The sequence below is a fragment of the Pipistrellus hanaki genome (genome assembly GCF_964339955.1).
Source record: "Pipistrellus hanaki genome assembly, chromosome: 3".
Lineage (NCBI taxonomy): Eukaryota > Metazoa > Chordata > Mammalia > Chiroptera > Vespertilionidae > Pipistrellus > Pipistrellus hanaki.
Window position 1 is genome coordinate 106,422,195 of NC_140505.1, and position 118,980 is coordinate 106,541,174.

The 118,980-nt window shown below is 42.9% G+C and overlaps 2 protein-coding genes across 2 annotated transcripts; both read left to right on the plus strand.

Annotated features, from left to right (window-relative positions):
• Nucleotides 1-24,239: 24,239 nt before the first annotated feature.
• On the plus strand, nucleotides 24,240-83,721 carry LOC311619689 (maestro heat-like repeat-containing protein family member 1; the record flags this gene model as incomplete). The annotated part of the gene is made up of 40 exons (XM_084878241.1): nucleotides 24,240-24,338; nucleotides 24,670-24,792; nucleotides 25,699-25,861; nucleotides 26,989-27,081; nucleotides 27,529-27,677; nucleotides 28,036-28,176; nucleotides 30,337-30,435; nucleotides 30,988-31,066; nucleotides 31,621-31,731; nucleotides 32,902-32,975; nucleotides 35,549-35,665; nucleotides 35,892-35,936; nucleotides 36,750-36,894; nucleotides 37,609-37,652; nucleotides 38,430-38,589; nucleotides 39,073-39,125; nucleotides 39,679-39,786; nucleotides 43,802-43,918; nucleotides 48,173-48,295; nucleotides 48,610-48,762; nucleotides 49,472-49,597; nucleotides 49,961-50,040; nucleotides 50,825-50,960; nucleotides 52,417-52,506; nucleotides 56,743-56,847; nucleotides 57,596-57,731; nucleotides 58,168-58,265; nucleotides 58,826-58,975; nucleotides 60,037-60,191; nucleotides 60,446-60,578; nucleotides 61,234-61,418; nucleotides 62,567-62,704; nucleotides 62,928-63,045; nucleotides 63,446-63,586; nucleotides 63,901-64,074; nucleotides 78,062-78,220; nucleotides 78,571-78,693; nucleotides 79,869-79,974; nucleotides 82,503-82,568; nucleotides 83,654-83,721. The coding sequence occupies 40 exons, from the start codon at nucleotides 24,240-24,242 to the stop codon at nucleotides 83,719-83,721; spliced, it is 4,683 nt and encodes a 1,560-aa protein (XP_084734367.1).
• A 24,409-nt stretch (nucleotides 83,722-108,130) lies between these two features.
• FKBP4 (FKBP prolyl isomerase 4) lies at nucleotides 108,131-117,458 on the plus strand. The gene is made up of 10 exons (XM_084878838.1): nucleotides 108,131-108,406; nucleotides 110,723-110,867; nucleotides 111,308-111,450; nucleotides 112,258-112,378; nucleotides 112,635-112,791; nucleotides 113,760-113,850; nucleotides 113,953-114,036; nucleotides 114,274-114,459; nucleotides 115,236-115,475; nucleotides 116,650-117,458. The coding sequence occupies exons 1-10, from the start codon at nucleotides 108,302-108,304 to the stop codon at nucleotides 116,752-116,754; spliced, it is 1,377 nt and encodes a 458-aa protein (XP_084734964.1). The 5' UTR covers nucleotides 108,131-108,301; the 3' UTR covers nucleotides 116,755-117,458.
• Nucleotides 117,459-118,980: the final 1,522 nt, after the last annotated feature.

Below are 118,980 nucleotides of genomic sequence, written 5' to 3' on the forward strand. Positions count from 1 at the left end.
ATATATTTTTTAAATGGGGACGTCACCTTAACTTAATGCCATCTTACGACCTCCCTTGCCGTCCTGCCTGGTGCAGGATGTTTGATCCTGTGCCTATTAGTGCAGATGTACTAATCTCCACAGTTGATTGACTTGAAGAAATTGGCCAATCTTTACTAAACACCGCGGGCAAAAAGGCAGAGAACTGAGAAACCAGTATTCTGATCCTCCCTCTTGTCAGGCCTTAATATAAAGTAGGTGAATGTACTATATTTACCTCTGAATGGACAGTACACGCCTCAACTGGACTGTACAGGAACTTGGACGTCTTCCCCCCCCCCCCCCCAATATCACTTGACATGCAATATTAGTTTCAGGAGTACAACATATTGATTGGACATTTATGTAACTTACCAAGTGATCACCCAATTAAATTTAGTACCCATCTGATACCATACATATCTATTAAAATGTTATTGACTTTCCTGTATGCTCTACTTTACTTCCTCATGACTGTTTTTATAATTGGCAATTTTTAAAATATTTTTTTATTGATTTCAGAGAGGAAGGGAGAGGGACAAAGAGATTGAAACATCAATGATGAGAGAGAATCATTGATCTTTGCCACCTGCACACCCCTTCTGGAGATGGCCCTGACAGGTAATTGAACCTGGGACCCTGAGTCAGCAGGCCAATAATGTTCTATCCACTGAGCCAAACTAGATAGGGCTATAACTGGCAATTGGTACTTAATTTCTTCACCTTTTTCACCTATTCCCTAAACTCCCTCCCATCTGGCAACCAACGATTGGTTCTCTGTATGTGACTTTGTTTCTGTTTTGCTTGTTTGTTTGTTTTTAAATTCCACATATGAATGAAATCCTGTGTTGTTTGTCTTATTTCACTTAGAATAATACCCTCTTAGGCCTATCTGTTTTGTTGCAAGATTTCATCTTTTTATGATTGAGTAATATTCTATTATATATGTACCACATCTTTTCTTTTAATTTCTTTATTGATTAAGGTATCATATATTTGTCCTCATCCCCCCTGTACCACATCTTCTTTATTCATTCTTTATCCACTTACGTATGGACACTTAGGTTGTTTCCATATCTTGGTTCTTGTAAATAATGGTACAATGAACATAGGGCTGCATATATCTTTTCAAATTAGTGTCTTGGATACCTTTAGATAAATATCCAGAAGTGAATTTTGGGGTCATAAGGTAGTTCTATTTTAAATTTTCTTGAGGACGCTCTGTACTATTTTCTACAATGGCTGCACCAGTTTACAACCTCACCAACAGTGCATAAGGATTCCCTTTTCTTTACATCATTGCCAACATTTGTTTATTGATTTAGTGATGATAGCCATTCTGACAGGTGTGAGGAGATATTTCATTATGATTTTAATTTGCTTTCCCAGATGATACATGATATTGAGCATCTTTTCAAATGTCTAATAGCCGTATGTGTGTCCTCTTTGGATAAGTGTCTAATCAGTTCCATTGCAACTTTTTAAATTGGATTGTTAGGGGGTTTTTCGGTGTTGATGTATCATTGCCAAATATGTTCTCCCATTCAGTGGGTTGTCTTTTCATTTTGTTGATTGTTTCCTTAGCTGTACAAAAACTTTTTTGTTTGACAGTCCCATTTGCTTTTTTTTTCTTCTTGTTTAGTACCTTGCCCAATGAAATATCCCCCCCCAAAAAAAAATCATTAAGAGCAATGTCAAAGTGTTGACTGCCTATGTTTTCTTCTAGGAGGTTTATGGTTTCAGGTCTTACATTTAAATCTTTAATCCATTTTGAGTTTATTCTTGGATATAAGAAAGCAAATCCATTTCATTCTTTTGTATGCATCTGTCCAGTTTTCCCAACACCATTTATTGAAGACACTGTCTTTACCCCATTATATATTCTTGACTCCATTATCTTAGATTAACTGAAACATGGGTTTATTTCTGGGCTCTCTATTATGCTGCATTGGTGTGTGTGTGTGTGTGTATGTGTGTATGTGTGTGTGTGTGTGTGTGTGTGCTGTTTTGATTACTGTAGCTTTGTAGTATAGTTTGATATGATGCAACTCAATACCTCCAACTTTGTTTTCCTTTCTGGATTGCTTTGACTCCTCAGGATCTTTTGTGGTTCCTTTTAAATTTTAGGAGTACTTGCTCTAGTTTTGTGAAAAATGATATTGGCATTTTGATAGGAATTCTATTAAATCTGTAGAATGCTTTGGATAGTATGGGCATTTTAATGATGTTAATTCTTCCTGTTCACGAACATGCTATAACCTTCCATTTCTTTGTATCTTCTTCAGTATATTTCTTTAATACCTTATACATAGTTTTCTGAGTACAGGTCTTTTACCTCCTTGGTTAAATTTATTCCTAGGTATTTTATTTTAATTTTTATTTCTATGCAATTGTAAATGGGATTCTCTTCTTAATTTCTCTTTCTGATAGTTTGTTATCTATCTATCTATCTATCTATCTATCTATCTATCTATCTATCTAAAAGGCTGATATGCAGTGTCCCCTCAGGAGTTCAACTGGGAGTCTGCGAGTTCAATCACTTGCTATGATGCGTGATGACCACCAGGGGGCATCACAGAATATGGTGGGTGACCAGTGGCAGCAGCAGCAGTAGCTTCAGGGCACTGAGGGAGCAAGGGAAGCAGGAGGCAGTAAGGCAAGGATCCTGATGGGCCCTGATCACTGGCCAGGCCTAGGGACCCTACCCATGCACAAATTTCAAGCATTGGGCCTCTATTTGCTGTATATAAATGCAACCAATTCCTGGGGGGGGAAAAATTTTTTTTTTTTTTTTAATCTTGCAACTTCACTGAATTCATTTATTAGTTCTAATAGTTTTTTGGTATATTCTTTAGAGTTTTCTATATAGAGTATTAAGCCACTTGCAATAATGACAGTTTTACTTCTTCCTTTCCAATTTGCTTTTTATTTCATTTTCTTATGTGATTGTTGTGGCTAGGACTTCCAAGATTGCGTTGCATGAAAGTGGTGAAAATGGACATCATTCTCTTGTTCATGATCTTAAAGAAAAAGCTGTTAGCCCTAGCCAGTTTGGCTCTATGGATAGAGTGTAGCATGAGGACTGAAGGGTCCTGGGTTCAGTTCTGGCCAAGGGCACATGCCTGGGTTGTGGCCTTGATCCCCAGTGTAGGGCATGCGGGAGGCAGTCAATCAATTCTCATCATTGATGTTTCTATCTCTTTTCCTCTCCTTTCCTCTCTGAAATCAATAAAAATCTTTTTTAAAGATTTACAGACTTTAAAAAGAAAAGAAAAGGCTTTTAGCTCTTCACCATTGAGTATGATGTCAATTGTGGGTTTGTCATATAGGGCCTTTATTACGTTGAGATATGTTCCCTCTATACCAATTTTGCTGATTTTTTTTATCGTTTTTTTTTTTTTAAATCATGAATGGATGTTGGATTTTCTCAAATGATTTTTTGCATCTATAGATAGGATCATGTGATTTTTATATTTTATTTTTGTTTATGTGGTGTATCATATTAATTGATTTGCTGATATCAAAACAGCCTAATGGATTAAATCCCACTTGATCATGTTGTATGATCTTTTTAATGTATTGCTGAATTTTGTTGAAAATTTTTGTACCTATGTTCATCAGGGATATTGGCCTATAATTTTCTTTTCTTTTTTGTAGTGTTTTTATCTGGTTTTGGTATCAGGATAATGATGTCCTCATAAAATGAATTTAGACACATTCCCTGCTCTTCGAGTTTATGGAATACTTTATGAAGGATAGGTATTAATTCTTCTTTGAATATTTGGTAAAATTTATCTGTGAAGCCATCTGGTCCAGAGCTTTTGTTTGTTGGAAGTTTTTGGTTACTGATTTGATTTCCTAGTTATCAGTCTGTTAAGATTTTCTGTTTCTTCTTGATTCAGCCTTGGAAGATTGTATGTGTCTAGGAATTCATAATTTCTTCCAGATTGTCCAACTTGTTGACATAAAATTGCTCATAGTATTTCCTTAAAGTTCTTTGTTTCTCGGTGGTGTTGATTGTCAGTTTGCTTTTATTTCTGATTTTACTTATTTGGGCCTCTTTTTTTCTTGATGAGTCTGGCAAAGGTTTATCAATTTTACTTATCTTTTCAAAGAACCAACTCTTGATATTATTGATATTTTCTACTGTGTGTGGTTTTTTTTACTTTATTTCCACTATGATCTTTATTATTTCTTTTCTTCTCTTTAATTGGGGCTTTGTTTCTTCTTGTTTTTCTAGTTCCTTTAGATGTAATGTTAGATTGTTTTATTGAGATTTTTCTTGTTTCTTGAGGTAGGCTTGTATTGCTGTACGTTTCCCTGTTATAACTGCTTTGGATATGTCCAATAGACTTTAGGTTGTTTTTGTTTTCATTTTCACTTAAGGTCTCTTTTGATTTCTTCTGTAATCTCATTGTTAACCCATTCATTGTTTAGTATCATATTATTTAGCCTCTACATGTTTATATTTTTTTTCAGTTTTCTTCTTGTAATAGATTTCAGTTTCATACTATTGTAATTGGAGGAGATGGGAGATATTATTTCAGTCTTCTCAGATTTATTGAGACTTTTGCTACCTAACATGTTATCTATTCTGGAAAATGTGCACTTGAAAAGAATGTATATTCTGCTGCTTGGGGTAAACTGTCCTAAAAATATCAACTAAATCCATCCGGTTTAATGTGTCATTTAAAGCCACTGTTTCCTTTTTTTATTTTCTGACTGATTGATCTATCCACTGATGTCAATGGGGTATTAAAGTCTCCTCCTATCACTGTATTACTGTCGATATCTTCCTTAATGTCTGTCAATATATGCTTTATATATTCTGGTGCTCCCACATTGGGTATACATAGTTACAAGAATTTTGTCCTCTTGTTGGATTGATCCCTTTATCATTATGAAATGCCTTAGTCACTTGTTACAACCCTTGGTTCAAAGTCTGTTTTGTCTGATATAAGTATTGCTACCCCATCTTTTTTTCATTTCATTTCCACTTTTATGAAATACCATTTCCCCCCACCCCTTTATCTTTAGTCTGTGTGTATCTTTCAATCTAAAGTGGGTCTCCTGTAGACAATATATATGAGTCATTTTTTAATTCATTCAGTCACCCTATCTCTTTGATTGGAACATTTAATCCATTTACATTTAGAACAATTACTGATAGGTATGTAGTTATTGCCATTTTATTCATTGTTTTCTAATTGTTTTTGTTGTTCTTCTGAGTTTGTTTTTATGCCCTTGCTTTCTCTCTTTCATATTGTTGACTTTCAATAGTGTCATACTTGGATTTCTTTATTCTTTTTTATATCTCTTGTCAATTTTTGGTTTGTGGTTCCAATGTGCTATATCAAGCTATGTTTATAGCAGTTTAGCAGTTAAGTTGACAACCACAAATTCAAACACATTCTAGAATCACTACAATTTTTACTCATCCTCTTTACATTTATGTTTTTGACATTATTTTTAGTTGTTGTGTGTTTCTTAATTTATTGTTGTAATTATACATAATCTTTCTACATTTACCTTTCAACCTTTGTACTAACTGTATAGTTGATTGATCCACTGCTTTTACTATTTGCCTTTGACAGCTTTTTCTTATATTTTCTTTTTTTTAATTTTTATTTTATACTCACCTGAGGACATGTTTTTGTTGTTTGTTGTTTTGTTTGTGGAGTGGTTTTTTTGTTTGTTTGTTTTGTTTTGTTTTGTTTTGTTTTGTTTTAGAGCAAGAAGGAGAGAGAGAAACATCAATTGATTGCCTCCTGAAAAGAGCTGGAACTGAACCCACAACCTAGGTACTACTATGTGTCCTGACTGTGAATCAAACCCATGACCTTTTGGTATATGGGACATCTCTCTAACCAACTGAGTTATACCAGCCAGGGCTTCCCTATATTTTCTTATTCATATTTTTTATCTTTTCTTTTCTCCTTAAAGAAGTCCCCATAGCACACCCAGTGTGTCTATAGAAGAAATGGGCTCAGGAAGAAAAGGGGGGGAAAAGGCAATAGACAGGCTCAATTAAGGGAAAGTCTGACTTTTGTCAGGGAGGATTCTAGCCTAAGACATGACTACCAGCCATGAACTGCTTTTGCTTAGAGTTTTAATTCCAGACCATCCTGTGTGGTTACTTCTCAAAACAGCCTGGTACTGACACAAGAACAGACATACAGATCAATGGAATAGAATAGAGAATCCAGATATCAACCCAAACCTCTATACTCAATTAATATTTGATAAAGGAGGTATGAACATACAATGGAGTCAAGACAGTCTCTTCAATAAATGGTGTTGGGAAAATTGGACAGATACATGCAAAAAAAATGAAATTAGATCACCAATTTACACCATACACAAAAATAAACTCAAAATGGATACAGGATTTAAATATAAGACAGGAAACTATAAAAATACTAGAGGCATCCACAGGCAGCAAAATCTCAGACATATGCTAAAAGAACTTCTTCACTGATACTGCCCCAAGGGCAATGGAAGCTAAAGAGAAAATAAACAAATGGGACTACATCAAAATAAAAAGCTTTTTTTACAGCAAAAGAAACCATCAATAAAACAACAAGAAATCCCACTGCATGGGAGAACATATTTGCAAATGTTATCACTGATAAAGGTTTAATCTCCAACATCATACAACTTAATAAAAGGAAGATAAATGATCCAATAAAGAAATGGGCAACGGACCTAAATAGAATTTTTTCAAAAGAAGACAGAAGGAAGGCCAAGAGACATATGAAAACATGCTCAAAGTCACTAATTATCCGAGAGATGCAAATCAAAACGACAATGTGGTACCATCTCATACCTGTCAGAATGGCTATCATTAACAAATCAACGACAAGTGTTGGCGAGGATGCGGAGAAAAAGGAACCCTCATGCACTGCTGGTGGGAATGCAGACTGGTGCAACCACTGTGGAGAAAAGTATGGAGTTTCCTAAAAAAAAAACCTGAAAATGGAATTCCCATTTGACCCAGTAATCCCACTCCTAGGAATATATCCTAAGAAACTGGAGACACCAATAAGAAATGATATATGCACTCCTATGTTCATAGCAGCACAATTTACAATAGCTAAGATTTGGAAACAGCCTAGGTGCCCATGAGCAGATGACTGGATCAGAAAACTATGGTACATCTACACAATGGAATACTATGCTGCCTAAAAAAGAAGGAATTCTTACCATTTGCAACAACCTGGATGGAATTGGAGAACATCATGCTAAGTGAAATAAGCCAGTCAATGAAAGAAAAATACCACATGATCTCAATTATGGATAATAAAGAAAATTATAAACTATTGAACAAAAAGACACAGAGACAGTAAAGCATCAAACAGAATGTCAAATTACAGTGGGAAGGTTAGGGAGAGGTGGGGGAGATAGATCAACTGAAAGACTTGAGTGCATGCATATAAGCATAACCAATGGACACAAAACTCTGGGGGATGGGGGCATGTATGGGAGTTGGGGTGGGGCAATGGTAATATATATACACATATAATAAAAATGGGGAAAAAAGAAAAAAAACAAATCTAAGTTCTAGAATATTTTTTTTAAATAAATAGAATGGATTCAAAGTTATCTCAACAATAATGTGCTTTCGTGGCAATCTGATGTGCTTTTTGAGTGAGTTATTGCTGCTCGACTGTATGTAACCCGAAGCCCGCCTTTTACCTCTAACCTGAAATCTGAATACACCCATGGGAATGTGTCAAGCATGTGAATTTCATGCAACCTGTGTAGGGGGCGGGGAGATTGAAAACTAGGTACCATGTGATTCTACCACCTTACTCCTCCCTTTTGTCATTTGAAACTTTACCTGAAGGTAGAAGAAACTGCTTCCAGAGATGTTGCTGCCACTCAGGTTTACCCCTAACCCCAAAACTAGGATGGGAGCCATTTTGTTTTAGGATGGGAAAATGACGTTTATTTACAAATGTATCGACTAATAGCTAACAATATCCTAGGGGAGACCAAGAACAAGGAATATACTATATTGTCTAAGATCAAAACTACCTATTTGGGGTTAAACCAAAGTAGCCCATCCAGTTGGACAAAAGGTGGGAGAGACTATGGGAGAGCCAAGCACTGACATCTGGATAAACAGCTGGAAAAGGCTTTGCCACCAATTCTAAAAGTTCACAGTGACTCAGGAGCAACTGGTTTTGGGATCAATTCAGTATCTTCAGGGGGACTTTCAGACTTTGGTGCTTGTGACTATGTTGACTTTTCTAAGTTGCCTCTTATAAGGGGAGTATTTTTTACCCTCCCTTGTACCAGGTGCACAGAAAATTTAGAGGGCCTATGAGCCAATTACTCTGCCGATCAGTATCATTTTTTCCTTCCCATCTGACAGTCTTAAATAGGTGCCTCTTTCTTCTCCTGCTAGATAATCTGAAGAAGCGAGTGCTTATAATGGAAGTAGAGCTGTACTTAGGATTAGCATATTCCTCAATATTTTGCAGAAGAGTATTCACCAAAATCTGGTTAGATTCCACAGGATCATTCTTCATACATTCAAGAGCTGAAATCAGAAAGGAAGTCAACTCAGATTCTCAATCTCCAAAGACTATTTACACAAACAACATTGTTTTCTACCCCACATATCACATTATAATACAACCTCATTTAAAATACTTTTTTGTAACTGTAAAAGAAATATTGTTTTATTGTAGAAAATGTTCAAATACAAATTGTTTTTTAAAAATGAAAGGAATGGAGAACATTATGCTAAGTGAAATAAGCCAGTGAAAGAAAAATACCACATGATCCCACTCATTTATGGATAATAAAGAACAAAAAGATAGATGAAGAGGCATAGAAACATCAAACAGACTGTCTAATTACAGTGGAAAGGATGAGAGGGTTTTGGGGGGAGGTAAGAGAGCAACTGAAGGACTTGGGCCAGTTACATATCAGCATTAACAATGTATATAAAAAGAAAAGGAAGAAAAACACTCAAACTCAGGGGGAGGGGGGGAATGATATCATACCTTGCAGTATTGCAAATACTGTCCTTGCAGTATTTCTTAAATATCTAACATAGACACTTTTTAAAATAAAAATAGGATTAACATTTTTCTTCCCATAAAATATTACCCCATATAACACAATATCCAATCACATGATTCTACCATAATTTCTTTGATTAATAGCTTATTAGTGAATAATAAGGCTATTTGCAATTTTTCACTGTTACAAACAATAATCAACAACTATTAATTTAGATTTACTATCATCAAGCACTGTACTATGTGCTGGAGAAACAGTGGTGAATAAGTAAGACAGATTCCCCACAGTCAAAACTTAACCTTCTTGCCCAGCCTGTGTAGCTCATTAGTTGAGCATCAACATATGAACCTGGAGGTCAAGGTTCGATTCCTGGTCAGGGCACTTGCTCGGGTTGCAGGCTCCATCCCCAGTGTGGGGTGTGCATGAGGCAGCTGATCAATGATTCTCATTACTGATGTTTCTATCTCTCTCTTCCTCTCCCTTCCCCTTCCTCTCTGAAATCAATAAAAAGTTTATTTTTTAAAAATAGAACTTAATATTTTAGTGGAGGAAAAAACAAGTAAACATAAATCAAGTGCAAAGAAGGAAATTTAACAGAATGATGAAAACAACTAACTAGGAAGGACCCCTTTAGATAGGCTAGTCAGGGAATGCCTTTCTGAGAAGGTGACACTTGAGCTGAGATGCAAAGAATGAGAGCCAGCCTCCAAGGCAGCCCCATGAAGATCAAGGGCAGAAACTCCAGCAATGGGAGGCAGGGATCAAGTCATAGTGCAGAAAATGGCCAGTGTGGCTGCCCCTTCTAGTGAGGGGGGAATAGGCTAAGGATGGAGAGAAGTCAGAAGACAGATTTTTCAGGGTCTGTGGCCAAGGGTAAGGGACCAGACTTTGACCCAGAGAGTAGTGGAAAGCCACTGAATGGGTTTAAACAACTTGTGATAAGATCTAGTGTACATGTCTAAAGGAGAACCTGGCTGATGCATGGAAAGTAGTATAGAGACAGTAACAGGATGTCAGGAGCTGTCAAAGTGGTGCAGTTAAGGAATGGGGGTGCATAGTTAGAGTTGAGTGGGAACAGAGAGATGGAGACAGGAAATTACTTAGTGCAAAGGATAAAAGGGGCAGGAAGAGTGTTGGCTCAACAAATCTAAAAGCCAAGCAGGCCCATCAAAGTCTACAGATTGATGTTGATCTCATATCATCAAGAACAGAAAAAAAGAGTTGGGCTTACACTATACAGACAAATATATAATCTTTTAAAGAACCACTTCTCAGCCACTGGTTTGTGCAGCATTAGATATAGGTGAAAGTGTAATTAGAATGATTTTCTTGGGAAATATCTCCTTCTATCTAGGTATTTCTAGAAGGCTGGGTGGGAAGAGGAAGGCAAGGTGAGTTCTCTGATAGACATAGAGGTCTAGGATTTCCATTCTGGATATACTTTCCCTGAAATTGCCCAATGGTGTCTGGAATAGGTGTCTACTATAATATACAGTAGAGACTTCAACTGTAAAATCTAAGAGAAGGCAGCCAACATACAAAATGTCACAGTTAGAATTAAAACCAGGGTTCAAGCCCTCAGAGGGAAGATGATACTAACTCATCGTTAATGTGGTAGCAATAGCATGGCTACTCTCTGGGAAGCAACAAACAAACTGATATTTCCTTGGCCATAGCGACAAGTAGACTCCCTACCTGCCCTCCCAATACCACGCCCTTCCTGGGCCCAGGAGCCTGAGTCGGTTCAGCACAGGTCTTTTGTGGGACATCTATGTGCCCAGCAAAGCTTAGTGCTTCTCATATTTTGTGTTCAATCTTCAAAACAATGTTTAAGATCAACACCATTATCCTCATGATGCAAATGGAGAAACTGAGGCACAGAGGCAAAGTAACTGGCCCAAGCTCACATGGCTCATTAGCAAGAGATCTAGTATTTGAAACTGGTCTGAGTAATGCTGACTTTGAGGAAGAAAGTACCCCTAGAAGTCATTGACCATTTTACTCTCAAAGAGCTGTAAAGACAACAAGAACTTGTCTGTCTCCAGACAGGATTCCGCCATTTCTTCAAAAACTGCGTTCCCAAAGTATTAGCTCTTACCAGGCACCAGGAAACTCTACTTGGGCTCAAACCAGAGGCCAAACCCCCCTGAGGATAGGCATCTGCAACACCAGAACAGCAAACCTGAGGCATTCATGTCAGGACTTTCAGACAAACACATAACACTCTGAACTACAGAAGGGCTGAGGCATAGGAACAGGTGGTATAGAAGCAAACATTCTCTTCATCTTGTCTCTACATCAAGGAAGGAAACTGTTAGGAAAAATAGTGAAGAATAAATAATTCAAAAATCATTTCCATTTGGTACTGGAATGAATTATACCACCCACCATTGATCACAAGCAATCTAAACTCTTCCCAGCATCCATTGGCAGAGTTAAGAACTGTGTTCAATGATGTGCCTCCACACTCAAGTAAAACCCTAAATCTTTACCACGGCCAAAGGCCGCATGAATCTGGCCCCACTGCTGTTCTCTGATCTCGTCACCTCCTGACCTTTCTTTTTGCTCACTCCATGCCATCGCATTGATCTTATTTTCTTCCTTGAACATGCCAAGTGCTCTTCCTTCAAATAGTCATATGGTTCACTCCCTCATTTCCTCTGTCTCACTGCTTAAATGTCCCATAGCAGAGGGGTACCTCTGACCCCTCTCTGGCCCTTCTTACCCTTTGTTTTATGGAGATAGTGATCTCCACAGTGCTTATCTAACACCTGTGTATTTGTGGAGGATGTATTCCTCCCTTCCCCACTAGAATGTAAACTGCATGAAGGCAAGGTTATCAGTTTTGTTTACAGCAATATCCCATGCTTAGAATAGCACATAGTATACAGTAGGTGTTCAATAATTAACAAATGTAATTCCTGGAGAGCAATGGCAGGGAGTCAGCAGAAGTACATCCTATATAAAACATAAGTGTGGCTATTCCAGGACTGAAGGAAACTAAGGGTATTGAAAGTGAGGTAAAACTTTCTCTTCTGATAGACATTGGGAATAGCAGCTCCTCTTTCTCTACACCACCAACTCCCATTCCCTACCTCTTGTCTAGGACTTTGGTAAGATTAAGAATAATGGAGCCCTGGCCAGCGTGGCTCAGTAGTTGAGCATTGACTCATGAACCAGAAGGTCACTGTTCCATTCCTGGTCAGGGCATATGCCTGGTTGTGAGCTCAATCCTCAGTAGGGAGTGTGCAGGAGGCAGCCGATTGATAATTCTCATTATTGATGTTTCTATCTCCCTATCCCTCTCCCTTCCTCTTTCAGAAATAAAAAACAACAACAAACCATATATTTTTTTAAAAAGAAAAGGTGACTGTGAGTTGCTACTTGTTGAAATCGGGGTATGGGTACCTGGTTATTATATTATTTTCTATACTTTTAAATAACACTTAAAAAATCTTAAAACAGCCAGAGGAAAAGGACAGATTACCTACAAAGGAAGAAAAGCTAGAATAGCAAGCTTCTAGTTAGCAACAAAGAAAGCCAGGAAATGATAGTACAATGTCTTCAAAGTGCTGAGAGAAAATGACTGTAGGTTTAGAATTATATAACTAGTTAGGCTATCTTGCAAGGATGAAGGTAAGAAGGAATTCTTACAAACAAACAAAAATCCAAGAGAGTATATTACCAAGATACCAGCACTAGTCCTGGCCAGTTGGCTCAGTTGGTTGGAGTGTCATTTCTTACACCAAAAGGTTGCAGGATTCTCTGAAACCGGTTTGGCTCAGTGGATAGAGTGTTGGCCTGCGGACTAAAGGGTCCCAGGTTCAATTCCGGTCAAGGGCATGTACCTGGGTTGCAGGCACATCCCCAGTGGGATGTGCGCAGGAGGCAGCTCATCGGTGTTTCTCTCTCATTGATGTTTCTGACTCTCTGTTCCTCTCTCTTTCTCTCTGTAAAAAATCAATAAAATATATTTTTAAAAAAGGTTGCAGGTTTCATCCCCTATTGGGATATGTACAGGAGGCAACTGATAGATGTTTCTCTCTCTCTCTCTCTCTCTCTCTCTCTCTCTCTCTCTCTCTCTCTCTCTCTCTCTCTTCTCTCTCTCTCTCACTCACTCTCCTTCTCTCTCTCTCTCACTCTCACACTCTCACTCACTCTCCTTCTCTCTCTCCTTCTCTCTCCTCTCTCTCTCTCTCTCTCTCTCTCTCTCTCTCTCTCTCTCCTCCTTCTCTCTCTCTCCTTCTCTCTCTCTCTCACTCACTCTCCTTCTCTCTCTCTCTCACTCACTCTCCTTCTCTCTCACTCACTCTCCTTCTCTCTCTCTCACTCTCACGCTCTCACTCACTCTCCTTCTCTCTCTCCTTCTCTCTCTCCTTCTCTCTCTCTCTCTCTCTCTCTCTCTCTCTCTCTCTCTCTCTCTCTCTCTCTCTCTTCTCTCTCTCTCTCCTTCTCTCTCTTCCTCTCCCCCTCTCAAATCAATAAACATATCCTCCAGCACTAAAGAAACTTATAAAAAATTTACTTCTAGAAGGATGGAGAAAAATGACCCCTGAGTGATGGTCAGAGATACAAAAAGGAATGGTAACCATGAAACACTTTGTAAATCTATGGTTTGTATAAAATAACAATATTAAAAATAGCATATAAATTATGGGTTTTAAAAAGGGAACTAACATACTGCCTAAAAAAAAGCCTGTAAATTGGGAGAGGTGGTGTTCGAAATTTATGTCACCATAATAGGAAAGGTTAAAATGTTGTTATACATTAAGCTCCATTAAGTTCAACATGCCTGATAAAAAGTCAACTTTGTAGTATCTAGTCTGGAGTAAAAATTACACTTGTATATAAGGAGGCATATATAAGAATGTTCATGGTAGCATGAATAGTAAATAATTGGAAATAACAAATATTAATATATCAAGTGTTCTATAATTATAAATTAATTTTAAAATGTTTTAAAGTAGTAAAAAAGAACACAAAACTGCATGTTCTTCAGGTGGGGAGGAACTATGTCTGCCTTACACACCACTGCAGGGGATTAAAAGGGGGGTACAAAAGTGATATTGACAAAAGGAAAAAAAATAAGAGAGAAAATAAAGAGAAGAAAAAAAAAGGGCGGGAGGAAGAACCATTTATACGGAGAGAAAACTAATCTTTAAAAAAAGCAAAGAAGTAACATCCAGATATCAAGGCAAGCTACATACAAAAACTAATAAGTAAGAACAGGAAAAATGTCAGGTAGTCAGGACAGTATTGAAGTTCCATGCATTCCACAGCTCCTCTGTGTCATGTGCCACAATCTTTTTTTCAGGCAGGCAGTATTTCTTTGTTACTCAGTCTGCCTATTTACACAAAAGTCAGCTGGACATTCAACCCCTGGTTAGCATTGTTTCTGTATTGACATCCAGGGCTATAAGTCCTCTCTACCCAGTATTTAGAATTTGTTTTCCCTGCTGCACTTAATACTGGTTTGGGGGTGTGGACTGCCCCAGAGTTGGTTTTCTGATCGTTTCTCCCTGCTCTGATCCCCAGGTTCCACAATAACAACTTTCCCCTGCAGTTTCTGAGAGTGTTTTTAATTGGGCGATCCTATGTACTGGGTTTAGGCATCAAAAGCAATGATTTAAAGAGAAAAAAGAGCCAGAGTAAGTATGCAAACTCACGACCTTTTCGTCTGGGCTCTGGGCACTACTCTGCTCACATCTCTGCGCATGTCTTCCCCCCCCCCCCCCCCCCCCTCCCCGGCACTAAGCAGCCAGTTTACTGGTAAAGCTTCAGGCTGCCCTTTTGTGTGCAACTCAGCTATGGGTTGATTTCGAGTTCCCTTCTGTCAGCAGCCCTGTGGACCCCCTTTCACATTTGTAGATTACCGTGACCCCAACATCTACAGATCTTGTGGGGGCACACAGACTTCCTCTCAACCTCTAGAATCCACTGCACATGTTTCTCCCTTCAGCCTGGATCACAGACCTCACCTGTCTCTGGGCAAAATCTGATCTTTCAGATTTTGAAGATGAAGGTGCTGAGCTCATCCAGGTCCCAGTATTCACATGGCTTAAGACCCGGTGTTTGTGGGTTCTCTGCTGGTCCTTTGATGTTGTGGTTGTAGGGTCCCGGCAGGTTTGGGATCCTTCCTGGTTGAAGGTAAGGCTAGGCTTCCGATCATAGCCACTCTCCCCTTCAAGATGGTGTGGTCTCTGCAGCAGAGCCCGTCACTTGGGAGAGATTTCAGCAGCAGTGGGAGCTGCCAGGTCAGGGGAGCCAGGTCTGGCAGTCCCCACCAGTCCCTTGGAATACAGCTGTCCCTCACTCACAAATAGGCACTCCCTGAATGTCCACACACTTTCCTTTTGTTCTCTCACACACTATCTTGCAGCCAGCCTTCCCATTGGAAGCCATCTTCCATTCCAAATCCTGGTTTCCACTTTTATCGCTTTTTTCCTTCCCTTGCAATTAATTTATTAATTTATTAATCATTAAGCAATTTATTTATTGAATAAACAATGTAATTTTCCCATATTTTGGATTTTACTAATGACATCTTCATGAAGTTGTCTAACATGTTTCTCTGTACTTACTGTAAATTAATAGTTTGATCTAAAGGCTTGATCAGCCCGGCCAGTGTGGCTCACTGATTGAATGCCAACACATGACCTGGGAGGTAACAGTTTGATTCCTGGTCAAGGCACATGCCCTGGTTGTGGGCTCCTTCCTCAGTGTGGGGCATGCAGGAGGCAGCCAATCGATGATTCTCTCTCATCATTGATGTTTCTGTCCCTCTCTCACTCACCTTTCCTCTCTCTCAAGTCAATGAAAACATATTATAAATACTTTTTAATATAAATAAAGGCTTGATCAGATTTAGGTTAAACATGGAAGGACAACAAATATTTTGCTAAGTTCTTCTATCAGGAGGTACACAGTGTCTGGTTGTCTATTTTTTCAGTGATATTAGCTGTTGGTCCATTGTGGGTTAAAAAGTGGTGGTATTATTATATTATTTATTCTTCATTTATTTGCTGGCATACTTCCATAAAGTGATACTGTCCCTTATAAACTGTTTTGTTACCCAGTGGTCCAATTTATATAGAAAATCTGGATATAACTTGATTTACACTTTTATTTATGATTTTTCAAAATAATTGGTTGTTTCATGCCCTTCAATTGCAACACACTTTATTTTTCCTTAAGAATTATTATGAACTTATAGATTTAAGCATTTTGTTTTGTTTTCTGTTAATCCTTAACTGAAGATATTTTTCCATTGATTTTTAGGGAGAGTGGAAGAGAGAGGGAAAGACAGAGAGAAACATCAATGTGAAAGAAACACATTGATTGGTTGTTTCCTGCACCAGCCCTGACCAAGTCCCCGGCCAGGGAGAAGACTGCAACCAAGGTATGTACCCTTGACCAGAACCAAACCCAAAAGCCTTCAGTCCGCAGGCCATCGCTCTATCCACTAAGCCAAACCAGCTAGGGCTAAATAAATATATTTTTGTTGATTTCAGAGAGGCAGGGGGAGAGAGAGAGAGGGAGAGGGAGAGAGGGAGAGAGGGAGAGAGGGAGAGAGAGGGAGAGAGAGAGAGAGAGAGAGAGAGAGAGAGAGAGAGAGAGAGAGAGAGAGAGAAACAGCATTGATGAGAGAGAATCACTGATTGGCTGCCTCCTGCCTGCCCCAACCTGGGCTTGGAATTTAGCTGTCTCTCACTCACAAATGCACACTTAGGCATGTGCCCTGACCCAGAATCAAATCTAAGACCCGTAGGTCCACAGACCAACACTCTATCCAATGAGCCAAACCAGTTAGGTCCCCATTGATTTTTGGAGTGTGGAAGGAACGGAGCGGGTGAGAGAGAAAGAAACATTGATGTGAGAGAGACACATGGATCAGTTGCCTCCTGCACAGGTCCGGACCCAGGTTGGGGAGGCCTGCAACCCAGTTACATGCCCTTGACCGGTAATGAAACCCAGACCCTTCTGGTCCATGTGCTAACGCTCTAATCATTAAGCAAAATGGGCCCTAATTTGCTTTTTTAAATTGTATTAAATTTATTGTGGTGATATTGGTTAATATATAGGTTTCAAATGTGTCCTCTTTAAAAATTTTTTGTTGTTGCAGCCAAAACCGGTTTGGCTCAGTGGTAGAGCATCGGTCTGAGGACTAAAAGGTCCCGGGTTCGATTCTAGTCAAGGGCATGTACATTGGTTTCGGGGCACATCCGTTGGTTGCGGGCACATCCCCAGTGGGGGATGTGCAGGAGGCGGCTGGTCGATGTTTCTCTCTCATCGACGTTTCTGGCTCTCTATCTCTCTCCCTTCCTCTCTGTAAAAATCAATAAAATATATTTTAAAAAATTAAAAATTAAAAAAAATTTGTTGTTGTTTTTGATTTAAGAGACAGGAAGGAAGGGAGAGAGGGAGAGGAACATGAATATGAGAGGGAAACACTGATCAGCTGCCTCCTGCACACCCACCCAGACTAGGGATCAAGCCCATAACCTGACTGACCTTGTGCCCTGACTGGGAATCAAACCAGGCACCTTTCAGTGCCTGAGACAACACTCAGGCATCTGAGCCACATCAGCCAGGGCATGAAACCTCTTCTTTCAAACTTAATCTAGTATGAACATTTCCTTATGTCATTAAAAAGTATGTAAAATTTATTTTAATAAATTGCATCATGTATTTGAACTGTGATGTATCTATATACTGTGAAATGTTGAGCATTTTGAAGTTTACTTATTGATTCAACATAAGAGAAAAAATAGTTCATTTACTAATTTTTTCTCTCAACAGATATTTATTGAGTAACTGCTTTGTGCCATTTCTCTCAGGAGTCAAAATTGGGGGGAGGGGCTTTCCATTCCATCTTAGGTTCTTTAGGTGTGAGCTGATTGGTCAGTTAAACGTTGGGCATTCTAGGCTTGGTTGCTAAGATACGACTATTTCTCAACAGCTGAGCAGTAGTCTCAGGAGACATTTCTCTACCTGCTTTCTCAGTGTGCTACTTGAGCATTTGGTGTTGGTGAGAGAATAGAAATAGGCTCAGGCCTAGAGCGGAGGTGAGTTCAAATATGAGAAATAAAGTTGGACAGTGGCTGTGTAAGAATAGGAAAGGGATGGATTCAAGGGGTATTTCATAGATACAATTTTCTGTTCTTGGAGGGCTGTGGGTGGTTCAAGAGAGAAGGAGTAAGACTCAGGCACTGCCAGACACAGAAATTAAGTTTGGATGGAGAGCAGATACGAAGTTCAATGTGGGATGTATTGAGTTTGAAGTACGTAAGAAATGAGGAATTCTAAAACACAGAGATAAGGGTTTGCAATTCAAACAAGACTGGAGATATATACATTTATTTTGTTACTCTAAAAATTTTAAACATTCATTCTGACTATATTTTTCTAGCAAAGGTTAAATTTCACTAATTCTCTCTATTCATTCTGAGCAAGCTAAGAGTTTTCAATCCCTTAATTGCTCTGTAATTTACCTTTTTCATCTCTTCTGTTGTGTTGGCTATTCTTTTAGTTCTATCATGATTTTAATTCCTCAAATTTGGTGATTATTACTATATTTAAACATTTAATAACTTATTTAGATTTGCCAACTTCTTTAGTCAGGGTCCTAAACAGGAAACAGATTACATACTCAAATTAAGACATTTCCAGGAGAGTTTAATGAATGAATGAATTAATTAATTAAAGCAGCTCTTTCTAATGGGAATGTATGGGTAGGGATTAAGAAACCTACTAGAGGCAGTGTGATGTGCCAGAGCTAATAACAACCATAGTTTTAGCACTGGTAGGCCTGAAGGGATTTGGGAAGGGAGCAGTCGTAGAAACCGGAAAGAAGGGATGTGTGTACGGGGTTATCTTGAGAGAAGCAGTGGCCTCTGAGGTTTACAGCCAAGCCAGGGACCATCATGGCGGAGGACCCAGGAGACTATACACTCTGGCATGCGCATCCTCCCTTTCTGCAGTGTCCTATTGGGGCTATTCGCTGGCAAAAGTCAATTGCAAGCAAGAAAATGGGGAACTTACTTGATGTAGTCCACACTGGCCAGCCTCCAAGACACTTAGAGTGGAGCAGGGTGTAGGGAAGATTTGGAGAGACAACAGAAGATGCTCAGGATGCCAAGTGTTTTTATTAATTCTTAGCACATAATTCCTTGCATCCTACTACTCCTTTCCAGGTTTATTTTATTCCTTGGTTAAGAAAATAGATTAGAATTTCTTTCAGTGAGGGCTTATTAATAATACATGTCTTATGTATCTGAAAATGTATTCATTTTTTAATTTTATTTACTTTTTAGATAATCATACACTTTATTTTTTTAATTTTTTAATTAAATTATTATCTGTGTACATATACCTGAAAATGTATGCATTTTGCCCTCACTCTTGAATGCTATAGCTGAGTACAAGTTTCTAGATCGATAGATATATTTCTTCAAAACTTGGAGGCTGCTGAAACTGGTTTTGCTCAGTGGATAGAGCATTGGCCTGCGGACTGAAGGGTCCCAGGTTCGATTCTAGTCAATGGCATGTACCTTGGTTGCGGGAACATCTCCAGTAGGGGGTGTGCAAGAGGCAGCTGATCGATGTTTCTAACTCTCTATCCCTCTCTCTTCCTCTCTGTAAAAAAATCAATGAAAATATATTTTAAAAAACACAAAAACTTGGAGGCTACTATTGCATTGTTTCATCTACCATTGCTGATGAGAAGTCTGCCATTGGCCTGATAGTCTCCTCTTTATTTGGCCAGATTGTACTCCCCTTTCCACTTAAAGGAAGCACTTTTTGTCTCTGCTTTGGCATATCTGAATTGACAACAACCCTACTTTTGCACTTTGGGATCATTATTAAGGATTCCTTGAACACAAGCACTGTGGCATTCTATCTAATACTCTAAACAGCCTCTAAGTGACTACCAGGTGAGAGCTATAAAGCCTGGATGCACTGGACCAAGGGGTGATTCACAGGCCAGTTTAACAACCTTTTTTTTTTTTCTTCTCTTTGAACATTTAGCCCATTTACATTGAATGCCATTGCTAACATATTTGGGCTTAAATCTACCTTCTTTTTAAAAGCACTTTCTGAATATGCCACCTGTTCTGTGTTCCTAATATCTCTATTTTCTTGACTGTCTTTGGATGGAATTATTTTAAAATCTTTCTGTTTTTCCTTCTATAACCTTGGTAGTTAGACATTCTTTTATACTTCTTGTAGGGATTACTTTAGAAACTGTAGAAAGTATAACTACATCATGTTATTTCTTTATTATCTCTTGGTGTCTGTTGTTGCTATTAAGAAAGTAATTCTCAAATGACTCAGGAAGGATCCAAGATGGCTGCACTGGTAAACACCTAACCGCAGCCGCACACAGCCATTTCAATAAAATACAACTAAAATATAAAATGGACATTACCCAGAACTACAGGAAAGTCGACTGACTGGAAATTCTATAATGAGAAGCAAGGAGAAAACCAGAAGGAAGAGCGGAGGAGCTGTAAAAGCCTAAGGTACGGAGACACGCGGCCCGCACGGAGAGGACGGAGCCCGAGAGGAGGGAGGCTGAGTGCCTGGCTGGCATTCCCTAGCGGGAAGGAGATAAAAGCTCCAGGACTTTGCTGAACCCCAGTTCCGACTGCTCTGAACCCCAGTTCTAAACCAGACCCTGGGGACCCAGGCTCATCCATAGGGAGCTGGGCTGTAAGGCGGAATCTCAGGGGAGCGGCGAAAGGAGGACCCAGAGGCACGCACATTGCATGGAGAGAAGGGACGGTTGGCTGTGCAGCAGGATTGCCCTGGCGGGAAGGAGACAAAAGCTGTGGACTGCTCTGAACGCCACCTCCAACTCCACTTCCAACTGAACTGAACCCCAGTTCCGGGCCCATTGGGGGAGAGACTAGACTGTTTGGTAGCAGGTGAAACTCGAGGGCACCTCACTCTCAGAGGTGCTTGCAGCGAATACTGAAGGACCCTGAGGAATACTGAGACATAGGGCGGGGCTGACAGAAGCCAAGGCTGAAGGCTCCACCCTGAAACTCCGCCCCATCAGGGAAGCTGCGAAAATGTTGAGACAGGGAAATAGATTACAAATGAAAGAAATGGAGGACAAAAAGCGACTGGATATAGAGTTCAAAACCACACTTATAAGGTTGTTCAAGAATCTCCTAGAAAAAGGCCGATAAAATAAACGAGACCTATGAGGATATGAAAAGGGATCAACTAGAAATAATAAGGGATCAACAAGAAATAAAGAATACATTGTCTGAAATAAAAAATATTATACAGAGTCCTAAAAACAGAATGGAAGATCGCAAGAATCAAGTCAAAGATTTGGAACATAAAGAGCCAGAAGACACTCCTCCGCAGAAGCAAGAAGGCAAGAGAATCCAGAAAGTTGAAGATAATGTAAGAAAACTCTGGGACAACTTCAAGCGAACCAACATCAGAAATATGGGGGTCGCAGAAGATGAGAGAGAACAAGATATCGAAAAGATACTGAAAGAAATAGTGACAGAAAACTTCCCCCACCTGGTGAAATAATTAGACTTACCAGTCCAGGAAGCGCACAGAACTCCAAACAAAAGGAATCCAAAGAAGACCACACCAAGACAAATCATAATTAAAGTTCCAAGAGCAAAAGACAAAGAGAGAATATTAAAAACAGCAAGAGCAAAAGACAAAGAGAGAATATTAAAAGCAGGTAGTGCCCAAACCGGTTTGGCTCAATGGATAGAGCGTCGGCCTGCGGACTCCAGGGTCCCGGGTTCGATTCCAGTCAAGGGCATGTACCTGAGTTGCGGGCACGTCTCCAATAGGGGGTGTGCAAGAGGCAGCTGATCGATGTTACTCTCTCATCGATGTTTCTGGCTTTCTATCCCTCTCCCTTCCTCTCTGTAAAAAATCAATAAAATATATTTAAAAAAAAAAAAAGCGGTAGTTACCTATAAAGGAGCACCTATACGATTGTCAGCTGATTTCTCAACAGAAACCATGCAGGCCAGACGGGAATGGCAAGAAATATTCAAGGTGATGAATAGTAAGAACCTACATCGAAAAATAATCTACCCAGCAAAGCTATCACTCAGAATCGAAGGCCAGATAAAGAGCTTCACCAATAAAAAAAAGCTAAAGGAGTTCATCACCATCAAACCAGAATTATATGAATTGCTGAAGGGAGTTCTTTTGGAAGAGAAAGTAAATAAAGATAAAAACTATAAACAACAAATATGTAACTATCAACAAGTGAATCTAAAAACCAAAAAAAATTTTTTTTAAATCTGATGAACAATATTAACTGGTGAATATAATAGAATCAGAAGTATGGAAGGGGAGTGAACTGACGATTCTCGGGGAAAAGGGGATATGGGGATGTGGGAAGAGACTGAACATAAACTGTGCACCTATAGATGAGGACAATGGGAGGTGGGGAAAGGGCAGAGGGTGGGGTGGGAACCTGGTGGAGGGGAGCAACGGGGGCGGGGGGGGGGGGGAGAGAAACATCTGTAATAATATGAACAATAAATATTTAAAAAAATAAAAAAATTAAAAATTAAAATTAAAAAAAAGAAAGTAATTCTCAATGTGATTGTTATTCCTCTGTAGGTAATTGCTATTTTACTCTAGTGTATTGAGAATTTTCATTTTTATCCATATATTCTTCAGTTTCACTAAAGCATCATTTTATCTTTTATCCTGGTGAGTACTTAGAGTACACTTTTCATATGAGGATTATTCTCCTTTTTTCAAATTACTTTCATCCATTCTTCTAGAGCTTTCCTCAGACTATCTTATAGTGTGTCAATTGTTCTTTGCTTAAAAATTATTTTATTTGTCTGTATTTCTTTTTTTCTTTTTTTCTTTTTTTAATATATTTTATTGATTTTTTACAGAGAGGAGGAGAGAGGGATAGAGAGCTAGAAACGTCAATGAGAGAGAAACATCGACCAGCTGCCTCTTGCACACCCCCTACCGGGGATGTGCCCGCAACCAATGTACATGCCCTTGACCGGAATCAAACCTGGGACCTTTCAGTCCGCAGACCGACGCTCTACCACTGAGCCAAACCGGTTTCGGCTGTCTGTATTTCTTATAAGGTGAATTCCTCAGAACTATTTTCCAACTTATGAATTCTCTCTTTAATTGTGTTCAGTCTTGACTACTAGTCTATCCTATTTATAGAGATTTAAATTTTTAATGCCTACTTTTTAAATTTTATTGTTTAAGGAATAATAAATAGTAGTACATATGTCTCTTTTTTCCCCCACTGGCCTTCCCCTGACCTCCCCGACCCCACCCCCCACTCGCATTTACCCTGGTCCCCTGCCCCCAGTGTCTTGTGTCTGTTGGTTGTGCTTATATATGCATGCATACAAGTCCTTTGGTTGCTTTCTTACTTCCCCTATCCTCCCCTACCTTCCCGCTGTAGTTTGAAAGTCTGTTAGATGCTTCTTTGCCTCTTTTAAAATTTCCAATTGGTTTTTCTTCATATCAATCTACAATATAAATTCTTATTTCATTCTATTTATTTTTAGTATATAGTAACCTATTTTTTATTGTCCTGTGGATAATCCCTTCCCTTTCCCAACTCTCATACTCTCAGTCATTGAAGGCACTTACTATCTCAACAGAAAAGATGTGATCCAGCCCAGCATTGCCCAGGAACCACCAGGTTCAATTCCCGGTCATGGTATATGCCTGGTTTTGAGCTCGATTCCCAGTAGGGGGTGTGTAGGAAGCAGCCTATCAATGGTTCTCTCTTATCATTGATGTTTCTAGTTCTCTTCCCATCTCCCTACATCTCTGAACTCAATAAAGATATATTTAAATTAAAGGAAAAGTGTGATCCAATGGGCAGGCCAAGATCCTAAAAGTTGATACCTAATAGCATGTATCCCATCTCTTAGGATCTTCATATTGATTTTTATTATATTAATGTTTTATATAAAAAATAGAATCTCCAGGATTTAATGAATTGCCAAAGGACATATTGATAGTGAGCAGCGAAGTAATAACCAGCCAACAAATTTGTGTCTTCTGGTTTTTCATCATTTTTGCATGTTTTCATCATACTATTGTATGTTACCCACTTTTAAAGAAAAACATAACCCTAATCTAGTAAGAGAGAAACAGTTCCCCTCTACTAACCCTCTTTACTCCTTACAGAGATATTAAGAGCTATGGCACTTCCCTCAGAGAAATTTAAAGGGAAAGTGAACAATTATATCTCAGAAGAAAACATCCATAAATTTTTGATGGTACTTTCACGTGGAGGTCAGGTGAGGACATGTCAGACATCTTCCTGGCTCCAGCCCCAGGGTGGAACCACCTCCATAAAGGTAGCTGGTTGGGTGCATAGTCATTGTGTCAGGAGAGTGGGAAGAATTTCCAGTCACTACTCGGCTCAGTCCGTTCACAGTTCCAGGTCAGGTTCCCATGTCCCTAGTTTAACCCATACCTGCTTTCCCTCAAACTTGGGTCCAGCTTTAATCTTCTCTCTAAACTCAGTCCTCCTCTTTCTTTCTCTACCATGACTCATTATTCTCTCTCTTTCTTTTAAAGCCCCATCCTTCAACCTTCCTTTCTTCTTGAATCCCTTCTCTCCTATAGATGTCAGAAGACAATATAATAAAAAACCTCAAATTACTGGAAGTCAAAATTCTAAATACTAAGATGTCTACTACATTATGCCAGAAAATTACAGGTGTCCTTATCAACTACCTGAGGAGAAATGTGAGGAGCCCATGCCTGTGGGTTGGGGACTGTGGGGGAAGAAAGGATTCCAGGCCTAACACCAGGAATTCCTTCTTTCTGGTGGACGATGGCATTTTGAAATTAAGTGGTATCTGAGAGATGAGTACCTCAAGTTTCTAAACAATTTACTAGAGCCTGTGTCTTATACTAGAGCCTATGTCTCAAGAACTGTGAGCTAGAAGTAAAGTAATGAAGTAAGGGGGTAAGGTGAAAGAAGTGAGATGGAAAGAGGGAAAGGATTTAGGCTTTGGGCCTCAAAATCTAACCTGTCCTAATCCTCCTCCTGGGATATCTCAGGCAGTCACTGTTGCTGTTGCAACTCAGCTAATCATCTCAATTTATTCACTAACCTATTTAAATCCACCTACTTGCCTGCCTGCCCAACTTTGCACTGAACATTCATGCACTGAACACTACCTATTCATCTATCCAGATACTTTTGTTCTTAAATTTCCTGGTACTGGGTAAGTCTGGTTTCTGATTTTCTCAGTTAACTGTCTACATGCAAGGTTCTTCCAGTTTACCTGCCTTCTTTGGCACACCTGTCTCCTGATCAGAACTTTTCAAAGTTTCCTCAGTAATCTACCCCCCTTTCCTTGCTGCTACAGGGAAAGCTCTGTGCGCTGTAAATGCCAACCCCCATCCCCACCCCAACACACAAGCCCAGAGACTTTGCAGAGTTCTTGATTCCCTGCCCTCTCGCACACTCTAGGAAGTTCTTGCCCTCTCTCAAGGGGAAGGTATATGTTGAATGGGGTTGTAGGATGCAATAGGATAGTTACTACCCTCTGGATAGAGGAGAACCACATACTGACCAAAGCCAATTCTCAGAAGCTGAGGGACTCGTCTTGGAGATTAGCCTTGGAACAGTTTTTCTTTTTCCAGGAGACAAATGGAGAAATGGAGAAGACGTTTACAGCGGTCATAATGGCTCTGGGGTCCCACTTTCCAGAGATGATCATTGTCAAGCTATGGGACCGACCGAATATATACTGTCTGCCCCCACGGAGCCTCATGGTTGCAGTGGGGAAGATAAACCTTTCCCAAGGTATTGCTCTCCGTGGTGGAAGTGCTAGTCTGAGAAAACAAACAAACAAACAAACAACAACAACAAAAAACAGGGTCAGCAGGCCATGGGAGTGCTACATTATTCTCCTGACTCCTTTCACTGTATATCTTCACTTAGTTTATTCGTGTGTGTGTGTGTGTGTGTGTGTGTGTGTGTGTGTGTGTAGAGGGGAGGGGGCAAACTAGCATCCCTGTGGGACTGATGGGAACTCAGGAGGGAGTTCCTGGAGACCAGGAGTGGCACAGGAGAGCTTATTAAAGCACAGGAGACTGTGGGGCTGGAGGTCAGACTTGGGGAACTAGAGGGAAGGCTGAATAGAAAGCCCCTATTCAACAGAGGTGGGGAGGGGCAAAAGAAAACTGAAGAGTGCTCTGCTTAGGGGAACCTGAAGTTTCAATTTTGATTAGAGGTTTGGAAGGTAATAGTGTAGTAGGATGAAGCAGAGAATCACCATACAATCTCCATCCTGGTGGCTGTTGGTGACAGCATTAATTTTCTTGCCACTCTATTCCCCTCAATCACACAGTGTGAAAAAAAAATCAAGTCACCAGACAAATAACAGACCCTGCCCTTTCTTTACCACCTGGAGTTTGGGCCAGAGAGAGGTTGTGGGAAGTCAGCTGGCCTTCTGGGCATTAGGTTCAAAATGACAAGACTTATGGGTTGGGCTGCATCGCCAACGCAGAGGACACGGCACAGAAGCTGGAAATGTGTCTCTGATCTAATCAGGGCAAATGTTCTCACTTTAGAACAGTGAGAAGAGCCTCAGGCAGCACAGCTCTGTTTCGTAAGGGTCCTTGGAGGGGAGTGTGCATGTATAAGGTGTCGCAGTACCTTGTATCTGTATGTTGTGCTAACATTATTGAGCTTAATTTTCCCAACAGCCCTGTGAGGTGGGCACGTTAGGAACTGTAGTCCTACTTAACAGTTGAGGACACGGAAACTAGGATAAATTATGTGTCTTAGTCTGGGCTGTGCAGACTCTTTGGAGGCAGAGCTAGGATCCGAACCCAAACCTCCTGGTCCCAAATCATAAGATTTTGTACACTAAGGCGGGAGGCTGCTTTCCCTGGAATGGGATGTTTTTCTTGTACTCTTCCTCTCAGATACAGTTTCCTACATCGGTTCTATATGGAGATACATCCTGCCCCTTCTGAGGTTGGCCCAAGAGGAGGATGACATGTTGGCGATATGTCATGGTAAGGGTCAGGAGGACCTGGGGAAGGCTTAATTGGAATCAGGGAGGGAGGAAAGAAGGCCAGGAAGAGACTGGGTCTCTTATGAGAAGTTGGATCCCATAAGTCTATGGAAGGGGCAGTGATGGCTGAGAGCAGGCCAGGTGGGAGTAGATGCTCTTCTCCATCTGACCTTTCGTGGCCTGGTTTGAGGCAACGGGCAAACTTGATAGGGATCCTGTAGGTGCTGACAGCCTTTCTCTTTCACTTTCCCTGCCTATACTGGAACTAGGCATGGGGGGAGAGGAAAGATAGTTGGAGAGGTGGTGGACAGGTTAGTCTTTCCCAGCACAGGACCCCCAACGTCCTTTGTGGGTTGGGGAGGAGAGGACTGTACTTTTAGGTGTGTATGCTTTACTTTGTGGGAAGGGAAAGGTGATGGGAAGCTCTGGCTCCCTTCTCTCCGTACAGTATTCCACGGATTGGTCATCACTGCCCAGAAGCACCTGGATTCTTGGAAAGATAAGGTGATGGGCTTTACTCAAAGGGAAATGTCCATGAAGGCCTACATCACCTTCCGCATCTTCCTCAACCGTTGGTCTTTGAAGAGCAAGGACAAGGTGGGAGTGGGGGATAACAGGGGTTGGGTGGACAGGCTGAAGGAGTAAGGCTTGAGCCAAAGGTGGGCTCAGGTTTGTCCACTTGCTGGTAGAAGGCTGACTCCCGAGGGTCTTTGGGACAGCAGGTGATTCTGCTCAGTCTCCTTTTACCATTCTCATGAAAAATATAGAGTAAACAAAACACTGCACTGTCCATTCACTTATTTGTTAAGTGTGTGATTTACATTTATTGATTACTCTCATTTTCCAGGCATGATGCTAGGCCCTGGTCATACAAAGATGAATAAAGCAAACCCCCGAGGGTTTGTCTGCCTTCATCCCTTTCCTGATGCAAGTTTCTTTATCTCCTTAGGCACACGTGACAGAGCAGGTTCTGTTGATAATTGGTCACCTGTTCTTCCTTATGCCACCATTCAAACTCAAGAACCAAGTGAATCGATTAACCCGATTGTTAATGATTTTGATGTCCATGGAAGTGACACCTTACTACATTTCCCAGGTGATTGGGTTGTGAGTGAGAAGGAAATTTGACTAGTTCATGTGTTTCATATTTATTGAGTAGTTAATTCTGGAGTTGGCAAAGCTTGGCCCATAGGTCAAATCCATTCTGAAGCTCATTTTTCTAACAAATGTTTTACTGGAACTCAGCCATGTCCATTTGTTGAATTCACCTCATGCTTTGAAACTCTCTAACTTCCCTGTCTCTGACCTTTGGACCCAAATTTAAAGGGCCTATGAGGTTAGGTCCAGCCTACCTGGAATACCTCCCTATTTTAAAGTCAACTGAGTGTGGGATTTTACTTATATCTGCAAAATCCCTTCACATCAACACCTAGATTAGCGCCTGACAGAAAAACCAGTAGAAGGTGTGTGTACATCAGTTATCTGGGACTTTAAGGGCCATTGCAGGGTTATGCCTGTGATAGAAATGTTATACACATATTAGATATTTTTATGAGCAGAGGATCAAGAACCAGAACTCAAATTCTCTGATTGTTAGGAATCAGTCTTCCTTCTAATTCAGTGGCATTTCTCAAACCGAGTTCCCCCAACTTCTAATGAGTATTCCACAAAAAGGTGTGTTGTTTAGTAAAATGGGTGGGAAATGCTGAGTTTAAAATTAAACAAGTTTCTTAACTGTAGGACTTCTCTGGGTCTTCAATATGTGTCTTAGTCTGGTCCTCTAAGAAGCAGATACCAACATGGATTTGAGGTGCAAGAGATTTATTGGAGGAACACCTGTGAGGACAAAACAGGGAAAGGGCCAAAGGAGGCTGGGAGAGTCATCACACTGAGTAGCAGGTCTGACCATTGATAAGGAGAAGGGGAAGGAGAGAATAAAGGGGAGAAGGGAAGAAGAAAGGAGAGTCTTAGATTATAAGTGTAGATCTTATAATAAAAAATAAAAAAAAAGTTCAATGCCAACAGGGAGTCATTGAGCCAATGTTACCCATCAGAAAAATCTTAAATATTGCTTGTGTAGGCCTGCTTTAGTGGACCTGCCATACCCAGTCATTAACTGGGAGACACCGTTGGGAATCTAGCCTCAGTTTTATACAGTGATGGATTTTAGAGTAAAGAAGTTGGAGATGTTGATCTATTATGCCCTCCAGAATAGGCATCTGAAAGGCCCCTTTTTTCATGGTTGTTCAACATGTTAATTTGCATTTGTAAATTTACAAAAGGAATTTTTTTTTTTTTTTTTTTTTTGCAACACCCATTAGCAACAAGTTCCCAGGGATCACCATTTGTGATCTACCATTGCACTACCAACTCAAATTCACTTTCCTTGGTATATGAAGATTTTACCTTCCTCATATATGTGCTCTGAGCTTTCTCCTTTAGTGGAGCAGCCAGTGCTAACCCTTCTGTCACATGTCTGCATGTTGCATTAGGGAAGGTCTCTGAACCTGGAACAGAGATTTGCTCTGTGTAATCAATTAGCCAGTTAGAGGATAAAATCTGTACCCTAACTGCTAGTCTGCAGATTGTGCGGGCAGAGATTCTACCCTACATTTTGGCACTCAATGCAGTCGGGAAGTTTTGTTTCCCTCCTGAAAGAGAAAGCTAGCTGCATGCTTGCTGCCTGCCCTTTCCCCACACCCCAAGCAAGCCAGCTGCTTATTAAGCCACCACCCTTTCTGCTTGTGGGTCTCTGCACCTCTGTCCTCCACAGCTTCTCTGAGTCTTAGTATCCTCTTCTCTTTCCTTCTAGTTGTAGAATTTCCAATCAACCAGCTTTCTGTTCCTTCTGGATGATGTCCGCTTTGTTGTCTAGTTGCAGTTTTGAAATTGTTGTGCAAGGCAACAATATAGGTGTTGACATATGCCGCCATCTTGGTTTCTCCCTGGCCATGATTTCTTTATCCTACTTCTTTGTAGTCAGCCAACACCTACAATGCTGACATGGTCTAAAAGTTACTGTAGAATATTGAAGTTACTTTAAAGTAAGTGAAGCTTCTTGGGTGAGGTGGAGCAGCAGGTCATGGCTGTATTTGGCTATGGAAAAACTAGCCTCTCGGTCTTCCTGAAAAGATCCAAGAGGGCAGTGTGAACTAAGATATTGGGCCCCCTCTGAGAGGAGATCTGAGAACAGAACCTTTTCCTGAGGCTGTGGAAAGGTATGACTGAGTGGCTGACTCTGTCCTTACTCACACAGTGTATCTACCAACTGGTGAATGCTCTGGCGTCCAGCGGCTGTGGAGGTATAAACTTGGAATCCCAGTTGAAAAACATTACAGGCATGCTATTCCAGCAGGTAAGCGCTTGAAGCTGAAAGTATCCTGTGCTTGGTCTTACCCTCTTCTGTGGAGGTGATGGTTACCCCAGCCCAGGTTACAACCTCCACTCGACCCTAGGGTTTTCTCATGGTGACCTTAACTGCACACACCTCAGGCTTCGCTGCCTGGATTCTGGTCACAGAGTGGATATTCTCTATGGTGTAAATTGCATACATTTCTGTATGTTTCCTGGGGTGGAGGCCATAGTTTCTCCCTGTAAACTGGCTAAGGGCAGAGAGTCCAAACCAATCCATTATGCCTGTGGGAAATGGCAGGCCTTCTTTGTTCCAGCCTAGAGTAGGAAGAGGACAATTGAACATTTTGCAAAAAGGTGTTACCTTCCGTGTATTTGCCGGCCACATCTTCTTTCCTTTGGGGCTGTGTAGGTGTGTTCCTTGGTTCTATTCCCACGTTCTCTTTATGCACTAGTGCTATACCTTTTCTGGCTGCATACCTCAGTTTCTCCATCCATGCCCAGAGCCGCTGATTTTTCAGTACTCCTGGGTCTGATGGCCTTGGTCTCCCCACAGCTGAGTGCAAAAGTCAATCCATCAGATCCTCACTCAGTGGAGAACTGCAGCCTCGCCCTGAGGGCTTTCTACATCCTGGGTAAGTTAACACATTTTCCCAGCTCCAGGTATGTGTCCTTGGGTACTCAAGACTTTGTACTCCTTGGGGTGCTAGGGTCCCAAGATGGGCTTCTGTCCTTTAGACAAGATGCAAAGTAATCCATGTAAAATTTGCCTGGAATTCACTGAATCTCGAAGGGCAGAGGCATTCTCCCCTCCCTATCTCTTTTGTTACTACTCCCTTACCCAGGGATTGGCTTCCCTTTCTCCTTTGGTGATCCTGAGCTCAGAAAGATGATAAAGTGATTATAGCACTGATGGTCACGAAAGAAGTTCTGACCTAATGGGAGAGCACATGGTGGGGCAGGGGAGGGACAGGCCTAGCTCAGGAAAAGCATCTGCCCCATGCTGGGCTCATGGTAAATGCTGGACAAGCACTGGCTCTCTTTCTTCCTCCTTCTTTTCTCCAACCTAATAGACCCTAATTTACCCAGCTCGTGGCATCAGTGGTTTGCTGTGAACATGATTTTCTTCTACAAACCATCTCCCACTTACACAAACCCCTGAGTCCCTTGTATTCATGCCCTCTGATAGCCAAGTTGTACCAGGATCAGATGGTATGCCTGATACTATCGGCCATGGAGTCCTCTGAGCCAGCCAAGATAGAATCCGCCCTTCAAGCATTCACAGACGTGTTCCAGGACTGTGAGTAGAAACTGAGCCTGGTCCTAGGGATCATCTTGCTCAGAAAATCTCCTTTCTGGGGCAAACTCCCATCTAGTAGTTAAAAGCACAGTTTTAAACTCAATATAAACCCAATGGGTTCAAATCCTGGTTTTGACTCTTATTAGCTGTGCAAACTGAGACAGATGACTTTTAGTCTGTACCTGTATTTCCTCATTTGAAAAATGGAGGTGCCTTAGCTGGGTGGCTAAGTTGGATGGAGTGTCATTCTATATACCACGAGACTGTGGGTTCGATTCCCGATCAGGGCACATACCTAGGTCTCTAGAATGTTTCCCGATTGGGGGCATATTGGAGGTGACTGATTAATATTTCTCTCTCATATTGATGTTTATCTCTCTCCCTCTCTCTCTCCCCCCCCACCTCTTTCTCTAAAATAAAAAGCAACCTATCCATGGGTGAGGATTATAAAAAACAAAATTGTAGGTAACATTAATTCCTACCTTTAGGCATTTTTATTGAGAGAACATATCTTGGAGTGTAGGTTTTAATTCTAATCAAGTGTCCATCAAAACTTTGCTGTGTGTCTAACACAGAATGAGGCACAGAAAATGCACACATAAATTAGACATGGTCCCTGTTCTGAGGAGCTTGCTGTCAAGTAGGGAAGATGAGACTGTTCACACAGCAACAGGATACAGGATAATATGTGATAAGTTACTTAAATGTGAGCATGGCAATGGGCAACAGGAATGCAGAGAAGGCATCAGTCAGGAGATGGGATACATTCTATATAGGAGCTGTGCTGAGAGCAGAAAGAGACTGTGAGTCAGCACAAGGAATTCACACAGACAAAGAGCAGTGCTGGCATTTCTAAAGGTTGAGATTGCAGAGGGTGAGCAGAACAGAATGGCCAGTGAGGCAGACTTGTGTATTCAGCTGTGGGAGCCTGGCAAGGGCTGAGGCACAAGCGCTAGCTTGATGAAATACTGTCCTAGGTCACTTTTTAGTCTGGTTTGAAGAGAGAGATGGGTAAGATAGTCTTTCAGGTTTGATCTGGCCTTGAAGAGCAGGACTGTATCTAAAAATTTCTTCTCATGTCTCCCAAAGCAACAAAGGGGAGGGAGGGGACTGACACCTCTCTTCCTCCTCACCCCCCTCACCCCCAATGTATGTCTGTCTTTCCTCTAGTGCCTCAGACAGAGAAGCTGCAGCGCGTGGTGCTGAATTCAACTATTATGGTGATTCAGGAGGACCTCAAACCAGTGAGCAGAATGGTGGAATGTTTGGGCTTGGGGGGTGGGGGGCAATTGCTGTTTTGAGAACTTGAGATCTGGTAAAATGGAGAGGGGAAGGTTTGGGGGAATGAAGAGACAGATAAGGCACCCTTGCCAAGCTACTTCTGGTCTCAGACTTTTCTGCCTATGGGTTATATTTGGCCTTATCAAAACCTGAGAAAGGTTTGAGAAGTGGACAGGTGGTTCCTCCATATTTTCTGAGCCTTTTTGGTGGGCAGTACTGTGGTGAGCCCAGTAGGGACATGAAGCTCTGAAAGATATTAATTCTGCCCCCAGAGAATTCAGTTTGCTTAGGGAGAGAAGTCCTGAAACAACACATCTTACATGGAGTCTGAGAAGATAAATATATATTTTTTTCTCATCTTTTCTTTACATGTATGTGTGTGTGTGAGTAAATTCTTTTCTTTAAAAATTTTATTCAATTACAGTAGATATACAATATTATTTTAGTTTCAGGTGTACATCCTAGTGATTAGACATTTATTTATGTAACTTATAAAGTGATCAGCCCAATAAATCTAGTACACACCCCGCATAGTTATTACAATATCATTGACTATGTTCCCTATGCTGTACTTTACATCCCATGACTATTGCATAACTATAAATTTGTACTTCTTAATTCCTTCACCTTTTCATCTATCCCCCACTCTCCTCCCATCTGTCAACTACCAAAATGTTCTCGGTGTCTATGAGTCTGTCTCAGTTCTGCTTGTTCATTTATTTTGTTTTTTAAACTCCACAACTAAGTGAAATAATATTGCATTTGTCTTTCTCTGTTGGACTTATTTCACTCAGCACAACACCCTCTAGCTCTATCCATACTGCAGATGGCAAGATTTCATTCTTTTTTTTATGGTTGAGTCATATTCCATTGTATATGTGTACCATTTCTTCTTTATCCATTCCTCTATTGATGGATACTTAGGTTGCTTCCATATCTTGGCTAATGTAAATAATGTTGCAATAAACATATAAATATATATGCCTTTTCAATTTTACGTTTTGGGTTTCTTCAGATAAATATCCAAAGTTTAATTGCTAGGTCTTTCTTTGTCTCTCCTTGTAGCCTTTGTTTTAAAGTCTATTTTTGTCTGATTTAAGTATTGCCACTCCAGCTTTTTTTGTTTTGTTACCATTTTGTTTCCATCCCTCTATTTTTAATCTGGGTATGTCTTTGGACTTGAAGTGACTCTCTTGCAGATAGCATATGGAAGCATCTTGTTTTCTTTTTCTTATCCATTCAACCATTCTATGTCTTTTGATTGGAGCACTTAATTCATTTATATTTAAAGTAATTGTGATAGATATGTAGTTATTGCTATTTTATTATTCATATTTTTTATATTCTTTCATCTTCTCCTTAAAGAAAACCCTTTAACATTTCTTGTAATATTGTTTTGGTGTTGATGGACTCCTTTAGCTTTTTCTTGTCTTAGAAGCTCATTATCTCTCATTCGATTCTAAATGATAGCCTTGCTGGTTAGAGTAATTTTGCTGTAGGGCTTTGATTTTCATTACTTTGAATATATCTTGCCAGTTGTTTCTGGCCAGCAAAGTTCCTGTTGAGAAATCAGGTGACAGCCTATGGGAGTTCCCTTATAGGTAACTAACTGTTTTTCTCTTTCTGCTTTTAAGATTCTCTTTGTCTTTATCCTTCTGCAATTAATTATGATGTATTTCAGTGTGGGCCTCTTTGGGTTCATCTTGTTCGGGACTCCCTGCACTTCGTAAACTTGTATGTCTATTTCCTTGACCATGTGAGGGAAGATTTCTGTCATTATTTTTTCAAATAAGTTTTCAATTCCTTCCTATTTCTCTGGTCCTGCTGGCACTCCATGATATGAATATTTGTATGCTTGATGTTGTCTCAGAGGCCCCTAAAATTACCCTCATTTTATTTTGGATTCTGTTTTCTTACTGCTGCTCTAATTAGGTGTTTTTCTGCTACCTTATCTTTCAAGTTGCTGACTTAATACTTTGTGAGACACCATATTTTTTAATAAGCTCTTCAGACAGAGCTAGTGATAGCACAAACTGCTTCAGTTCAGGATCACACAAGATAGGGGAACAGGGGAGGAGGAGAGCAGTGGTTTGGAGTGACAAAACCTCTGTGTCCTCACCTGGAATATGAAAGGCCCTTAGGACTTGTGGGATTTCTTCCTGGCTTTTCCTAGGAAAGCCAGACCAGGGGACTTTCCTAGACTCAGATTCTCCCCCAACCCAACACTCCTGCTAATTTTTATATCTCTGGTGAAATAAGTGAGGGCAAGGTAAGTACTTAAAAGTTCTCCAGGAAGGTGGTGGGAGCTAAAGTAGTTAGAACTTCAGGGCAAAGTACAGAAGTGGTCAGGTTTAGTGACTGGTGGCCTGTCATTTTCCAGAGCTCACTGCAGAGTCACATTGGGTTTAGTGTCAGGAGATCTGATCCCCTTCACCTGCTTTGGTCCTCTGTGTCCTCACCTGGAATATGAAGGGTTATACTGACAGTCCCTGACATTCCTTCCTGTCTTGTCATGTGATGGTCTTTGACTCCACAGGTGCCGAAGGTCCTGATGAACTTCATTGAGATGCTGGGCCAGCATAACTACTTGGTCTTGCCCCAGGGGGACACTATAATCAACTATATCATCAAGATCGTGGAGTCTGACCCATCCGTGAGCAGGGGCTGGGCAGGGAGGAAACCAAGGATGGGAGCACACCTCGGGGGATGAACAAGAGGAAGGCATGGTTGGGAGCAGGAGGGAAAGAGGAGGGTACACATGGCACATGTTAAGGGTCTTTGGCCTCTAAAACCCTGAGCAGTGAGCCAGGGAAAGCCCTGAATCCAGAGCCTTAGCTAACATTGGTTTTGGATTTAAATCTTTTCTTTTCTTATTCTAGAATGAAGAGGACATCCAAATAATGTGTTCTAGAATCCTACAGATGGTATAAACAGCTAGGGCCAAACAGGCCTCTCCATTTCCTCCTCCCTGGCTCCCCTGATCACTACCCTGACCCCCCACCCCAACTGCATCCCACCTTCCCCCTCCATCTAATGCCTTGTGATGTCTCTTTCACCTCAACCCACCTCCATTTCATTCCATACAAGTTCCTGGGGTTCCACTGAGAAGTGCTCAGTGCCACAAAAGAGGGTCACTGGGTGTGGATCTGGAAGCCAGGGTCTGAGTCCTGATCAGCCAGTTTTCTAGCTGTAAAATCTTGACTAACTTGTTCTCCCAGCTGCAGTTTCTTCTTTGATTATATTCCCTGACTATTCTCATCAACCTCTAAGGATTCTTGGAAGCTCATATGCACTGATTTGCATCAAAGATGAGGAAAGGGCTATGGGAGGAAAAGGAATTAAGATTTAATCTATCTCCCAGTAAGCTCTGCCTCCTGGCCTTCAGCATGTCTCTGACTCTGGAAGGTTCCTCAATGAAGGTTGTTACAAGTCACACATTCCAAATTTCAAGAAACCCTCATCTATCAAGTTAACTTCTTCCTGTTCTAATTTTAATCAGGACCTTGGTTATACTTTTCCAACATGGTGTGAGGGGGGGGGGGGGTGGCGGGGGGGGGGGGAGAGAAAGAAAGAAGAGAGAGAGGAGGGAGAGAATGAATATGAATGGGTTAAAAGGGCTCTTTATACAGGCTTCAATTACCCTTCCAGGAAAGAGTGACAAGGTCATGGGGTTGGAGACTTATGACTGGGGCTGACTTGGGGCTTGGCATTGAAATTCTTGCCACCTCTCCCGCCAGGTATCTTTGCCCAAACTGGTCACTTTGGTGTGTGAGCCCAACAATACCTTGTCCTTTGTGCCTCTGTGCAAGGCAGCCACACAAATGGCTCTGAAGGCCCGTTCCCTGGGCCAGGTTCCTTACCTCAGCAGCTTTCACTTCAATCGTAAGTACAAGGGTGGGGCAGCCTGTGGAGAGGTGAACATTAAGTCTGTTTGTGGGCATGGAGTGTTGGAGTTGGGGGCTGGCTGAGACACCACAGGGGAGCCAGTGCAGAAGATGCTGGAGAGGGGAGTGTAGGTCCCAAGCTTGGGCCATGATTGGAAGAGTAAGGCAAAGTGTTAAGGCAGCAGCTTAAGGCCATATGGCCTCTTGAATGAAAAGCAGTTGCCCTCAAAGTCACAGTTCCTTCTCGCCTTTACTCCTCATTATATATAAAACACTCGAGTCAAGATGTACAAACATTGTTAACTACAAAGTAATGAATACACACACATTCCTGACCCTTAGTTTTTCCTTTGCCCTAACACTGAAGCCTCACTCTGTGCTTACCCCATCCCTGACCTCTAACCTCAGTGGAAGTCAGGGTTAGAATTAGGATGTCTGTTCAGCATATCTCACACTGTGTGTGTGTGTGTGTGTGTGTGTGTGTGTGTGTGTGTGTGTGTGTGTGTTTAAAGGCTGAAACTGTAATGGTTTGTGTTTTAGTCTGAATCAAAATGTCACAGCTACCATGGCACTGGCACTGATGTTCCTTGTCCTCTTTGCTCTTTCTCCTCCTCTGAAGTACTGATGGGGAGCTGCCAGTGGGGGCAGGGGGTTGAGCATCCTGAAGTGTGCACTGACTCTGTCCTCTTCTTTTATCCTCCCTTTAACTTAGCTACCCAGTTCATTTCACCTCAGAGACTCCTGACCCATCTTGTGGTAAGTGATGCCAGAATGAGTACTACAGTCATACATCCTTCCATCCACTCATCAGCCCATCCATCCACTCATTTCACAAATAGCCAGTTACTACTTTGTCTCAGGCATTCTGCTGGGTATGGAATAGTGAGATAGGGCCCAGGATCACAGGGGCCAAAGGGCATGGAGGAGGGACCTGGGAGCATAGTGGTGAGGCCTGGAGATGGGAAAGTGGCCATGGGAAAGGCTGAGCCTGTCTCCTATGTGGCCTTATTGTGAGATGCTGGAGCCAGTCTCTCTGTCTCTTTGAGATGCTATTGGATGGGTCTGCTTTTGGGGCCAGTGTTCTAATGCTCTCTGTTGACCTTGGACAAGCCCACATACCTTTCTGGATCTCTCTTTTGAGTTTTTCTCTATTAGCCCAGACATTATGTGCTAGATGTTATCAGTACTTGTAATGACAAATGTAGACCTGCCCTTGAGGTGTTCACTGACTTAGTGGGGAAGACAAGTCTGGGTATAGCTATCTAGAGTCCAGTGAGACAAATGTACTAATAGATGAATACATAAGGTGCAATGGGATCTTAGAAGAGCAACAGGCTGGCATGGTCTCCAGGGGTCAGGAAGGCATCACAGAAGAGGTGATGTTTTCAAGAGTATCTTGGAGGATGTAGGAGCTCAACAGGTGGCAAAGAATAGGAAGGGCCTAAGCTCCAGCTCTACCATTCTATGGATTTGCTTTCATTTTCTTTCTTCTCTTCTTTTAAATATTTTCTCTGCCTCCTGCTTGCTTCTCAGATGTTTGCCCAGAAGCCCTACAGGGAAAAGGAGTTTGGTACTAGCTCTCTGAGGCTACTCTCTGCCCTGCATCCTATCACTTCTTTGCATCCTGTTATTCACTACAATGTTGGTCAGCTGTGGGGGAAGGTGATCCCACAGATGTTGCAGATACTACATGGTAAGGGGTTGGTTAGGATGCGGAGGAATGAAGCTGGGCAGTGGGAAAACTCCAAAAGAGATGGTGTCCCGTGGTGCAAGATGGACCTTCCTTGTTGTGAGGATAACTGGAGCCAGTCTCTCTGTCCCTTTGAGATGCTATTGGATGGGTCTGCTTTTGGGGGCAGTGTTCTGAACTGAGCAGAAACACAGTCCAAAGTTCTGTGGCTCCAGGGTTCCCAGAATGACTCCTGCACTTTCTTATGGGCAGAAGATCAGGGAAGAGTGTGGGCTTTGGAAACAGACAGACCCGTTTTGTATCCTTGCTCTGACACTGGACAGCTGTGTATATTTGACCTTTGGAAAGTCAGTCGTCTTCTGGAGCCTCTGTAAAGTGGGAGAGCAGTTACCTTGTAGGCTCAGTGCCGCATAGTACTTAAATGTTTTCTTCTCCGTGGCACTGACCCTCCAGGTGAATGGGTCCCCTTGCTCTCTCCTTTCCTAGATCATACTGAGACGAGCCTGAATCAGGAGGACTGGGAGGACAGGCTGTTCCGTGTAAGCACCCCCCAAGACCTCCCTTCCTCCACATTTGCCTTCTTTCCCATCTTCAGGATCTTGAGAGAGGATAGCCCCAGACCCCCCAGAGACTAAGGCCATGATCAAGGCCCTCCCTGCTCAATCAAAACTCTGTCTGCGGTCCCCTTGCCTCCTGGCCCTTGCATCAGAGTATCTGCCTATGTCCTAAGCCTTGAGCCACCTTCCATACTTACAACCCTATGTCAAGGGGGCGTAAGGGAAAGGGCGCTAGCTCTATGTCCTTGGGCATGTTATTTAGCCCTTGCATGCCTCAGGTTCTTCATCTGTAAAATGGAAGTAACTCCTGCCTTCCAGAATTAAAAAGGTTGATATAGGAGAGGACCTTGTCAATCGGAAAGGGCTTCACACATGTAATTGGCATTACCTTCATTTTCACTGTATTATCATTCTTCAGTCCTAACTCCCACCATGTGTCTCACCTTTTTCCATATTTACAGACCATACCCCCTGTCTCTTGCTTCTTCTTGACCACACTGTCTTTGTGGTCCTCTTCTCCCTTCTTCTTCCTCAGTTTTTAAGTCAAACATTAGTGGCTATTGATGATGACAGCTGGCAGGAGCAACTCATCAGAGTCATCTTGGAGCAGATACTTCGTTTCACTGGTGATGGTGATGAGCAGGTGTGTCTGGGTGTGTGGTGGTTGCAAGGGGGGGAAGTTCAGGGTGGAGGATGGTGTGGGAGAAATCTGGAGCTCACACAGGTGGCTGCAGAAATGTGTGTGAGAACAGGCCTTTGGGGAAAGAATAAACCAGTGTTCCTGCATCCTGAGAATCAAGGGGTGGAGAGGACCACAAACTGGTGGTCACACTGGCATGACAAAAATATCAAAGTGTCTTACATTTGCTTAGTGTGTTAGGCTTTATCAAGAACTTTACCATCTGTAGTCTTCACTGAACCTTCCAGTATTCTGGAGCTTGAACTTGGTGCACTGGAAAGACTATTGATTTTAGAGTCATATTTAAGCAGTTAATTCAAGTAATAATTGCAGGCATCCCAAATAGATTAGGGACTGTGCTTCATGTTGGGGATACAGAGTTGAGGAAGAAACATGGGCTCTTTTCTTCACAGAGTGCAAGATTGGTGATGATGAAGGCCTGGGGTCCTGCCTGGCTTTTCCACATGGTCCCAGTTTAGTCTTTTTATTTATTTATTTATTTATTTATTTATTTATTTATTTATTTATTTTTATTTTTCAGGACAAGCTGGGACTGGATGGTACCCAGAGCCAATACAGCATGTTTATTTTATACAGCAAAAAAAAAAAAAAAAAAGGAAGTAGTCAACATAAAGGAGATTATGTGCATATCACATGTGGAGGATATTGTTGGTCAATGAAATGAAATAGCAATAGATTAATTTTTTATATAGTTATAGATTTTTATTTTTTTAAAATATATTTTATTGATTTTTTACAGAGAGGAAGGGAGAGAGATAGAGAGCTAGAAACGTCGATGAGAGAGAAACATCAACCAGCTGCCTCTTGCCCACCCCCTACAGGGGATGTGCCCGCAACCAACGTACATGCCCTTGACCGGAATCGAACCTGGGACCTTTCAGTCCACAGACCAATGCTCTACCACTGAGCCAAACCGGTTTCGGCTAGATTTTTTAAATATATTTTGATCAGCATTTAAAATTTCAGTAGGATATTTTTTTTTTTTTTTTTTTTTTAGCTCTATAGTACCTGTTTTTCTCTTGTATGTACTTTCTCGAGGAACCATGCATATTTTTCATGGACTATTGTCAATGAACATGTTCATTGTTTTGTTTTGTTTTTATTTTTTTTTTATAAAATATATTTTTATTGATTTTTTACAGAGAGGAAGGGAGAGAGATAGAGAGCTAGAAACGTCGATGAGAGAGAAACATCAACCAGCTGCCTCTTGCACACCCCCTACCGGGGGATGTGCCCGCAACCAACGAACATGCCCCTGACCTGAATTGAACCTGGGACCTTTCAGTCCGCAGACCGATGCTCTGCCACTGAGCCAAACTGTTTCGGCTGTTTTGTTTTTAATGTGGGAGTTTTTCTTTTTCTTTTTTAATCCAGGTTTAGTCTTGATAAAGTGTCAACAATAAAGATTTAATAAAATTAAAAAAGCCTAAATAACCTATAGCTATCGTCATCTCTACCTTCAAGCTGAAGAAACACAATCCAGGAGGGTTTAGAATCTTAAATGCATTATTGGGAAAACTGGCACCTGAATCGAGGTTTCTTTCTTTCCTTCTTTTCTTTTTTTCTCCTCATCCGAGGATATTTTTCCACTGATTTTTTAGAGAGAGAGGGAGAGAGAGATAAAGACAGAAATATCTGGATGAGAGAAACACATCAATTGGTTGCCTCCTGCATGTGCCCTGACTAGGGCCCAGACCAGGGAGGAGCCTGTAACCGAGGTACATGCCCTTGACTGGAATCAAACCCAGACCTCTTCAGTCTGCAGGTCGACTCTCTATCCACTGAGCCAAACTGGCTAGGGTCTGTTCCAGGTTTCTTGATTGCCATTCCTGTTTTCCTGTCACTGAGCAAATCTTTATTTGGGTTCTCGAGGTTTTCAGGAAAGAGGCCTTATTTCCAAAACTGTTTGCTCTCTAATTATTAACAGTACTTATGATGCACCTACTGTATGCACACCTGTGTGGTTGGTAGATTAAAGATACAAAATGAAGCAGATAGAATTCTGATATTACTAACTCAGTTATTTAAAATGTGCACTAGCCCTAGCCGGTTTGGCTCAGTGGGTAGAGTGTTGACTTGCAGATCGAAGAGGTCCGGGTTTAATGCCAGTCAAGGCCACATACCTTAGTGGCAGGCTCCACCCTAGCCTGGGCCCAGGTCAGGACACTGCAGGAGGCAACAATTGATGTGTTTCTCTCACATTGATATTTCTCTCTGTCTTTCCCTCTCTGTTCCACTCTCTCTTTTAAAAATTAAAGGAAAAATATCTTCAAGAGAGAATTAAAAAAACAAAAACAAAAAAAAAAAAAACGTGCACTAAATGCTTAGAGCAGAACACACACTGGACTAGGCACAGGGTATTTATGTAAAAACAGACTCTGCCTTTGGGAAACCATCATCTGCTTGAGTGGATAGACAAGAAAATGGGCAATTATTCTAAGCATCCTAAGCGTCAGGAAGGAAATATGCTCTGTGTGCTTGGGAGCCTGGAGGAGGCCTGAGGAGGCTGGGCAGAGAAGCTTTGTCAGAGGCGATCCACTGTTTAGGTTTGCTCAAGACTGCTTTGATTTTAGTGCTGAAAGTTCAGTGTCTGGGGAACCGCCTCAGTCCTGGGCAACCGGGGAAGGTGCGTCTCCTGCAGAGGAGTGGAGAAGTCTGGGAAGATGAGTAGTCTTTGCCACTTAAGCAGAAAAGTCGGCGCCTTAGGTCAGGTTTAACTGATGCAGAGCCTAAGGTGAGGATTCTTGTCCAGTGACTTAGCAAGGAAATGCTCTGCTGAGAAGTTGTGATAGAGTGAAGGACACAGGATAGGGGAGAGGAGAAGCCAAACAAGGATGTGGCCTGATCCCCTGGGAGCCCTGCATGGAAAGTGCACTGCAGAGTCTATCCTGCCTGGAGACATGTAGGGGGGCTTTTGTACCCTCTGCCCCCTATCTTGTTTGTCATTGGCTCCAGGTTTCCAAGGTTGGTCCAGTGCAGGGAGGGGAGAGAGAACAATGTAGCTCGTGGGCATCTGGGGTAAGGAGGCCCCAGTCACCTGAGGACAGTTCTCCCCCGAAGGCTGCAGTGAGTAGCTATTCAGAAAAGTTCCTGCAGCCAGTTGAAAGGACAGAACCCTAAGGTCTGGGAAAGGCACCTTGAGCATCTGCTAGAGGGGAAAAGATACCCATAGGAGGGGGAGTTAAGGCATTCAGCTGGAATGTCCTGTTTGCCTACAGCCTCAGGCACTGAGAACAATGGGGCAGAGCAATGAACTGGGTAGACACTACTCCTGAACTACATTCTCATCTGAGATGTGGGATTGGGGCAAGTTAGGAACTAATGGAACAAATCCACAGACAGGCTGAGTGATTATGATGAAGCTCTGAAGGAAGGACACAGGGTGATGAGCTGGAGTGGGACTGAGGGACAGAGCAGGCTCAGTGAGGTGAGATCTGAAAGATGAGAATCAGACATTTTGAAGAGCCTGCAGAAGAGGGTTCTAGACAGAAAAAATGAGGAATGCAGAGACCCTGAGGTAGGGAGTGGGTGAGTCCACACAGACTGGTGTTGCAAGGTAAACAGGACAGTGTGCAGTGAGCAAGGAGAAAGGCCACTGAAATTCAGAGGAGGGAGAAAGAAGAATTACATGAAAGTGCTTCTTCAATTGTACAATTTTTATTTTAAAAGTACGCAAATGTAAGGCACTTTTTTATTTCCTAGCTGTTAATGGGAGGTATGTGGGTCAGAGAAAGTTCCTGAAGGATGATCTCTAAGAGGCTGAGACATTGGAAAGGCAGCTTTCTCTTCCCTCTAACTTGAAGCCCTGCTCCATAAGATCACTGCCTTATCCAGATGCCTCCAGACAGCAAGGGCCAAGGTGGAAGATGGGGCTGTGGGCAAAGGGGTGGCTAGTATTGGAAATGCTGCCCTAACCTCATTTCAAGCTATGCATGACCCTGCCTCCTACCTTTCCTAGGCTTTTCTCTATAAATTCTTTGGCTTTTCCCTGTGGACCTCAAGAAGTGAGAAACTGGTGAAGATGATGCTCTACTCCATCCTTCAAACTTCCCATGAAAATCTGCAGGAGAGGGAGGTGAGGCAGAGTGCATTGGCAAAGCCTTTTCAGGTTGAGTCAGGATGGCAAGGTGGCTAAAAGCCTGGGCCTGGCAAACCAGAGCACCTGGGTTAGAATTACAGCTCAGCCACCTACTATATGCCCTTGAGCAAGTTACTGAACCGCTCTGTGCCTCAGTCTCCTCCTCTTTAAGGTGAGGCTGTGGTACCTTCCTCATAGAATTTTTCTTTAAAAGTTTTTTTTAATATATATTTTATTGATTTTTTAACAGAGAGGAAGAGAGAGAGATAGTTAGAAACATCAATGAGAGAGAAACATCGATCAGCTGCCTCTTGCCTACACCCCATTGGGGATGTGCCCGCAACCGAGGTACATGCCTTTTGACCAGAATTGAACTTGGGACCCTAGACCGCAGGCCAATGCTCTATCCACTGAGCCAAACCGGTTTTGGAAAACAAAATAATTTTAAATAAAAGAATTCTTATAGATACTTCTCCCAGATTCTGAAATTCTTAATGTTTTTCCATGTTTGCTTTATCATTCTCTTTGTCACACATAAATTATATAATTTATTTATTTACTAACATTATTACTGTATTTTTTGAATCTGAAATGAAGGCTGCAGTAATGAAGCTCATTTACCACTAAATACTTCACTATCTATTAGCTCAAAATAAAGATATTCTCTTACATAAGCACAGTGCAATGACAAAAATCAGGAAATTAACATTGCTACACCACTGATATCTAAATTATAGACCCAGTTTGAAAATCATCAACTGTCCCAACAATGTGTTTTAGAGCAAAAGAAAAATACTCTTTTTTTTTTTTTTTTTAGTACAGTATGTGATTCAGAATCAAACCATGTATTTAGTTGTCATTTCTCTTTATCCTTCCTTAATCTGGAACAAATTCCTCATCTTTATTTTTCATGACCTGGACATTTTAAAAATGTACAGACCATTATTCATGTAGTACAATGTCCCTCGGTTTTGGTTTGTCTCATGTTTCCCCATGAGTAGGTTCAGAGTGTGCATTGTTGGTGGAATACCACAGAAGTAAGGTGCGTTGTAGGATGGTTTTGAGGATTAAACTGTAAAATTAGTTAGAGTAATGCTGGTGCATATGCACTTTATTCGTGCTGATTATGGTAGTGTTGGTGTCCATGTCCTCGGGTCTCCCTCTCCAGGGCCCTTCTCCTGTAAGATTCTCAGAGCATCCATCAGCACCATGGTCAGCAACAGGTATTTGCCTAGCCCAAGTTGCAAACAGTATCAATGAGGAGAAAGACATGTACAGGAAGGAAACAGCTAACTATACCCAATGGCCTTCCTAAAGGCTACATGAGCAGCCATTTGGCATCGTGGCTGTGTGGGCTTGCTGGGACTTGGGTTTGTTGGGGAGAGTTTAGGAGAAGGAAGAAAGCAGGTATTTCCAGTTGACATAACTTTCTGAGTCAAGATTCAGGATCAAGACTTTGGGGAGCACATCTAGAGAACAGTCAGTGGTCTAGTGGGACTGGAGTGCAGACAAGGAAGTAAACGTGACCTCTTGCTAGCACTTGGGAACAGATTGAATACAGAAGATAAAGATAAGAGGGGAAAGGGCATTTGGGATGGTTCTTGGGTTTCTGGCCCAAGTGGGAAGAGAATGGTATCCTTCCCTAAGACCAGGAACCCAGGACAAAAGGGGGAGGAAGTAACTGTACTTAGTTTTTGTAAAAAATATATATTTTATTGATTTTTTTACAGAGAGGAAAGGAGAGGGATAGAGAGTTAGAAACATCAATGAGAGAGAAACATTGATTCAGCTGCCTCTTGCACACTCCCCACTGGGGATGTGCCCGCAACCAAGGTACATGCCCTTGACTGGAATCGAACATGGGACTCCTCAGTCTGCAGGCCAATGCTCTATCCACTGAGCCATACCGGCCAGGGCTGTACTTAGTTTTTGACTGGGAGGGGTAGGAGTGTCAGATGGAGATGTACAGTAGCATGTAGACCTGGAACTCAAATCTGGGCTGGGTGTCTAGATTTGGGAAACATATTTTCCCTGTCTGTAAAATGGAGATGATAATATTTACCTCAATGCATTAGGGTGAAGATTAACGAAGTAACATGTATAAGGCTGGTAAACATTAAGCACTAATGTTCTGATGATGTCAGTGATGATGATGATGATGATGATGATGATGATGATGATGGCCAGAATGAGTGGAAGCCATGGCTAAGGGAGGACATAGGAGAGAGACAGAATAGAAAGCCCTTCTGATGCTCCACTAGTCCCTCTTTTCCAAAGAGGTAAACTTCTCCCTTTATCTACTTGGTGTCCAAAAGTCTACGAGTCCCACTAAAATGTCATTCCTTTCGAGGATCTGTGTCCTGGACCTGTCACTGTCCTGAAGCTCCCTCAACTCTGTCTTCTCTTTTCTTTTAAATATATTTTATTGTTTTTTTATAGAGAGGAAGGGAGATGGATAGAGAGCCAGAAACATCTATGAGAGAGAAACATCAACCAGCTGCCTCTTGCACACCCCCTACCAGGGATGTATCCGCAACAAAGGTATATGCCCTTGACCGGAATCGAACCTGGGACCTTCCAGTCCACATGCCAATGCTCTATCCACTGAGCCAAACTGGTTTCGGCTGTCTTCTCTTGCTGCAAAGACTTAATGGTGACCCTTCCAGCACAAATGAGCCAATTTGCCAACACCTGGTACCTGCATATCTGTTTGAGTTTCCTTAGCTCTGTGCCCAGCCATCCTTGTTGAGTAAGCTTTAGGGAGAAACTAAGCTGACAATGAAGTCATAAGGGCCTTCTAGGGGGCAGGGGGGTTAAGTTAAAGGCTATTTCTGGCAGGAACCACAGAATCCCAAGTCTCCATGCTTTTGACTCTCTCTAGGTTGTTATTCCCAGATCTATGCTTCCAGCATCAACATTCAGACCCACTGGCACTAAGAACATTTCCACTGAGTTGTTTTGCCATGACCTTTCAAACAATGCATCTAAGAACTCACTCCTTTCCCTCTCACCAGCTTAGACAGGCCTCTTTTTCACCTGCCTGTTTTGGTCAGAGTTACTGCTGTTTCCTCTTCTCCTGAACTAGAAATATTGGCACTGTCTATAAGTCTTCCCTGTCTTCCATCTCCTCCCTGACTAGCTATCCAATCCTGTCTGTGAGGTGCCTGGGTTTTGTTCTTTCCTCTGTTCCCTCCTCAGAACAACCATTCTTTGAATTTGTAGTGCATATAAAAGTATTCTCTATTGTGCAAAGTTAGGTTTGATATTACCAAGATTTTGTAAGTCTGTGACTCTGATTTTTCTTAATAATTTGCTTCTTGAATTACTTCTTGCAAAGATAATTTGTTCTCCACTTGGATATTTTTTTGAAGTTTTTACTCTTTTTATTTTTTATTGCTTAAAGTATTACACATAGTAGTACATATACCTCATCCCCCACCCCCACTGACCTTCCCAAGCCTCCTCTACCCCCTGTCACATGCCCCCATCCCCCACTCCACTGGCTTGTGATCATTGGTTGCGCTTATATGCATGCATACAAGTCCTTCGGTTGATCTCTTTCTCCCCTCCCATACACTCCCCAGCCTTCCTGCTGTAATTTGACCATCTGTTCGATGCTTTACTGCCTCTATATATGTCTTTTTGTTCATTAGATTAAAATGTTCTTTATTTTCCATAAATGAGTGAGATCATGTGATATTTTTCTTTCATTTCCTGGCTTATTTCACTTAGCATAATGCTCTCCAGTTCCATCTATGCTGCTGCAAAGGACAAGAATTCCTTCTTTTTTATAGCAGCATAGTATTCCATTGTGTAAATGTACCATCGTTTTCTAGTACACTCATCTGCTGATGAGCATTTAGGCTGTTTCCAAATCATAGCTATGGTGAAATCTGCTGCTATGAACATAAGGGTGCATATATCCTTTCTGACTGGTGTTTCTAATTTCTTGGGATATATTCCTAGAAGTGGGATCACTGGGTCAAATGGGAGTTCCATTTTTTGTTTTTTGAGGAAATTCCATACTGTTCTCTACAGTGGCTGTACCAGTCTGCATTCCCACCAACAGTGCATGAGAGTTCCTTTCCACCTGGATTTTAAATACTTCAATGGAAAACCAAATCTCCCTTCCATTTCTTTCCTCCCCTTTCCCCACCCCTTCCTTTCTCTATATCTTGCTTGTGGGGGAACAGAGCATGTGTCTGGCTCACCCTGACCTTTGGCATGGGGTACTGGCTCTCTGTGTTACAGGGCATTGCTGTGGCGCTCAGCATTGTGTCCAGGAAACATCTGATGACAGTCCTAGAGCAACTGGAAGTGTATAGTGCTATACTCACTGACAAGAAGTCATCATTCATCCTCAAACTGCCAAAGGTGATGTCATTCCCAGGGGGCTCTACCAGCCTCCCATATAAAGCCCTCCAAGGCATCCCCATCCCTCCAGCCTCCAATTTTTCTGAGGCCCTGTGACTCATCTATACCAGTAAATGCTTCTCTTTCCCTCTAAACAACTGTGGGAAAGTTGTATCCTCACTCTCTCTCTTGTTCCGCACTTCAGGCCCTGGTATCATCAGCTACATGCCCACCCTGTCCCCCAAGCTGCTCATCATTCCACAGTCCTGTCTTCTTCCCCACATGCTCTGAGCAAGCTTTTCCACCCTGAACCTCCGTTTCCCCTTTCCCTACAGGAACAGCAGCGAAGGGAATGGGTCCTTGTCTGTAACACCATCTACTTAACCTATAGCAAGATTATTTTGAGAAGCAAGGGAGCTATTTTTGAGCATATAGATGCCATCCTAGCCTTGATCATGCAACACTACCACAACTGCCTTTTGGAAAAGGTACTTCCTGCTTACTCTACTTCTCCAACATCACACTTCTGCCATCTCCTCTCTTACCACCCAAGAAAAAGATGCCTGGCCTTAAGTGGGAGTCAGGGGCTAGTACAGTGACTTATTAATCCTTTCACTTAATCCTCCTACTCTGAGACTCTAATTGGCCCAAGGAGGAGACCTCAATAACTTTAAGTCTGTTGAAAAGTGTCTCTTTACCTGCTGACATAGCTACCTAACATGCCATTGAGCTCTTCACTGCCCTCAGTGAAGAAGGAATGAGTAAAACCTCAATTCCCTAGTATTCATAGGAAGAAGCATTCAGGAGAGGCAGAGGAGTCCCATACTATTTTCCTGTATTTGCTATTTGTTTAAAGCATGGGTACCCAGGGTTGGAGAAGGATCCCTTTCTATTCCCAACTCAGACATCCTTCCATAGACCTTGTTCAAGGGAAAGACAATACCTTGGGAGACCAGGAAGCTTGATCTATGCTAATTTAAGAGTTCTATGAGGGTAGCTTCAGAAGGGGATAGGTGAGAAGGTGGCTCTCTCCACCCCAGGGATGCACTGATCCACCATCAAAGGGAAGATTCAGAGCATCAGCCTATGGAAGGCTGAAGAAGGCTTAGGTCCTCACCCCCCAGACTGTGTAGATAGTGTGTCCTGCCCCAGATTTATTCTCACTTTGGAGATCCCTGAGCATACTGGTTCATTCAGGATAAAGACCTGAAGCTGGATTACCTGAATTCCCTCATCATACTGACAAAAATCCTGGGCAGTCAGCAGCACATGGTCTTTCGATTCAAGTTCCCCAACAAGCTAGCAATTGTAGCCTTCATGGTGGTAAGTATCTTGAAGGAGGATGGAGGTGGGAAGGCAGAGAGGAGGGGGAATGGGTCCACATGGAAACCATTGGTAGCACTCCTAGGCTAGGCCTGAAGGTAGAAGTCCAGATTTTCTAGTGTCCTTTTCCTGCCTTCGTGTCCCTTTCCCATCTTCAAGGCTGGGGTTAGTACTGTAGGGAAGAGGTGGTTGGGAGTAGGAGAGAGGTGCTGTACTCATATCTTTGGAAGTCACTAAAAATTCTAAATTCCACCTTCTTATGAACACAGCCTGGAGTGGGAGGAGGCAGACAAGAAAAATATTTTCACCATCCTCTTGGTGTGCGTGTGTGTGTGTGTGTGTGTGTGTGTGTGTGTGTGTTAGGACCTAATCAAGGAGGAGCCATTGAACTCCATTTCCAGCCCTATTAGACAGAAGGCAATGAACATCATCAATTACTTCAGGTAACAACATACCATCCACTCTGTCTTCATTGAACTGGTTCTATTGCCGCTCTTTAGTCCCTAGTTGATCCCCACTTCTTATTTTCTGCTTCATCTTCTAGCATAAGGGAATAGTAAAAATTTACTAGACAATATCTGCCACTTCTTTTTGCCAAGATTTTTTAAATACATTTGATTGATTTTTTTTACAGAGAGGAAGAGAGAGGGATAGAGAGTTAGAAACATCTATGAGAGAGAATCATCGGCCAGCTGCCTCTTGCACACCCCCTACTGGGATGTGCCTGCAACCAAGGTACATGCCCTTGACTGGAATCGAACCCGGGACCCTTCACTCCACAGGCCTATGCTCTCTGAGCCAAACCAGTTTCAGCTCTTTTTGTCAAGATTTTTTTAAATGGGTTTTTTAAAGCACCTGGTAGAGATGGCCTCTCCTATTTCTATAGGCACTTGCTGTTAATTCTGCCCCAGGCGTCCTTTGCTTTCAGTGCTGTTCCTGATAGGCACCTCCATCTCCATCACAGATGTCCTATTCTCCCAAAATACCAGTACCCTTTCCTGAAATAGTTATGCCTCTTCTCTTTCCCTTCGTTCTTTTCTTTCCATCTTCCTGGATCTTTTCACCCTTTCTTACTATTTCCTTCCTTTTTTCTTTTAATACCCTTTCTTCTGATATCTCTCTCTTTCTTGCTCGCACTTATTTCTCTGTCTCCACCTTCCCTTTCTATAACCTTCTCAGTTGTTGTTCCTGACAACACTGGTTACACTTCTTCTCCCTGGATCTTAGGATGCTCAGGCCCCTCTTAGAGGTAGAAGAAAGAGTAGAGTTACTTAGGACATGCTTCAAGAGTGTGTTCTGCCTGCCACCCACAGAAGTTTTGCAAAAGGAGGCATCTAGTCCCAACGAGGGTCAAGCCAATGTGGTAAGTAACTCTTCAATGTTTGTCTCTTTGGTTTTATTTTTTAATTTTTTAAGGAGATGGGAATGAAAGGTTTGGCAGTTTTATGTAAGAGTCTTCTGCCTTTTTTAATAAAAAAGAAATCATTGAAAGGAAGCCCTCCTGTGAAGAAGAGATTCCTGGGTCATGTAGTCTGAACTCTACTCCTGAGACCTAACTTCCTCCTTCTACCCATTGATTACCACTGCCGCCACTTTAGCACTCTGGTCCAAAGGCAGACACTTGATCCTTCCCTTTGTAACTGCTGTGTGATTGAAACCACACTAGAAGGTTCAAATATTATTTTACTAAAGTTTGATAGGTAAATAAAGCCAGGGCATCCCAAGAGCAAGAAATCAGAGTGTATTTCTTATAGGGCCTGCAGTGCTTCCTTGAGGAAGAAAAGAGGGATTCAATTTTTTATTTATATTCACATGTTTAATTCCTAGGAATTCTTTCATGTGTTCTGATTATACTTTATCTTGCCTGGTGGTTCTTCTTTTATTGATGCCATAATCTCTTGAATTTTTTGAAAATATTAAAAGGAATTTTAAAATAGAAGTTTCTACTATTTAGTGAATTAGCTTGATTTTCTTTAAAGTCAGTTGGTTTGTTCATCTTGGGCATCCTTTTCATCAGATTTCTGGTAATCCTTACTTTTTAGGTCATAGTTATTTTATGTAGGAAAGACTGGTACATATAGAAAAGGTGGAGGTGGGTTTTCTCTGGCCTTCTCAGTGTAAATCTGATTCGGATAAGGAGGGTATTTTGACAGGATTTCTCTGTGGGAGTTCCAGCTGCCCGGGAAGAATAGCTTTACACCTTTGTAGGTTTCTTCTGAGTACTTTATTCCAGTGAAAGCTGCTTTTCTTTTTCTTTCCCCTACTTTTCGGTTTTAGTGGCTGAGATCTATGACAATGTTGCTCTGGTTCTCCCAGCAGGCCCTACATTTAGAAGCCCTCCTTGGCAGATCACCTACTCTCTTTATAAGGCTTTGGGCAAGGCCACTTCAGTAAAGGGTGAGAGGGAGAAACCCACTTTCCTAGCTTTTGTGAATCAGTTGCTCTGCAAACAGCTAGGCAAGTCCTCCTCCCACCTGGAGCCAGCCAGCCTGTCAGTCGTGGCTGCTTACTGAAGCTGTATCCCCTGGGACCAGAGTCCCATATGAGTTCAAGTTAGGGAGTGAGGGTGGAGAAGGCAGGGTAGCTATGTTGCAGGGGAACTCCAGCACACACTACAAACCAGGCAGACATTTGTGCTCTGGTGAAACAACAGAGGGATTTATTCAAATGAATGAAGAGCCAGGAGTGCTTGAAATGTAGGGAAAGTTTTTGGATCAGACTTTCTCAAGGAAAGCTGGAAAAGCCAGAATGCTGAGAAATTTAGGAGGAGGGTTGGGATGACAGGTTGGCATTTGTTTGAGTTCCATTTTCCCTCTCAGAATCTCTTTAGGGAGACCATGAATTCCCTCCTCAGACTAATGGAGACACTTATTATTGAAATGCCGACCCGGATCCAGAACTGCTTGCAGGTCAGTGGGAAGAAGCCTCTGAAGGTTGGTGTATTCATTTCCTAGGCCTGCCATAAATAAATACCACAGGAAGTGACTTCAAACAACAGAAATACATTCTCTCTCAGTCATAAAGGACAGAAGTCCTAAATCAAAGTGTTGGCTGATTTTATTTCTACTGGAAGCTCTGAAGGAGAATCTGTTTTATGCATCTCTCCTAGCTTCTGGTAATTCCTAGCAACTCATGGTATCGCTTTGCTTGTCGACATAGCATTCTAATCTGTGCCTCCGTTTATTTTCACAGGGCATTCATGTGTGTGTGTGTGTGTGTGTGTGTGTGTGTGTGTGTGTGTACAATAAAAAAAATATGTTTTTATTTATTTCAGATAGAGGGAGAGAGAGATAGAAACATCCAATGATGAGAGAGAATCATTGATCAACTGCTTCCTGCACAACCCCCACTGGGGACTTATCCCATAACCCAGGCATATGTTCTTGACTGGAATCGAACCTGCACCCTCAATCCGCAGGTCACAGTCTTATCCACTGAGCCCAACCAGCTAGGGGTCTTAATAAGAACAGCAGTCACTGGGGTAGGACCCACAAATCCAGTTTGAACTCACCTTAATTTGAATCATCTGCAAAGAAAGACCTTATTTTCAAACAAGGTCACAGTCTGAGGTTCTGAATGGACATGAATTTGGGGTGGGAGGAACACTATCAACCTAGTAGAGTTGGGAGCAGACCAGGAAAACAGACTAAGAACTGCTAATTTTCACAGTAAGAAAAACTGGGAGGTAGAACTGCTGATAAATATTAGGTGCAAAGGTTTTAGGGAAAGGATAATAAGGACTGAGATTAATAGCTGATATTGGTCTTGGCTTTAGAGGAGAGAACTTCCTCCTTCTTCCCCGACAGCCATAGCTGTGGCCAGCTTCTGTCTTAGCTGCCCGCTGCTCCCTCATAGTAGTTAAAAGTTAAAAACACAGCCTTTGGACTTGCATACACTATGGTTCCAGATCGTGGCTCTGCTGTTTGCTGTATAGTCTTGGGAAGTTATTTAACTTCTATTTGCCTCAGTTTATCCTGGAAAATGAAATGACATGTAGTACTTAGTTAATACAGTCATTTGGTTATTCAATGAGATGTTCACAAAGTGCTTGGCTCAAAGAAGTGAGGTGCAGGTGCAAATGATTTGTCCATTTTTAAATTGTCTTTTTATTGACTTGATTTACTCTCTGCTAATGTCATTGTGATGCTTTGGCTTTCTCTTGAAATTGCTATTCCCCAATTACCACAGGAAGTTCAAGATTTCTTTGCAGTTCCTGTTGTTACTAAAATGCTAGGGGCCCAGGACGCAAATTACATGAGATCCAGTACCCCTCTGTCCCAGCATGGGACTGCCCTGAGTCCGGAGTCCCACCCCACATCCTGCTTGATTATATAAAGATTTGCATAATTAAAAACTTACTAGTAAAATCATTTAAAGTTTTACTCAGAGAATTTTTGCTCCAAACTGATCCTCTTAACATCATTCCCACTAACCCTCTATAGATTACCATTTTCATTAACTTCTGGTTTGTCATTCCTGCTTTTCTTTTGTGAAAATAAGCAAATCTTTTTTATGGTATATTCTTATTTCCATTTCTGTTTTACACAATAGTTACCACATTCTATTCAGTACTCTTGCCTTGCTTTTTTCATTTATCCACATCAGTTCACAGGTATATTCCTTATTTTTTATGATTTCATATATGATGTGCATGTAATATAGTTTATTCAATCAGCCCTCTATGGATGGACATTTTGACTTCTTATAATCATTTTGCCACTGGTTTTCTTCTTAACTTTTAAATTTGAAAGGATTGTAGATTCACTGGGAGTTGCATAAACAGTACAAAGAGCCTCTATTAAAACCAGGGAATTTCCTGGCTGGTGTGCTCAGTGGTTAAACATTGGCCCATGCACCAAGAGGTCACTGGTTCAATTCCTGATCAGGGCACGTGCCTAGGTTGCAGATTTGATTCCCAGTGTGTGTGTGTGTGTGTGTGTGTGTGTGTGCATGGGCTCAGTGAGGGGGACAATGTACAGGAAAAAGATGATCAATGTTTCTATCTCCCTCTCCTTTCTTCTCTCTCTAAAATCAATACAATCATATTTTTAAAACACATAGAAAACAAGGAATTAAAACACCATTGTAAGACATAGACTTGATTCAATTTTCAACAATATTTTAAAATTGATTTCATAGTGGAAGGGAGGGGGATAGAGAAATAGAAACATCAAAGATGGGAGAGAATCATTGATTGGCTGCCTCCTGCACACCCCCTTCTGGGAATCGAGCCTGCAACCTGAGCATGTGTCCTTGACCAGAATCAAACACAGAACCCTCCTCAGGCCAATGCTCTATCCACTGAGCCAAACTGACTAGGGCAGGAAGTGTTTCTTCTGATCAATGAAGCATCGGTGTTCTTTTGAGTTGACTGTGGATTTTTCATCTGCTGTTCTTCTTTTTCAATTATATATCACTGTGTATGTGGTTGCATCATTGTCAGATTGATGACTGTAGATTGACAAGTAGCAGGACTCATATTTGGGACCCATAATTTACCAAAGATGAGACACTTTTACATTGTTTCAAGTGAAACCATTTATAATTATATTTTTCAAGTAGATTTACACACACTTTACTCTGGAATCTGTGAATATGGTGACTCTTACTTTCTATCACCAAGTTATTTTTCTAATAAAGAATGGGAAGAAGCCAGGCCCGGAGCAGCAGCAGCCAGGCCTGAAGCGGCAGTGGCCAGGCCCGGAGCAGCTGGGCCCGGAGCAGCCGGACCCGAAGCAGCTGGGCCCAGAGCAGCCGGGTCGGGAGCAGCCAGGCCCAGAGCTGCAGCAACCAAGCCCGGAGCAGCCAGGTCGGGAGCAGCCAGGCCCAGAACAGCAGCAGCCAGGCCTGGAGCGGCAGAGGCCAGGCCTGGAGCATCCAGGCCCGAAACAGCTCGCTCCTCGCCTGCCCCTTCCCCAGGGCTGCCTCTCAGACATGGCTGGAAACTTTTGGGGGAACTTGAGGGTCTGCTGAATCAAGTGATGAAGGCTTAGATCTGGATGTGTTGAGTTAGTACAGAGCTGGGGTGTTGATCTGTGAGTGCCTTGTGTGGGGTCTGGATGAGGTTGGTTGATCTATTTGGAAATGTCTTTTGTGTATCCTTGGGCATGTGGAGGTATTATTGATTTGAGAAAATGCTAAGTAACTGATTTACTATCTGAAAAATTTTAAGTTCTGAAAGTTTAAGGTCTCTTGCCAAAAAGAGATTTTAAAGCTAACACCTTAATTTTAATGGAGAAAGGGGAAGACAAGCCCTCCCCCCCCCCCCCCCCCCCAGAACAGGTAATCCAATTCCAACCAGCAGCTATCTTTAAACAATGTGTCCATTTACACTTGAATGGCTACACCTTTTGATAGCCTAAGGGCAAGTTTACATGTAAACAAGTTTGCTTCTCAATTCCCAGGGCAGAAAAAAACAAGGTTTAAAATTATTAGATTTTAAAATTTATTCTTAGAAGTGTAAAAGTTTATTAATTTAAAAACAACAACAACAACAACAACAAAAAAGGAGATTGAAAAACCTGATGAACAATATTAGCTGTTGATAGTAGTAGAGTCGGCAATATGGGAGGGGAGTGGACTGACTGTTCTTGGGGAAAGGGGGAGTGGTGGATGTGGGAAGAGACTGAACATAAACTGTGCACCTATGGATGAGGACAATGGGGGGTGTGGAGGGGGCGGGGGTGGGGTGGGAAACTGGTGGAGGGGGGAAGAAATGAGGAACCTTTGTAATAATATGAACAATAAATATTGATTTAAAAAATAATAAAAAAAGAAAGAAAGAATGGGAAGAAGAAGGTAGAGGAACTCAGGGGTTATGTTGAAGCACTGAAGTGAATCAGAGTTGATATTTTAGAGAGCCACTGCTTAACCTGAAAGAAAGAGGTAGGAATTGAGGTAATTCCTAGCTCCTAAATGAAGGGGAAATTGGGGCTGGAGGATAAAATATCTTGTAAACTTGATAGGAGAGAGGAGAGAATGAAGCCTCTGGCACCAGACCCACATATAACCTGCCTCTTGACAAAAGAGGTCCTGCTGTCAGAACTCTTGCCCTAATGCTTTGTAAAAACCAGGTTCTGGAATATCTTTCTGTTCTCTGGGACACAGATGGATAGGCCTCTCTTTTTACTATCTTCTTCCTCCAGCTTATGGAACCTTGGCTTAAATCCCAGAAGGACAATGAGCGTGAACGGGCCATGTGGTGTACCGCACGGATTCTTGGTTTTACGGCAAAAATGGAGGATTTCAAAGTGAGTGGTAGCCTGCCCCAGAGTCTGAATCCTCATACCTGTCTGGTTGCCCTTATGCCTACCTAGTTATATATATTACCAAGCTTCAGTCACTCATTCTCATTATCCTTCTCCCTGGCCCATGCTATTTTCTCTTGTACATCCCATCCTGTCCTCTCCTTTCTCCATCTGACATCTTCTACTAATACTTGATCTTTTTCTCCACCCATCAGTTTTATTTCATCCCACTTGGTTGAGTTTGATGCTATTTGTCTGAACAAGCAATTACTAAATACTCACCTTGTGCCAGGCACTGTGTTAGGTGCTACAGCAAATACACAAATGACCTAGATTGTTTCTGACTTCATGAATCTTACAGTTCACTGGGGAGAGAGGCATGCATAGAACAAACTTACGGGGAAGGCGATAATAAATATATAAACCGAATATAGTCGTACTAAAAGATCAAACAATTACAAGTGAGGGGGCAGGGAAAGCTTTATAAAGAAGAAGGCAGTGAACTAGACTTGACAGGTGAGTGGGGTGTCAAGGGGCAAAGAAGAGGGATAGAGTAAGGTAATTATAAAACTATGACCTCTTATGTCCTTTACAGCCACAATTCATCTATTTAATTCCATTCCCATTAACCTCATATAGTCTCACCTTTCATGTCTCTGGCATATGCATTTCCTCCTCTGAGTTCTTCCTGTGATAACTCAGCCTAAGGGAATGGCTGGGATAACTTGTGACTTCCAGCTTCCTTCCCCAGATGGAAATTGAATTCACCAGGCTGGGACGCTTGGTAAAGCTGCTGGCCGTGTGCTGCCAGGACCCAGTGGACAACATCTGCTTCCTGTCATCCCAGGCTGTATACAACCTCTACTGTATCTTCTTGAAGAAAAAACGTATGAGGAACCTTCTCTTACCACTCCGCCTCCAACCACCCACTTAGACCAGGCCATCCCCACACACTCGTCCCAAGAAGTTGCTTGAGTACCTCATTTCCATTGAGGAACCTACCCCCAAACATCTACAGATAATCTCTTGGGACAAAATACCTACATAGGAAATACTTCTTTTGACTTAGTTTCTGCTCCTCTGGCTGAACCCCACATTTTTACCCAATTCTATCTCTGCTCTGAGGAAGGCAAGATTGTTTGTTTTTGCCCGCAGCTCCCACCATTTCTTATATTAATGCCCATTCCTCTACTCTCAGCCCCACAGGACATACATAGCCCCAAGCTGACTTAATTCAGTAGGAGTTTTGGTCTAGATGGCAAAGGGGGAACTTAACATGCCTTCTGAGTGTCTGAGGGGTGGGGTGCGGTGTCTTTGTTTCAGTGATGAAGAAGAAAATGCAGGGCTTGTGGGAAGAGGAGAACTTGAATGAAGTGTATAGTGCCAACTTGTTCTATAACAACACCTTTGCGATTGCCGAGGTGAGAGGAGCAGGACCAGAGGCAAAGTGGGGAAAGCCTGGGCCTCTCATTTACATGCTATTATAGACTCCTGGGGTGGTACTCTTATCCTGTCTCCCTTCCCATTACTAGATGTGAACTTTTCCTTTGGGGGAAGTTTTCCCATCACATGCTACTATTTGTTCCCCCTTGAACATCTGGGTCCTAATCCTTCTTTCTCCCGTCCCCCCAGAAGCATTTGCTTCATGCTAATGCTGTTTTGTGAGCAATGTGTAGACTCAAAGGAATTTCACTGAGGATCATAGCCCTGGTTCTCCTCTCCCTGGGTTCTGCCTCTGCACCCATTGACCTCTGAGCCCCACATTGCACTTGAGACCAGTGTTTCCTCCCTTGCATCCCCAGGACTCTGTCCACAGTGAAAGTGTTTTCTAGGAGTTAGGCAGACAGCACAAGCCTAGGACAGAAGCACATACACTCCCAAAAGAAGCCCTCCCTCACCAGGAGGAATGGCACAGGCTATCTAAGACAAGGGGAGCCCTGGATCCAGACTGATTGCACCATCTGATCCCACCCTGTTGCAGGCCTTTGCAGAGTACTTCACCCAGACCCAGCTCACCAACCTGGTGCTAACAGCCATGGAGGAGCTGACTGGCAGCAGGGCTAAGGTGTCTCTGGCTGCAGCGCAGTTGATGAGTGGTGTCATGAAAAAGCGGGGCTCAGATTTGATAAAGGTAGTGTGGTGCTGGGTGGGAGCTCTGCCTGGAATGTCAGCACCCTGGCTCTTGTCCTGGCTGTTACCAACCAGCCAAAGGGCCTTAGCCAAGTCCCTCTCCTCAGCTGGCTTTAATTCCTTCACTTCTAAAATGTGGGCTTGCACTAGATTTCCTCTGTGGTCCCATGAGCCCTGACATTTGTAATCCTGAGCTTGTAACTGCAGTGCCTCCTATCTGGGTGGCTGATTCCTCAGTTAATGACAGCCATGTGCAGGGGTGTAGGCACTGTTGGGGGACTCACCCAACCCCATGGGATGTCAGGAGCTTAGACCTCTGTGAGGGGGTAAGGCTGTGAATTACAAACAAGGAAGCTCACAAAATTACTGAACTTTCATAAATGGGAAGATCTAGCATTTAAAAATCTGATTCTCATTTCACTAAGAAAATAAAACAATTTTAAAATGGGGTCACATAGGACAACTTTATAAGTGACCACCATCCTCTTTATATGTGTCACGAGCTGTCCACCCCCTTTTCTCTCTGAATCCCCTGACACCCATTGCCTCCACTCATTTATGTGACTGGCCTGGCCTAGGTACCAGAAATAGAAGGGCACCATGACAGTGTCCTTAAAATATTGCAATGAAATGGGCTTCCTAGAGGTCCATAGTTTAGAGCGCTGAGCACCAGATGAGAGCCCTATGGTCTTTCCACATCCAATGCCACTGTCCCTGCAGTTTCAGGGGTGCAAGTTGACCTCAGCTGGAAGGGAAAGCCCTGGAGTGCATCCAGGGCTTGTGCCTTCCTTCTGGAGGGCCTTGTGTCTCCTGGGAAACCTCAGACCTTCTCTCTGGATGTTGGGGGAAGGAGCAGGCATTTTTCTAGTGGGCCTTGGCATGAGCTTCCTTTGGTGGGCATTGCTGGTCTAGCCTTTCCCACCCCAGAACTCTGCCTTGAGAAGAGAGTCACCGACAGGATTACAACTAGGCCCCTTGAGTTTGAGGACTTAGTAGAGAGGGAGGAGGAAGGAAGGAAGTAAAGAAGAAATGACTGGATTTTTTTCTGGCTCTCCCCTGCAGGTTGAGGAAATTGTGGTGGGCATCCTGGAACGGCTCAAATTGCAACTGGATCCCAACACAAAGGAGGAGATCCTTCGGGCCCTGTGCTTGCTGGCAGGCAACAGCACTAACAGTGTTGTGCCCCTGCTGCTGAACAGGCCCCTCCCTTGGGATAGGTACCTCTCCCACACCCAGGAGCACACTCCATCCCAGGAAACCCTCCCTTGCCCCACCCCAAGCCCATGTTAAAAATCACTGCACAAGGATGCTTTCTTCTTGATGCCAATCAAACTTCATGTTATTTGGCCAAGTCCTCTTGGGCCTCACTCTCTCTAGAACCTGAGAACAGGCACTTCATGGGCTCAAGACCAGATGGGTATTAGAATATGGTTACCAGGGCCCATGACATAGCTGTCCCTGGGTCCTGCAGAACAATTCTGGACCTGTGGAAGGTGTTCGGCACCGAGCGAGAGACCACAATCAACGTCCTGCAGCTGCTGATAGGCATCCTGGAAAAGCACACCACAGAGGGAACGAGGGACATAGCCCTGCAGCCCGTGGAGGTCAGCATGGGGAGGGGTGGGGCTGAGGACTTATGTCTGGGACTTGCATGCAGAGCTGAAGATTAAAGGGCACCTGGTGGGTGTGAGCAGGTGTTAGGGAGCAGTAAAGAGAAGACAGTTAACACTGGACTCACTAATACTGCACATATGGTTAGCACTTTAACTTTGTACATCAAGAACTGCATGGTGTAGAAAGTGCAAGAATCAATCCCATTTCATGGACAAAGAAACTGATGTTCAGAGTTAATCAGCTTTTTCTATCTCCTGTGTTTGGGTCTGGCACCCATTTTTCTGGGGCCTGGCCAGAGGCATGGAGTAGTGAGGGCAGAGGATGAAGTTTGGTTGCCTGAAATTGGGTGGCCCAATTTATTTTCTGCTCAAAATTTAGAATTGGTTCCCTTCTTGTTTTCAATGTTTGGAAATAGAGAGAGGCCAGATTACATGTGTGTGGCCCTCATTTCCCCAGGGATGAGCTGTGGGCTTTCAATCTTTGGATGCTGCTTAGAAACCTCAGTCAGAGTGAACTGTGACCTTTGGGCAGTGATGAGAGGAGGGTGAAGGGAGGGCTGGACTCAGTGTGTGGGGTTGTGGGACCATTTATGTCTTTACCAGACCAAGTCAATTCTGCTTCCTCCTTTCCTTGTGTCCTCCCCAGGCGACATGTGCTTTGTGTGAGATGCTATCAGGGTCCCTGTGCCTGCAGGCCATCCAGGAACTCTACCCCCGGCTATTGCTGGCTGTGCTATGTCATCTCTACTGGGTTATAGAGCAAAATCCCTCCCAGAAGATGGTGGTCTACAGGAAGGAGGGCATCTTAGGCAAGACCTTTGACCCTACTAGGTAAGCCTAACCCTGGTTTGATGGAAAATGAGACTAGTGAACTCCAGTGGGCCCTGGACAACTAAATGCCTTCCCTAGAAATGCTGAAGAAGAGACTGACGGCAGCATAGAGCTAGAATGTTGGTGTGGGTACTGCAGCATCATGTGCTGGAATGTTCACACATATTTTCAAGTTTCTGGTTACTCTTTTCCCTGCATGCACTCTTCTGCTTCACTCAGCAGTTCACGTCTCTGTTCTGACACATGAAAGATTGAATTCTCTCCATGCAGCTGTGGCATTTGAATCTGGATAATCTCTGGCTTAGCTTTGTCACTAGCTGTGTCATCTCATGCAAGTCACTACTCCATTTTATGCAGTAAAATGGGTGTTGAACTATTAAATAAGTGGTTGTCAGACTTTTTAAAAAAAACGTCAGGGTATTCTACTCAAGTGAAAGCTTACAGTAAGAAAATAAAGAAAACCAGCACATCCCCGGTAGGGGGTGTGCAAGAGGCGGCTGGTCGATGTTTCTCTCTCATCAACGTTTCTAGCTCTCTATCGTTTTCCCTTCCTCTCTGTAAAAAATCTATAAAATATATTTTTAAAGAAAGAAAGGAAGGAAGGAAGGAAGGAAGGAAGGAAGGAAGGAAGGAAGGGAGGGAGGGAGGGAGGGAGGGAGGGAGGGAGGGAGAGAGAGAGAGAGAGAGAGAGAGAGAGAGAGAGAGAGAGAGAGAGAGAGAAAGAAAGAAAGAAAGAAAGAAAGAAAGAAAGAAAGAAAGAAAGAAAGAAAGAAAGAAAGAAAGAAAGAAAGAAAACCAGTAACCACAGAAATTCCGGTTAGGGTGGTGTGGAGGTGAAGAGACATCCTAACACTTCTACACCTGGAGAGGAGAATTTGAAAGCTGTGGCACTAGCATATCTCTATAGTCTCTGTACAAGACTCTGTGGTTGGATGAGCACCAAGGTTGAAGCAGTGAGCAGACAAACAATTGGAGATGGGTTTCATATTGCCATAGTTTATCATCAGCTGGAAAGAATGATCCAGCTAGTTACCAGATTAGAGAACAGTCTCCTGGCTTGCCAGGATAAGGATGCAAAACTATAGCATAACATCTTGTCCATCCTCCTGTTTCTTCTTTTCACAAACCTGGTGATGATTGGTCTTCAGTTGTGCCCTAGAGGTGGTGAAGCTGGTGTTGTTCGCAGCTGCATATGATGGAGTGGTGGTCTATGCAGATGAGCACAAGTGCTGGGATCTTCTGACCTGCCCTAAACTTTACTACATAGGGATCATGGAACTGACAAGGTGGGACCATTTCCCCAGCATGCCTAATACCACTCGAGCCCCCAGTGCCAATTTTCCAGGGCACAGCACTCACCTACAGCAGCCTTTAACCCTCCCTTCCTCATCTCCCAGACCTCAGCCTTCACATGTTTCCTGTTCTGTGCATACTGTTCTCTTGCCACCTCCCCTCCACCACTGCCCACTCCCCACCCAGCAACTCTTGGCTTCCTCTGCCCCATCCCAGTGGCATTGTGAAGAACTGTGAGCCAGTCCTGCTGCACCGAATTCTGAACCTTGCAAAGAATAATCTCAACAGCGTAGATAATCGTCAGAAGATCTTGGCCAGGACCCTCTATGCACAGGTGAAAGCCTGGGGAGAGAACCGCAGCCCTAGCCATTCATTTCCTGTAGCTGAGGAACATTTAACAGAAATGTTAAATAACTTGCCCCAGGAAGTAGAAAGAATAGAATTGAGTGTGGGTTGCTTCCCTGCCAACTCAGAGCCTGGTTAAAAAAAAAAGGCCTGGGAGGGGAACAGCAACATTAGTCCTCCCAGAATAATTTTAGGATCCCAGGATCTGGCCCAAAATGCTAACATTATCAGCGTTTTCCTCCATTACCTTAGACTCTACCCCATGTGGACATATCTACCACTGCTCTCAACTGGTCTTACCCGAGTGTGGGGCTTGGGGGGAGCTAGAGAAGCAGCATGTACCCATGACCATTTCTCTACCCATCGTTGTAGTATCCTTGTTTCCACAGCTCCTCTGGCATCGATCAGTGGCTCAGACTCTGGGTCAAGAATTTGTGGAAAATCTAATCAAGTGGATTAAGGAGCCCAACCTCATTATGAAAGAAATTGGACTCCGTGGAATCAGTAACATGGCACTGCACCCAACTCAAGTAAAAGTGGGGGTCCCAATGGGAATCAAATGTTAGTCTCTGAACCACTCAGGGCCTCTTAATTACCCAGAGCTCAGTATATTTCCCAACCCCACATCCCAGGGCAGTACAACATCCAGTTTATAGACTTACGTAGCCTGGCCATCTGGCCTTCCAAACACCCTGAGCACCAGCCTTCCACTTCCTCTATACACCTAGCCCCTAGATTCCCTAGGTCTGTTATTTTTTAGGTGCCATCTGTTTTCTCAAAACCCTATCCCTAAAGTGTTACATGGTCCCCAGGTGGTAAGTAATCTCTGCCTTCTTCCAAATAGTCAGAGTCTCTGAGGAGCCTGGTTCCATTCTTGCGTGACTTATTGAAGAGCGAGGCTCGAGTGACAGTTCAGGCAGTGAAGGCCCTACGGAACATCATCCTCCATGGGCAAGGAGAGGAGGTCAAGGTGGTGTTCTGCAGCATTTCGAAGCATCTGCATCCACTCATCACTGATGTATGGGCCTAAGTCCCTAGGATTAGTTGGGAACAGTATAGCATGGGCTGGGGCTGAAGGTGAACCCTGGAAGCTGAATTAAGGGTACTAGGGCAGGGCTAGGGGACTTGGTGGAAGGGTAAAATCACTGAGGGGCAGATAAATGGAGACTTGGCTATTTGAAGCAGTACATTAGACAGGTCCAAAATTCACTCCCTAATACATACAGATGTAGCACTTATCCACTTATTCTCTTACCACAGAGCCACTGAAGGGGAAAATGTGATATACTGATGTAAAATTGGTTTTGACTCCAATGATCTTCTTCTGCAGACTTAAAGATCATAACTTCTTTCATAATTTGTACCCTCCTTCCAAACAACTCAGGAACCCTAGAATGCTAGGAGCCTTGTTACAAGAACCCAAAGGCTCAGAAATCTGAATTTCCCAGCCCCAAACAGCCCACTCCATGTCTCATCCTCTTTACAGAGCAGAGACATTTTGAATTGAAGGGACTTCACATCAGAGATGTATGTTTACCTACAGTGTTCCTGTTTTGGCATCTACCCATTTTTAATATTTGAACCTTGTATTTGAATTATTTTTGTATCAGTCTCATAATCTCTAAGAGCCAAGACACTCACTCCATGATTCATCTATTTTTTCTGTTACTTTTAAAGTCCAACATGTATATTTGACTTGACAAAGCAAAAAGATAATCTTTACCCTTCATCCAAACAATATAAGAACCTTAAAGCTTGATTACACTGCCCCATTTTATTAATTAGTATTGTCTGGTATTTTAGTTTCATTTTTTTAAAATCCCCAAATTTGGTGTTTCACATAATCACAACCATTGTTGTTATTTTATACAGTCAATACTTATTGGGATTTACCCATATGTTGGTTACACATTTCTTCATTTACCTTCCTTATTATAGCTCTCTCCTCCCTTCTAGATTCATTTTCTCCTCTTTTCTTTGTGGCTTCTTTGGTGAGGATCTATTAATAGCAAAAGTTTTCAGTCTTTGTCTGAAAATATCTTATATTTTGTCTCACATTTGTCTTTATTTTTTTTTTTAGGACTTTTTACAATTTTATTTTATGTTTTTCCTCATTATTTTAATTAAGGTATTATATATGTACATACCTTATCACATTTGTCTTTAGTTTTCAGCAGTGTAGGATGTGTTGGCATGAATTTCTTTAGGTTTAGCCTAAATTTCTTGAAATCTCTATATGTCTTTTGCCGTACGTTAAAAGTTTGTAGCCATTATTTCTTTAATATGTTTTCAGCACATTCTTTTTCCTCTCCTTTTAGAAATTTGATGACAGAAATATTGGACCTTTTGCTCTTCTCCCATGGGTCCCAAGATTCAGTTCATTTTCAATAATTTTCCTCTTTGTTGTTCAGATTGGATAATTTTTATTGATCTGTCTTCAAGTTCATTGTGTCTTTCATCTGACATCTCTGTGTTGCTAATTTGTATTTATCAGTTTTAAAATTTCCCATTTTTCTTTATCTTATCTATTTCTTTGCTGAGGCTTTTATTTCTGTATTTATTACAAGGGTATTCAGTGTTGTTATTGGAGTATTTTGTATCATAACTCCTTTAAGAGGTATATCAGATAATTCCAACATCTGTTTCATCTTACCTGGCATATCAGTTGTCTTTTCCCATGTGAGTCAAGATTTCCCTAGATCTTCACATATAGAGTGATTTTTTTTAAATCCTCACCTGAAGATATTTTTTCTATTTATTATTTTTTAAAGAGAGTGGGAGGGGGACAGGAGAGAAAGAGAAAAAAAGAGAGAGAAACATGGATGTGAGAAAGATACATTGATTGGTTGCCTCCTGCTCATGCAGAGGACCGAACCTGCAATGGAGGTACATGCCCTTGACCAGGAATTCAACCTGAGAACCTTCGGTCCACAGGCAGATGCTCTAATAATTGAGAAAAACTGGACAGAGTGATTTTTGATTGTATCTTTATAAACATTAAGTTATGTGACTCTGAGTCTCATTGAAATCCTATGGAGGATGCTCACGGTTTTGCTTAGAAGGCAACTGGCCTATTTAATTTCAGCTGCAAGTTCCTACTAGCCTTCTGTGTGCGTAGTGTAATTTCAGTGTCAGTCTGAATATCGAGCCATTGCCCCTTTGAATGTTTACTTTCCCAAGGTCCTCTCTCACTGTGACCTCCCTGAATTTAGAGTTCCCTGGGGCTCCCTTTTTCTGGTTGTTTGGCTAGAAAGGTGAGGCTTTAGTTACCCTGCAATTCCAGGGATTTCTGTGACTGAGCCTACTTTTGGGCCAAGTGCCATGAAGGCGGAGAGAGGAAATAAAGAACTGGGGGGTTTGTCCATCCTCTTGGGGTCTCAGTTCTTTCAAACGGAGAGTAAGGTTTCTCTCCCTCTGAATTTTGGCTCCTATAGATTCCCACTGGACTTAGTGTGGGGGCTGTGGCATGAGAGAACAGGAGGAAAAAAAGAACTGGGATTTCCCCATTCTCTTTGAGCAATGTGAGTTCCCTTTCTGGCTCTTTGAGGTTAACTAGAGGACTGCTCTTGGAGCATTCTGTCGACCTATGGTGCTTGCTTCCCAGTTTCTGGTTGCCTTCTGGGCAGGTTGGGGAGACCAATAGATATGAAAAGCCAGACCCCTAGGCTATGGAAACCAGTGATATTCCCTTACACCATGGAAGCTGGAGTGTCAGCAGCCTCTTCATCTTTGGCACTGGTTATTTCTCTTTCTTGAAATTGTAGTTATTTAAATTTTTTGGTATATTTTATTTTTCATTTTAAGATGTCTATAATGGGAAGGTTATCAGGTTATCATCCATATTTCTGGAATGGTAAATCAAGATTTATGATCTAACTGAGAAATAGTAAATGGTCACTACACAGTGGCATCCTAGAAAATGAAAAGAACACTGATGCAGGCAAGGTCTGTGAATTTTGGGTTCTAGGTGCTACTTTCCCATTCACCTAGTCATATAAATTGACTTAGTGAAAACTCTAGTTTTCGCTCCCAGTCAAGATGGCAGCATAGGTAAACACTGTACTCCCCTTCTCCCATGACCACATTACAACTAAGCTACAGAGCAACCATCATTGATTCCTGCCTGAATTTGAGCTGAACAGTGCCCTAAAGCTAAGGATATACACAAGAAGCCACATCAAGGTTAGTAGGAGGGGAAGAGGCATGCAATGGGTTGGTCCCACACCCACATGTACTGGTTAAAGGTGGAGAGAGAGATATAACAGCTGTGAGGTCTCCCACTGTGGAGTGAGGAGTCCCAGCCCCACACTAGGCCCTCCAGCCCAGGTTCCAGTGCTGACAAGAGAATTCCCCATAACTTCTGACTATGAAAACCAGTAGAGATGGTGGATCAGTGAGGAGTGAGGGTGGAGGTAGCTTCTGGAATCCTAGGTATTCCTCTTAAAGGGCCTTTGCATGGAATTACTCGCAGATGGATTCACTTGCTCTGATCTCCAGCACTGGAGCAGCACCTCGAAAGATCCTAGAGGTAGAACTGACTTATCTGGCTTCAGGGAAAGGCTGGAAGGGCAGCTGTCTCACAGAGGAAGTGATGGTTGAAGCAACTGTTCCTTTGCTAAGCCCTCCTCCCCCCTGCATGCGTAGACAAGCATCAGATCTGAGTCTCCCTCAACCTGGTTAACAATTTTCCATACAAAGAACTTCTTTTGGCATATGGCAACATTTCTAAAAATATCTCAAAAGTTCACAAACCCCAAGCAAGCAGCATCTGGCCCTGGAATGCCCTGTCCCGCTTACCAAGCATCTCCAAGCCTCGCACCAGCAGCATCTGGCCTCAGTTTGCATCTTAGCCTCTCCCAGGTACCTCCAAGTCCACACAAGTGGAAAACATCTGCAGATCACCTTGTAGCTAATACCAGGTGGCCCCAGGCAGGTCTCAAACAGAAGATACCTTGACCTGCACTTCTCAATAGGTTTCAGAACCAACACACCTAAGTGCTCAGCTTCAGACTACATCAGAACAGCACCCAACTACATCCACAAATGACACACTCAAAGGGCAGATTCAGATGGTACCAGAGTCCTGCTAAAGCAAATTCTGCTCTGTAGGTTCACCATTGCACAATAGCAATTCCACTATAGCCATGACCAGTCCTCACAACCAATGAGCCTGAAGGTCAGTCTCTGCCATTGTTATGCCAACAGCAATCAAGTCTCAACTACAATAGGGAAGCACACAAACCCACACAAGGACACACAGGAGCACCCGGCTCAGGCGAACAGGGAGACTGTATCACTGGGCCCGTTTAGGACACCTACATAAGACGACTCTACCAAGAGCAAGGGATATAGCAGCTCTCCCTAATACATAGAAATAACATGAGGAGGTAGCCAAAATAAGTAGACAAAGGATCATGTTCCAACGTAAGAACAGAACAAAATTCCAGAAAAAGTACTAAACAAAATGGAGACAAGCAATCTACCAGATTAAGAATTAAAACACAGGTTATAAGGATGCTCAATGATCTTAATGAGAACTTTAATGAAGAGGAAATGTAAATCAAAGATAGAACCTTACCCGCATGACTCAGTGGTTGAGCATCGACCTATGAAATAGGAGGTCACTGTTCAATTACTGGTCAGGGCACATGCCTCAGTTGTGGGCTCCATCTCCATTGGGGGGCGTTCGGAAGGCAGCCAATCAATGATTCTCATCATTGATATTTCTTTCTTTCTTCCCCTTTCCCTTTCTCTCTGAAATCAATAAAAATATATTTTAGAAAAACCAGAAGATAGAAAATATAAAAAAGAACTAGTTGGAAATGAACATACAATAACAAATGAGGAAATATATTAGAGCCCTGACTGGTGTTGCTCAGTTGGTTGGATGGTGACCTGTACACCTAAAAGTTTCAGGTTCAATTTCCACTTGGGGCACATGCTGGTTTGCAGGCTTGATACCCATAGAAGGCGTGCAGGAGACAGCCAATGGATGCCTCACTCTCATATTAATGCTTCTCCCTCTCCCTTCCTCTGTGTCTAAAATAAATTTAAAAATCTTTTAAAAATAAGGAAATGAATTAGAAGTAATTAATGGGAGATTAAATGAAATTATTTGGCAGATAAGGGAGTAGACCATACCCAATCAACACAGCAAAAAGAAAAAAGAATCCAAAAAAAGTTGAGGATAGTTTTAAGGGGCTTCTGTGATATCAAGTGATCTTAGCTATGGTTAATTGTGTTGCTGTGAACATAGGGGTGCATATATCCTTTTTGATTGGTGTTTCTAGTTTCTTGGGATATATTCCTAGGAGTGGGATTACTTCTAGGTGAAATGGGAATTCCATTTTCAGTTTGAGGAAACTCCATACTGCTCTCCACAATGGCTGCACCAGTCTGCATTCCCACCAGGAGTGCACGGGGATTCCTTTTTCTCCACATCCTCCGCAGCACTTGTCTGTTGTTGATTTGTTGACAATAGCAATTCTGACAGCTGTGAATGGTACCACATTGCTGTTTTGATTTTCATCTCTCAAATAATTAGTAACTTGAGCATTTTTTCATATGTCTCTTGGCCTTCCTCTGTCTTCTTTCAAAACGTTTCTATTTAGGTCTGTTGCCCATTTTTTATTGGATCTATTATCTTCCTTTTATTAAGTTGTATGAGTTCCCTATAAATGTAGGAGATTAAAACATTATCAGTGATGACATTTGCAAATATACTCTCTCATATAGTGGGCTTTCTTGTTGTTTTGTAGATGGTTTCTTCTGCTGTGCAAAAGCTTTTTATTTTGATGTAGTCCAATTTGTTTATTTTCTCTTTAGCTTCCATTGCCCTAGGAGCAGTATCGGTGAAGAAATTGCTTTGACATATTTCATTGTGTTATCTTTATCTGGTTTTGGTATAAAGGTGATTCTGGCGTCATAAAATGAGCTTGGAAGTGTTCCTTCCTCTTGGCCTTTTTGGAATGGTCTGAAGAGGCTAGGTTAAAGTTCTTCCTTGAATGTTTAGAAAAACTCCCCTGTGAAGCCGTCTGGCTTGGACTTTTGTTTGCTGGAAGCTTTTTAATGACTGCTTCAATTGCTTCCATAGTTACTGGCCTGTTTAGATGTTTAGATTCTTTCTGATTGAGTTTTGGAAGGTTGTATTTTTCTAGGAATATGTTAATTTCCTCTAGGTTATCCAGTTTGTTGGAATAGACTTGTTCATAGTATTTTTTAACAATCCTTTGTATTTCTGTGGGGTCTGTTGTTATTTCTCCTCTTTCATTTCTGATTTTGTTTATTTGGGTCCTCTCTCTGCTTCTGGGTGAGCCGGATAAGGGTTCATCAATCTTATTTATCCTTTCAAAGAACCAGCTCTTGGTTTTGTTGATTTTTTTTTTTTTTTTGTCTCTATGTCATTTATCTCCACTCTGATCTTTATTATTATTTCCTTTCTTCTACTTACACTGGGCTTCTCTTGTTGCTCTCTTTCTAATTCTTTGAGTTGTAGGGTTAGGTAATTTATTACCATTGTTTCTTGTTTGTTTGTGTTTTGCTTTTTTTTGTTTTGGTTTGGTTTGTTTTTTGGGGTTTTTTTTGTTTTGCAGTAGGCTTATAGAGCTATGAACTTCCCTCTCAAAACTGCTTTCACTGTGTCCCATAGATTTTGGATTGTTGTGTTTTCATTGTTGTTTGTTGCCATGAGGTTTTTTATTTCTTCTTTGATCTCTCTGGTAACCCAGTCATTGTTTACTATCATGCTATTTACATGTGTTTGATTTTTTTGGAATGTTTTTATTGTAGTTGATTTCCAGTTTTATGCCATTGTGATCTGAAAAGATGCTTGATATGATTTCTATCTTCTTGAATTGGAAGAAACTTTGCCTGTGACCCAATATATGGTCTATCTTTGAAAATAGCCCATGTGAACTTGAGAAGAATGTATATTCTGTGGCTTTGGGGTGAAATGTTCTGAAGATGTCAATTAATTCCATCTGGTCTAGTGAGTCATTTAGGATTGATATTTCTTCGCTGATTTTTGTTCAGAGGATTTGTCCAATGGTGATAGTGGATATTAAAGTCCCCTAGTATGAATTTATTGCTGACAATCTCTCCCTTAATATCCTCCAAGAGTTTTCTTATGTATTTGGGTGCTCCTATATTGGGTGCATATATATTTACCAGAGTTATTTCTTCTTGTTGGATTGCTCCCTTTAGTATTATGAAGTGGCCTTCCTTATCTCTTGTTATGTCCTTCACTTTGAGATCTAATTTGTCAGATATAAGTATTATTACCCCAGCTTTTTTTTTCATTTCCATTTGCCTGAAAAACCTTTTCCCATCCCTTCACCATCAGTCTGTATGCGTCTTTTTTTCTGAGGTGGGTTTCTTGTAGACAGCAGATATAGTGGGTCATGTTTTCTTATCCAATCTGTTACTCTATATCTTTTGATTGGGGCATTTAATACATTTACATTTAAAGTTATTATTGATAGGTACTTGTTTGTTGACTTTTTTATTCTTTACGCATGTGTTCCTTCTTTGCTTCCTATTTCTTTGCCTTTTTTTTTTTTTTTTCCAGCAGACCCTTTAGCATTTTTTGCATTGCTGGTTTGGTGGTAATAAACTCCCTTAGTCCTTTTTTGTCTGTGAAGCTCCTGATTCCACCTTCAATTTTGAATAATAGTCTTGCTGGGTATAGTATTCTTGGATTCAGTCCCTTGCTTTGCATGACTTTGTATATTTCATTCCATTCCCTCCTGGCCTGGTGTGTTTCTGCTGAGAAATCAGTTTTATAGGAGATCCCTTATATTCAACTTTCTGTTTCTCTGGCATCCTTTAAGATTCTTTGTCATTGGTGTTCGCCAATTTAATTATGCTGTGTCTAGGTGTCAGTCTTTTGGAGTTCAACTTCTTTGGGATTCTGTACTTCTTGGACTTGCAGTTTTTTTCTTGCCAATATCAGGGAAATTTTCTGTCATTATTTCTTCAAACAGGTTTTCTATTTCTTCCTTCTCTTCCTCTCCTTCTGGTACCTCTATTTTGTGAATGTTGTTTTGTGTTGTCCCAAAGCTCCCTTAGGCTCTCCTCTTGCTTTTTAAGTCTTCTTTCCAGTTGTTGCTGTGTTTGTGTGTTTTTTCCTATCTTGTCTTCTAATTCGCTGATGCAGTCCTCAATTTCTTCTAGTCTACTATTTAAGCCTTCCATTGTGTTCTTTATTGCAGCTATGTCATTCTTCACTTCCTCTTGGTTCCTTTTCATGTTGGTGACATTCTCATTCAGCTCCTTATTGTTCTCATTGAGTTGTGTGTATTTGTCATTGAGTTGTGTGTATTTGTCATCTAGCCGTTTAAACATCCTTATAACCATTACTCTGAATTCTTTCTATGATATGCTACTAGCCTCAATTTCATTTAATTCCCTTTCCGGTGATTCCTCTTTTTCTTTCTTTGGGGAATTGTTTTTTGTTTGTTTCTTTCTTTCTTTCTTTTTTGTGTTTTTGTTTTTGTTTTTGTTTTTTTGTATTCCCATGTTTTGCTCTAACGTTTTAATTGTAGGTCTAATTGGTGTGATACCCAGGTTCTTTTTGAGATGGTGCTACTGGTGTGATCTCTCAGGTCTCCTGGGCTTGGTAATATAGTGTAGCTCCCTAATTGAGCTATTTGGGTTCTCTTGATGTAGGCCTGTGAGCTGGAAAGGTACAACTGTAGTGTCTAGAAATCAGTACCTGTAGAGAGGGGTGTCCCAATTTTTGCTGTCTTGCACCCTTGATTGAAATCGTGTGTGTCCAGTGGGGACTCACAGTGGCACCCAGGAACCGTCTGTTGGGGTGATGGGTCTCAGGAGGCCTACATTCTGGAAAGGCATTACTGTGGTGTCCAGACTTCTGTAGTTGTGGAGTAGGCAGACTCACCTTTTGCTGCTGCACCTGTGGTAGATATGCACACGCTCCCAGTGGAGGTTCACAGGGGCACTCTCAGTGCGTTTGCCAGCAAGGGGCGCTGAAGTACTCTGAAAGGCCCTGGAACTGAAGCCGCATAATTGAGGTGTCTGTGTGCAGGTATCCAGGATGAGTAAATTCAGAATTTCTACTGCCAGGGGGAGTGCATCCCTGTTTGTCCGAGATCATACTCCAAGGACTCACAGCAGCTCCCACAAGTGCCAGTGGATAGATGGGTGCAGGGTGCCTGCCCTTAGGAAATATGTGAGAGCTGGCGGTGCTTTTGGCACAGAGGTCTGACACACTTTGAGGGGCCATGGTGCTGAAGTTAAGCATCTGGGTGTATGTGTGCAATTATTCAGGAGGAGGGAGTTTAGAATTTCTACTACAGGGCAGCATGCCCTTGTCTGTACAGAATCACACCTAGGAGGGGCTCCCAGTGGCTCCCAGGTACTGCCTAAGAAGTGGTGTGCCCTGGATGCTTGAACTCGGCTAGAAACGTGCAAAAGTTGTGTACAGAGTTCTGCTGCTGGGGAAGGGGAAGATGCACTTACTGCTGCTGAGCAGTGCACCTTTGGAGGTGGAGTGCCCAGGATCCGTGGGTCTGTAGCTGGTATAGCAGAATTTTGGCTGGAGTGGCTGCTGGGTCACAGTCAGTGTCAAAATCTTATCTGGTGGTGGTGCTGATGAGTTCCTAGAAAAGGCCGCTGTCCCCTTGAAGATGGCATGGGCTCCATGCCTGAGTCTTGCAGTTCAGGGAGTGCCCACAACAGTAGTAGTCTCTCCTTATCCAAGAGAGCCTGGTCTGCCAGCCCCTGCTGTTCCTGTGAGATTTAACTGTCCCTTTCTCACTCTCACACACACACCACATACATCCACACATTCTCCTTTCACACCCTCACTCACTCACTTCCTGTCTCTCACCTCTGTCCTGCCAGTCACCATCTTTTCTTCCTCTCTTTTCAGTAGGTTATCTTGTTAAAAAATATTTTTTATTGACTAAAGAGAGGAAGGGAGAAGGAGAGAGAAATAAAAACATCAATGATGAGAGAATCTTTGTTAGGCTAGGCTGCCTCCTGCATGTCCATATGCCTGCACCCCACACATGTGCCCTGAATAGGAATCGAACCCTGACCTCCTGGTTCAGAGGCTGATGCTCAACCACTGAGCCATGCCAGCTGGGATGACTTTTTCCTTTGTTGATGGTTTTCTTTGCTGTACAAAAACTTAGATTGATGTAGTCTCATTTGTTTATTTATTCTTGTTTCCTTTGCCCAAAGAGATATATCAGGAAAAAATATATATATATATTGCTAAAAAAAAGTGTCAGAGATTTTACTATGTTTTCTTCTAGAATTTTTATTGGTTTAAGTCTTTAATCCACTTTTCATTTATTCTAATGCATGGTGTAATAAGGATCTAGTTTCATTTTTATTTTCATGTGTCTGTCCAATTTTTTCAACATCATTTATTTAATTGACTGTCTTTACGCCATTGTATGTTCTTGACTCTTTTGACCATATAAGCAAGAATTTATTTCTGCTCAGCAGCACTCCATTTTGTTACATTGATTTGTATGTTTTTTGTTTGTTTGTTTGTTTGTTTGTCTTGTTTTGTTTTGTTGTGTGTGGTTTTTTTGCCAGTACCATGATGTTTTGATTACTGTGGCCTTGTAGTATAGTTTAATATCAGGTGGCATTATGCCTCCAACTTTATTCTTCTTTCTCAAGATTGTTTTTGGCTATTTGGTGTCTTTTTGGTTCTATATAAATTTTTGAATTATTTGATCTAGTTCTGTGAAATAAACTATTGATATTATGATAGGAATTGTATTAAATTAATAGATTGTTTTAGGTAATAAGGAAATTTTAACTATATTAATTTTTTTCTTTCCATGAACACAGTATATGTTTCCATTTATTTGTACCTTCTTCAGTGTATTTCTTTAATGTCTTCCATAGTTTTCTGAGTATGGTTTTATCTATTTAGATTTATTCCTATGTATTTTATTTTATTTTATTTTATTTTATTTTATTTTATTTTATTTTATTTTCATGCAGTTGTAAATGGGATTGTTCTCTAAGGTTTCCTTTCTAATAGTTTATTATTAGTGCAACCAAAAAGAAAAAAAGAAAAAAACAATCAATTTCTAACTAATACTTATTATGTATTCTGATACTTTATTGAATTAATTTATAAATTCTAGTTTTTTTATTGGAATCTTTAGCATTCTCAATATAGAGTATCATGTCATCAGCAAATAATAACAGCTCTATTCCTTTCCAGTTTGGCTGCTTTTATTTCTTCTTCTTATCTGATTGCTCTGACTATGACTTCCACTACTATGGTGCATAAGAGTGGTGGAAATGACCGAATTTGGTTTGGCTCAGTGGATAGAGCATGGGCCTGCAGACTGAAAGCTCCCAGGTTCTATTCCGGTCAAGGGCATGTGCCTTGGTTGCGGGCACATCCCCAGTAGGGGTGTGCAAGAGGCAGCTGATCGATGATTCTCTCTCATCGATGTTTCTAACTCTCTATCCTCTCCCTTCCTCTCTGTAAAAAATCAATAAAAATATATTAAAAAAAAAAAAAAAGAAAAGAGTGATGGAAGTGGACATCTCTGTCTTGCTTCTGATCTTTTAGTTTTTCCCTGTTGAGTCTGATGTTAGTTGCATGTTTATGATATTTTTTTATTTCTTTTTAGAGAGAGAAGAAGGGAGAAAGAGAGGGAGAAACATCAGTATGAGAGCAGCATTGATCAGCTGCCTCCTGCACAATCCCCTATTAGGGACTGAGCCCACAATCTGGGCATGTGATCCAACCAAGAAATGAGCTGGCAATCTTTCAGCGCACGGGATGACACCCATCCTACTGAAGCACACTAGCCAGGGTTGTTTTGAGTCTTCATTGTTGATGTCCCATCCATAGGTGGGGTTAACCTTCAGGTTGGCTGACTATGAGGATTGACCCTGACTTCAGTGTATGAACTAGCTGCAGGGTAGGGTCTAACCCCATGAAGTAGAATTCACCCCAGCAAAGTCTGGTATCTGCCAAAAATCTCCCTTTCGATGTGCCACTTGTGGAGCTAATTGGTTTGTGTTCTGATGTGGTCTGAAGCCTGCCACCAGGTTCTGAGGCCTCTTGGGAGGGACTCTGGTGCTGGTGAATATCAGATGCTGCCTGTAACTGACCCTGGGATACCTGTTAGGAGCTACAAACAATCCACCTTTTGTGACAGCCTCTGCAGGAAAAGGGTGAATGTGGGAGGAGCCAAAATGCCTGCTGGCTACCTGTTGGGCCCAATCACTGAAACTGCCTCTGGCAATATGCAATTTGAAGTAGGTTCTCAGTGAGTCACCAGGTAGGGGCAAGTGGTATTCACCAGGTTGATACATATACAAACTTGGAGCCAGTGCTGCCTCTGAGGCCACTCGGCAAATGTCTCATGGTACTCCAAGATCAGCTGCCAACTGCCAGCTATAACCTGCATGGGGCCTGCAGACATTTGTGATGGGGTGGGGTCTGAGGGCATCATTTGGGTAAGGCCAGCAGAGTTTATCAGGCTAAAATAGACCAATATTTGGTCATGTGGATGGACAGCTTTGCACAGGAATGGTGGCTCCAGTCATGCATGTGAGAGGGAAAAGACCCTCACCCTAGAGCCACAGAACTCAGTCTCTGACATCCCATCCTGTTTATCTGCCTAAACATTCTAAAGATCCTTCCAAGAAAGCCTGCACTGCCAACTCAGGCTGGCTGGTGCAAGTTTGTCAGGGCAGGGATACAGGTATTTGGGAGGGCAGTACTAATGCATTCCACAGGCTGATGCCCTGTGCAGGGGAATGCTCAACCCAAGAAATATGGCATCTGTGGACTGTGGTGGGAGAGGGATTCAATACAAGAACCTTGGTGGCTGTCACTTTAGTTCTCTCCCTGAAGCCATAAAACCCAGTCTCTCCCTGTATGACTCCAGTCTGCTCTGAGCTACCTTCCCTCCACTGGAGCCCAAGCTGAGTGGCTGCAAATGACATTTTCTGCACTGATTTTTTAAAGAGGACTCCTGGGTTTTTGGCAGGCTCCCTTCTCTCCCTAGTAGATGGAATCTCCACTGAATTTCACAGCCAAGTCTTAGGTGGGTTTCTCTTCCTGTTCTGGTGCTCCAGGCTGGGAAAACTGTGTGGGGTTGAGCCCTTTGCTCCTGAAAGTGGACTTTTGTAGGTGAAATATCTTTCCAGATTCTCAACTGCTGCACGTGTGGGACCAGCTCTTTTTGTGCCTCAGTCCTTCCTACCAGTCTCCATGTGGCTTCTGTAAATCCTTGGTCATAAGACTTCTGTTCAGCTGGACTTCAGCTGGTTATTTAGGTGGATTGTTCTAAAATTTTGTTGTAGTTCTGGTTTGATGCTGTACAAATGAGGATGTGAGTGTAACTTCCACCTACTCCACCACTGTATTGGATCCTGTTTTTTAATTAAAGGGCTAACATTGAATCATCTTTCTTTTAGCCGTATGTGTTTTGTGCAAAAAATAATTCCACTTGTTAAAATACCTGTTTTCCATATCCTACAAATTCAGGAACTGTCTTGTCCCATCATCTCTGCTATTTAGTACTGTACCTAGTTCATGATAGGTGCTCAATAAATATTTGTTCAATTAATAAATATATACTATACTCTTGAAAGTGTATAAAGTTTAGCTAGATGTGATCATTGCTAATTAACACAAGCTAATACAGATTTAAACAATTACAGCATAACTAGGACAATTAATGTTTTTAAGATTTGTCATACTTGAGCTAAATCCTCAGAAGAGAATAAAGTGATATGTTGTAGATATGATCCATGGCAGAACTGAAATTATAATCTTAGTATCCCGAGCACAGTGCCACAACTCCAGAGGGCTTATTAGCTCTAGGGGGCTAAAGAGAATTACTAGGCTACACAAATCATGTTGCCTTTACAGTATGTAAAAACAGTGTCCTTTGGACATGAAAAATGAAATGTGGGCGTATGAAAGCCAAGCCAGGCAGGGCCAGAGGGAAAGCATAGCCTCCTCACCTCCATTTTGCTCCTCATGGCAGGAGAGGGACCACGTGAGGATCACAGCCATCTCTGCCCTGGGGCACATGTTACGTAAAATCAACAAATTCAAGCCTGGATATGCCTTCCAGAAACATCTGTACAAATTCTTAGTGCCTCTGCTGCTTAGCTTTCAGGACAACAACACCGAGGTGGTCAAGGTACTGGTGACCTCTGTCTTGCCAACCTCAGCCTGACTCAACCCTTTCTGCTAGAGCACAGCCCCTTCCCTTTAGTCCTCTTTCATGAGCCTGGTCTGGGGTCTGCATTCACTCTATACCTCTTTGCTAATATCTTCTGGGTTGAAGCTGAGCACTTTCCCCCCTATTGGATGCCATCAGTTTGATATGATTTTGCTCCCTGAAGCTATTTATGTACTTTGACATGATCAAGGCCCCTGATCCCAGCTACTAATCTCAACCAAACCCCTTGTGGGCTAGTTTCATGGTCTGGCCTGGCTCTGCAGAGTTGTAGGAGTGAGACTTAGGATGTCCTTGTCTCCATCCCATAGGCCTGTGGAGCGGCCCTGACTGAGTGGACTACTGTGATTGGCTGGACATCCTTCACACAGATGTTTCAGCATACCACCCTCAGTGATCACATCCAGGTGTTGGAAGAAACATGCAAGTACCTGGTGAGTGAGAGTCTCTGAGGAAGCTGGGCTACAATATGCATGCTATGGACTCACTGGCAGGCTAGGTGGGTAAAGAGGAGAAGGCTGACAGAAGATGTATTCTTTCTTTTCCTTGATTCTCATTCTTTCTCATCAGCAAACTCTGAGAACCCACATTTGGGATGCCAGTCCCAGGTTCTCCATATCTGATCCTCTTAGCATCCCAAACTCTGCCTTCAGTGGCTAGGGACGTCATACAAGGTTATTAAATGCCAATGCGCCGAGACCGGTTTGGCTCAATGGATAGAGTGTCGGCTTGGGGACTGAAGAGTCCCGGGTTCGATACCGGTCAAGGGCATGTACCTTGGTTGCCGGCATGTCCCCAGTAGGGGGTGTGCAAGAGGCAGCTGGTCGATGACTCTCTCTTATCGATGTTTCTAACTCTATCTCTCTCCCTTCCTCTCTGTAAAAAAATCAATAAAATATTTTTTTAAAAAAATAAATAAATAAATAAATAAATGCCAATGGGATAGAAGCCTTCTGGTTAGAGGGAGATTTATAGACAGGAGTCCTCAGGGATTGAGATCAGCAGTCATGGTGATAAAGGTCTGTGGTTTCAGTGACTTCAGTGAAGTCAAGAACAAGCCATAGACTTGTTAAAAAGTAAACATTTAAGGGCTACACAAGTAGTTTAGGAACTAAATGAGTAATGCTAGTATTGTGAATTGGAATGCCTTACATAGAAAGAGCACTTTACAGTGTACACTTTTACATCCGTTATCCCATTGGAGCCATTGGTAGGTTAGGTAGGTTTTATTTCAACACTTGAGATGAAAAAAACTGAGGCAGCGTCAGGGCCAGTATTTAAACCTGGGTCTCCTGGCTCTACATCAGTTTTCTCCTGGCTCTACATCAGTTTTCTCCTGGCTCTATATCAGTTTTCTCCTTTATCATGTTGGTACCAAGAAGCAAATTTCTCTTTATGAACTTCCTGCTGAGTCTGCACTTTTCCTGGGGTGGGACTTTCTGAGTGTACAGGTTCAAATAGTTTAAGCTGACTGAAGACAGAAAATGCTGCTGCTTGTGAGCAAGGTGTGAGGGCCATGGCTGCAAGGAGGTCTCCAGTAGAGTTCCCAGCAGCGCCCCCCCCCCCCCCCCGCCCCTCCTTCTCAGCATTACTCCTCTTGACTTCACAGGTGAGCAAATGCAAAAGACAATTAGTGGGGGAGTTACTGTTTCAGAGCTTCGGCTTCCTGAAGAGCTCGCAGTCCTTCCTACGGGCAGCTGCAGTCCATTTCATAGGTAAGGTGGTCCCTCCTGTTGATTCCTCCCTTCTCTCCAGCAGGAAAGCTCTCCTTGACCTTTTGCTAAAAGGTTAAGCCAGAACCATGGTATGATGAAGTTGGTCACATTCTTTCCTAGCTCTGACCTGATTAGAGATGTTGAGCTGTCAGACCCCAAATTTTGTGTTAGAAAGGCCTGGGGAGGAAGAGGAAGCTATCTGCCTCTGTCCTGGCTCTGTGTGCACCTGCCCACTTTGTCAGCATGCTGCTCTGTGAGGAAGAGAAATGTGTGCATTTGGAAGGAAAACACTTGCTTCAACTGGAACCCCATGGATTTCCCAAAATATTTTTTGTTTTAAACTATAACTACAGCCTGGGTGCATGAAATTCATGCATGGGGTGTGGAGTTGTCCCCTCAGCCCAGCCTGTACCCTCTCCAAACTGGGACCCCTCGGCAGGATATCCAAGTACTCATTTAGGCCCGATCCTAAACAGGCAGTCAGACATCTCTCTCACAATCCAGGACCATTAACTCCTAATTGCTCACCTCCCTGCCTGCCTGATTGCCCTTAACTGCCCTGATGCTGGCCTGGTCACCCCCAGCTGTTCCAAACTACCCACCCACCAGCCTGGTCACCTCTTACTGCCCCCCTGCCATCCTGGTCAACCCCCTACTGGCCTAGTTGCCCATAACTCTCCCCCAGCCATCGTGGTTGCCTCTTACTACCCTCTCTGCCATTCTAGTCACCCCTAACTGCCCACTGGTGGCCTGGTCTCCTCTTACTGCCTCCATGCCAGTCTGGTCACTCCCAAATCCCCCCCGCCACTGGCTTGGTCACCCCTCACTGTCCTCTTCTGCCAGCATGGTTGCCCCTCACTGCCCACCCTGCCGGCCTGGTTGCCCCCAAATGCCCACCCCTGCTGGCCTGGTCACCCCATACTATCTGCTGCTCAGTCATCTGGTCACCCCTCAGTAACCCCCTTGCCAGCTTGGTCACCCCATGCAGCCTGCCGCTCAGTTGTTTTGTCACCCCTCACTAACCCCCCTGCTGGCCTATTTGGTCTTCTGTTCAGTTGTGATGGTTGCTTAGGCTTTTATATACAGTATATAGATAACAGTATGTGTTAATGTTAGAAAGCATAAAATATTCACACTGGCTGTAAGAAGACAATAAGTAATGCCAGAACTTACATCATTTGGATTTAACCACTACTAAAACCCTAGAATTTTTTTCTTAAAAATACGCTACATAGACACACACATACACACACACACACACACACACACACACACACATGCATGAACACACTAATATGCACACACATATATATAGCACTTTAAAATATATATATATTTAGTTTATTTTAGAGAGAGAAGAAGTGAGAAAAAGAATTATGGATTGGCTATCTCCTGCATGTCCCCTACTGGGGATTGAACCCTTAACCGAGGCAGGTGCCTTGACTGGGAATTGAACCATGATCTCCTGGTTCCTGGGTCGACACTCAATCACAGGTCACTCAATCCAGTGGAGCTAGAGAACTTTTATTCATTTATTTATTTATTTATTTAAATATATTTTATTGATTTTTTACAGAGAGGATGGGAGAGGGATAGAGAGTTAGAAACAACATTGATCAGCTGCCTCCTACACACCCCCTACTTGGGATGTGCCCACAAACAAGGTACATTCCCTTGACCAGAACTGAAACTGGGTCCCTTCAGTCCACAGGCCAACACTCTTCCACTGAGCCAAACCAGTTAGGGCAAACTTTTAAAAAATAAACTTTGCTCCACAGCTGTATCACGAATACATGCATTACATACTCATCAGCATTGATTTTAATGACTACATAATATTAATTCTAATGTATAGATGGATTTATGAAGCCAGTCCTTATTTTTTAATATTGAGACTGTGTCATCTTATGTTTTTATAGGCAGGGACACAGTGGTTACATCTCTGCATGTCATCATGATTGTTTTTGTTAAGATACAGTTCTTATAAGTAGAAATCCTGGGCCCAAAGGATATGCCAAATTTTAAGGATGTTGGAACTGCCCTCTAAAAAGTTAGATTCATTTTCTCTTGTCACCAGTATGTATATGAGTATCTATTTCGCCAAACATTTGACAACACTAGGTAATATGTTTTTTAAATCATTACCAATTTGATAGGTGAAAAAAAAGAAGCTTGTAGTTTTGGATAATTTTTTTTTTTTTATCAGCAGCTAGGTTTTGCATTCTTTCCTGATTATTGGCAATCCATGTTTTATTTTTGTAAATTATTGCCTTGTCCATCTTTCTATTGGTGTAGGAGCCCCATAAAGTCTAACATCCTTGGTGCAAGCTCCACTTATCACCTGGGTCACAGCTGCTCTGAGGGTTGTTCTTTTACTAGGACCCCGACATGTAGCCAGCAAAGCATCTCTCACATGCATTCCTTGCTAAAATTGGTTTATAAATCCTTGTGCACTACTGAGCTTTGGGAAAGGAATGGCCCAAAGGCCCAGGAATTCTGGAATGACTTTACATCTGTTCTGTCTTTAGCATTAATAGCTGAGAAGATAAACCTGCATTACATACATGAGGAAGATGTGCAGCTGTTACGAAATGGTGAGTCTGGGCCTCACACCTGGGTTCTGGGTTACATAAGGGGGTGAGGCAAGATAGAAAGGAGGAAAGGGGGATTCCTTAAGGACATGTCACATTATTTTAAATATTATTTACTCTTACCAGTATAAAGTTTAAGTCCAGAGAAGTAAGAGAAAGGTAACATTATTTATCATCATACCAGTTAAATAGGGAGATAGAAATATCAATGATGGGAATTATCAAACGGCTGCCTCCTACACACACCCTATTGGGAATTGAGATCACAAGCAGTCATGTGCCCTGAACAGGAATGGAACAGTGACCCCCTACTTCATGAGTCAATGCTCAACTACTGAGCCACGCTGGCCAGGGCTCCATTATTCTTAATCTTACCAAAGTCCTAAACAAGAGGTAGGGAATGGAAGTTGGTGGTGCAGAGAAAGAGGAGCTGCTATTCCCAATGTCTATCAGAAGAGAAAGTTTTACCTCACTTTCAATATCCTTAGTTTCCTTCAGTCCCTGAATAGCCACACTTATGTTTTATATAGGATGTACTTCTGCTGACTCCCTGCCATTGCTCTCCAGGAATTACATTTGTTAATTATTGAAAACCTACTGTATACTATGTGCTATTCTAAGCATGGGATATTGCTGTAAACAAAACTGATAACCTTGCCTTCACGCAGTTTACATTCTAGTGGGGAAGGGAGGAATACATCATCCACAAATACACAGGTCTTAGATAAGTACTCTGAAGATTCATGCAGCCTTTGGCCGTGGTAAAGATTTTTACTTGAGTTTGGGGCGCAGCATTGAACACAGTTCTTAACTCAGCCAATGGGTGCTGGGAAGAGTTTAGGTTGCTTGTGATCATTGGTGGGTGGTATAATTCATTCCAGTACCAAATGGAAATGATTTTTGAATTATTTATTCTTCACTATTTTTCCTACCACAGTTTCCTTCCTTGATGTAGAGACAAGATGAAGAGAATGTTTGCTTCTATACCACCTGTTCCTATGCCTCAGCCCTTTTGTAGTTCAGAGTGTTATGTGTTTGTCTGAAAGTCCTGACATGAATGCCACAGGTTTGCTGTTCTGGTGTTGCAGATGCCTATCCTCAGGGGGGTTTGGCCTCTGGTTTGAGCCCAATTCGAGTTTCCTGGTGTCTGGTGTGAGCTAATACTTTGGGAATGCTGTTTTTGAAGAAATGGCGGAATCCTGTCTCAGAGGAAATGCCTAGCACACAACTGGAGACAGACAAGTTCTTGTTGTCTTTACAGCTCTTTGTCCAGAGAGAAAAATGGTCAATGACTTCTAGGGGTACTTTCTTCCTCAGAATCAGCATTATTCAGACCAGTTTCAAATACTAGATCTCTTGCTAATGAGCCATGTGAGCTTGGGCCAGTTACTTTGCCTCTGTGCCTCAGTTTCTCCATTTGCATCATGAGGATAATGGTATTGATCTTAAACATTGTTTTGAAGATTGAACACAAAATATGAGAAGCACTAAGCTTTGCTGGGCACATAGATGTCCCACAAAAGACCTGTGCTGAACCGACTCAGGCTCCTGGGCCCGGGAAGGGGGTGGCATTGGGAGGGCAGGTAGGGAGTCTACTTGTCGCTATGGCCAAGGAAATATCAGTTTGTTTGTTGCTTCCCAGAGAGTAGCCATGCTATTGCTACCACATTAATGATGAGTTAGTAGCATCTTCCCTCTGAGGGCTTGAACCCCGGCTTTAGTTCTGACTGTGACATTTTGTATGTCAGCTTCCTTCTCTTAGGTTTTACCGTTGAGGTCTCTACTGTATGGTAGTCACCTATTCCAGCTACCATAGGGCAATTTCAGGGAAAGTATATCCAGAATGGAAATCCTAGACTCTCCATCTATCAGTGAACTCACCTTGCCTTCCTCTTCCCACCCAGCCTCCTAGAAATAGCTAGACAGAAGGAAATATTTTCCAAGGAAAATCATTCTAATTACACTTTCACCTATATCTAATGCTGCACAAAGCAGTGGCTGAGAAGTGGTTCTTTAAAGGATTATATATTTTTGTGTATAGTATAAGCCCAACTCTTTTTTTCTGTTTTTGATGATATGAGATCAACATCAAGCTGTAGACTTTGATGGGCCTGCTTGGCTTTTAGATTTGTTGAGCCAACAGTCTTCCTGCCCCTTTTATCATTTGCACTAAGTAATTTCCTGTCTCCGTCTCTCTGTTCCCACTCAACTCTAACTATGCACCCCCATTCCTTAACTGCACCACTTTGACAGCTCCTGACATCCTGTTACTATCTCTATACTACTCTCCATGCATCAGCCAGGTTCTCGTTGAAATATGTACACTGGATCATATCATGTCATGGCTTAAAACCCTTCAGTGGCTTTCCACTACTCTCTGAGTCAAAGTCTGGTCTCTTACCCTAGGCCACAGGCCTTGAAAAATCTGGCTTCTGACTTCTCTCCAACCTTAGCCTACATCATGTCCCCCTCACTAGAAGGGGCAGCCACGCTGGCCATTTTCTGTACTATGACTCGATCCCTGCCTCCCATTGCTGGAGTTTCTGCCCTTGATCTCCATGGGGCTGCCTTGAAGGCTGGCTCTCATTCTTTGCATCTCAGCTCAAGTGTTACCTTCTCAGAGAGGCAATCCCTGACGAGCCTATCTAAAGGGGTACTTCCTAGTTAGTTGTTCTCATCATTCTGTTAAATTTCCTTCTTTGTACTTGATTTATATTTACTTGTTTTTTCCTCCACTAGAATAATAAGTTCTATTTTTAAAAAATAAACTTTTTATTGATTTCAGAGAGGAAGGGGAAGGGAGAGGAAGAGAGAGATAGAAACATCAGTAATGAGAATCATTGATCAGCTGCCTCATGCACACCCCACACTGGGGATGGAGCCTGCAACCCAGGCAGGTGCCCTGAGCAGGAATCAAACCATGACCTCCAGATTCATAAGTTGATGCTCAACTACTGAGCTACAGGGCTGGGCAAGAATGTTAAGTTTTGACTGTGGGGAATCTGTCTTTCTTATTCACCACTGTTTCTCCAGCACATAGTACGGTGCTTGATGATAGTAAATCTAAATTAATAGCTGTTGATTATTGTTTAAAACAGTGAAAAATTGCAAACACCTTTATTGTTCATTAATAAGGTGTTCATTAAAGAAATTATGGTAGAATCATGTGATTGGATATTGTGTTATATGGGGTAACATTTTATGGGAAGAAAAAATGCTAATCCTATTTATTTGAAAAGGTGTCTATGTTAGATAATTAAGAAATACTGCAAGGACAGGTGTGAAAATATCTTTTTTTTTTTTTTCCTGGGTTTGAGTGCTTTCACTTCCTTTCCCTTTTTTTTTTTTTTTTTAATATATTGTATTGATTTTTTACAGAGAGGAAGGGAGAGAGATAGAGAGCTAGAAACATCGATGAGAGAGAAACATCAACCAACTGCCTCTTGCACACCCCCTACCGGGAATGTGCTCACAACCAACATATATGTCCCTGACCGGAATCGAACCTGAGACCTTTCAGTCTGCAGACCGACGCTCTACCCCTGAGCCAAACCAGTTTCGGCTTCCTTTCCCTTTGAATAAACAATTTATATTTTACATTTTCTACAATAAAACAATATTACTTTTACAGTGACAAAAAAAGCATTCTATTGAATAAATGAAGTTATACTATAATGTGACATGGAGGGTAGAAAACAATGTTGTTTGCGTAAATAGTCTTTGGAGATTGAGAATTTGAGTTGACTTCCTTTCTGATTTCAGCTCTTGAATGTATGAAGAATGATCCTGTGGAATCTAACCAAATTTTGGTGAATACTCTTCTGCAAAATATTGAGGAATATGCTAATCCTAAGTACAGCTCTACTTCCATTAGAAGTACTCGCTTCTTCAGATTATCTAGCAGGAGAAGAAAGAAGCACCTATTTAAGTCTATCAGACGGGAAGGAGACAGTGATACTGGTCGGCAGAGGAATTGGCTCCTAGGCCCTCTAAATTTTCTGTGTGCCTAGTGCAAGGGAGGGTAAAAAATACTCCCCTTATAAGAGGCAACTTAGAAAAGTCAACACAGTCAGAAGCACCAAAGTCTGAAAGTCTCCCTGAAGATACTGAATTGATCCCAAAACCAGTTGCTTCTGAGACACTGTGAACTTTTAGAATTGGTGGCAAAGCCTTTTCCAGCTGTTTATCCAGATGTCAGTGTTTGACTCTCCCATAGTCTCTCCCACCTTTTGTCCAACTGGATGGGCTACTTTGGTTTAACCCCAAATAGATAATTTTGATCTTAGACAATATAGTATATTCCTTGTTCTTTGTCTCCCCTAGGATATTGTTAACTATTAGTCGATACATTTGAAAATAAACGTTATTTTTCCATCCTAAAACAAAAGGTGTGAAAAGAACAGGTTTACCCCTAACCCCAAAAACTTCCATTCTAGTTTTTGGGGTTAGGGGTAAACCTGAGTGACAGCAACATCTCTGGAAGCAGTTTCTTCTACATTCAGATAAAGTTTCAAATGACAAAAGGGAGGAGTAAGGTGGTAGAATCACATGGTACCTAGTTTTCAATCTCCCCGCCCCCTACACAGGTTGCATGAAATTCACGTGCTTGACACATTCCCATGGGTGTATTCAGATTTCAGGTTAGAGGTAAAAGGTGGGCTTTGGGTTACATACAGTGGAGCAGCAATAACTCTCACTCAAAAAGCACATCAGATTGTCACAAAAACACATTATTGTTGAGATGACTTTGAATCCATTCTAATTTATTTTTTAAATTATTCTAGAACTTAGATTTCAATGCTTACTCCCTCTGCCACATACCAATTGTTACTAACTAGTTCTCTATACTGTTTCAGTACTCCTTGTGCCTGACTTTTCATCCACCAAATGGTATTATAATGCCTCCTGGGTATTGTCCTCCAATATCCATTCTCCCCTCTTCCCTGCTTTTTTTTTTTTTTTGCTTTTTTTTTTCTTTAACTGTGCATTTGTTTGCCCAGAACAAAGAAGATGTATCCCATGCTCCCCTGAAGCTAGGTGTGGCCATATAACTAAGTTCTGACCACGTGGGTGTAAAGGAAGTGGCATATGCAATTCCAAGAAGTGTTCTTAAAGGGCAAGGGCACATCCATTGTTGTACCACCTGTCTTCCTGGTGACTAGACTGTAGACATGGTTGGAACTAAGCATCTGCCTTGGACTATCAGGAGGAAGTGATATATTGGAAAGCCAAAGGTAGGCAGAACCTAGATCAGTTATGAGAATAGAGCTCTTTTCCAGTTTGGGTAGCTTACCCTGAAGATTGTGTTTATCTGGGGAATGGGGTAGAGATAAAATTTTATCTATTTTAAACAATCTTGAATTTTCTGTCACCACCAACCCCAATCCTGATGAGTTTACTTAATTTTCAACATTGCTGTGAGGATTAAAAGAGATCATGCCGTTTGTCTGGCATGAAGAAGGCAATACTTTTTTTCCCAAAGTCATGAAACAGGCTATTGGAACTTAGTTCTGAGAACTTGGAAAGGTGTGAAAAGAACAAAGAACTAGTTCCCACTTTGGTCAAATTCACTAATTTTATTTCTTTGAAGTTAGCAGTGATCAGAATGATTTTGATTGCTTCTAAATTTCATTAACTTTTAGATAAAACCTTTTTTAAATTTGGTTTCCTCATATAAAAATTAGAATACTTAAACTTTCTTCATGGGCTTTACAGAATTAAACAAAATATGCTATGTACTAGATATATCTAAGTACTAAATAAATGGCTATAGTTATTACCCAGGTGTGATGGTTAATTTTACACGTGAACTTGGCTGGGCCATAATGCCAGATATTTGATCAAACATTATTCTAAATGTTTCTGTGAGGGTTTTTGGATCAGATTAACATTTAAATCAGTGGACTTTCAGTAAAGCACATTATTCTCTACTAGAGACCCAGTGCACAAAATTCATGCACAGGAGTGTGTGTGGGGACGAGGCGGGGGGGTCTCAGCCTAGCCTGCACCCTCTCTAATCCAGGATCCCTCTCACAATCCTGGACTGCTGGCTCCTAATCGCTCACCTGCCTGTCTGCCTGGTCGCTCCTAACTGGCCCCCCTCTTGCTGGACTGGTCACCCCCAACTGCCCCTTCTGCTGACCTACTCATCCCTCATTGCCTCCACTGCCAGCCTAATTGCCCCAAACTGCCCCCTCTGTCAGCCTGGTTGCCCCCAACTGCACCCCCACACACAAGACTGGTCGCCCCCAACTGCCCCCCCTGCCAGCCTGGTCACCCCACACTGCCTTCTTATTCAGTTGTTTGGTCATCCCTTACTAACCCCTCTGCCAGCCTGGTTGCCCCACACAGCCTGCTTGTTCAGTTGTTTGATCATCCCTCAGGCCAGCCCTAGGTGGCTGGGCAGCTGACATCCAAGGCTTGCCTGCAACTCAGGCATTGGCTGGGCAGTGAACATATGAGACTTGCCTGCGCCTTGGGATGGCCCTGGGTGGCTGGGAGCGGCTGAGGTGAGTAGGAGACTCCGGAGGCAGACGCACAGGGCGGGCCCAGCCATGCCACCTGCCTGCCACTCCGGTAGGGCTGAGTGAACTCGGCGCCACCATCTTGTGGCTGTGGGCACTGCCATCATTGAGGGCATGGCATTCAATTAGCATATTCCCTCCTTTTTGGCTGTGGGCGCCACCATCTTTGAGGGTGTGCCAGTCAATTAATATATTCCCTCCTTTTTATCTGTGGGCACTGCCATCTTTGTGAGAGTGTGATGGTCAATTAGCATATTCCCTCTTTATTAGATAGGATAACTCAAGTGGGCCTCATTCAGCTGGCTGAAGGCCTGAACAGAACAAAAACTGATCTCCCTAGACAGTGTTTCCCAAACTTTTGACATATGTGTACCCCTTCTATAATTTCTGTAATGCTGAGTACCCCTCGTACTCATGAGAACGTAGAATTAGGTGCAGCTAAGCATGGTGCAGTGCATATCCCCACCAAACTCCGGTACGACACGTACCCCCACCAAACTCTTCCCGTACACCTGGGGGTATGGTACTACACTTTGGGAAACACTGCCCTAGGGCAAGAGGAGATTCTGGGAGCAGAAAGCCTTTGTACTTGAACTGCAACTGTTCCTGGAGTCTCCAGCATGCCAGTCAACCCCATCAGATTTTGGACTCACCAAGCCTCCATAATTGTATGAGCCAGTTTCTTAAAATAAATCTGTCAGGATATATATCCTGTTGGTTCGGTTCCTCTGAAGAACCTTAACAAATGCATATGATGCCTCAAGGTTCATCCATGCTATAGTATGTGTAAGAATTTCCTTCAATTTTAAGGCTCTTTGCAGATACCACATTTTGTTTATTCATTCATCCACTGATGGACACTTGGGTTGCCCCCATCTTTCAGCTATTGTGAATAATGTGTCTAAAAACAGGGAGATTCAAATATCTGCTCAAGTTCCTGCTTTCACATCTTTTGAGTATATACCCAGAGGTGAAATTGCTTATCATATGGTAATTCTATTTTTAATTTCTTGAGGAACTGCCATGCTGTTTCCTATAGTGGCTGCACCAGTTTACATTCCACCCAGTAGACACAAGGGTTACAATTTCTCCACATCCTTGCTTACCCTTTCTTTCTCTTTAGTTCTCTCTTTCTTACCTCTTTCTTTCTCTTTCTTTTGTTCTCTCTTTCTTTTTTCTTTCTTTCAATAGCCATCCTGCATAAGATGGGATCTCATTATGGTTTTGATTTCCATTCCCCTATGATTAGTGTTGAACACCTTTTTATGTGCTTGTTGGCCATTTATCTTCTTTGGAGAATTGTCCAAAGGGGTCATTAGTTAGCTGGTCCTGGCTTGGGTTATCTGATTTTGTTATAGAACTTCTATATATATATTTTTTTCTAGTAGTAGCCTTTTATTGGATATATGATTTGTAAATATTTTCTCCTGTTCCATATGTTGCCTTTTCACTCTGTTGATTATTTATTTTGATGCACAGAGGTTTTAAATTTTGTTGTAGCTCAACTTACCTATTTTTATTTTTTCAGCCTTTTGTTTATTGTCTCCAAGAAATTATTGCCCCCCACTATCATGAAGTTTTCCCCCATTTTCTTCTAAGATTTTTATAATTTATAGTTATGTTTAAATTCATTTTAAGTTAAGTTTTATAAATAGTGTAAGGTCCAACTTCATTCTTTTGCATGTGTATATCACATACACACCCTTTTTTTAAACTATTCACTCCTTCAGAAATTCTATCACTTACCATAGGTTTAATTCTTTTACCCAGGGGTGATCAAATCCATACATCCACACTGCCTCTTTTCTGAATTCTAGTCCCCCATTTTCAAAACTATGGAATACCTCTTGGAGTCAGTGAAAGGGGGGCAGCCAGGAAATTCAGTCTGATTAATTACTGACTATTAGATGAGGAAAGAGAATATGTCCAATGCCCACTACAGTGTAGTTTAATGAGCACAAATGTCCAGATGTACACTGGACAGTTATCAAATAAACTGAGGTTGAGAGAAACAAGTATTATTAGGTACACATTGTGCTGTTCCAGGAAGAGGCAATGGGATTGGGAACAACTGGTCTCTAGGAAGTGTTTTCTCTTAAAAGACAGGCGCATTTCATGGGACTTTCTTGGTGCCTAGGTAATATGTCTCACTCAAATCCCTATGTTTTCCTGGTTTTGAGTCTATGATCACCAAGCAATTCCAATTCACATCACTTCCCAAATAGGAAATTAGCTTTTGCTCACTGGAAAGGGCTCCTTTATAAATACACATCCATTAGCAAATGTAAATTCAGTGATTATGTATCTGTAGTGATCCTGATACTTTCTGAGTTACTAAGGTAATTCAGTTTCTGGACTGATGCTCAGTTAATGACCTTTCTTATAGCTGGTCATGTGGTTTAGATACCCTGACCTTTCTTCCCTAGATATATCATCTAGGCCTCAGTTTTATTTCAAATCCAGGCCCAGAAAAGCAGCAAAACAAGGGGGGCAAGCCAGGACCAGCTAACTAATGACCCCTTTCCTGAAATTGACCAGTCAGTGGAGACCATGATCCTGAAAGGATATACCTGAAAAAGCTGATGAATATTCTATTGAGATCCTTCTAAGAACTCCTCTAAACTCCCAGCCTTTAAAACCCTTAAGACAAGGACCCAGCTCACAGGGAATGTGCTATGCCTTTCCCTACCCCCTGTTTATTCCCCACAAGCGTGCAAATCCCAAACTCCAAGGGGCCCCCATGAGACTTGCAACCAGGAAAGCAATGGGTAGCAGCAGCTCATCCTAGGATAACCCCTGAATCTGTCTCCAAGGCCCCTTTTCTCTGAGCCAAAGTAGCCCTGCCTCCGCTGATTTCTTTCCTATAACATTTCCAGAGGCCAAAGCAGACCACATACGTCTCTTGTTGCTTCTTCTATCCTAAGCCCTTCCTGTTTCACTTTCCCCAGTGTTAATAAACATACTCTTGAAATTGCCTGGACTTGTGTTGCAGGAAGTCAAGAACCCACACACCTACTGGCCTGCCTGAGGCAGACTGCTGTGGGCCCTCTCTCTGTCAAGTAACTAAATTATAACCAATTAATATTAGTTAAACTTTTTTAGGGTTGTATAATGCAGCATGCAAGGTGCTAAGCCCTTTATCTTACCAAAAGGATTTCAATGATCTCACAAAAATCCCATAGAATAGGTCCTTTTCCCCAAAACCTGTAAGAGAAATTTTATTTCAAAAGTTACAGAGATAGAAGAAATGAGCAATAGAAGAAATGGGCTCCAGAAACAAGTTACAGGGGCAAAATGAAAGGATCTTTCCAACTTAGGAGAAAGAGAGAAGCAAGGAGAACTGGCCTGGGGGGAAGAAGCCACAGATGTGCTCCCAGGAGGGAGATCTCCAAGATAGTACCAGTCATTATCTCCATTTTATAACTAAGAAAACTGAGGCTCGGAGGCTTTAAACAACATTCTAAGGCCACCCAACTAGTTAATATTAGAGGAGGGATCTTCACCCAAGCAGTGTGACTTTACTAGGGTATATACTTAAAATTAGCAAGAAGTAATGGGAACAGGGGGGAAAAGTATCAAAAAAGGGAGAAACCAAGATGGTGGCATAGGTACACATCTAAACTGCTGCCTCACACAACAATTTCAAACCTACAACTAAAAGACAAAACGTTTATCACCCACAAGAAAGCTGGCTCAGTGGAAGTTCTACAACTAGAAGGAAAGAGAAAAGAGCAGTGAGATGTGCACAAGCGCTGAAAAGCTGAAGTATGGAGGCCTGCAAATCAGGCTGGCAGCAGCCGATGGGATAAGCTGCTTTTTTTTCAACCTGAAGGGAGACAAGCTCCCAATTACTCTGAACTCCAGTTTCTGGGGAGACACTAAGGACCCGATCTTTTATGGGGAGAAGCCAGACTGGGTGCCATTGGGTTGGAAAGTGAGGGTGACTTTTTAAAAAAATATATTTTATGGACTTTTTATAGAGAGAAAGGGAGAAAGGTAAAGAGTTAAAAACATCGATGAGAGAGAAACATCGATCAGCTGCCTCCTGCACCCCCTACTGGGAATGTGCCCCCAACCAAGGTACATGCCCTTGACCAGAATCGAACCTGGGACCTTTCAGTCTGCAGGCTGACACTGTATCCACTGAGCCAAAGAGGTTAGGGCAAGGGTCACTTTCTTGCAGAGGTGCACCCAGCAATCATTGTTTACTGCGCTGGCGTACAGGCCTCGGGGGCTTGGAAACATGGAAATGCAGAGATGACTGACTGGCAGCCATCACTGTTTGCCATGTCCTAGCCTAGTGACTCCCTGAGACCCCCACCCCGCATAATCTACAAACCCACCAAGCTCCACACAGCAGCTTTTGCATATAAATTGCCTGCCCTATCGCAGCTTAACCTAACAAACTGCAGCTCTGCTCAGACAATTCCAAAACCTCCAAACCCCAAGCAAAGATGAGAAAACTGTAGTTCTTGCTGAGGCTCCAGTTGGATGGTCTCAGACAGTGACCTGCACCCCATTATAGATCCAAAAGCTAGTGTATCTAGTGGTCATTGTGAGATGACACCAGATTTCAACTATTCACATCCATAAGTGATACATTCCAGAGGCAAACTCAGTGAGCACCAAAGCCCCATGAAGCAAGTCCTGCCCCATAAGCATATTTCCAGCCCAGCAGTTCTTCCATTATAGACACAGTGGGTCCTCACAGCTAATTGGCCCAGAGGTCAATTCCTCCCAGTGACACCAACAATAATCAAGACTTAACTACAACAAGGCTATACACACAGTACACAAAGGGGTACACCAAGAGTGTCCACCTCAGGTAACTGGGATGCTGACCCAGTGGACCATATAGGACACCTAGCACACAAAGCCACCCTACCAACTCAGGGAAGCAGCAAAAATATGGAGACAAAGAAACAGATCACAAACGAAAGAAATGGAGGAAAATAAACTACTGGATATAGAGTTCAAAACCATGGTTATAAAGTTTTTCAAGAATTTCATAGAAAAGTCCAATAAATTTAGTGAGACCCTTGAGGATATGAACAAGGACCAACTAGAAATTAAACATACTCTGACTGAAATAAAAAAATATTATACAGAGACCCAACAGTAGACTTGAGGAATGCAAGAATCAACTCAAACATTTAAAATACAAAGAAGCAAAAAACACTCAACCAGGAAAGAAAAAAGAAAACAAGAATCCAAAAAGTTGAAGATAGTGTAAGAAGTCACTAGGACAAGTTCAAGCATACCAACATCAGAATTATGGGGGTGCCAGAAGAAGAGAGAAAGATACTGAAAACCTATTTGAAGAAATAATGACAGAAAACTTCCCCCACCTGGTGAAAGAAATAGACTTACAAGTCCAGGAAGTGCACAGAACACCAAACAAAAGGAATCCAAAGAGGATCACACCAAGACACATCATAATTAAAATGCCAAGGACAGAAGACAAAGAGAGAATATTAAAAGCAGCAAAAGAAAAATAGTTAATTACCTACAAGGGAGCACCCATACGATTGTCAGCTGATTTCTCAACAGAAACTATGCAGGCCAGATGACCGTGGCAAGAAATATTCAAAGTGATGAATAGCAAGAACCTACAACCAAGATTACTCTACCCAGCCAGGCTGACATTCAGAATTGAGGCTCAGCTAAAGAGCTTCACAGATCAGAAAAAGCTAAAGGAGTTCATCACCACCAAACCAGTATTATATGAAATGCTAAAGGGTATTCTTTAAAAAGAGGAAGAAGAAGAAAAAAGTAAAGATAAAAATTATGAACAACAAGTACATATCTATCAACAAGTGAATCTAAAAACCAAGTGAATTAAAAGTCTGAGGAACAGAATAAACTGGTGAATATAATAGAATCAGGGGAAAGAATGGGAGGGGACTGATAATTTTCATGGGGACAGGGGTGTGGGGAATGCGGGAAGAGACTGGACAAAAACCATACACCTATGTTTGAGGACAGTGGGGGGAGGTAAGGGCAGAAGATGGGATGGGAACCTGGTGGAGAGGAACTATAGGGGAGAGGGGGACCAATGTAATAATCTGAACAATAAAGATTTATTACATTTTAAAAATAATAATAAAAAAATTAAAGTATCAAATAAAATGCTGGCCAATGAAGAACTTAAATAACACACAATACTTAGCTCTGTGATTACTAGCAAAGAAGGCAAAAGGGAATACATAACAGGGTTAAATAGCTCTGTTGAGTTATAGAAAGCATATTTGTACATTATGTGGACAAAAAGGGGCCACATCTTAATCTGACAAGCACAGGGTAAGCCGTTGGGGAGCCTTACAAACTCAGAGACCTGAAGTGACCACATAGGATGGTCTGGAATTAAAACTAAGCAAAAGCAGTTCATAGCTGGTAGTCATGCCTTAGGCTAGAATCTTCCCTGACAAAAGTCAATCTTTCCCTTAATTGAGCCTGTCTATTGCCAATTTTTTTTTTTCCTGAGCCCATTTCTTCTATAGCCACACTGGCTGGTCTAAAAGGACTTCTTTAAGGAGAAAAGATTAAAAAAATATGAACAAGAAAATATAGAGAAGCCCTGGCTAGTATTAGTCAGTTGGTTAGAGCAATGTCCCATACACCAAAAGGTCATGGGTTTGATTCTGAGTCAGGGTACATACTAGTACCTAGACTGTGGGTTCAATCCAAAATCTGTTCAGGAGGCAACCAATTGATGTTTCTCTCACTCCTTCTCACTCTAAAAAAAGAAAAAAGAAAAAGAAAAACACTCCACAAATAAAACAACAAACAACAAAAACTTGTCCTCAAGTGAGAATAAAATAAAAATTTTTAAAACAGAAAATAGAGGAAAGAAAAAGTTGACAAATGCAAACAGTAAAAGCAGTGGATTAATTAACTATACAGCTAGTACAAAGGTAAAAGGTAAACATAGGAAGATTATGTATAATTACAACAATAAACTAAGAGACACACAAGAACTAAAAATAATTACAAAAAACATAAATGTAGAAAGGTGTAGGAATCGATTATAGGGTTAAGCCTCAGACTGACCTACTGGCAAAGTCGCAAACAAGTCCCAGCTTGGAGGGCACAGTCCTCTAAGCATAATTAAGCTTGATTTTGTGACTGCTCCCTAAATCTTTCCTGGTAGCTAATGGGCTGTGGGAGGGTCAGCAAGTGCTGCCAAAACAAGTGAAACTTATAAGAACATTGTAGATTACCTTGTTGTCCTGACTATAAATAAAGCATCAGCTTTTCAGTCTGGATCTGTTCTGTGGCCTCAGCCAGGCAAGAAGATCCACCTAGACACAGCTTTTTCTCTTTGTCTATCATTTCTCCATCCTTTGTCGCCCCCGCTCAGGCTCTCTGAACCCTTGGCTGTGCTGGTACGGCACAGAAAGGATAAGTAAAAATTGTAGTGATTCTAGAATGTGTTTGAACTTAAGTGACTATCACCTTAAAATAGACTGCTAGACTGCTATAAACATAGCTTGATACAGCCCATACAAACCACAAATCAAAATTTGACAAGAGATATAAAAAAAGAATAAAGAAATTCAGGTATGACACTATTGAAAGTCAACAATGTGCAAGAGGGAAAGCAAAGCATAAAAACAAACAGAAGAACAACAAAAACAATTAGAAAACAATGAATAAAATAACAATAACCACGTACCTATCAGTAATTACTCTAAATGTAAATGGACTAAATGCTCCAAAGAGATAGGGTGGCTGAATGGATTTAAAAAAAAAAAAAAAAAAGAAAAGAAAAAAAAGGCTGAATCAGGAAGAAACAGAAAATCTTAACAGACTGATAACTACAAAATCAAATCAGTAATCAAAAACTTCAACAAACAAAATCCCTGGACCAGATGGCTTCACAGATAAATTTTACCAAATATTCAAAGAATTAATACCTATCTTTCATAACTATTCCAAAAACTTAAAGAGCAGGGAAGGCGTCTAAACTAATTTTATGAGGACAGCATTACCCTGATACCAAAACCAGACAAAAACAGTACAAAAAGAAAAAAAGAAGAAAATTATAGGCCAATATCTTTGATGAACATAGATACAAAAATCCTCAACAAAACATTAGCAAACAGAATTCAGCAATACATTGAAAAGATCATACAACATGTTCAAGTGGAATTTAATCCATCAGGCTGTTTTAATATCTGCAAATCAATTAATGTGATACACCACATAAACAAAAATGAAATATAAAAATCACATGATCATATTAATAGATGTAAAAAGTCATTTGAGAAAAATCCATGATTTTTTTAAAAACAAAATCTCAGCAAAATGGTTATAGAGGGAACATATCTCAATGTAATAAAGGTCATATATGACAAACCCACAGCTAACATCATATTTAATGGTGAAGAGCTAAAACCTTTTTCTTTTCTTTTTAAAATTTTTAAATATCTGAAAATCTTTAAAAAATTATTTTTATTGATTTCAGAGAGGAAATGATAGGGAAAAAGAGATAGAAACATCAATGATGAGAGAGAACCTTTGATTGGCTTCCTCCTGCATGCCCCACATGGGGATCAAGGCCACAACCCAGACATGTGCCCTTGGCTAGAATTGAACCCAGCACCCTTCAGTCCACAGGCCGAGGCTCTATCCACTGAGCCAAACTTTCTAGGCCTAAAAGCTTTTTCTTTAAGATCATGAACAAGAGAAAGATGTCCACTTTCACCACTTTGATGCAACACAATCTTGGAAGTCCTAGCCACAGCAATCAACACAAGAAAATGAAATAAAAGGCATCCAAACTGGAAAGAAAGAGGTAAAACTGTCATTATTTGCAAGTGGCTTAATAATATATACAGAAAATTCTAAAGAATATACCAAAAAAAATAAAGAAATTTAGGAATTGGTTGCATCTTTATACAGCAACTAAGGTCCAATGCATGGAATGCATGCACAGGTAGGGTCCCTAAGCCTGGACAGCAATCAGGGCTGATTGGGGCCTTCCTTCATTCTGTGCCACCCCTTGTGGTCAGCACATGTCATAGCAAGCAGTTGAACTGGTTTCCCAGTCAAACTCCAGAGGGGACACTTTGCATATTAGCCTTTTATATAGGGAGGTGAGCTCCTCCTGAGGCAGGATTGATATCTCAGTCGGCACTGCATTTCTTAGCACAGCCTAGCACATTAGTGGGCCCTCAGTACCCACTGATAAAAACTACTGAAATCCTAGAAACACTGAGATAAATTACCCCTGTGCAGTAGAGAAAATGATCTGCTGGCACACGCAGCATTGTCTAACCACAGACATCCCTTTCCTGCCCTTCATGCACCCATGCATCCACACATCCTCACCCCCCCAAAAAAAGGGAAAGCAGAAAAAGGGGCTGATATTGAGCTGTCTAAAGAGACAAATTGGATTGAGGTGTTGGTAGGATACTTCTATCAGCTCCCACACGTGTCCATGCAAGGTAGGGTGCACAAAAGGAGGGGCACATCCTTAGAGTACGTCTGACACCCTCCACACACACTAAACTATATATTTGGATTATATCTTAATTGTTTCCCATTCTATATTGTTGTTATTGTCTTGTTACTATTACTGCTGATTCCATTTATTTTAGTAGGTGATCACTAATTTTCCCCTTCATTGTTGTAAAGTATGTGTTGTTTCTTGTACTGGGTAAGGCAAAAAAAAGTAAGTTTACAGTTATCTGTATGGAAAATAATACAATAATTAATGAATAATAATACAAGCATAAACCGTTTTTGCATACTCACAACTGTAAACTTACTTTTGCCCGACCCTATATTTGAAGTCTGAACTGACCACTAGCTTCTCCTAATTTTAATTCAGCTTCCTATTGATAGGAGGTTGTCTCTGATGTTCTGTGTTTCTCTGCTAAAATCCAGATCCCAATTAGGATTCCCCTAATCCCACTCCTTCCCATGGCTTCAGCAAATTTTGTGACATAATGCACCCCCTCCTGGTGAAAAGTAGCATTATTTCAGCTCCTATTGGGGCTGCAGGTCTAATGGGGTTTTTTGTTTGGTTGGTTGATTGGTTGGTTTTGGGGTTTTTTGTGTTTGTTTGTTTTTTTAATTCTCACCCCAGGATATTTTTTCCATTGATCCTTAGGGAGAAAGGAAGTGAGAAAGGGGACAAGAGAGAGAAAGAGAGAATAACAGAGACTTCCATGTGAGAGACACTGATTTGTTGCCTCCTGCACACACGCCAACTGGGCTGGGAGTCAAACCTGCAACCCAGGGAATCAGGAATTGAACCTGTGACCCTTCAGTGTACAGGCCGACGCTTTAACAGCTGAGCCACATGGGCCAAACAAGAAATGCCTTTTTCTTTTCCTTTCTTTCTTTCTTTCTTTCTTTCTTTCCTTCCTTTTTTTTTTTTTTTTTTTTTTTTTTTTTTTTTTTTACCTTTCAGCCAATATATTTTACTCTGTTAATAGGCTGAATGTAAACAGAGGAACTAACGTCAAATAACAAGATGAGAATTCTCAATGTCAAACTGAGTTCACAGATATCTAAAGAGCAGTGCTGAGCAGCAGCTGCCTCTACGTTGAGATCCCAGGCGGTGCTCTGGCCTAGAAAGCAAAGACAGCTTCGCAGTTCGAGTTTGCAGAGGAGCAGTTGCATGCTGACCATGTCTTCATTTGCTTCCACAAGAACCATGATGAGAGAGCCACTTTGCTCTGTACCTTCAGCTTTATGGGCTTTGAGACTGTGAGACCAGAGCACCCCCTTGTGCCTGAGAGAGACAATGCTTGCTTCGTGGCCTACACATTTGAGAGTCTTCTGACAAGGACGAGTAGCAGCTGCACCCCTCCCTCACCTTTGCCACCACTGACAGATCATCGCAGATCGTAGCCCCTTTATGTGTCTTGCTTTGTGCTGGTGGTGTTGCCAACTGCTGCACTGGGGTGCAAATGCCAGGCCTGCTCCCCTCTTCTGGGTTTTTCTGCATGTTGTAATGGTACAAATAAATGCTCACTCCTTGTTCAGTGCTCCACCAGGAAACCTCTCCCTGGAGACAGGTATTATGTCTTGTTCATCTATTTATTTCTCAAAGTTCCAGAGCCTAGAAACCTACAATTTTGCTGCCAGCAGGGTCATTTCCTGGTGAGGGCTACTTCCTGGTTTGTAGATGGCCACCTTCTCACTGTGTCCTTACATGGTGGAGAGAGCAGGAAATGCCTTTTGCAATTAAATAATCCCTTCTGGTCTCCAAAGAAGTCCTCCTTTTCTCTTATTTAGTTCCTGTCCACTTATCCTTTCCCTGAAGAATTTACTGAACTACTTTCAGAAAGGCACCATAAACACTATCTTCATGTAAAACAATACCTGCCCTCCAGCAGTTGACAATACGTTTGGTGAGACATGGCACATATGAAGAAAGATTGTTCCCATCCTCAAGAAGTTTGTAATTTCACTGGAAGATAAGGTGTCCATCTGCACTGGCTTCTCCAGGATGATTGGAGAAAACCATGTAATTTACACTAATAAAAGAGCAACATGCAAATTGACCATACCTCCGCTAAGACCATCAGCCACGCCCACTGGCCAATCAGTAGTGAATATGCAAATTAACCCAACCAAGATGGCTGTGGCCATGAAGAGAGCAGGAGGCTTGGGTTTCTCCATCAAAGGAAGAAGCCAAGCCTCCCACAGCCCTGGCCTGCCCTGGCTTTAATTATAGAAGATAAATAAATTCCAACAAAAGTGGCAGCAGCAACAGAGCTGGAGAGAACATGAGGCTTGAGTTGTCCCGGGCAATGGAGGAAGCCAAACTCCCCACAACTCTGGCCTGTTCTGGCCTCCAATCAAGGCTACAAAGTTTCAATTATAGGAGATAAATAAATCCCAGATACCAAGGCCTCCACTTGGGTCACCGGGGGGCATGGCCAGTCTGCAAAACACCACAGGCCCCTCGCCCAGGCTGCCCCATTCCCCAAGGGAACCTCCACCCTGAACCAGAACACCCTTCAGGGCAAACCCGCCAGCCCCCACCCGTGCACCAGGCCTCTATTCTATCTAATAAAAGAGTAATATGCAAATTGACTGTCACTCCAAGACACAAGATGGCTGCTCCCATGAAGCCAAAGATGGCTGCCCCCATGTGGACACAAGATGGCTGCCATTAGATGGCCAGCAGGGGAGGGCAGGTGGGTGGGACCAGGTCTGCAAGGGAGGGCAGTTGGGGGTGATCAAGCATGAAGTGGAGAGAAGTTAGGGGTGACCAGGCTGGCAGAGGAGGAAAGTTGGGGGCAACTGGGCCTGCAGGGAAGTGCAATTGGGGGAGACCCAGGTCTGCAGGGAAGGGCAGTTAGGGGTGACCAGGATTTCAGGGGAAGGCAGTTAGGGGCAATCAGGCTGGCAGGGGAGCGGTTAGGGGGTGATCAGGTTGGCAGGCAGAAGTGGTTAGGGGCAATCAAGAAGGCAGGCAGGTAAGCAGTTGGGAGCCAGCAGTCCTGGATTGTGAGAGTAATGTCTGACTGCCAATTTAGGCACGATCCTGGTAGGGCAGTCAAACATCCCTCGAGGGGTCCCAGATTGAAGAGGGTGCAGGCTGGGTTAGGGACAACCGCCCCTCTCCCCCAGGCACAAATTTCATTCACTGGACCTCTAGTGTATAATAAAATGGGATATTTGTGTTCACTGGACACTCAAAATGTGTGGCATAGAAAAAAAGTGTTTTCAATTAGGTGGAGCTATCAGCAAGGAGGCTGGGTTTGAACAGTCCTATGCTAAGTAGAAGTAGGAAAGAGAATGGAAAATTCGTTGTCTGAGGGCTGGGAGGAATTCTGAGTCCAAGGGACAAAGGTCTCATAAGAGCTCCAGAGGTGGGGAGACATGGTATGAAGTGGTCAGTCAGCCACCCTGCCACATTATGCTTATTAAGATCTGTACCAGCAGGACCGGAGCAGCAAAGAAAACAGTATATTTTGGCCTCCTTTGCAAGAGCCCCGCCCTGCAATTCTAGCAACAAAATACAAGAAAGCCCACTGATTGGGAGAACATATTTGCCAATGTTATCTCCAAAAAGGGTTTAATCTCCAACATTTACAGGGAACTTATACATCTTAACAAAAGGAAGATAAACAATCCAATCAAAAATGGGCAATGGACCTAAACACTTTCGAAAGAAGACACACAGAAGGCCAAGAGACATATGAAAACATCTCAAAGTCACTAATCATCAAGAAATGCAAATCAAAATGACAATGAGGTACCATCTCACACCTGTCAGAATGGCTATCATCAACAAATCAACAAATGACAACTGCTGGCGAAGATGTGGAGAAAAAGGAACCCTTGAACACTACTGGTGGGAATGCAGACTGGTGCAGCCACTGTAAAAAACAGAATGGAGTTTCCTCAAAAAAATAAAAATGGAAACCCCCCCCCCAAAAAAAAAAAATGGAACTCCTATTTGACCCAGTAATCCCATTTCTAGGAATATATCCCAAAAAATCAGAAACACCAATCAGAAAGAATATGTACATCCCTATATTCATAACAGCACAATTTACAATAGCTAAGATTTGGAAACAGCCTAAGTGCCCATCAGCAGGTGGATTAAAATACTGTGGTACATTTACACAATGGAATACCATGCTGCTATAGAAAAGAAGGAACTCTTACCATTTGCAACAGCATTGAGGGACATGGAGAGCATTACCGTATGCTAAGTGAAATAAGCCAGTAGGAGGAAGATAAATATCACATGATCTCACTCACTTGTGGAATATAATGAACAACATAAACTGATTTAAAAAAAAAAATAGAGCCAGAGGGAAAATATATTTTAGAATATAATAGAAGTAATCCTGTTATTTGCAGATTTTTAATATTTCCTACAACTTTTGTGATATTACACATGTTAGTACAGTTTTGGTAATATTATTATACTAGAGGTCTGGTGCATGAAAATTCATGCACTGGAGCGGGGGTCCCTCAGCCCAGCTTGCCCCCTCTCACAGTCTAGGAGCCCTCAGGAGCAGGAGGCAGCCCAGTGATCAGGGAAAGGTGATGCCCCATCACACCTCTGCTGCTGCTACTGCCAGCAGCACAAGCCTAGGCCAGCCCTGGTTATATGAGCCTTGGGTGGCCCTAGGCGGCAGGGCAGCTGCCATCAGAGGCTTGCCTGTGCCTCTGGCCGGCCCTGGTCAGCTGGGAGGCCAAGGAGACTGGGGGACTCCAGAGGTAGGTGTGGAGCAACCAGGCCCTCCCAGGGGCGATCCTGGCCTTGCCATGCACCTGCCGCCCTAACAGGGCTATGGGTGCTGCCATCTTTGAGGGCAGGGCAGCAATTAGCATATTCCCTCCTTATTGGCTATGGACACTGCCATATTTGCGATGGCATGAGGGTCAATTAGCATATTCTCTATTAAATAGGATTTGAAATCTTTTTTCTTGAAATATTAAATATTTTCTTGAAATAAAATTTTTTTGAAATATTAAATATTTTCTTGAAATAAAAAAATATTTATTTATTGCATGTAAATGGCTATTTTATACCTACAATCTGGTAATAGATTTATTTTGTATATTGTAAAAAAAAAATAAAGTAAGTCGTAAAAACAATTAATTAATTACAAAAAAGGAAACTATAACACTCTGATGAAGGAACCCAAAGAATTAAATAATTGGGAACAGTCCATGTTTCTGGATAGGAAGACTCAATGTTGTCAAGATGTCAGTTCTCCCAAACTTGATTTATAGGTTCAATGCAATCCCAATAAAAATTCAGCAAGCTATTTTTTGTGGTTATTAACAAACTCCTATAAAGTGTACTAATATATGAAGATGCAAAAGACTCAGAATGGCCAATACAATATTGACAGAGAAAAACCATAAAGTGACAATAATTAAGACAGTATAATATTAGTGAAAGAATAAATAGGTTAACATAACAAAAAAAGACAAGGCCAGAAATAGAGTCACATAAATACAGTCAACAAACAAAGGCAATAAATTGGAGCAAAGATAGTCTTATTAATAGGTGATGCTGGAACAACTGGACATTCACAAACAAAATATATCAATCTAGCTTGGCAGATGTGGTTCAGTGGTTGAGCATCGACCTATAAACCAGGAGGTCACAGTTCGATTCCCGGTCAGGAAACATGCCCAAGTTGCAGGCTCAATCCCCAATGTGCAACGTGCATGAGGCAGTCGATCAATGATTCTCTCTCATCATTTATGTTTCTACCTCTCTCTCTCTCCCCCATCCTCTCTGAAGTCAATAAGATATATATTTTAAAATATATGTGAATCTAGATAAATATTACACCTTTGCCCCACAACCAATGAAATGTTCAATGATGAAGTTGAAATTTGAACCCAGGTAAACCCAATCCAGTGCCCATCAGCTTAACCTTTTTTCACTATGCAGATCTCCATTATGTGCAGACCTCACAAAAAGGTCTACTCTGTTTCAAATGTATGAAAATGGAGCTGTCATCACTAAAATAAATACATAAATGTTTTATGAAATATGTATTCCCTGACTGGTTTGGTTCAGTGGATAGAGCGTCAGCCTACAGACTCAAGGGTCCCAGGTTCAATTCTGGTCAAGGGCATGTACCTTGGTTGCAGGCACATTCCCATTGGGGGGTGTGCAGGAGGCATCTGATTGATGTTTCTCTCTTATCAGTGTTTCTAACTCTCTCTCTCTCCCCCCCTCTCCCTTCCTCTCTGTAAAAAAAAAAAAATCAATAAAATATATATTTTTTTAAATGTGTAGTAGCTGCTTTGGTCAGTGATATAGTTTATAAGTTGTTTTGTTTTCAGTCAACAGACACCAAGATATTATGTAAGAATACTTAACATTTTTGAAATTACTTTTTTTTAATTGATTTTTACAGAAAGAAACATCGGTGTGAGGAACAGTTGCCTCCTACATGTACAAGGGATCGTACCTGAAACCTGGGAATGTGCCCTGACCAGCAATTGAACTTCCCCACTTTTCAGTGTGATGGACAGTGCTCCAACTGACTGTGCCACACCAGCCAGTGCTCTGGTATTACATTTTTTACATAAACCATAATGGTAATGTTCTAATTCCTAGCTTGGGTGGTATATTACCAAGGTTCATTACATTGGTATGTTATATAACGTGTGTGTACATGTATATACATAGACATTCTCATCTCATTCTTTTAAATGATCCAAATATTATATAATTTTTAATATTTAATAGCACTGGTAGTCTAAGAAGAAAAACTAGCAACTTTAAAAAAAACAAGGGGTTTTCATGTGTGAAGGATGGGCCTTGCATTAGGAAGGTGAACCAGATGAGCTCAGGGTGGCTCCTTTTGGCAATAAAATTCCTAACCTTAGCATGAGTCATTTACAGAGTATGGCGGATGATTTTTTTTTAAGTGTGCTCTCTCTCTCTCCAGCAAAAGGGGAAATTTTCGGAAGGATTTTACATGACTGAATGATACTGAATGAAAATAATTACATTGTTAAATGTCTTTGATGAGAAAAGTAATTCAAAGGGTGGGTGGGAGGCAGGGGTTAGGAAGAGGAGGGGAAATACAGAACATCTGTGCACGTTCTACATTGAATATGTGTTAAGCTTTACAATTGGAAGAATAGAACCTTAATAACCAGGGGAAAAAAATCTAGAAACAATAAGGTCCTGCTGAGATTGAAGAATCCAACGCCTACTGCCCCTCCCTCTCTCTCCCACATCCCAGCCCCTCATCTACTCACTGAATAGGGAAAGAACTTTTTTGATAGAAACCTTTCCCTCTTGTCCTCCCCCTTCCCTTCCACTCTTGTCTTTCCCCTCCCTTATTTGTATTCCTAGCACTTTGTTCCCATCTCCATCATTGCACTTACCACATTAGAAGGTGGGCACGATGCAAAAGAGCTAACATACATTTCCTCCTCTTTCACCATCACAACTACCCTCATCAACAGATGTTACTAGCCCCATAACCTAACCCCAAATCAAATGGTTAGTACATGGGCGACCCAGTTCTTTGCTTGCTCCAATGCATATGCTCATACTACTGCAACTGTGTGTTTATGCAATGACAGGCACAGCTTAAGTACCCGACTAATGTGTGCTGACAGGAATTAAAAGACATAGGCTTATGCTATTTGCTTCCAATGAAGAAAAATATTCAGAAAAGCATTACTTTAAAGATGAACTTTTCTCTTCTATCCTAACTTGTTCTGTCAAATAAAACCTGGCATTGAAAGAAACTAGCACGAGTTGAGAATAAGCAGGTGCATAAGCCAACAGCAAAATAACTGCCAAACCAGCAAGCCAGCACCCTGCGCGCCTTCCCTGTCTCCTGGAGTTTTAGAGGGCACGGTTATTTCCTTCTTACCCTGCTAAGGAAAAGTGTAGAAAATAAACAGATGTACCCCTAGTGAGTCAACCAACTCCCCGAAATATCCTCCCAGGGTCTCCCCAGTCATCTAATAAGAAATGTTTTGGTGTGGCTATACTCATTTGCTGTAAATTGCTGGAGAAGACAGTTTCATTTCTTCTGCATCTCTTTCTGGTAAAGTTTGATCAGAAAGAATTATGATGAATTATTAAATTACATTAAGGTATTGAAATTTTATCTGTAACTGCCTTTTTGATTACCTATCTAAATGGGACAGTTTGTGTACAATAGCAAAGTGCCAGAGCCAGGGCTCAAAATAAAGTTTTATTATCATTATTATATTGGAATACAAATTCATAGTAGCCAATGATTATTTGATATCACTCACCAGGCAATGCTAAACTGGGATTAAGCCCTAGCCGGTTTGGCTCAGTAGATGAGCACTGGCCAGTGGACTGAAGGTCTTGGGTTCGATTCTGGTCCAGGGCACATACCTCAGTTGCAGGCTCCATCCTCTGCCCCACTGGGGCTCACGCGGGAGGCAACCTATGGGTGTGCATGTCTCACATTCGATGTTTCTCTCTCTGTCTCTCCCCCTCCAGTCCACTCTAAAAATCAATGGAAAAAATATCCTTGAGTGAGGATTTAAAATAATAATTAAACAAATAAGCAATCAATAAAAGATAAACGGGTTAAGTTCTGAGCAAAATTAAGACCCTCTCCAGAAGGGTCTTTTGCTCAAAAGCTATAGTTTGGGTAACTAGGTGTTGCAGAGCTCTGACCCACCGCACAGATGCTCTGCACTCCACAGGCAGTTAATAAACACTTGGGAATCGAGTATTAAGAAAATATATCTTGCACGGGTCTTTAGTAAAAAGAAATGACTTTTTTCGTGAGTTGAAACCATTTCTGTTTTTAAGTATTAACCGAAATAGCAGTTTTATTATTGTCCCGGGCGGACCCTTAACTACAGCCCCGTTGTAAGAATCCTTAGCTCAGCGGGTCATTTCTTGCAAATCGGCTCCTCCGAGGGTTTTAAAGAGCCGAAGGCCGCCGTCTTCCGGGCTCTGGGGAAGTCAAGGCTGCTCCGGCCCCATTCAGTGCATTGGGGTGAGCGCTTCTCAGTCCAGGCCACTCCACCCTCCCTCCCGGCCGTGCTCCCCAATGCGTTGAGTGTGCACGCCGAGTGGACACGGAGGGACCATGCCGTCCTGTGTGTACGGTCGGCATTTACAAATATGCGCGTCCAGGGTCCCGGGGACACCGAGCTGCTGCCGCTCAAACCCGCCGCGCAGCTCCGCGCGCACCGCGCGGCGGGCTGCCGTGCACAGGGCGGAGCGGGGTGGCAGGCCGGGAGCTGGAGAGAGATGTGGGGGCATCGGGAAGGCTCTGGAAGGATCCGGCTCGATCGGGAAGCGGAAAAGGGAGGCCTCGGGGGAGGGGAGGGCGGCGCCCAGAGTCGGATGGTTCGGGCGTGGGGCCGCGGACCCGGCAGCCCGCAGGAGGGAGCTGCGCCCTCGGCACCGGCACCCGAGACCGAACCGGCCGAGCCGCCGCGTCTCCAGAAACTTCTCCGCCCCCGCCCCCGCCTCGCGCCTCCCGCTCCCGCGCCGGCCCCGCCCAGCCCCGCCCCCCGCGGCGGGGAGGCACCAATCGCGCCCGCGGCCGCCGGGCACCCCCTCCTCCCGCTCCCCCCGGACTCGCTGCGGCCGCGGGCGCCGGAGGCTGAGGCCCGCGCGCGGACCGGATCGCACGCAGGTCGGAGCCCGCGAGCCCACGCCGCAGCCCGAGCAGACAGGCCGGCGGCCGGAGGGTTTGGCGCGCGCCCGGGGCCCAGCTCCCCGAGTAAACGGCGCCCGGAGCGGCGATGACCGCCGAGGAGATGAAGGCGGCCGAGAGCGGGGCGCAGCCCGCTCCGCTGCGGATCGAAGGCGTGGACATCAGCCCCAAGCGGGACGAAGGCGTGCTGAAGGTGAGGGCGGGGGACGCGGGGACCCGGGGCCGCCGGGGGCCGCCGAGCCCCGAGGCCCCCCTCGCAGCCGCCCTCCCGCCGCGCCTGGCAGCGCCCCGCCGGGCCCCGGGGACAGGGAGGAGTGCACGGCCGCCGCTGCAGCCTCTCCCGGGGGCCGGCCGTGGAGCGGCCGTGCAGCCGCCGGCTGGTTGCAACGCCTTCCCGGACTGGGCTGCGCAGTTGGGGAGCCGCGGGCTCCGGAGGGGGTGGCCTGGGTGCGCGGGCCTCCCCCGGACCCCCTGGAAGCTGTAGTCGGGGCGCAGGACCCCGGCCCTGCAGCGCCAACTTCGGCTGCGCTGGCCGCGGGGAGGGGTGGGGGAGCGGGGGGAGAAATGGGGCGCCGCGGGGCACGCGAGCTGGAGCTGGGGGCCTTGGGCGGCGTGCACCCGGGGCGGGCCTGCGCCACCCGCCCCTCCCTCACCTCGTTTCGACCCCCTCGCCCCCCCAGTTGCCAGCGGCCAGGCTGCCAGCTCCTTCCCCACCTGCAGCAGCCGGGAAGGCCCATGGCCGCCGCAGTCGTCGTCGGTGGTGGTGCGAGAACTCGCCTACTAGCGCTAGCAGTTAAATGTGAGCCGGGACTGGAAGCGACTTACAAGAGTCATTTCCTGACCGAGAGGCTTATGTGCCACTTGGTGCCCGGGCCTGGCCGGGAGGAAGGTCCTGGCGCCCTCCGCCCTCGCATTAGCCCCTTTTCTAAAGGTTGGGACTTAGCTAGGTCACCCGCTCAGCCATGCTGTCCCCTTCCCCCAAGCCCCGGGGAAACCGGGGAGCGGTGCATGCCGGGACCTGTAGTTCCCCTCCCACCTCGGATTCCCAACCCCCCGCCTTTCCTGATTTGGGGCTCGGGGTGTGGGGTGCGGTGCCGAGAGGAGGTGCTTCTCTTGGGAGCCTGCTGCTGTGTACCCGCCAGACTGCAAATAGCCAGGGTAAAGGGGGAGGTGTCAGGGACTCAGGGAGCAAGGCAGCTTGACCTGGGTCAGGACAACCACCCGTGGTTCAGAGCAGGTTCTGCGGAGTCCAGGATAGCGAAATCCCAGCCCGGATCTCTTGGCCACTGCTGAACGCCACGTGTGTGTGCGCTCCCAGCCTGGACAAACCTCCAGGAGCCCAGCCCCTACCTGGTCCAGAAATGCATTGCAGATCTTGGAACCCCAAGTTGCTCTACCAATGGGCATGTGGCTTCCCCTTTTCTCTCCAAGGTCCTGGTAATTTCTACAAGGAAGGGACAGTTCCCGTTTTATCCTCTCCTTTCCCTTAACTTTTCTACTCCTTAATCCCTTGTCTATTCTATCTTGGAAATTTTGCTTAAGAGGACAATGACAACACTTACCAGGTTGCCCATGGAGGCAGAGAATAAATGCTAAGGAAGACAGGTGGAGACTTATAAGTTCCTGGGAAATACCTGTAGCCCAGAAATGGAGGACTTAAACCAGCCTACCAGTTCAGAATGCCCATGTTCTGAGTCAGAGCTTAGGGCCTGACACCTGTGCTCATCTGCAATCCTATCCTATATAATCCTCCTATATAATAAAAGAGTAATATGCAAATTGACCAGTTGGCAGAACAACTGGTCTCTGTGATGCGCACTGACCACCAGGGGGCAGGTGCTCCACCCAGGAACTGCCCCCCACCCCTAGGCCCGATTGGGGCCTGCCAGCCACCACCTTGTTCCCTCCCCACTTTCCATCCCCATCCCCTCCCCCCACAGGCAGGCTCCAATCCACGATGGCAGCCTGGAAACCAGGAGTGGGAAAGGGGGAGGAGGGCAGCTGCCAGCAGCCGGGGAAGATGGCCCTGATTGCAGGCCTGGCCTAGGGACTGTACCCATGCACAAATTATGTGTGATGGGCCTTTAATCTGGTATATTCCTTTTGGACTTTCCATTTCTCTATTTCTCTCCTTATCTCCAAACCAGACCCTACTCAGATGAGAAAATAGAGCATAAATACTTCTTCTTTGCTGCTGATATAAATTTTACCAATTTAATCTTCCAACAACTTGGAAATGGATTATCATCACTACTTTACAAATAAGATCTAGAGAGTTTGAGTGTCTCCGGTTTTTCAAAACAAGTTATACCGCACCTTAAGAAAGATTGGGAAGTCATTTGACTTCTAGCCAAGCTCGGTTTCAGAATCATTTGAGGATTGGTCCTTTGAATCTATTTACAAGGAGGCAGAAGACCTCCTCTATGTTCCTGTCAGGGGTGTGCAGGCAGTTTTTTGCCTCTTTTTGTCCCCATAACTGGGGATTTCACCTTCTCCCCCTTCCTCCCAGGTCATCAAGCGAGAGGGCGTGGGCACAGAGGTGCCCATGATTGGGGACCGAGTCTTTGTTCACTACACTGGCTGGCTACTGGACGGTACCAAGTTTGACTCCAGTCTAGACCGCAAGGACAAGTTCTCCTTTGACCTGGGAAAAGGTAGGCAAAACCTCGGCTTGGTAGATAGGCTTTGAGGAGGGTGTAAGCTATTACGAGCAGAATCCATGTTTTCAGAAGCTTGAGGAGGAATGGTTTATTACAGACTGTTGATTATGTTGTTGTAGTTACTCCTTTTTCTTCCACTGTCCTGTAACTATGTTGATTTCTTTCTCTTTTCCCCTGATCACCTCTGAATTCCTCCCTTCCTCTTCAGGAGTGAACTGCTGTTTCTTGAACTCCTTTGTTCTAGAGTTGAGTGTGTGTTGTTTGTTTGTTTTAAGATGCCTGGAACGACAGCACTGGTTGCAATCAGGTTTTCTACCTTTCTGGTCCCATTTCAAAAGATTGTCCAACTTCCCCTTGGACGTGGTACTCTGAGGCCACTGGGCCTTGAGTCGCATCCCTACCAAGGAGGACCTGTCTGCTCTTTGTACATACAGGGGAGGTCATCAAGGCTTGGGACGTTGCTGTAGCAACCATGAAGGTGGGAGAAGTATGCTGCATCACCTGCAAACCAGACTATGCCTACGGCTTGGCAGGCAGCCCTCCGAAGATCCCTTCCAACGCCACACTTGTGTTTGAGGTAAACGTCCAGCCAGAGAGCAAGGCAAAGAGCCAGCGTTATCTCAGCTCAGGGTCTGGCTGCCCTCCAGTCCTTCCTGCTGCTGAGAGACAATGTAACCAAGGCTGAGGGCCTGGCCTTTAAGAGGAGAAGGCTACAAGCATGTGGGCTGTGATGGACACTTCCGGTGACAAAAGGTGTCCACGAACCCCCTTTTCAAACTTGAAGCAGGATAACGGGTTGAGACATGTTTATCTCAAAAGCAGTGCCCAGAGGAGATGGGGTGTAACTTTAACTGAAAGGAGTCTGGAGGTCAGATTCTGCATGCAGTTATAAATGACAGTAGGATATTGGTGCCTAGAGATCAGAGGTGGAGAAAGATGCCTCCCTCCATGGGCCAACGAAGTGAGGGAAGTTTGCCTGAGGAGGTGGAACTTGACACCATTCAGTCTGAACGTAGTTGAGCCCTGATGGCCACTAATACTTGGAGAATGTTCAGAAGACGACTGGGAGATGTTGGGTCATTTCTAATGCCTATCAGATTGGGCCTCTCAGTTAACCAAGTTAGGATTGTCTGGAACATGTCCTTGTTATGTGGAGCAGGTAGTAAATAAGTTAATCTCCTCTGGTTAATCTCTGTGCCCTGCCTCTACCAAAGTTAACACTAGGGGAGATCTTGACAACTTAGCAAAAGTGTCACTTTGTCCACTCCGAGAGTGGCTGACCTAGTCCAGCAGTTACTAGGGACTTTCCTGAATAGAAGTTATATCTCACTGTTGATGAGTTAGTGCTGAAAGGAGTTGTGTCACCTTACATCTTTTCCCACAGATAGAGTTATTTGAGTTCAAGGGAGAGGACCTGACAGAAGAGGAAGATGGCGGAATCATCCGGAGGATACGGACTCGGGGCGAAGGCTATTCCAAGCCCAACGATGGTGCTATGGTGGAGGGTGAGACAGTAGTCCGGTTTTAATGTGGTTTCTGATACTTCGTATCTGGGTGGCTTTGGGCAAGTCACTTCTTTCTTTGATCCTCTTGTCTATAAAACGATGGATTGGACATACCTTCTTAGTTAGCCTTCCAAGTCTGAGAGCACAGCCCGGGCCTCTTAGTGGCAAGAAGTGATGCGGTAAGAGAGGGAGGCTCGTGGCATCCTTCAGTCATCTGCCCTCACACACCTGGTACATTGCCTCTCTTGCATGCCAGTCGCACTGGAAGGGTACTACAAGGACCAGATTTTTGATCAGCGGGAGCTCCACTTTGAGATCGGCGAGGGTGAGAGTCTGGATCTGCCTTGTGGGCTGGAGAAAGCTATTCAGCACATGGAAAAAGGAGAACATTCCATTGTGCACCTCAAACCCAGGTGAGGAATGGGCACTTTGTAGAGCAGGGGTGAACCATGTCCACAGTGAGTTGTATAACTGGCCATGTGTGTCCTTTCCTCTGCATGTGCTCACTACCCCGCCACTTCCTTACTGTTCCCTGTGCCTCTGGGCACACCAAACATAGACCATTATGATCTCTTTGCTGCATTTAGGAATGTGGCCATAATTGCCCACATCTCCTTGGGTTAGAACATAATATTTTCAGTCATGGCTGCTATAGGCTCTCATATTCATATATATATATAATATATATATATATATATATATTATATGTGTGTATATACAATATATATATATATATATATATATATATATATATTTTTTTTTTTTTATTGATTTCAGAAAAGAAGGGAGAGATAGAGATGGAAATGTCAATGAGAGATTATCATTGACTGGCTGCCTCCTGCATGCCCCCTACTGGAGATCAAGCCTGCAACCTGAGCATGTCCCCTTGACTGGAATCGAACCTGGTATCTTCCAGTCCACAGTTTAGTGCTCTATCTACTGAGCCAAACCAGCTAGGGTGACTCTCTGCTGACATCAAGATTTCCATCTCCCATGAATTCCTTCACTCGTTAATGATATTTATTAAAACACACCTACTCGGTACCAGACACAATGCTGAAAATTCCTGGGTATTCAGAGACATTGTTCCTGCCATCTATTGACTCATTTTTCATTGAGAAGCCATTTAAGTTTATAACCATGCCAGTGTGTAGTATGAGTTATTGCAAGGGTATGTAAGATACTAAGAGACCAACTGATTGTATAAGGAGGTCAGGGAAGACTTTGCTGAATAGGAAACATTTGAACCAGGTTTCAGGGGATGAGGGGGTACTTTCCAGGAAACAAATAATAAAGCCTTTAATGTGTGGAGCAGGTTAAATGTTGCTGAGATGACCTAGGGGGTTTTTCTTGTTTGTGTGTTTTGTTTTTGTCCCCACAGCTATGCTTTTGGCAATGTGGGGAAGGAAAAGTTCCAAATCCCACCAAATGCTGACCTGAAATATGAAATCCAGCTCAAGAATTTTGAGAAGGTGAGTTTGCTCAAGGTCTTCCCTATCCTAGAGTCAGGTCCCACCCTGCAAGTGGTTCTCAGGGGTAACTGACAGTTGTGTTTCTTCTTTGGGGGATGGCAGGCCAAGGAGTCTTGGGAGATGAATTCAGATGAGAAGCTGGAACAGAGCGCCATAGTGAAAGAGCGGGGCACTGTGTACTTCAAGGTAAGCCAGCAGCCATGGTCCCCCGATGGCTGAGATCATTTTCTGGCAGGGAACAGACAAGTGGCACCTGCAGTCTTCACTTTATATATCTGAGCTAGCTGGTCTTGCTTGTGGGGGGTTGAGGGGTTAAGGGAGGCAGGTCTCTCTTATGCCCATGGGCCCACTGGTGTCTGCCAGGTATAACCGCCTGATGCCACTGGACCTGTGCTGTATGCCTGAGCCTCCCTCCCATTCTAGGAAGGCAAGTACAAGCAAGCTTTGCTTCAATACAAGAAGATTGTGTCCTGGCTGGAATACGAGTCAAGTTTCTCTGATGAAGAAGCACAGAAGGCACGGGCCCTTCGGCTGGCCTCCCATCTCAACCTGGCCATGTGTCATCTGAAACTACAGGCCTTCACAGCTGCCATTGAAAACTGTAATAAGGTGAGGCCCCTTTATGTATATTTTTAAATATATTTTATTAATTTTTTACAGAGAGGAAGGGAGAGGGACAGAGAGTCAGAAACATCCATGAGAGAGAAACATCGATCAGCTGCCTCCCGCACACCCCCAACTGGGGACGCCTGCAACCAAGGTACATGCCCTTGACCGGAATGGAACCTGGGACTCTTCAGTCCGCAGGCCGATGCTCTGTCCACTGAGCCAAATCAGCTAGGGCATGAGGCCCCTTTAAAGAAGGCCTGGGAGCAACATTCACAGGAAGGTTGGGGATGAGCTGCCAGCATGTCTGAATCTTGCCCTCAGTGACTAGGATGGAAGCAAGCAGGGTGTAGAGCATTGGGAGCTCAGAAATTAAGGGTCCAGAGGCAGGGGCCAGGAGAAGCAAGTGCCTTAGCTTCAGTGGTGGGAGGCAGTTGACCCAGAGATGGAAGGAAACACTGGATGGTAAGAGCTACTTAAATGTTTTGTTCACCCTGGTTCTTAGCCTTTTCCTCTTACATACTTGGTTTATTCTAAAGAGAAAATGGAAATGATGTCAGACGTCCTTCTCCCATCTGAAGACCTGTCTTCCCTCTCTGCCTCTTGGACTAAATGAGGTTCTTTCCTAGACCTTGGTCTTCTCCATTTAATGCTCTAAGACTCATTCTTCCTGGAGTAGAGCCAGCTGTTTCCATTCTCCATCATCCTCTGGAACCCAGTGTTGGCCAGATAAGCTACAGGAGCTGAGGTCTCGCTGTTGCTTCCTCCTTCATCATTAGGCCTTGGAGCTGGAGAGCAACAATGAGAAGGGCCTTTTCCGCCGGGGAGAGGCCCACCTGGCAGTGAATGACTTTGAGTTGGCACGGGCTGACTTCCAGAAGGTCCTGCAGCTCTACCCCGGCAACAAAGCCGCCAAGGCCCAGTTGGCCATCTGCCATCAGCGGATCCGCAAGCAGCTTGCACGGGAGAAGAAGCTCTATGCCAATATGTTCGAGAGGCTGGCTGAGGAAGAGAACAAGGTGAGGATCGGGGCAGACACGGGGACGAGTAATGTCCCTCTGCCCATCTCATTTCCTTGTCCCTCTGCCCAACCCAGCTGTTGTGGGCTCTTTGTGATTGCTTGTGCCAATCCTGGAAACCAGAAGTTACCCTCATCCCTGAAGTGCGGGTGTTCCCCAGTGAAAACCCCTGCTGTCAGGGCCAGCATTCCTCATTGGTCAGGGCTGGGAACCTACTTGCAAGGTTTAGAGGTCAGGAGTTGGTTGCTGAGTGTTCTTTCCAACATAAGTTCTCTATGCCTTTTTAAAACAGTTTTTAAACATCTATTTTAAAATACAATAGTAATACATTTACATAGTTCAAATTGTACAAAAGAATGTATAGTAAAAAGCCTCCCACCATCCAAAAGCAACTTGTATCATTCCAGGATGTTGAATACATGTACAACCAGATACATTTATGTTTTCTCCCTTCTTCCTGTGCTTCTTCTTATACCTGGGTACTTACTTTCCATCAACATCCAAAAGAGCTTTCACATTCTTTCTTATGCTAATATAGTATTCCATTTCATAGGTGCATCATATCTCACCCCATCCCTATCTCTAGTCTTCAGTGTTCTAGACCAGCATTGTAGAAATAGGCTGGCCATAACTAATTTTTAAATTTTCCAGTAGCTATATTAAAGAAACAGGTGGAATTAATGTTAATACCATTTAGTTGACCCAATTTATCTAAATATTAAACATGTTTAAATATTGCATTTATGTATTTTCAAACTAAGTCATCAAAATCCAATATGTATGTTATACTTAAAACACATCAGTTTGAACTAGCCAATTTAAAGTACTCAGTAGCCACATGTAGTAGCTTCCATGGTGGATAAGTACAGACTAAACAGTATTGCAATGAATGATTTTATCAATTCATAGTTTTGTGCAGGTGTATCTTTAGGACATGTCTGAAAAGGGACCTATTTTATCCATGGAATTCTGCTGGAAATTAATGTGTATGTGTTTTTCCTTGGGGGGGTGAGTATTTGTGGGTACAGACTATATACAGGGTGACGGTGCTAGGTGTGTGGCACCAGACCAGATGAGTGCAGGCAGGCAAGAGTTGAAGACATGAAATAAGTCAGCCTTCTTATCAGGTGACCAGCCAAATGAGAGCTGGAATTCACCCTCTTTCTTTTCGCAGGCCAAGGCAGCAATAGCTGCAGGAGACCGTCATGCTGATGCGGAGATGAAGGACGAGCAGAAGGATGTGGCAGGGAGCCAGCCTCAGGTGGAGACGGAAGCATAGCCTCTCCCCAGCCTATTCCTGCAGCGGCCTGCTTCCCCTGCTCCCTCTTCTGCTCCACCCTGTTTGTTTTGTAAAAACCGAAGAATTTTGAGTGAATTAGACCTTTATTTTTCTATCTGGTTGGATGGTGGCTTTGGGAGAAGGGGGAAAGGAGGAGTAGACTGGGGGGTTGAGGTGGGGTATCATTTTAGGTGTTTTCATCCCCTCTTCCCCCATTACATATGAACGGATGTCCGTCCACACGCACATCAGAATGTTAATTTATTTTGCTTCCTTTTGCTATGCCTGTTTTTCAAATGGTAGAAGGGTGTTAGTAGGGATGTGGGGTTGGATGTGAAATCGGGGTGGAGAGGATACCTCCTTGGGCAGTCATTTTCCTCCTCCTTTCCTCCTCCCTGTCCATTTCCAAACATGTAAACTCCATGTGGGTGCTAGGGGCATGGGAAAAACCACTGTTGTGCCCATTGCGTCTCCATTCCCTTCCTCACCCAGATGGTGTGGTTGATGCTGTCTTCTGGTGTCATGGTGACCACCCCCTGTATCCCCGTCCAATATTTTCCTCTCCAACCTGTTTCTCTTCTCAGCCAGGTTGTGTCCCCATATTTTCCCTACCCCCCCCCCCCCCAGCCTCTTCTCTGCACATTGCTGAAGGTCCAGGCTCACCTCAAGTTCTATACTTGAACAATAAAGTGGAAACAATAAAACCTGGGTGTCAGGCAATCCTTTTTGTTTGGCCTCAGAGGGTGAGCATGGGTGGCTACACTATGGGGGCAAAATTGTCGGAGTCACCCATCACGTCCCCAGTCCTGTTTGGAATGCAGCACCTGATAGAGAAGCTTTAGTTGAACAGGTGCAACACTGCCATGCAAGGCTTCCTGGGTACTGTCTAGGCTCCAACCAGGGCCTGTGCTGAAGCCTTGCCATAGGTTTCCAGCACTCACGCGCCCCCTCCAAGCAGCCTGGCAATTTTGCCAACTCTGGTTGTCTTTGCTAACACTTAGGAAGAGGGAAATGTGAACTTTAAAACACAAGGACCACTTGTTTATTTTGAAGTTAGGTTTGGCTATTTCCCCCTAGCTAATTCCTAGAAAGCACAAGCTTCCTTGATTTCTTAAGGGAAAATCCTGGTGTCACACCCATCAGACACCTTTTACACAACTAAAAGGGAAGAAGAGTCCTCAAGCGAGAGAACATAGGCACATAGGCCTGTGTTCCAGCTTCCCTGTGCCTAACAGGAAAACACTGCTGACCCTTCACTCCTATAGGCATGAGGCCCTGGAGAAGCCAGGGGCATGAGGCAGTTATGCTGACCTGGCTGCTGGCCAAAGCCTACATCTATGCCCCTATTCTCGCCTGTTCGTCCTGTTGAGTAATTCCTACATAGTGACAGAGCTAGTCTGACTACCCACAGGCCTACAGTGTTCCAGAATTTTCTTCATACTTTTTTTTTTTTAAATGTATTTTATTGATTTTTCACAGAGAGGAAGAGATAGAGAGTTAGAAACATCGATGAGAGAGAATCATGGATCAGCTGCCTCTTGCACACCCCCTACTGGGGATGTGCCCGCAACCAAGGTACATGCCCTTGCCTGGAATCGAACCTGGGACCTTTCAGTCCGCAGGCCGACACTCTATCCACTGAGCCAAACCGGTCCTGGCCAGAATTTTCTTCATACTTTTACTATTGAAGGTGAAAATGTGTGTGGAAAGTTTCACCTAGTCCTACAGCATGGCTGGTGCTGGAGCCAGAATTAAAATTTGGGGTGTCATAGTTTCCTAGTGTCACCACTTTCTCTCTTGCTGAATTCACGTCATAGTCGTGGGGCCTGGACTATGTGTCTGGATCTCTGGTATTTCAAGATTAGACATGGCCCTCCCTGCAATCAACAATAATAGGTAACCATAGTTAACATGATGTAAACGTAGAACTAAACTAAGAGCCACATGTGGATTAACCTTAATCTCTGTAACCATCCTACCAAGGAGGTATTACCCCCTCCTTTTTTTTTTTTTTAGAGAAAAAAACATTGACTTATTCCACTTTTGTATTCATTGGTTGAATAAATGCCCTAATGAGAGATCAAACCCAAACCTTGGTGTATTGGGATGATACTGTAACCAACTGAGCTACCTGACCAGGGCAGTATCACCCCATTTTACAAGTGAGAAAACCAAGGCTTGGAAGTTAATGAAAGATCTGCCTGGAAAGTAAGATCGCGAACAAAT

Coding starts and splice junctions, on each gene's coding strand:
- FKBP4 (XM_084878838.1), top strand. CDS start 108,302: ATGACCGCCGAGGAGATGAAGGCGGCCGAGAGCGGGGCGCAGCCCGCT. Junction 113,851..113,952: donor AGCTCAAGAATTTTGAGAAG/GTGAGTTTGCTC, acceptor GGGGGATGGCAG/GCCAAGGAGTCTTGGGAGAT. Junction 114,037..114,273: donor GGGGCACTGTGTACTTCAAG/GTAAGCCAGCAG, acceptor CTCCCATTCTAG/GAAGGCAAGTACAAGCAAGC.